Here is a 140163-nt window from a genome sequence, read left to right on the forward strand (position 1 = left end):
ACCGGCTGGTGCAGTCTGTTTGTGCCATTTCGGGGTGCAGGAGACGGGGGACCCCCAATGCGCCGTCACACTGGTGTCAGGAGCGGGATGCACTGCACCCCGTGGATGGAGCTTCCAGCGGCAAGTGACAAGGCGCAGTAGAATCAAGAGCCCTGGAGCCAGGCGTGCTGGAGACAGAGTGAAGCGGTTCCTGGGAATCGTGGGGCGCTGCAGCACTAGACTGGTGAGTCTGCACCGAGGGGACCAGCGGGCAGATGGCCTACGCCCGACTCTTGAAGGCAGAGCTGGTGGGGCTGTGCAGAGAGAGGGGCTTGCCTGTGCGGAAAGCAACCAAGGCCCAGCTGATTGCCCAGCTGGAAGAGAATGACCAGCCACAGGGCCAGGATCTTGTCCCCAGGGGATTACAACCGAGTCAAGGAGGCCCTGCTGCACAAGTTCGGGCTGACCCCCGAGATGTACAGGAAGAAGTTCTGGGGGGTACAGAAAGGGCCACGGGAGACCTATGTGGATCTGGCCTCCCGCCTGGCACAATACTGCCGCAAGTGGGTGTCTGGAGTCAGAGCCCAGACCGCAGAGGAGCTGCTCAAGCTGGTCCTGATGGAGCAGTTCTATGAAGTGTGCCCACCCAAACTGAGGCTGTGGCTCAAGGACCGGAGACCAGAGAACCCCCAGGAGGCCGGGAGGCTGGCGGACGAGTTCACGGAGAGCCGGTCCGGGTGTGAACGGGAGTCCCGGAGAGAGAGGGAACCGCGCAGAGACCGGATCTCGGCTGAGCGACAGAGGGAGTCAACTACGGGGCGAGACCAAGGAACAGGTCGTCTGTGCCCCAGAGAACCAGCCAGGGCCTGGACAGAGACAGCCCAAAGCCTAACTTGCCATCGCTGTGGGCAAAAAGGCCACAAGAGGGCTCAGTGCACCAGGTCCCAGGACCAGGGACCTTCCAGGGTTAACTGGCTGGGGCGGGAGGAAGGGCAGGCTGCCCCAGAGGCAGGGGCTGGCAGGCAAACCTCAGCTCAGAGAGAGGGGAAGGATACTCAGTGCACCTCCCCTGGGAGGTCTGATTCTCAGGAGGCGGATTTCTCCGTGTACCGGGTGGGGGCAGGACGGCCCCTGCGGAGCGAGTGCCTCATACCCCTGGAGGTGGATGGTAGGAAGGTGACGGGCTTCTGGGACATGGGGGCGGAGGTGACTCTGGTCCGATCCGACATAGTGGCCCCGGAGCGGATACTACCCCACGCGCAGCTGACCCTGAAGGGCATAGACGGGTCCCCGTTTAAGGTGCCTGTAGCCCGGGTGCATCTGAAATGGGGGGCGAAGGAAGGCCTCAAGGAAGTGGGGGTGCACCCGCACTTGCCCACCGAGGTGCTGATGGGGAACGACCTAGAGGAGTGGCCCCATGAATCCCAGCGGGCTCTAGTCACTACCCGGAGCCAGAGCCAGTGGGGGGCTGACAACATGGGTCCAGGGAAGGACTCCTGGCAGCGTCCTCAGGGTCTCATCCCAGCGGACACGGGGTCCAGCCAGGCTGGGACTCCGGACCTAGGCAAAGGTGGGGAACAGGTCCCGATCCCTGCCTCAGCAGCTGAATTCCAGGCTGAGGTGCAGGCAGACCCCTTCTTGCAGAGGCTGAGGGACCAGGCTGGCCTCCGTGCAGCTCAGCCCCGGGGGAGAGGTGGCCAGGAGAGATTCCTGCGTGAGCGTGGACTCCTGTTCCGTTAATGGCTTCCCCCCAGGAAGGCGAGGGCATGGGGGGGTCCAGCGGCAGCTGGTCATCCCCCAAAAGTATCGCCTCAAGCTGCTGTATTTGGCCCACGACGTCCCCGTTGGGGGCCACCGGGGGATCCGGAGCACCCGGCTGAGGCTGCTCCAGCACTTCTATTGGCCGGGGATGTTTACAGCCGTGCAGCGGTACTGCCGGTCCTGTGACTCCTGCCAGAGGGGCGGGAAGGCCCAAGACAGGAGGAAAGCGGCTTGGGGGTCTCTACCCCAGATAGAGGACCCTCTGGGCTTGCTGAGAGAGTTATGGGAGGGTAAGACCTCCCTGGATGGAGCATCGGGGATGGAAGCCGCCCTGGCTGTCCAGAGAAGGCTCGCTGGGCTCATGGCCCCGGCCCGAGAGACCCTGGCCAGAGATCAAGGCCAGCGGAAGGGTGGGTGTGACCCCCGAGGACAGGCCTGTGCCAGTCGCCCTGGAGCGGGGCGGCGAGTGGACAGAGGGAAGCCAGCTCATGTGGGGCCTCACCACGGCCGGCCCGAGTCAAGGGGAGCACCCATGTCCCCAGGGCGGGTTCCCACGCAGAGGACCCGAACTTCCCTAGGTCACGAGTGGAGTGACCCTGCTCAGTTCGCTCTCGGAGGGGGGAGAACTGTGACGTAGTGGGGGTACCTGGCTGGTTTCTATGCTGCTGGCTCTGGGGGAACCCCCACTGGCTGCCGTGGGTACCACGACCCAGCAAAACAGGATGAGTCACTATGCAAACCAGTGGCCAGACACCCCCCATGGAGAGGAACAAAGGAAGGTGGAATGCTGCCCTGGCTGGGGGGCAGGGCTGGAAGAGGGTTAGTGAGTTGCTGTCTGAGAGCATGGAGGAGAGCCTAGGGAAAGGGACTGGAGTTTAGGGGCCCAGTCTCCCCCATCTCAAGGGGGCCTGAGGCATCCTAGCCCAGCTCTGTGACCAGACTACATCTGTGCTGTGCTGTATCCTGGAGAGGCAATAAACTTCCTTTATTCCACCAGCTGGTGCAGTCTGTTTGTGCCATTTCGGGGTGCAGGAGATGGGGGACCCCCAACGCGCCGTCACACAAGGCTATTAGCCAGGGGATAAAATGGTGTCCTTGGCCTCTTTGTCAGAGGCTGGAGAGAGATGGCAGGAGACAAATCGCTTGATCACTGTCTTCTGTCCACCCTCTCTGGGGCACCTGGTGCTGGCCACTGTCGGCAGACAGGATACTGGGCTAGAAGGACCTTTGGTCTGACCCAGTATGGCCGTTCTTATGTTCTTAGGACTTCCAGCCCTGGCCTGGGGTTTTCCCATAGCACTGTCCGCTCTGCACGCTTCTTGCAAAACAGCTCACCTTGTGAGTTCCCACTCACGGGCTTCGTATACCGACTCCTGCAGCCCTCCTTTCACCGGGAGCAAGGAATCGGAGGGAGAGCGCTGGGCCTTCCGCTTGCGCTGTGTAGCCGGTGCCCAGACTTTAGCCATGCAATTAATCTCGCTGAAATTGCCCAGCTTAATGGGACGTTAGCCCGCAGAGATGTACCCACGGCGCCAAGCAGCCCCACCCAGCACTTCTGTTTGCCACTCTGGCCAGCAAGAAGTCTCACACACAAAACCCCTCACACACCCCAGTGTTCCCTGTGCCCCCCAAACCCCCCCACACAGGGGAGAGGTTCTAACCCATCCCCCACCTCCCCTCAGACACCCCAGTGCTCCCTGTGCCCCCCCAGTCCCCCTCACACAGGGGAGAGGTTCTAACCCATCCCCCACCTCCCCTCAGACACCCCAGTGCTCCCTGTGCCCCCCCAGCCCCCCTTCACACAGGGGAGAGGTTATAACCCATCCCCCACCTCCCCTCACACACCCCAGTGCTCCCAGTGCCCCCCCAACCCCCTTCACACAAGGGAGAAGTTCTAACCCATCCCCCACCTCCCCTCACACACCCCAGTGCTCCCTGTGCCCCCCAGCCCCCTCACACAGGGGAGAGGTTATAACCCATCCCCCACCTCCCCTCAGACACCCCAGTGCCCCCTGTGCCCCCCAGCCCCCCTCACACAGGGGAGAGGTTATAACCCATCCCCCACCTCCCCTCAGACACCCCAGTGCTCCCTGTGCCCCACCCAGCCCCCCTCACACAGTAGAGAGGTTATAACCCATCCCCCACCTCCCCTCAGACACCCCAGTGCTCCCTGTGCCCCACCCAGCCCCCCTCACACAGTAGAGAGGTTATAACTCCTCTTCCCAAATAAAAATGGTTCTTCTGATTCCAAAGGACCAGCCACAGACCCAGGTCAATTTGTATCTCAGATCTTACCCAGAAAGCACACTGGGCCAATCTGAAGAAAGAAAGTTGTTAAAGGGAACAAGTTACCCCTCGCTGGCCGGGTGCCTGGTGCAGGCGTGTGGGGGGCGGACAAGCTGCTGTGTGACCCGTCTCTGGCGCTCGCCCTGGGCCGGGTGATTGAAGACAAAACGAAGGAACGCCCAGGGCCCCCTTTCTCCCCGTGGGCACATGGAGGGACGCCCATCGCTCTCCTTGAGGAAGTTGGCCCGGATGGGTTTGCCACGTGGGCGCGCTGAGCCTCCTGTCCGTGTGTCTGTCCACTTTGGAACCTTGTATTTCTGCCTGTCTGGTTTTCCCCTTTGATATTTTCAGACCCTCTACTCCTTGTTTCCCGCCCTCCCCCTCCCCCTCTCCCCTATTTATTTTGGGTCTGCACAGCCTGCACTCGACACTCCAGTCATCTGGAGCAGGGGGCTGTGCCCACGAAAGGTCCCGATCCCACCGCCGTGTGTTGGGAGCCGTTCCAGTGCGACCAGCCCAGTGGTTGTTTGCTAAGTGTATCCTGCACAGACTGACGCGGCTACCCCCTGGAGCTGTCTGTATTGTGTGTGTGACGTAGTGGGGGTACTTGCTGGGCTGTGGTGACCCCTGCTGTCTGGAGCAAGACCCAGCAGGGAAAACCTCGCTAGGCAGAGGTAAGGCCAAACTGGTTGAACCAGTGGCCAGACACCCCCCATGGAGAGGAACAAAGGAAGGTGGAATGCTGCCCGGACTGGGGGGCAGGGCTGCAAGGGAATTGAGTTAGTTACTGTCTGGGAGGATGGAGGAGACAGCCTAGGGAGAGGAGCTGGAGTTTAGGGGCCCAGTCTCCCCCCAACTCAAGGGGGCCTGAGGCCTCCTAGCCCCGCTCTGTGACCAGACTACATCTGTGCTATGCTGTATCCTGGAGAGGCAATAAACTTCCTCTATTCCACCGGCTGTTTGTGCCATTTCGGGGTGCAGGAGACGGGGAACCCCCAACGCGCCGTCACAGTGTGATGTTGCTGGGCTGGGTAGGCTGAGGAGAGGGGACTGAGAGCAGGGAAGGGGGTTCAGGGCCCGTGAGCCCTTCCCCCCAAGAGGAATAAGGCTGCCTGTGCTAACATCACTCCTATGCTGCTCTGTGTCCCTGAGAACCAATCAAACTTTCTGCTCTACTGGCCGGCAGAGAGCCACATCTGGCTGCGGATGGGGGTGCAGGGTCGGGGGCTCCCCGACTCACCGTCACCGTCACAAACGTGCGAAATGCAAGTACAAAGTCAATGTCACAACTTCACACCCACTCATGATGCCTGCACACAAAACCTGTAAACACGATCGGTGAATCATCAGCTGTCCACAGACACCTCACTTGGCCCACTTCATACAGGGGTTGGAGCAAACATAGAATAGCAGTTGCAACAGTGATTGGTACATTCGGATTACAGTCCAATAAGGTCGCCCCCCCCTCGTGTACATACGGACACAGCCTTTGTTCTGGGACACATTTACACCTGTTTGATTAACAGCCACACTGGGGTAGAGCAAAGGTCAGCCCAGCCCAGGGTCCTGTCTGCCCACAGTGGCCAATGCCAGATGCCCCAGAGGGAGGGAACAGAACCGGGAATCACAAAATGACCCATCTCCCGTCACCCATTCCTAGCATCCGGCAAACAGAATTTTAGGGACACCAGCCCTGCCCTTTCCTGGCTAATAGCCAATGATGACCCTGTCCTCCAGTAACCTATTTTTGTGTGTGCATTATTATATTCCAGGCCTTCACAACATCCTCTGGCAGGGAGTTCCACAGGTTGACTGCACACTGTGTGAAGAAAATCTTCCTTTGGTTTGTTTTAAACCTGCTGCCTATTACCATTGGGTGACTCCTGGTTCTTGTGTTATGAGAATGAGTAAATAAGACTTCCTTATCTGCTTTCTCTGTACCAGGCAGGATTTCATAGACCTCTATGATAGCCTCCCGCCTCTTAGGTATCTCTTTTCCAAGCTGAAAAGTCCCAGTCTTATTAATCTCGCCTCTTAGGAAAGCTGTTCCATACCCCTGATTATTTTCCTTGACCTTGGCCGTACTTTTTTCAGTTCTAATTTATCCTTTTTGAGACGGGGTGAACAGCCCTACACTCAGCGTTCGAGGTGTGGGCGTTCCATGGCGTTATACGGCGGCATCGTGATATTTTCTGTCTAATTAATTATCCCTTTCTTAATGGTTCCCACATGCTGTTGGCTTTTCGGACAGCAGCTGCCCATGGAGTGGCTGTTGTCAGAGAACTAGCCACAGTGACTCCAAGATCTCTCTGGAGTGGTCCCAGCTGATCTAGATCCCAGCGTTGTATGTGGACAGTTGGGCTCTGTCTACACTCACGGCTTTTTGCGTCAGAAGTATGCAAATGAGGCTAAGGGTGGAATATGGCCAAGCCTCATTTGCATACCTAATGAGTCGCCATTTTTGCAGAAGAGGTTCTTGCACCAGAAGGCGCTGTCTACACGGCCCCTTCTTCCGCAAGAAAACCCCTCTTGTGCAATGCCCTTATGCCAATTATTTTCAGGCGTAACGGCGTTGCACAAGAGGGTTTTCTTGCGCAAGAAGGGGCAGCGGAGATGGCTCCTTCTGGCGCAAGAGCCTCTTCTGCAAAAATGACGGCTCATTAGGTATGCAAATGAGGCTCGGCGATATTCCACGCTTAGCCTCATTTGCATACTTCTGCTGCAAGAAGCTGCGAGTGTAGACATAGCCTTGGGGTTAGGGTTCCCAATTGCAGTACTTGGCGTTTATCGACACCGACTTTCCTCGCCAGTCACCCAGTCTTGGGCGAGCCCTTTGAAGCGCTTCGCAGTCGGCTTTGGGCTCCGCTCTCTTCAGCGGTTTTGTATCATCGGCACATGTTGCCACCTCCCTGTCGAGCCCTTTCTCCAGATCACTCACGAGAGGCGAGCAGGACAGGGCCCAACACGGACCCCAGGGGAGCCCTGCCGTTGCCTCTTTCCACCGGGGTGTCCTGCCCTTTGCTTCTTGTCTTCCGATCCGCCACTGAGCCGGGAGGGGACCTTGCCGCTTATCCCACGGCAGCGCAGGAGCCTTTGGCGAGGGTCCTGGCCGAAGACGCGCTGAACGTCCCCGTTGCATTGTCTGCCCCTGCTCCACAGGCGTGCGGGTCCCCTCAGAGAACACCAGTAGCTCGGTGAGGCCGGATTCCCTTCGCCAAACCCTGTGGGCTCTTCCCCACAAATCACAGTCCTCAGCGTGTCTGAGCATTCGGGTTTTTACCCAGTTTCAATCAGTTGGGGCAGGAGTCAGGCTTGCCGGCCTGCGGTGGCCAGCGTCGCCTCGGGCGCCTGCTTTATTAGCCGATGTCACAGAGCTGCCCACGGTCAGCTGGACGGGCTGAGGGACGGGACAGGTTACACTCCACCCCGAGCAGCTCTGACGTGTTACACCTGGGATCCGTCCCGACCTGGGATCTGTCCCAACTCTGGGCTGGTACCGTGAGGTCCTGGGCACTTCATTACAGTTTCTGTTCTCAGCACCCCTCGACTCACACCTCGGCTGCCTCCAATTTATCGAGTGGACTAACTCCCCGCGGGTCCGTGACCTGGCCTCTTCGCTCTGCCCCACTCCCTCAGGCATTGTGTCATCCGCAAGCTTTAGCAGGGACGATGCTGTTTGCTTCCAGGTCCCTGACAAGTGACTTTGCAAGAGCTTAGGGCCAAGAACCATCCTGGCAGGACCACTCTGGGAATACAGCTACGTGCTGATGGTTTCCCACTCTCATTCACACCGTGAGGCCTGTCAATAACCCACCTTTCCAGCCATTGACTGCGGGCCGTATTCAGGTGACATCCGTCTCGCTTGTTAATCAGTACTGTGAAGGACCAAGTGTCACGGTACTGGATTTTGAGGGAAGCAGCCAGATCACTGCTGTACCCATGGGGGGGTGTTGGCCCCAAAAATGGTATAAAAGGGGCCCATGTGGGGTGTTGAATAGAAGCTTACTGTCTGCTAATCCTATGTACGCTGTTCATGTGAGTGTATAATGCCTGTGTGTGGAGTTAGGAATCTGTAATCTGTGTGGATACTGAATATTTCTCTGCATGTGGTTGAGCATTGGGCAGAGCCCGGCCTATGGACATGCTAATTAGCGAGGCCCTGTGGAACAATGGCACTCAATGGGCCAAGGACACACCTCGGGAATGGTGACCGACACCTAAGGGCTACCAGCAGGGAACACAGGGATAGGCTGTGGGCCAGGTGACCTGCTGCAGCCAAGAAGAGACCAGGAAGGATGTATAAAGAGGCCATGTGGTCTACTCCATCTTGGTACTCAGCTCAGCACTTCATCCCAGAGGCAGCAATGCAGGGATAGAAGAGCCAGAAAGAACTGTGGACCCATCCTGATCCTAGGATGCTCAACAAGGACTTTTAAGCCAGCAGCTGTAACATCTCTGCTAGAGCCTGCATCGAGAACTGGGAGATTCGATGCATGTAACGTACTATCCTTTAACAACCTTTCTCTCATGCTTTTCTTTCTTGTAGTAATAAACCTTTAGATGTTAGATGCTAAAGGATTGGCTCAGCGTGATTTGTGGGAAAGATCCAGAGGGTAAATTGACCAGGGATCTGTGGCTGGTTTCTTGGAACCGGACAGAACTTGTTCGGGGTAGGTGGGATTGGGTGCTAGGACCCCCCACCTGTGTATGAAGCCCGGGGCCATCTGGGGCACGGATATTGCTGGGGTGTCGGAGGGGTTTTGCTCGTGAGGCTTCAGGCAGGCAGCTGAAGTGCTCTGTGGGACTGGTTTGTGGCCTGTTTGGAGAGGTCACCAGTCTGGGGGCTGTAAGGAGCCCCGGATTTGAGCAATTCGCCCTGAGCGGACGCCCTCAGCTGTGCCCAGACTCAGCCCGGTCCGTCACACCAAGTCAAATGACTCTCGGAAGGGAGGCTGTTCCAGCATCACCCTGTTCGTCATCCACCAAACCCATCGTCTCATCTTGAGAAGGCTGCCAGGTTAGTTTGCCAGGATCTAGTTTCCACGACCTCATGTCGATTTGCCCAATTTACATCTCCCTCGTTATTAATCAAGTCACATTGGAGCTGCTCCATTCTCTTGTCCAGAAACAGCGTCTGTAATTAAACATTTCATTGACTCATAGACTCATGGAACACTAGAGCTGGAAGGGCCCTCGAGAGGTCATCGAGTCCAGTCCCCTGCCCTCGCGGTTAAACACCAATGGTTCTCAGCGGGGGCCATATAGCTCCCCACAGTTTACTTCTAAGGGGCCACATGGAAAAAACAGAACATTAGGGGGCCACAGTAAGTTTCTGAGGGGGCCACCCAAACTCAACTGCCAGGCGTATGATGACTGAGGCTCAGAAGGGGGCCGTGAGCAAAAAAAGGCTGCGAAACACAGGTCTAGAGCATCCTTGGCAGGCGTCTGTCCAACCTGCTCTTCAATATCTCCAGAGCTGGAGGTTCCACACCCTCCCCAGGCAACTCATTCCAGTGTTTCACCCCCTGACAGGTAGGGAGTTTTCTCTGATGTCCAACCTCAACCTCCCTTGCTGCACTTTAAGCCCATTGCTTCTTGTCCTGTCCTCAGAGGCCAAGATGAACAAGTTTTCTCCCTCCTCCTTGTGACACCCTTTTAGATACTTGAAAGCTGCTCTCCTGTCCCCCCTCAGTCTTCTCCTTTCCAGACTAAACAAGCCCATTTTCTTCAGCCTTGCCTCATAGCTCTCTAGAGCAGTGGTCCCCAACGCGGTGCCCGCGGGCGCCATGGCGCCCGCCGGGGCATTTGTGTGCGCCTGCCGACAACCTGGGCCAGCCCCGCCTGTGGCGCACGGGAGGCGCCGGCCCCAGGCGCGCGACACACACCGGCGCCAGGTGCGCAGTGCTCGGGCGGCCCCAGCCCTGGGGCACATGCGGGCGCTCGGGTACGCGGTGCTCGACTGGCGCTGGTGCCAGCCCCAGGCACGCGACTCAGGTGGCAGCGCCAGCCCCGGACCCACGGCACAAGGCACTCGAGCGGCCCCAGCCCCGGCCCTGGGGCACATGCCGGCGCCGGGTGCAAGGGCATCCCCGTCCCCTGGCGTGCTCCCGGATGCATGGCCCCGCCCCCGGCGCGTGAGTGGCCCCACCTCCCAGGTGCCCAGCGCAAGTGGCCGCATTTCCCGGGCGCCCAGGAGCCTCTAAAGGTTGGGGACCACTGCTCTAAACCTTTCATCGTTCTTGTTGCTCTTCTCTGGACCTTCTCCAGTTTCTCCACATCTTTCTTGAAACATGGCGCCCAGAACTGGACACAAGACTCCAACAGAGGCCTAACCAGCGCAGAGCAGAGCAGAAGAATGACTCCTCGTGTCTGGCTCACAACACTCCTGTTCATGCCCCCAGAATCAGGTTTGCTTTTTTTGCAACAGCATCTCACTGTTGACTCCTATTTAGCTTGTGGTCCACTGACCCCCTAGATCCCTTTCTGCAGGGCTCCTCCCTAGACAGTCGCTTCCCATTCGATGTGTGTGAAACTGATTGTTCTTTCCTAATTGGAGCATTTTGCATTTGTCCTTGTTAAACTTCATCCTATTGACCTCAGCCCATTTCTCCAGTTTCTCCAGATCAGTTTGAATTTTGACCCTATTTTCCAAAGCACTCGCAACCCCTCCCAGCTTGGGATCATCTGCAAACTTAATAAGCGTCCTCTCTATGCCGATATCTTAATGTCAAGTATCAGAGGGGTCGCCGTGTCAGTCTGAATCTGCAAAAGCAGCGAGGAGTCCTGTGGCACCTTAGAGACTAACTGAAATGTTGGAGCAGAAGCTTTCATGGGCAATGACCCACTTCGTCAGATGCATGTGATATCTAAATGGTTATTGACGATATTGAACAGAACCGGCCACAAAACAGACCCCTACGGAACCCCATTTGTTTTGCCCTTCCAGCATGACTGTGAACCATCAATAACTACTCTCTGAGAATAGTTATCCATCCAGTTATGCACCCCCCTTACAGTAGCCTTGACTAGGTTGTAGTTCCCTCGTTTATTCATGAGAAGATCGTGCGAGACCTTGTCAAATGCCTTACTAAAGTCTAGGTATACCACATCCACCGCTTCTCCCTTCTCCACAAGGCTTGTTATCCTGTCAAAGAAAGTTACCAGATTGGTTTGACAGGGTTTGTTCTTTACAAATCTGCCATACTATCCTGTAGCTGTTTTCAGACGGATTCCTGCATTGTTTGCTGCGTTATCTTTCCTGGCACAGAAGTTAAGCTGACTGACGTGTCCTTAGTTTCCTGGCTTGTCCTCATTTCTTTTTTTTATAGACGGGCACTAGATTTGGCCTTTTCCAGTCTTCTGGAATCTCTCCCATCTTCCATGACCTTTCAAAGAGAATAGCTAATGGCTCAAATATCTCTTAAATCAGCTCCTTGAGTATTGTAGGAGGCATTTAATCAGGGCCTGGGGACTTGAAGACCTCTCTTGGCTAAGTAATTGTTAACTTCTTCTTTTCCTATTTTAACGGCTGAACCTACCCTATTGCCACTAGCGTTCACTGTGCTAGGAGTCCAACCCCCACCAACCCTCTTCATGAAAACGGAAATGAAGATGTTATTTAGCACTTTTGCCCTTTCCATATTTTTTGTTTTTATTTTCTCTTCCTCCCTGAGACTACCCTGTCCTTCATCGTCCTCTTGCTTCTAATATATTTGTAGAATGTCTTCGTGTTACCCTTTATGTCTCTAGCTAGATTGAGCTCATTTTGTGCTTTCTCCTTTCTAATCTTGCCCCTGCATATCTGTGCTGTTTGTTTATATTCATCCTTTTTAATTTGAACTCATTTCTACTTTTTATACGACTCCTTTTTTAATTTTAGACCATAGCGTCCTAGAACACTAGGACTGGAAGAGACCTCGGGAGGTCATCGAGTCCAGTCCCCTGCCCTCACGGCAGGACCAAGCACCATCTGGACCATCCCTGACAGGTGTCTGTCCAACCTGCCCTTAGATATCTCCAGTGATGAAGATTCCACAACCTCCCAAGGCAATTTATTCCAGTGTCTCACCACCCTGACAGGTAGGAAGTTTTTCCTAATGTCCAACCTAAACCTCCCTTGCTGCAGTTTAAGCCCATTGCTTCTTGTCCTGTCCTCAGAGACCAAGGAGAACAATTTTTCTCCTCCCTTCCTGTGACACTTTTTTAGGTACTTGAAAGCTGCTCTCATGTCCCCTCTCAGTCTTCTCCTTTCCAAACTAAACAAGCCCAGTTCTTTCAGTCTTCCCTCCTAGCTCATGTTTTCCTCCAAAGCACTTGCAACCCCTCCCAGCTTGGTATCATCTGCACACTTAATAAAACAACGAGGAGTCCTGTGGCACCTTATAGACTAACAGAGTCATTGGAGCATAAGCTTTCGTGGGCAAAGATCCACTTTGTCAGATGCATCTGAGGAAGTGGGTCTTTGTCCACAAAAGCTCATGCTCCAATGACTCTGTTAGTCTATAAGGTGCCACAGGACTTCTCATCGTTCTTGCAGATTCAGACTAACATGGCTTTCCCTCCGACACTCAATAAGTGTCCTCTCTATGCCATCATCTAAATAATTGATGAAAATATTGAACAGAACTGGTCCCAAAACAGACCCCTGCACAACCCCACTTGTTCTGCCCTTCCAGCAGGATTATGAACCATTAATAACTACTCTCTGGGAATGGTTATCCAGCCAGTTATGCACCCACCTTATAGTAGTCCCATCTAAGTTGTATTTGCCTAGTTTATTTATAAGAATATCATGCAAGACTGTATCAAATGCCTTACTAAAGTCTAGGTATACTTCGTCCACCGCTTCTCCCTTATCCGCAAGACTTGTTATCCTAGCAAAGAAAGCTATCAGATTGGTTTGACATGATTTGTTCTGTACAAATCCATGCTGGCTGTTACCTGTCACCTTATTTTCTTCCAGGTGTTTGCAGATGATTTCCTTAATTACCTGCTCCATTATCTTCCCTGGCACAGACGTTAAACTGACTGGTCTGTAGGTTCCGGGGTTGTTCTTATTTCCCTTTGTATAGATGGGGAGTAGATTTGCCCTTTTCCAGTTTTCTGGAATCTCTCCTCTCTTCCAAGACTTTTCAAAGATCATAGCTAGAGGCTCAGATACCTCCTCTATCAGCTCCTTGAGTATTCTAGGATGCATTTCGTCAGGACCTGGTGACTTGCAGACATCTAACTTTTCTAAGTGATTTTTAACTTGTTCTTTTTTGATCTTCTAAACCTACCCCATCATGTAAGATCTCATAGTTAAGCCAGGGTGTTCTCTTGCCATATGTCATATCTTTCCTACGCAACAGAATAGCTTGCTTTTGAGCCCTTAATTATGTCTCTTTGAAAAACTGCCAACTCTCCTCAGTTGTTTTACCCCCTTAGTCTTGCTTCCCATGGGATCTTTCCTACCAGCTCTCTGAGTTCACTAAAATCTGCCTTCCTGAAATCCATTGTCTCTATTTTGCTGTTCTCCCTTCTACCCATCCTTAGAATCATGAACTCTCTGATTTCATGGTCACGTTCACGCAAACTGCCTTCCACTTTCAAACTCTCAACCAGCTCCTCCCTGTTTGTTAAAATCAAATCAAGAACAGCCTCCCTCCTACTAGCTTTCTCAGTCTCCTGAAATAAAACATCGTCTCCAGTGTCAGTCCAAGAACATGTTGGGCAATCAGTGCTCTACAGTGTTCATTTCCCAATAGATGTCTGGATAGTGGACGTCCCCCATCACCACCAAGGTTTCTTCTTTGGATAGTTTTGTGAGTTGTTTTTAAAAAAGCCTCCTCTAGCTCTTCTGCCTGGCTAAGTGGTCTGTAAAAGACCCCTAGTATGCCATCACAGTCCTCAGGGCTCTGAGACGTATTGAAAATCAGTATTAACGGCATTGTGATCTCCCTGGCCAGCCCTTTTAAAACTCTTGGAGGCAAATTATCCAGACTTGCTGATTTAAACATTTCTAACTTTATTATCTTCTGTTTAACACCCCCCGAGATATTAGAGTAATGGAAAAAGACTTATCACCACACAATGAGACTAAATAATCCATTTCCTCCCAAAATACAGAACAGAAATATTTAATGAACATTTTTGCCATTTCTGTAGTATTTTTCATATTGCTACTATTCCATCAAGTTATCATAGACTCACAGGACTGGAAGGGATATCAAGCGGCCAGTGTTTGGATTCTTTTTGTTTCTAATATATTTTAAAAACTCCTCATTGTTTTTAATGCTGTTGTCCATAGACGTCTTTTGTCCCTGGACTTCCCTTATCAATTTTCTACAATTATTAACTTCTGAATTATATTTAGTAATATCATTTCCCCCTTTGTTCTATTTGTTATACATATAAAGAACTTATCTACTTCATTTTTTTAGCTCTGTTAGTTTCTTGCTCTTCACAATGTCCTCTGGCAAGGAGTTCCACAGGTTGACTCTGCATTGTGTGAAAACATACTTCCTTTTGTTTGTTTGAAAACTGCTGCCTATTCATTTCATTGGGTGAACGCTAGTTTTTGTGTTAGGAGAAGGGGTAAACAACACTTCTTTAGTCACTTTCTCCACACTAGTCATGGTGTTATAGACTTCAATCAGCCCCTCCTTTACTCGCTCCTTTTCTAAACTGACGAGTCTCAGTCTTATTCTCTCTCTTCATACGGAAGCGGTTCCATACCCATAATCATTTTTACTGCCTGTTTCTGAACTTTTTTCAGATTTTTTAAATGGGGTGACCACATCTGCTCTAGCTGTGACGTAGTGGGGAGGGGGGTCTGCTCTGTAACCTGGGGTTCCCCCATGCTGGGCTGTGCGATTCCCATGGACTCACCCACATGTGGCTTGGCTCAGACACCCAGTCCCAGCCGGGGCAGAGAACAAGGCTCTTCCCAGGGAGAGACAAAGGGAGGGAGGTGGAGATGCCACCTGGCTGGGGACAGGGCCTGGGAGCTGGGCAGCTTTTGGCTGGAAAACCATGGAGAGAAGAGACTAAGCCGAGTGCTGGGAGTTCAGGGGCCTAGGCATCCCTGCCCCGAGGGGTCTAGGGCTGCCAGCCCCTGACTCCTTATGTCCACACCACGTCTGTGCTGGGCTGTGTCCCGGAGAAGCAATAACCCCTCTGTTCTACTGGCTGGCAGAGTCTCATCTTGCTATAGACGGGGTGCAGGATGGGGGGTCCCCGACGCGCCCCCACAGTAGCAAACCATGTATTTATATAGAGGCAATATGATGTTTTCTGTCGACTTCTCTCGCCCTCCCGGATTGATTCCTAATGCTGGTTGCTTTGCTGACTGAGGGGCCGTGGGCAGAGAACTAGCCACAGGGCCTCCCAGCTCTCTCGCGAGTGGGACCAGCTTGATCAGTCCCCAGCGTTTCTTAGGTGCAGTCCGGATTGTTTTCCAATGTGCGTTACTGTGAAACGACACTGACGTTCAGCTGCCCAGGCACCCGGATCCCCGTCTGCACCAACACGGCCTTCTTCGGGGGTGCTGGATCGTGGCTTTTGGGGGGGGCCTCAGATGGTGGTTCTGCATGATTCAGGGCTGGGCTGTGGGAGGTGCACCATGGTGAGGGATGGGCTGTCCTGGGGGTGGGGGTGAGCTGTGGGGGGGTCAGGATGAGCTGTTGGGGGGGTGCTGGGCTATGTGGGATTGGGATGGGCTGTGTGGGGCTGGGATAGGCTGTGTGGGATGGACTGTGAGGGATGGGCTATGGGGTTCAGGATGGGCTGTGGGAGGATGGGCTATGTGGGGTTGGAATGGGCTATGGGCGGAAGTGTTGTGGGGGGTCAGGATGGGTTACGGGGGGAATGTGTTGTGGGGGGATGGGCTGCGGGGGGTCGGGCTGTGCTGTGTGGGGGGATGGGCTGCGGGGGGTCGGGATGTGCTGTGTGGGGGGATGGGCTGTGGGGGGTCGGGATGTGCTGTGTGGGGGGATGGGCTGCGGGGGGTCGGGATGTGCTGTGTGGGGGGATGGGCTGCGGGGGGTCGGGATGTGCTGTGTGGGGGGATGGGCTGTGGGGGGTCGGGATGTGCTGTGTGGGGGGATGGGCTGTGGGGGATCGGGATGTGCTGTGTGGGGGGATGGGCTGTGGGGGGTCGGGATGTGCTGTGTGGGGGGATGGGCTGCGGGGGGTCGGGATGTGCTGTGTGGGGGGATGGGCTGTGGGGGATCGGGATGTGCTGTGTGGGGGGATGGGCTGTGGGGGGTCGGGATGTGCTGTGTGGGGGGATGGGCTGTGGGGGGTCGGGATGTGCTGTGTGGGGGGATGGGCTGTGGGGGATCGGGATGTGCTGTGTGGGGGGATGGGCTGTGGGGGGTCGGGATGTGCTGTGTGGGGGGATGGGCTGCGGGGGGTCGGGATGGGCCGTATTGCTTGGCAGGAGGCCCTGGGTCATGTTTCCCTTGTCAGGGGCGTACCTCTGTCACCCCCCAGACACCCCATGCTGCCCCTGGCCATGCAGGGCGGAGGAGGGGTGCTCTGGAGCTGCCTGGCAGGCACCCGGCCCACTCGGCACAGCCCCTGCAGCCTGTGGGTGCTGGGCAGGAGCCCAAGGGATGCGTGTGGTTTGCCAGTCCCGGAGCGTGGTGCGGCCGCCTCCTCTGTGCCAGTGCAGGGGAGACCCGGTGCCGTGCAGCCCCCATGGCCGCTGGCCAGTGCCTGGCCCAGCCGGTGCCAGCTCCGTGGAGCAGGGGCCCAGGCCCAGGCTGCTTCTTGGCCACTGCCTGGCTGATTTGGCTGGGCCCAGGGTGTGTCAGCCCCAGGCCTGCTGGGACAGGAGCCCAGGACCTCCCGGGGGGGGGGGGAGTGCTGCGGGCAGACGGCTGGGGGATATTTTGCCAACCAGCAGCGATCCCTGGGGTGCTGCCTGTGGGGGGGTCTCTCCCGCCAGGGCTTGGGGGCAGGGGCACCCTACAGCTGCTCAGTACCCAGCCCCCCCCAGGGGCCCTGCGTGTCATCAGGCCTTGTGGGCACAGACACATTCGCTGGGCTCCCGGCTGGCCCAGTGTCCTGTGGCTGCGTGGGAGGGTGTGAGCCCCTCCAAAGGACCCCCCCACCCACTCCCGCCCTGAGCCATTGCTCTCTGCTACGGCTTCACTGGTGCTGCTGCTGAGTGGGCGGAGCCACAGAGCCTCCTGGCCCCGGCCTCGGCTCAGGTCTTGGTCTTCCAGACTCCAGTGGCGGGGAGTTCCGCCCGTCTCAGCCCTGGCGTGGAGCAGGGTCTCCCCCTCTCCCTTCGCCCCCCTGCGAGCGGCAGGGCCTCGTGGTCTGAGGCCGGGAGAACAGACGCGCCCTCCCCTCCCAGCCCTGGCCTCCCTGAGCCGCCCCCCAGGGACGCTGTTTGCCCCGGGCGGCCTGGCCGAGCCCCGGGAGCGCCTGGCTTGGAGCTGTCCGCGGTGCTGAGCGGCCCCAGCGCGTCCGGCCACCAGCACCATGGACAGCAACACGCGCCGCGCCCTGGCCCGCAGGGCCTCCCGCGATGGGGGCAGCGAGGAGGCGGCTATGGGGCAGCGAGGGGTGGCTATGGGGCAGCGAAGGGGCGGCTATGGGGCAGCGAGGGGTGGCTGTGGGGCAGCGGCTGGGGGGCGAGATGGCTATGAGTGGGGGAGGCTTTCCGGCCGCTGCGCTGCGCCCGGCAGGCTGCTCAGCATCTGAAAATAGAGCGCAGGGAGCGCAGAGACGCAGGGGCTGGGTCCGGGCCAGAAAACCCCTCCGTGAGCCAAGGCGCTCGGTCCCCCAGCCCGGGGGCTCCGCTCGCGCCCGACCCGGGCAGGCTCGCTTGATGCCGGCGCTGCGGGCCGGTCCGAGGGCTGGGGGCGCCCACCCGGCCGGTCCCGGCGCTGGCCCCGGGACTCCCCCTCCCAGGCCGGACCCTGGCTCGCTCCATCTCTAATCAGTTCATGTCCGAGCTGACGTCAATGAAGTTCCCGGCTCTATATAAACATCCCGCGAGCCGCCGGCTCAGCGCGCGCACGGGACGGACCGGACCGGACTCACCCCGCACGGCACGACTCGGTGAGGCCGCCGGGGGGGCCCTGCGCAGGGCGGGGGCCTCGGCGGGGCGCGCAGCCGGGGCGGGAAATGGGGCTTGGCGAGGCGCGCAGCCGGGGCGAGGCGCGCAGCGGGGCGCGGGGCTCTGCTCGGCCCACGGTCACCTCCCGTCTCTCTCCGCAGGTCCCGGACCGTCCCCGGCATGAGGCGGGCGCTGCTGACCGCTCTGCTGGCCTCGCTGCTGCTTTGCCCGCCGCGCCCCGCGGCCGCCTGCCCCGCCGGGCCGCGCAGCTGCGCCGAGGCCGCGCCCCGCCCGAGCCGGTCCCTGCTCCCGGAGCCGGCCCCGGCACTGGGCGCCCTGCGGCCCCTGGACGGTCTGGCGCGGGCGCGGCGAGAGGAGCCGCCGCTTTCCATCGACCTGACCTTCCACCTGCTGCGCCACATGCTGGACGTTGCGCGGGCGCAGAGCCAACGCGCGCAGGCCGAGCAGAACCGGCTCATCTTCGACTCGGTGGGCAAGTGAGGCACGTGCGCGGGGCCGCTGCGCCGGCCCGCCCCCCGGCCCCGCGCGACCTCCGCACCCCTCCCCACGCACCCCACGCAGCGCCCCGCGCCCCTCGCCGCCCCAGGAACCAGCGCCAGGGCGCAGCTGAGCGCTGCGATTTTCTAATAAAATGTCTTGGGACAAGCGCCGAGTCTGTGCGTCTGTGGGGGGGGGGGGGGCAGGTCTGGGTGGGGTCGGGGTGTCTCTTGGGGTGGTCGGAGGGCGGGTTGCACCCCGTGCCCTGCCTCAGAGTAAGTATTGGGGGGCCCTGACTGTCTCGGGGAGCAGAGACCTGCAGGAGCCCTGGTGGCCCACCTGCTGCTGCCCCGGGGGGCCAAGAGGGGAGGGGCCCTGGGCCGCGAGTTCAGCCCCCAATGGGCCAGGGGCATGGCGGAGGGGTTGCCCCCCTGCAAAGTCTCTGTCACAGGACTCGGGTGCCCATGCGCCCTCTGCTGGCTACAGACATCAGGTAAAACGGCTCCTACCAGGGGCCTGGCAGCCTCGGTGGGTCCCAGAAGGGTCGCCCCTTAACCTCCACCCCCCCATGGGTTGGAGCGAGCTGAGTGGCGATCGCTCCATGCTGGGCAGCCCGAAGACTCAAGGGGCGGATGACTGAGCCCCTGGTAACCGGGATGGGGCAACCGATCGGACCAGCCCCCCTGCCCAGCTCTCGCCCTGGCTGGGCCCATGAGGGACCCACCTCTCCTGGGACTTGGAGTGCCCCAAGGTTCGGTGCTAGGGCCGGTTTTGTTCAACATCTTTATGAATGATCTGGAGGAGGGGATGGGTTGCACCCTCACCCAAGTTTTCAGATGACACTAAGCTGGGGGAGAGGGATACGCTGGAGGGCAGGGAAGGGTCCAGAGTGACCTGGACAGATTAGAGGACTGGGCCAAAAGAAACCTGATGAGGTTCAACAAGGGCAAGTGCAGAGTCCTGCCCTTGGGAGGAAGAATCCCAAACATTGTTACAGGCTGGGGACTAACTGGCTAAGTAGCAGTTCTGCAGAAAAGGACCTGGGGGTTACAGTGGATGAGAAGCTGGAGATGAGTCACCAGGGCGCCCTTGTAGCCAAGAAGGCTAATGGCATATTAGGGGGCATTAAGAGGAGCATTGCCAGCAGATCCAGAGAAGTCAGACCCTTTATTTGGCTCTGGTGAGGCCACATCTGGAGTATTGTGTCCAGTTCTGGGCTCCCCACTACAGACAGGATGAGGGCGCATTGGAGAGGGGCCTGCGGGGGGCAACCAAAATGACGCGGGGGCTGGAGCACATGACCTATGAGGCGAGGCTGAGGGATTTGGGTTTGTTCAGTCTGCAGAAGAGCAGAGCGAGGGGGGATTTGATGCAGCCTCCAGCTCCCTGCCGGGGCTCCAGAGAGGCTGGTCTCAGTGGGAGCAGAACCAGGAACAATGGTTTCAAGTTGCGGGGACGGGGGGGGGGGGGGGGTCTAGGTTGGAGATCAGGACAAAGGATTCCCCTAGGCGGGGGGGAAGCCCTGGGCTGGGTTCCCTGGGGAGGGGGGAGTCTCCATCCCTAGGGGTGTTTCATTCCCGGCTGCACCAAGCCCTGGCCGGGATGGTTGAGTTGGGTGGGTCCTGCTTTGGGCAGGGGCTGGACTCGATGCCTCCTGAGGTCTCTCCCAGCTCTAGGATTCTATGACTTGGCCTGGCGGGTTCTCAAGGCCGCAGGCAGGGTCCCAGCCCCTCTGCAGCTCTTGGGGGGGCCCCACCAGCCCAGGGGCCCAGCAGCCTTTCGGCCGGGCGGCGGGAGGGGGGACAGAGAGATGAGCCGCTTCCAGCTGTGGGCAGGCGGGGGCTGACCTGGCCCGTGTTTTCCCAGAGGTCACCTCGTCCCTGTGGCCCCCGGCCCCGCCCCCTGGGGCTGGAAGCGGTTCGTCCCTTCCTGCCCGCAGGGGCCACAAGGCCGCGCCCGCTCCAGGCTGCTGCTGGCCACCAGCCTCTCGTCCCTGCACCGCGCGGGCAGGAAGGGGTTAAGCCCCGGGGATGCCTGGAGCAGGGCCAGGGATCCTGGCTGCAGGGGCGGCTCAGTGGAGAGATGGGGGCGGGGAAGGACAGAGCAGCCCCACTGCCTGGGGCAGGAGCTCGGGTGGGGGGGGGCAGCGTGTGAAGTGGGAAACAGCTTCCTCCGGCCCAGACTCTGCTCCGTGGGAGCCTTTCCCCGGCCAGCTGTGTGGGCCTGGCCCTGCGCTGGGGGCCAGGGCGGAGCAGTGGGGTGGGGGGGCACAGCAGGGAGAGGCCAGTGAGAGGGGGGCATGTGGCAGGCAGATGGTGGGCAGCACCGGTGACACATGCCCAGCTGCCAGCGGCCTGCGCTCCCCAGGCACCGCGGTGATGGGGCGCAGAGGGTGAAGGGGGATGCTGGCTGGAGGTGGGACACTTGGGATCGGAGGAGCAGGAGGCCTGGGCTGGACACAGGGGACTCTGTCATGGGGATGGAGGTGTGGGGGGACTGGGCGTAGGGTGCTGGGGGTCGGAGGAGCAGGGGGCTGGGCTGGACACTGTCATGGGGACGGAGGGGCGGGGGGCCGCTGGGGGTCGGAGGAGCAGGGGGGCTGGGCTGGACACTGTCGTGGGGACGGAGGGGCAGGGGGCCGCTGGGGGTCGGAGGAGCAGGGGGCTGGGCTGGACACTGTCGTGGGGACGGAGGGGTGCTGAGGGTCGGAGGAGCAGGGGGGCTGGGCTGGACACTGTCGTGGGGACGGAGGGGCGGGGGGGCGCTGGGGGTCGGAGGAGCAGGGGGCTGGGCTGGACACTGTCGTGGGGCGGGGGGGCTGGGAGCGCTGGGCAGTGCAGGGAAATGGGCCGTTGGCCCAACCAGCCGCCCTGTGAAACCCGCCTGCCAGCAGCCTGCCCAGGGCCCTCCTGCGTGGCCCAGGAACCCCTGGGCGCCGTGGGGCTGGGCCGGTGCCCGGTGCCGGGCGGGGGAGGCTGCGTGGGCCAGGAGTCCCTGAGCACCGTGGGGCTGGGCCGGTGCCCGGTGCTGGGCGGGGGAGGCTGCGTGGGCCAGGAGTCCCTGAGCGCCGTGGGGCTGGGCGGGTGCCCGGTGCCGGGTGGGGGAGGCCGCGTGGGCCAGGAGTCCCTGGGCGCCGTGGGGCTGGGCGGGTGCCCGGTGCCGGGCGGGGGAGGCCGCGTGGGCCAGGAGTCCCTGAGCGCCGTGGGGCTGGGCCGGTGCCCGGTGCCGGGCGGGGGAGGCCGCGTGGGCCAGGAGTCCCTGAGCGCCGTGGGGCTGGGCCGGTGCCCGGTGCCGGGCGGGGGAGGCTGCGTGGGCCAGGAGTCCCTGAGCGCCGTGGGGCTGGGCCGGTGCCCGGTGCCGGGCGGGGGAGGCCGCGTGGGCCAGGAGTCCCTGGGTGCCGTGGGGCTGGGCCGGTGCCCGGTGCCGGGCGGGGGAGGCCGTGTGGGCCAGGAGTCCCTGGGCGCCGTGGGGCTGGGCCGGTGCCCGGTGCCGGGCGGGGGAGGGCCAGCGCTGGGCCCTGGGGGTGCTGGCAGGCGCGTGGTGTCCCAGCCTGTTGCCCCCCGGCCTGCCCAGGCCCCAGGCTCCTCTCAGGCCCTTGCAAGCGGCTCCAGCCCAGCTCCTGCAGCTCGAGGGCCCGGCCCTGGGGGCCTAGCGCCCAGCCTGGCCCCAGGACGCAGCGGCCGCTCGGGGTCGACGCCTGCACTTGGCTGGCGGAAGCAGTGGGGTGGGGGCAGGGCATCTCGGCCCCCCATGGGGGAGCTGGGAGAGGCCCCCCCACCTCGCCGGCGGCGTCAGAGCCGGGCCCCGGAGCCCACGGCTGCGCCCCGTGTGCCGAGCGAGGGCTGGCGCGTGCGTCACGGGGCGGGGGTCAGGTTTGCAGAGCTGGCGTTGGCTGTGGCTCCAGCGCCCGGCTCTAATTGCTCCCGGCCCCCACTGCCGCCCCCCCCCAGCCCTGTTTGCTCATGGCTGCTGAGGAAATTGCCTGAGACCTGCACCTGCCCCATGCCGGCAAGGGGCAGCCGGCGGAGCTGGGGCTCTGTGCTGGCCCCCTCCCTCACGCAGCGTCCTCACAGCTCCTCCCCACGGCAGAGCCTCCGCCCCACAGCCAGATGCAGCCGGGCGCCCCGGGGGCAACGCCAGGGCCCTGTGCCCAGCAGCGTGTGCCGGGGGGCAGGACGGGCCCGTCTCGGGAGCCCAGCGCAGGGCCAGGCAGGGAGCAGCGCAGCAGGGGGCGCTCTCCCCCCAGGCGGGGCTGGCTTAGGGGAGCACTGGGGGCAGGGTGGGGGGCACTGAGGTGCTCTCCCATGGCAGGCAGTTGGTGCTGCGAAGCGCTAGGGGACGCTGTGGGGCAGCGAGTGGAGTGGGGGGTGCTCCCGCCTGGCAGGCAGGGCACCACTGGCGGGCGCTGTGGGGCAGGGAGTGGGGCGGGGGGGCACTGGGGTGCTGTGCAGTGCTGCCCTGGCAGAGGTGTGGCATCGGGGCTCACAAGACTTGCCGGTGGCCCGGGGGGGGCTGCAGCGAGGGCCCCCCCAGTCTGTGACCAGGGCTCCATGGGATGCCGCCTGATGAGCTTTGGAGCTGAAGCAGATGATGACGCAATGGGGTGATCCTGCGCCCCCCCCGTGGTGTCAGCTGAGCCCCCCCCAGCCAGTGACACAGGCAGATTTTTCACACGCTTTTAACAAAATTACAAACAAAATCCATTACTCTTGGCACATAGAAAACCTGCAGGAAGGGGAGCCAGGAACGTGGCAGGGACTTGGCGGGGGCCCGGGGGGGGGCAGGAATGCAGCAGGGACCTGGCGGGCGGGGGGAGGATGGCAGGGACTCAGCCCTGCAGGAACGGACACCAGGAGGAACGAGGGGAGTTGGCCCAGGGCTGGAAACAGGGTCACCGCCCAAGGTGGGGAAGGGGCCAGGAACGTGGGGTGTCGGGCGGAGGGGGGGAAGGGGGAATGCGGGGTGTTGGGCAGAGGGGGGGAATGGGCTGGGAACATGGGGTGTTGGGCGAAGGGGGGGAAGGGGGAATGCGGGGTGTTGGGCAGAGGGGGGGAAGGGGCCGGGAACGCGGGGTGTCAGGCGGAGGAGGGGAAGGGGGACCGTGGGGTGTTGGGCAGAGGGGGGAAGGGGGAACACGGGCTGTCGGGCGGAGGGGGGAAGGGGGAACGCGGGGTGTCAGGCAGAGAGGGGGAAGGGGGAACGCGGGGTGTAGGGTGGAGGGGGGGAAGGGGGACCGTGGGGTGTCAGGCGGAGGGGGGAAGGGGCCGGGAATGCAGGGTGTCGGGCGGAGGGGGGAAGGGGGACAGCGGGGTGTCAGGCGGAGGAGGGGAAGGGGGACCGCGGGGTGTCGGGCGGAGGGGGGGAAGGGGGACAGCGGGGTGTCAGGCGGAGGGGGGAAGGGAGACCGCGGGGTGTCTGGGTGGGAGGGGGGGAAGGGGGACAGCGGGGTGTCAGGCGGAGGAGGGGAAGGGGGACCGCGGGGTGTCGGGCGGAGGGGGAGAAGGGGGACAGCGGGGTGTCAGGCGGAGGGGGGAAGGGGCCGGGAACGCGGGAAGCAGCCAGAACCCCCCTGAGAGTGTGTCAGGCTCAGAGAGGGGGAGGAGCGCTGGAACCCAACGGAGAGATGAGACAGCGTCTCCCGGGAGGCCTGCAAGCCGTAGCCCATCTAGGGCAGGGGCCAGCCCAGCGGAGCTGCGGCGGCTGGAGGCGGAGGGGGGGAAGGGGGACCGCGGGGTGTCAGGCGGAGGAGGGGAAGGGGGACCGCGGGGTGTCGGGTGGAGGGGGGGAAGGGGGACCGCGGGGTGTCAGGCGGAGGGGGGAAGGGGGACCGCGGGGTGTTGGCCGGGGGGGGAAGACGCTGGAATGCGGGATCTTGGCCCGGGGCCAGGCGGGGCCGGGAGCGACGTGTTTAGGTGCCGGGCGGGGAAGGGGCTGGAACGTGGGGTCTGGGTCCCAGGGCCGGGAGCGCAGGGTCTCCCCTGGGGCGGGGAAGGGGCTGGAACGTGGGGTCTGGGTCCCAGGGCCGGGAGCGCAGGGTCTCCCCTGGGGCGGGGAAGGGGCTGGAACGTGTCGTCTCGGCCGGGGGAGTCGGTCGCTGCTGTCACACGTCCTGGGGTCTCAGCCGGGGGCTCCACGTGCCTTGGTGTCTCAGTGCAGACCTGGCACAGAGAGGGGGGGGGTCAGTGCAGACCTGGCACACAGAGGGGCGGTCAGTGCAGACCTGGCCCGGGGGGGGGTCAGTGCAGACCTGGCACACAGGGGGGGTCAGTGCAGACCTGGCCCGGGGGGGGGGGGGTCAGTGCAGACCTGGCACACAGAGGGGGGGTCAGTGCAGACTTGGCCTGGGGGGGGTCAGTGCAGACCTGGCCCGGGGAGGGTCAATGCAGACCTGGCACACGGGGGGTCAGTGCAGACTTGGCCCGGGGGGGGTCAGTGCAGACTTGGCCCGGGGGGGGGTCAGTGCAGACCTGGCACACGGGGGGGTCAGTGCAGACTTGGCCTGGGGGGGGGTCAGTGCAGACCTGGCCCGGGGAGGTCAATGCAGACCTGGCCCGGGGGGGGTCAGTGCAGACCTGGCCCTGGGGGGGTCAGTGCAGACCTGGCCCGGGGGGGGGGTCAGTGCAGACCTGGCCCAGGGGGGGGGTCAGTGCAGACCTGGCCCTGGGGGGGTCAGTGCAGACCTGGCCTGGGGGGGGGTCAATGCAGACCTGGCCCGGGGGGGGTCAATGCAGACCTGGCCCGGGGATGTGTGACATAGCGGGGGGGGGGGTGTCCACTCTCATGGCCCCGGGCCCGCTGTGTCGGGCAGTCACTGGTGGCCAAGCTGGGCTGGGGTGACCCCTGCTGGCTGGTGCTGCTCTGCAGAGACTGGGGGTGTCTGTGTGCACGGCCCGGGGGGGGTCAATGCAGACCTGGCCCTGGGGGGGTCAGTGCAGACCTGGCCTGGGGGGGGGTCAGTGCAGACCTGGCCCGGGGGGGGTCAATGCAGACCTGGCCCGGGGATGTGTGACATAGCGGGGGGGGGGGTGTCCACTCTCATGGCCCCAGGCCCGCTGTGTCGGGCAGTCACTGGTGGCCGTGCTGGGCTGGGGTGACCCCTGCTGGCTGGTGCTGCTCTGCAGAGACTGGGGGTGTCTGTGTGCACGGCCTGGGGGGGTCTCTGAGGGGGGCACGTCGGCCATGGCCCAGCAACTCTCACCTGGCCGGGGAAGGGGCTTGAACCGAGGACGGGGGGTTGCCTGGAGGGATGGGTGACCGGTGGTTGGGAGAAGGGGCGGGCTGAGCGTGGGGGAGCCGGGAGGAAGCAGACTAAGACCAACATGGGGGTTCAGGGGCCCCCCCGGGGACTAAGGCTGCCGGCCCGTCCTCCTGTGCCTGCGTGGAGCCTGCGCTGGGCCGTGTCTCGGAGGCGCGGGGCCCTTCTCTACGGCCCGGCGGGGCCCCTCTGGCTGCGGCCGGGGCCCCCGACGCGCCGTCAGTGTGGACCTGGCGCGGGGAGGGGGGTCAGTCGGAGGGGCAAGGGGGCTCAGCTTTGAGCCGAAGGGTGACCCCCCCCCCAGGCTTCTGTTGGGGGCTCGGGCCCTGGCTCAGCTCCCCTTGCCTGGCTCTGGCTCCGGCTCGGCTCGGGAGCAGGGGCTCAGGGGAGGGGGAGGGGCTCATGCCCCCCACTCTGAGCAAGAGCCCCCAGGGCCGGCCTTACCATGAGGTGAGCTGAGGCGGCCACCTCAGGTGCCAGACTGTGGGGGGGCCCCTCTCTGGCCGTCGCCCCGGGGGGAACGGGGGCTGCCCGAGGGGCCCTGTGGGCCGAGTGCTGGCAGCCAACAGCCCCCCAGGCCGTGTGGGTCGGTGTTTAGCGGGGAGGTCCCGGGGGCTCTCCAGCCCGGACGGCTGTTCTCTGCCCGGCCCCTCGGCTCCGGGGCAGGTCCGGGCCCGGGCGCTGGGGGGACGCTGCTCACAGGGTCTGAGGTCCCTGCACATCGGGAAGAGGCTGCTACTCACGGGAATGGGACGACTGTCCCCCCCCCCGTCACTCACCTTCATCCCCCTCCGGCCCCTCCGGCCTGTCCTCCTCGGCTCCGGCAACGCCTCCGTCCCCGCCCGCACCCCCGTCCAGCTCGTCCTCGCCCGGCGAGTCTGGGGGGGATTCCCAAGTCAGCGCTGGGCCGGGGGACCCCCCCACTAGGTGCCTGGGTGGCAGCATGAGCAGTGATGCTCCCGGTGTGGGGGGGGGCAGATGCAGGCTGAGGCCCAGGTGGGGGGGGCAAGAGTAGCTCAACCCCCATCCCCCCCTCCCATCCGCTCACGCCCCTGGGCCCCCCCATCACAGCTATGCAGCACCCCAGGCTGGGACTACGCAGCAGGGCCCCGGGGCGCCCCACCTGGCCCCCCCGCCCACCTGTCTGGAACTCGATGGTGCGCAGCATGTCGGCCAGGGCGTCCACGTTGACGGAGAAGTGGTCCATCCTGTCGTAGCCGGGCTCCGGGCCGCTGCTCATCGACGCCTTCGACATGTCGGTGATCCTGCCGGGCAGGGCCGGGCGCCTCAGCCTCGCCACCCAGGGAACGGCCGCACCGGGCCCCCGCCCCGCCGGTACAGCCCGACCCATCTCCCACCGCCGCTCACCACCTACAGCCCGCCCAACCCCCATCGCCCGCCACCTACAGCCCGACCCAACCCCCATCGCCCGCCACCTACAGCCCGACCCAACCCTCCATCGCCCACCACCTACAGCCCGACCCAACCCCCATCGCCCGCCACCTACAGCCCGACCCAACCCCCATCGCCCGCCACCTACAGCCCGACCCAACCCCCCATCGCCCGCCACCTACAGCCCGACCCAACCCTCCATCGCCCGCCACCTACAGCCCGACCCAACCCTCCATCGCCCGCCACCTACAGCCCGACCCAACCCCCATTGCCCACCACTTACAGCCCGACCCATCTCCCACCACCGCCCGCCACCTACAGCCCGACCCAACCCCCATCGCCTGCCACCTACAGCCCGACCCGTCCCCCCTTCGCCCGCCACCTACAGCCCGACACAACCCCCACCGCCCACCACCTACAGCCGACCCATCTCCCACTGCCCACCACCTACAGCCCTACCTAACCCCCACCGCCTGCCACCTACAGCCCGACCCATCCCCCACCGCCCGCCACCTACAGCCCAACCCAACACCCACCGCCCGCCACCTACAGCCCAACCCATCCCCACATCGCCCACCACCTACAGCCCGACCCGTCCCCCCATCGCCCGCCACCTACAGCCCGACCCAACCCCCACCGCCCGCCACCTACAGCCCGACCCAACCCCCACCACCCGTCACCTACAGCCCGACCCAACCTCCACCGCCCGCCACCTACAGCCCGACCCATCCCCCACCACCGCCCACCACCTACAGCCCGATCCATCTCCCACCGCCGCCCACAACCTACAGCCCGACCCAACCCCCACCTCCCGCCACCTACAGCCCGACCCAACCCCCCATCACCGCCACCTACAGCCCGACCCATCCCCCCACCGCCCGCCACTTACAGCCCAACACATCCCCACCACCCACCACCTACGGCCCGACCCATCCACCACCGCCTGCCACCTACAGCCTGACTCATCCCCCACCACCGCCCGGCCGGTACAGCCCAACCCATCCCCCAAGCCGGGCCCGGTGGGTCTGTCACTCTGCTACTGGGACCCTCGACCCCTCCAGAGATGGGCTGCAGCAGGAGGTTTCTCTCACCTGGTCTTGCCCCCCGGCTCCACCCCCACCCCTGCCCCCGCCCCACCCTCAGACTTACTTTTTCAGCAGTTCCTTGGATTGCTGCAGGGAGGGAGAGGCAGAGCTGGGTTAGCGCCTGCTCCTGGAGCTCAGCCCCTGCCAGCCTCCCGCGCCCACGGCCCTGCTCCTGCAGCTGCCAGCTGGCCCTGGCCCGGCCCGGCGGGCTGGGGACAGATGGATCCACAGGGCCCAGAGCAACGCCCTGGGTTCCAGGAGGAACAGGCAGCTCAGTGAGCACCTGCTGGTGCGCGGGCGCCCAACGGGGAAGAAAGGGGACTGGGTGCGGGACCGGGGGAGCCGAGCCCCGGGGGCGCTGGTGGGACGGCTCGACGGGAGGTTATGGAGCCGGGCGGAGACGGAAACCTCTGTGCTGGGCCCCCTGTGGCAGGCTGGCTGTCTGGGGACCAGCCCTGCTGCCCGGACGGTGGCCCTTGGGGGTTGCCAGCAGACCCCAGAGGAACCGTTCGGGACCGGCTGACCAGCCTCCTCTGCCTTTGTAATAAACCGCCAGATGTCAGACGCTAATGGCCAGGCGAGCCCTGGGGTGAGACCTGAGGGGTAAATCGCCCTGGGACTGGGGCTGCTCCTTTGCCACTGGGAGAGCCTGTCCGGAGTCGGGGGGAGGGTTAGAACCTCTCCCCTGTGTGAGGGGGGCTGGGGGGGCACAGGGAGCACTGGGGTGTGTGAGGGGAGGTGGGGATGGGTTATAACCTCTCCCCTGTGTGGGGGGGCTGGGGGGCACAGGGAGCACTGGGGTGTCTATGGGGAGATGGGGGATGGGTTATAACCTCTCCCCTGTGTGAGGGGAGGTGGGGGGTGGGTTATAACCTCTCCCCTGTGTAAGGGGGCTGGGGGGCACAGGGAGCACTGGGGTGTGTGAGGGGGGTGGGGGATGGGTTATAACCTCTCCCCTGTGTGAGGGGGGCGGGGGGCACAGGGAGCACTGGGGTGTCAGAGGGGAGGTGGGGGATGGGTTAGAACCTCTCCCCTGTGTGGGGGAGGGGGGGGCACAGGGAGCACTGGGGTGTCTGAGGGGAGGTGGGGGGTGGGTTATAACCTCTCCCCTGTGTAAGGGGGCTGGGGGGCACAGGGAGCACTGGGGTGTGTGAGGGGAGGTGGGGGATGGGTTATAACCTCTCCCCTGTGTGGGGGGGGCTGGGGGGCACAGGGGGGACTGGGGTGTCTGAGGGGAGGTGGGGGATGGGTTAGAACCTCTCCCCTGTGTGAGGGGGGGGTGGGGTGGGGGGCACAGGGAGCACTGGGGTGTGTGAGGGGAGGTGGGGGATGGGTTATAACCTCTCCCCTGTGTGGGGGGGCTGGGGGGGCACAGGGGGCACTGGGGTGTGTGAGGGGAGGTGGGGATGGGTTAGAACCTCTCCCCTGTGTGGGGAGGCTGGGGGGGCACAGGGGGCACTGGGGTGTGTGAGGGGAGGTGGGGGATGGGTTAGAACCTCTCCCCTGTGTGAGGGGGGCTGGGGGGCACTGGGGTGTGTGAGGAGGTTGCTGGTGAGGCTCTTTGCTGGCCAGCGTGGGAACAGCTCCTGCCCTGCCCCTCCCGGCCCGGCCCCGCCCCACACGGACCTGCAGGTACACGGCCATCTGGGGCTCCTCCATGGCCTGGATGGCCGACTCCACCAGCTTGGAGGCGAGCTCCAGGTGCTCCCCGTACTGGCGGATGAGGGAGCGCACGTGGCTCACCCGCTGCTCCTGCTCCCGGCTCACCCGCTGCACCAGCTCCTTGCGGCGCTCCTCCAGGCAGCCGTAGAGCGCGTCGAAGCGCTGGCCCAGCGCCTGCTTCTGCCGCCGGCTGCTCTCCTGCCGGAGCCACGCGCCTCAGCCGGGGGCCTGCTCCGTACCCCCGCCTCCCCCCGGCCCGCGACCCCCGCCTCCCCCCGGCCCGCGACCCCCGCCTGCCCCCCGGCCCGCGACCCCCACCTGCCCCCGGCCCGCGACCCCCGCCTGCCCCCGGCCCGCGACCCCCGCCTGCCCCCCGGCCCGCGACCCCCGCCTGCCCCCCGCCTGCGACCCCCGCCTGCCCCCTGGCCCACGACCCCCGCCTGGCCCCCGGCCCGCAACCCCGCCTGCCCCCCGGCCCGCGACCCCCGCCTGCCCCCCGGCCCGCGACCCCGCCTGCCCCCCGGCCTGCGACCCCCGCCTGCCCCCGGCCCGCGACCCCCGCCTGCCCCCCGGCCCGCGACCCCCACCTGCCCTCCCGGCCCGCGACCCCCACCTGCCCCCTGGCCTGCGACCCCCGCCCGCCCCCCGGCCCGCGACCCCCGCCTGCCCCCCGGCCTGCGACCCCCGCCTGCCCCCTGGCCCGCGACCCCCGCCTGCCCTCCGGCCCGTGACCCCCGCCTGCCCCCCGGCCTGCGACCCCTGCCTGCCCCCCAGCCCGCAACCCCCGCCTGCCTCCCTGGCCCGCAACCCCTGCCTGCCCCCTGGGCCGCGACCCCCCGCCTGGCCCCCGGCCCGCAACCCCCGTCCGCCTCCCCGGCCCGTGACCCCCGCCTGCCCCCCGGCCCATGACCTCCGCCTGCCCCCAGCCCGCGACTCCACCTGCCCCCCGGTCTGCGACCCCCGCCTGACCCCCGGCCTGCGACCCCTGCCCACCTCCCCGGCCCGCGACCTCCACCTGCCCCCCGGCCCACGACCCCTGCCTGCCACCTGGCCCGCTGCCCCTACCTGCCCCCCGGCCCGTAACCCCCACCTGCCCCCCGGCCCGCGACCCCCGCCTGCCCCCCGGCCAGCAGCCCCTGCCTGCCCCCCCCACCCGCCTCCCCAGCCCACAGCCCCCGCCCGCCCCCCCGGCCCGCAGCCCCAGTCTGCCCCCCCAGCTGCAGGGCTCCGCTCTGCCCGGCCCCGGGGAGGAGCCCGCAGAGCAGTGGGCCAGGAGCGGCTCCCGGTGCCCCCCAGCCCCCCGCGCGGCTGCCCCCTCACCTCGATGGCCTTGCACAGCTCCTCCATCTGCGTGACGATGGCCTGGATGCGGTCGTTCCCGGCCACCAGCATGGCCACCCCCTCGCTCAGCTCGCTCTGCCGAAGGGGGGCGTCAGGGGCCGGGGGAGGGGTCAGTGGGGGAGGGGGAGGGCCGGGAATGGGCCGGGGGGAGGGGCAGCCCCCTCCCACCATGAGCTCAAAGGGTCTCAGCACGGCTGGACCGGGCCCCGCGGGCTCCCCACCAGGCCTGCCCCAAACCAGCCCGGGCCTCTGGGTGCCCCCCGGGGAGCAGTCCTGGCCCAGGGCCAGAAGGGGGGGACCCGGGGTGGGGCTGCTCCTGCCCGGCCACCCCTGGGCCCGGGGACCCCCCCCCCGCCCGGGCGGCCGGTACCTTCTGGCGCTTGTAGACGCTGGGCAGCGGGGCCACCTGGCAGTCCTTGTGCGCCCCGAACACCTTGCACAGGGAGCAGGTGGGCGCCTCGCAGCTCAGGCAGTAGATGTTGATCCGCTCGTCCTCGTGCTCCTCGCACATCAGCTGCTGCTCCGCCTTGGCGTGCAGGGGCCTGGGGGCGGTGCAGTGTGGGCCCTGCTCTCTGCGCCCCACGCCCCCCCGTGCCCCACGGCCCTGCTCCTCATGCCCCATGGCCAGCCCCACGGCTCCCCATGTCCCATGGCCAGCCCCATGTCTCCCCATGCCCCACGGCCAGCCCCACAGCTTCCTGCACCCCATGGCCCTGCTCCCCATGCCCCACGGCTGGCCTCACAACTCCCCGCGCCCCACAGCCGGCCCCTCAGCCCTGCTCCCCGTGCCCCACAGCCCTGCTCCCCGCGCCCCATGGCCAGCCCCACAGCTCCCTGCGCCCCACGGCCCCATGGCTCACTGCTGCCCGCGTGCTCACTGCTGGCCCCAGGCCCCATGGCTCACGGATACACCACAGAGCTTGCCACTTCCCCACACAGCCCCCAGTTGCCCCCCACATGACCTGCAACCACCCCACATGCTCAGGAACCCCGCTGTGACCCCCAGACCCTGTAACAGCCCGTTCCCTCAGGAATCCTGCAGCTGCCCCCCAGAGCCCACGGCCGCCCCCACAGCCTGCGCTCTCTCCTCGCCCCCCGGCCCCGGCCGCTCGGCCCCTGCCCCACCTGGAGGACTCCTGCTTGTAGATGTCGATGATGTTCTCCACCAGCAGGTTGCGCTGCAGCCCGTAGACGCCGTGTCGGTCCAGCACCACCTCGTGGCGGCAGGAGGGGCAGCGGAACCGGCCCCCCGACGGCACCGAGCTGGAGCCCCGCGACTGCCACAGCGGGTTGGAGGCCTGCCGGGCGGCGGGGGTTAGGGGCGGAGACCCAGAGACACCGGCCCAGCCCTGCAGCCCCTCCGGCCCCGCACTAGCCTGGGGCACTGCCCGGGCGCTGGGGCAGGCACAGCAACACCCCGGGGCAGAGCAGGGCCGAGGGGGGGGCCCACAGGCAGTAAATGAGCCAGTCCCATCCCTAGCCCAGCTAGCCCCGCCCACAGCTCAGCCAGCCCCGCCCACAGCTCAGCCAGCCCCGCCCACAGCCCTGCCAAGGCCACACCAGCCCCTCCCACAACTCAGCTAGGCCCACCCACAGCCCTTCCAGGGCCACGCCAGCCCTGCCCCCAACTCAGCTAGCCCCGCCCATAGCTCTGTCAGCCCCACCCACAACTCAGCTAGCCCCACCCACAGCCCTGCCCACAGCCCATCCAGCCCCACCCACAACTCAGCTAGCCCCACCCACAACTCAGCTAGCCCCGCCCACAGCCCTGCCAGCCCCGCCCACAGCCCTGCCAAGGCCACACCAGCCCCTCCCACAAGTCAGCTAGACCCGCCCACAGCCCTTCCAGGGCCAGGCCAGCCCTGCCCCCAACTCAGCTAGCCCTGCCCATAGCTCTGTCAGCCCCACCCACAACTCAGCTAGCCCCACCCACAACTCAGTTAGCCCCACCCACAGCCCTGCCCACAGCCCTGCCAGGGCCACACATGACAAATACAGTCAGCCCAACCTCTGTAGTGCACCCCAGCCCGCTGGAGCCGTCGCTGGGCCCCTCGCCCCCATGGAGAGGCCAGCGCTTAGCCGGGTCCTGCTGGGGAGAGGGGCCTGGCATGTCCATAAAGGCCGGGCAGAGCTGCTCACCGGCCCTGAGACCTGCCCCGGGGCTGCTAACGAGCCAGGCGCAACGTGCCAGCCCGAGCCAGCGCCAGGCCTGCGGAGCTCTCCCGGCGCGGTGGGGCGGGCAGGACGGGGAGCGCTCGTAGAGTCACTGAAACCAGGGCGGGCAGAGCCCTCAGGAGCCATCACGTCCAGCCCCCTGCCCAAGGCAGGACCAACCCAACTCAGTCATCCCACCAGGGCTTGGGCCAGCCGGGACTGAAACACCCCTAGGGACGGAGATTCCACCCCTCCCCAGGGAACCCAGCCCAGGGCTTCCCCACCCGCCTAGGGAAACAGTTTTTCCTAATCTCCAACCTAGACCCCCCACTGCAACTTGAGCCCATCGCTCCTTGTTCTGCCCCAACTGAGCCCAGCCTCTCTCCAGCCTCTTTGGACCCCCCGGCAGGGAGCTGCAGGCTGCTCTCAAATCCCCCCTCGCTCTGCTCTTCTGCAGACTGAACAAGCCCAAATCCCTCAGCCTCTCCTCGCAGGTCATGTGCTCCAGCCCCTGAATCATTTTGGTTGCCCCCCGCTGGACCCTCTAACAGGGGCAGGTGACCGTTCTGCGGGGCCCCGGGCAGCATAATTCCGCGGGGCCCCCCTTTGCCACGGCGCATGCGCGGGGCTTTCTGAAGCGCGGGGCGGCCGCCCCATTCGCTCTGCCCTATGTCTGCCCCTGCCCTCTAAAATGTGTCTATGTCCCTTCTGTAGCGGGGGGCCCAGAACTGGACACAATACTCCAGATGTGGCCTCCCCAGAGCCGAATAAAGGGGAATGATGACATCTCTGGATCTGCTGGCAATGCTCCTCTTAATGCACCCCAATATGCCATTAGCCTTCCTGGCTACAAGGGCGCCCTGGTGACTCATCTCCAGCTTCTCACCCACTGTAACCCCCAGGTCCTTTTCTGCAGAACTGCTGCTCAGCCAGTCGGTCCCCAGCCTGTACCAATGCTTGGGATTCGTCCGTCCCAAGGGCAGGACTCTGCACTTGCCCTTGTTCTACCTCTGTGAGGAACCGGGCAGGTGCAGGGGCTGGGGGGGGGGGTGGCGTTAGGAGGGGGCTCAGTGCCCAGATTTTACTGGTTTAAGGTGACAAGGGGGGGGAGTTTGTTGTTGCAGGGAACGGCCCAGAGTTGGAGCCAGGGCGTCTGGGACCCTGCTGACCCCGACCCTGCTCAGAGGACACAGCCGGGGAGTTTGTTGTTGCAGGGAATGGCCCAGAGTTGGAGCCGGGGCGTCTGGGACCCTGCTGACCCCGACCCTGCTCAGAGGGCTCGGCCGGCTCCAGCCAGACCACAGACAAGGGGCTGCAGAGGCACCCGGCACCGGCCCAGCTGACCCCAGTGAGGGGGGAACATTGGACGGGGACGGGGGCGGAGAAGAGGGGCCCAGGCGACCCTCTTACCTGGGGAGAAGACAATGGCGGGGGAGGGGCTGTTGCGGGGTTGTAGGAGGCTCTGCTGGGAGACGGGGGCTGTTTTGGGGACTGAGGGCAGAGCAGGCCGGGCTCAGCCGGCTGCCGGGGAGACTGACGTGGGGCTGGGGCCCAGGCCGACTGGCCTGAGGGATCCGTTGCTGTTCAAAGCTCCATAAACCCGCCTGTGCCGTGCTGGCTGGGAGTCGCTCTGGTCTGGAGAATAGGGGGGCGCTGTTCCCTCTGGGGGGGAGGCCCCGGGGGTCCAGAGGGAGGGGCTCACGGTGGAGGCAGGCGGCTGGAGCCCAGAGAGGCGCCATCCTGGAAGCGGAGGGGCGGACCCCCCGGTAGGGTTCCCAGAAAAATCCCGAATGTGGCAGGAAAAACAATTGGTTGAGCAAAAAAAACCCCAAACTCCCCGCACTCCTGGGCCGGGGCGATGTCCCCGCCGGCCTCCAGCCCAGAGACGTGTCCCACGTCCGGCATTTTCTGTCGTTGTTACCGGACAGGGCCAGAAATAACGGACTGTCCAGGCGAAAACCGGACACCTGGCAACCCCCCCCAGGGCAGTGGGCCCCCCGGGCCCCAAGAGAGGGGCGCCTCCCTGGGAAAGGGCTGTCCCCCTGCCACTGGAGGGGGCGGACGGGCCGAGCGTGGGCCCCACCTGTGAGCCGAGACAAACCCGTCAGGTTTCTTGTGGCCTCATCCTCTAATCTGCCCAGGTCACTCTGGGCCCTTCCCTGCCCTCCAGCGTCTCCCTCTCCCCCAGCTTAGTGTCATGCGCAGACTTGCTGAGGGTCTACAGTCAAGGTCTATCACATCCACTGACTTCCCCACGTCACCTCGGCACTGCCGGGTCTGATGCTGGCCTGCCCCTCCCCCCAAGGTAGCCCCACATCCGTGCCGGTCCCAGCCCTGGAACACGTGGCCCTTTGGGGCCGGCAGGCAGGAAGTCGTGGGCAGCCCCAGGCCTGTGGAAACCAGGCGCAAACAGGCAGCAGGCACCCCTGAGCCCAGCCCCAGCGTCTCCGGCCTCACTGGGGGGCCCCACCCAGCGCCTCTCCCTGTGGAGACAAGCCAGCGGCCCAGAGGGAGGCTCCTGGACGGGGCTGGTCTGTCCCGAGGGCCAGGCCCCCCCATGCCCAGCGGGGCCCCTCGCCGCCGCCCCCCTCCCAGCGCCCGTTTGAGTGTCTGGCTCCCGCCTGGCCCTGAGCAGGACGTGGGGCAGGAGGGGGCTGAGCCAGCCAAGGCCTGTGGGCCCCCAAGTGCCAGCGGCTCCCCAGACTCGAGCCCAGGAGCACCTGGAACCCGCCGGCCCTGGGGATCAGTCCCGGGGCTGGGCCTGGGGTAGCTCAGACCAGGGCCTGGGGCAGCAGCAGCCGCACGAGTGAGCTGGTCTGCGGGGCGACTGGCAGGGCCCCATGGGACACCGGGGCCATGGCACGGGGCGCTGTGAGCCGGGGGTGGGGAGTCCCCGGGCCCTGCCCCCCACCCGCAGCCCGAAGGGCTCCCAGCCGGCAGGGAGAGTGGGGGGGGCGGGTCTTGGTCCCCAGGGACATGGCGCAGCACAGACTGGTCAGCACAGGGACCAGGGGCAGCCAGGACAGCCCAGCTTGGGGGGAGGGGCCTAGAGCACCGGCCCTGCCCCCTCCCTGCCCCCCAAGCCAGCCCAGACTCACACACCCAGCAGCCCAGCTCTGTCCCAGCCAGCCCCACCCCCTCTTTGTCCTGAGCCCGGGGAAAAGGGGCCCCCTGGTCACTCCTCCCCCGACCCATGCGCAGGTGACAGGAGGCATCATCCCTTGTGTGCGTGGGGGAGGCTGTCCCACCCAAATTCCCACCCCCACCTCACAATTGATGCAGTGCCCAGGGAAACTGAGGCCTCTTCCCGGTGCGGCTCCCAGCCCCCGGCCCCTCCCCGGCGCGGCTCCCAGCCCCCAGCCTCTCCCCGGCGCGGCTCCCAGCCCCCGGCCCTCCCCGGCGCGACTCCCAGCCCCCGGCCCCTCCCCGGCGCGGCTCCCAGCCCCCGGCTCCTCCCCGGCGCGACTCCCAGCCCCCGGCCCCTCCCCGGCGCGACTCCCAGCCCCTGGCCCTCCCCGGCGCGACTCCCAGTCCCCGGCCCTTCCCCGGCGCGACTCCCAGCCCCCGGCCCTTCCCCGGCGCGACTCCCAGCCCCCGGCCCCTCCCCGGCGCGACTCCCAGCCCCAGGCCCCTCCCCGGCGCGACTCCCAGCCCCCGGCCCCTCCCCGGCGCGGCTCCCAGCCCCCGGCCCCTCCCCGGCGCGGCTCCCAGCCCCCGGCCCCTCCCCGGCGCGACTCCCAGCCCCTGGCCCTCCCCGGCGCGACTCCCAGTCCCCGGCCCTTCCCCGGCGCGACTCCCAGCCCCCGGCCCTTCCCCGGCGCGACTCCCAGCCCCCGGCCCCTCCCCGGCGCGGCTCCCAGCCCCCGGCCCCTCCCCGGCGCGACTCCCAGCCCCAGGCCCCTCCCCGGCGCGGCTCCCAGCCCCCGGCCCCTCCCCGGCGCGGCTCCCAGCCCCCGGCCCCTCCCCGGCGCGACTCCCAGCCCCCGGCCCTTCCCCGGCGCGACTCCCAGCCCCCGGCCCCTCCCCGGCGCGACTCCCAGCCCCCGGCCCTTCCCCGGCGCGACTCCCAGCCCCCGGCCCCTCCCCGGCGCGGCTCCCAGCCCCCGGCCCCTCCCCGGCGCGACTCCCAGCCCCAGGCCCCTCCCCGGCGCGACTCCCAGCCCCAGGCCCCTCCCCGGCGCGGCTCCCAGCCCCCGGCCCCTCCCCGGCGCGACTCCCAGCCCCCGGCCCCTCCCCGGCGCGGCCCCCAGCCCCCGGCCCTTCCCCGGCGCAACTCCCAGCCCCCGGCCCCTCCCCGGCGCGACTCCCAGCCCCCGGCCCTTCCCCGGTGCGGCTCCCAGCCCCCGGCCCCTCCCCGGTGTGGCTCCCAGCCCCCGGCCCCTCCCCGGTGCGGCTCCCAGCCCCCGGCCCTTCCCCGGTGCGACTCCCAGCCCCCGGCCCCTCCCCACCTGGAAGATGTCGTTGGCGCACTTGCGACACAGGTTGTGCTGGCAGGGCAGGATGACCACGGGCTTGGAGAACATCTCCAGGCAGATGGGGCAGATGAGCTGCTTCTCCAGGCTGTCCATGCTCTGCGCGTCCCCCAGCCTGGGCTGGAATCCCACCGCGAAGTTCATCCCGCGCCCTGCCCTGCTCCCCCGGCTCGGCCCGCGCCCTGCCCTGCTGCCCCGGCTCTGCCTGCGCCCTGCCCTGCTCCCCCGGCTCTGCCTGCGCCCTGCCCTGCTGCCCCGGCTCTGCCCGCGCCCTGCCCTGCTGCCCCGGCTCGGCCTGCGCCCTGCCCTGCTGCCCCGGCTCTGCCCGCGCCCTGCCCTGCTCCCCCGGCTCGGCCCGCGCCCTGCCCTGCTGCCCCGGCTCGGCCTGCGCCCTGCCCTGCTGCCCCGGCTCTGCCCGCGCCCTGCCCTGCTCCCCCGGCTCGGCCCGCGCCCTGCCCTGCTGCCCCGGCTCGGCCCGCGCCCTGCCCTGCCTCCTGGCCTTGGCCTGTGTCCCTCGCTGCTCCCCCGGCTCGGCCCGCGCCCTGCCCTGCTCCCCCGGCTCGACCTAGAGCCTGGACCTAGAGCCTGTGTCCCTCACTGCTCCCCCGGCCTTGCCCTGCCTCGCACCACCGTACCCCTCGCCCCTGCTCTGCCCACTGCTCCGCGCTGCTCCCTCGGCTCTGCCTGCGCCCTGCCCTGGAGCTGTGGCCCGGCCCCGGCCCTGGCCTGCCTCGCTCTGGCTGTGCTCCTCGCCCCGGCCCTGGCCTGCCCCTCAGCTGCTCCCAGCCCCGTGTGCCGGTCTGCCCCAGATCTGCTCCCTGCCCCCCCGCCCTCGCCGGCCCCGCCCAGCCGTGAGCGCAGGTGCTAATTTTAGCCCCACTCTGCCGTGGGCCACGTGGCCCCTGGAATCCCGGAGCCAATTTTATCCGGGGCCCAGGCTGCAGCTGTCAGCGGCGTCGGGTGACACTGAGTCACGCGGCCTCCGCCAGGCCCTGGCTCCAGCTGGGGCTGAGAAGAGGCAGCCCCGGGGCCGGGCAGAGAGCCGGGCGTGAGGCAGAGAGCGGCCACGCGCCCCAGGGCCGGGCGGGGTGGGAGAGGGGCGCCGGGCCCAGGGAAACTTTCCATCCGTGGGCGGCGGGAGTTTTGCCTTGTGCGCCCACAGTGAGTCACGGGCGCTGGCCTGGATGCGCCACCGTGGCCCCTGCCCGTGGCACTGCTCCTCCAGAGATTCCCCCAGCGCAGGGACCCCAGCCCAGCCCCCCTTGCAGGGACCCTAAGTCCGGCTCCCGCACTGTGGGGAGAATCATAAATACCTCTGGGTCTCTGGCACGGGGAGAGCCTGTACAGAGACGGGGGGATGGGTAAGAACCTCTCCCCTGTGTGGGGGGGCTGGGGGGCACAGGGAGCACTGGGGTGTCTGAGGGGAGCTGGGGGATGGGTTAGAACCTCTCCCCTGTGTGAGGGGGGCTGGGGGGCACAGGGAGCACTGGGGTGTCTGAGGGGAGGTGGGGGATGGGTTAGAACCTCTCCCCTGTGTGAGGGGGGCTGGGGGGGGGCACAGGGAGCTCTGGGGTGTCTGAGGGGAGGTGGGGGATGGGTTAGAACCTCTCCCCTGTGTGAGGGGAGCTGGGGGGCACAGGGAGCACTGGGGTGTGTGAGGGGAGGTGGGGGATGGGTTAGAACCTCTCCCCTGTGTGAGGGGGGCTGGGGGGGCACAGGGAGCACTGGGGTGTGTGAGGGGAGGTGGGGGATGGGTTAGAACCTCTCCCCTGTGTGAGGGGGGCTGGGGGGGCACAGGGAGCACTGGGGTGTCTGAGGGGAGGTGGGGGATGGGTTATAACCTCTCCCCTGTGTGAGGGGGGTTGGGGGGCACAGGGAGTACTGGGGTGTCTGAGGGGAGGTGGGGGGATGGGTTATAACCTTTCCCCTGTGTGAGGGGGGGTTGGGGGGCACAGGGAACACTGGGGTGTATGAGGGGAGGTGGGGGATGGGTTAGAACCTCTCCCCTGTGTAAGGGGGGGTTGGGGGGCACAGGGAGCACTGGGGTGTCTGAGGGGAGGTGGGGGAGGGGTTATAACCTCTCCCCTGTGTGAGGGGGGCTGGGGGGCACAGGGAGCACTGGGGTGTCTGAGGGGAGGTGGGGGATGGGTTATAACCTCTCCCCTGTGTGAGGGGGGTTGGGGGGCACAGGGAGTACTGGGGTGTCTGAGGGGAGGTGGGGGGATGGGTTATAACCTCTCCCCTGTGTGAGGGGGGTTGGGGGGCACAGGGAGCACTGGGGTGTCTGAGGGGAGGTGGGGGATGGGTTATAACCTCTCCCCTGTGTGAGGGGGGCTGGGGGGGGCACAGGGAGCACTGGGGTGTCTGAGGGGAGGTGGGGGATGGGTTAGAACCTCTCCCCTGAGTAAGGGGGGGCTGGGTGGGGCCCAAAAGTGTGTCCCGTGCAAGGATGGCACAGATCCCCACATGGGGGGGGGTTGGCTCAGCCCCGTCTCTAGGCGACGTGCTCTCCGCTGACGCTCAGCTGTGCCCGCAAGCCCTGCGCCCTCATGGGCCGTGGCCCGGCTCCGCTCCGCACCCCAGCTCTGCGCCCGGACCCCGAGCTCTTCTGCGCTGGGCCCGTGGGCCTGAGGCTTTGGGTGGCTCAGGAGCAGCTTAGCGGCTGAGCACCGACCCGAGGGGCCTGGCCGAGGAGCCGGGGAAGGTCTGTGCTCCGGACCAGAACCCGTTTAGCAAGAGAGCCGCAAACGTGGACCCCAGCGCCCTGCCGGAGCTTTGCTCAGTCACGTCAATAGCAGGGCCCAAGCGCAGGAGAAGTGTGATGCCAGGCCTGTGTCTAGACGCGGCCATGGCCGGCCTGGGGCGGGTGCCTGCAGACAGGCTGCCTGCCCGGGGGCTCTGAGCCCTGTCCCAGGCCTGAGAAGTGAGGCTGGAGTTCGAGGAGGCGCCCAGGGAACCAGTCTCTGGGGCAGAGCCAGGCTGAGGGGGGGTGGGCGGTGGAGCTGGGCCTGAGTGAGCTGTGAGGGTTTGGGAGGGGGTGCAGGGCCAGCAGCTGCTGCACGTGAGGAGGGGCCGTGTGGCTGTGGGGAGGGGCCGCGTGGCTGCGGGGAGGGGTCGTGTGACTATGGGGAGGGGCTGTGTGGCTGCAGGGAGGGGCCGTGTGGCCGCGGGGAGGAGCCGTGTGACTACAGGGAGGGGCCATGTGGCCAAGGGGAGGGGCCGTGTGGCCAAGGGGAGGGGCCATGTGGCTGGCCAAGAAGCGGTCTCAGTAGCCGGGGTGTGTCTGAGACCAGCCTGGGGGCTGGGCCAAGGGAGGGACCAGCCCCATGTCTGTCTGTGTGGGGCAGCCTGGGGAGTTTCTGAGCAGTTCCTCTGCCTGCTGGTTGTGCCTCCCTGTTACCCACCAGCTCTGTGATTATTGGGGAACCAGAACATGGTCGCCTGTCAGCCTTGTGCTCTTGGGGAGTCAGGGAGTGACATTCATGGAAAACCATCCCCCTCCCTCAGGCCTCTGCTAGAATCAAAGACAAAGCAATGACAAGGCCAGGGAAGACACACCTAAACTGCTTCAGACAAGGGTGATACAATTAAGGAAACACCCCAGCCTCATTTGCATTAAAGATGGAACAGAGGGACATCTCATTAGCATACAGAATGGAGAGCAGCTCTTCCCAGGCAGGAACCGCACTGAACTATGGGACACCGAAAGCAGAGAAGCACTGCCTGATGGGAAATCCCTGCTCCAGATGCTAATGAACCTAGGCCTGCTCACACCCAGATTAGTCATTATCAGACCAATTCTAGTAACGATCCTATTGACACCTAAAATACTGAAACTGCCTAGTTGCATTGTGAGCTCGTTCAAGGAACATCCCCCATAGCCAGGGGTGATCAGTCTCTATTGTCTCTCCTCTTTCTCTTTGAACTATCCCTATAAAACTCCTCTCCTTGCCTCAAGAAAACTGTTCTGATACCTGGACTTAAACTGCATCAGTTCCATTGACACTTCATCTCCTGTCTGATCGTGCTGGGGGCTCTGTCCTGCTTCTCTCCTGCCCTCTGGACCCCCGGCTCCCATCACCATCTGGGAACCCCGCTCAGTGCAAGCTCCGTGGAGTGGTGAGGTCTCTCTCTCTCTCTCAACTCTCTCTCTAAGCATAGCCTCCTGACCCTGCCCTGTGTAAACTGTTATATGGTTACCTCAGAACTAAATCACTTTCATTGTTAAGCTGGTTGCTTCTCTCTCTTTCTTTCTCTTTTGCTCACTCTTCCTTAAGGGGTGTTGTTTTGGCTTCCCCATTCGCTCTGCAACAACGCTTCTTGTACCCAAGCAAAAGATCCCTGTAGTGCCCAAAATCCTGTGGGGTTTGCTCATCGTGTGGTTTACCAGTGAATGACTGTGGTGTGAAAGTGGGGATAAGGGGTGCTGAACCTGGGGGCTTATGAGGATGGCATCTTAAAGTGCTGTTTAATCCAGCCCACGGAGTCCAAAGGCAGATGAGGGTGCAGGGGGGCATTGCTGTGAAACCCAGCCAGCTGAGTCCAGGGACATATGAGGGGGTCAGCTTGTGAGTGCTGAGTACCCAGTCCTCTCAGACGTGCTCTGATTAGTGGGTGTGAGTGTCTGTGTGTGTTGCCAAGGTGGTAAGAACCCGTCCTGAGAACCTAGTTCCTGCAGGAGAGCTCCAGTGGGAGGGGGAATTGGCAGCAGGGAGAATTCAGCTCCATATGAGAGCCCAAGTAAGCACCAACAGCACCCTGATAGAACTGTTAACCTTCCCCCAGTCCCATAAGGGTAACCCTGATAAATGAGCATACCCCAGAGTATTGGGCAAATATGGTAACATCCCAGCCGGGGACGGTTCTGGGCACAGCCGGGGCCCGGGAAGGGAACGGCCCCGGGTCTGTCTGCTGGGGAGCGGTGCTGGGGCTCCAGTCGTGTCGATCCCAGGGACACACAGTTGGGGGGACGGGGGTCACCAGTTGCCGGGAGAGGGGAGATGACTGGAGGGAGCAGGAGGGGGCCTGGGAGTGGGGCCTACGGGCTGGGCGAGTTTGTAGGCAGGAGGAAGTGCCCCTGCCCTGGGGTGCGCCGAGGCAGGTATGGAGCACAGTGGGGGGACAGCGAGCGCCTCGGGCCTGAGGGCTTGGTGGAGGCTCCGCAGAGCGACGCTCCTGTGCAGCCCCGTGATGGAGACTTGCGGCCGAAAGCCCCTAAGGGGCCGAGGGAGGCGGGCGAGGGGCCGGGAAGAGGATTCGGGGCTGGAGCACAGGACCTGCGAGGAGAGGTGGAGGGGTTCTGGCTGCTTAGTGGGCAGCAGAGAAGGAGAGGGAAACTGAGTCACGCAGCTTGCTCCTCGAACCCTTACAAACATGCCCACGGCTCCCCCCACCCCCGCTGCCTGGCAGGGAGCCCGGCCCGACCTGGGCTATATTTAGACCCCCTGCCGCGGGTACAGCGTGTGCTGGGCACAGAGACCCTGGCGCTGCTGGGCCCCCCACCGTGCTGAGCGGAGCTGGCCAGGATTAGCCCCTCCCCTGCTGGCGCCCAGCCTGTGCCCTGCAGACACCCTCCTGCCCTGTGCCAAGAGCCAGCCGGGCGCCCAGGGACCGGCCTTGGGGGCTGCCTGCCTGTGCCGTGCAGGGCCCCACCCTCAGAGCTCGCAGCCAGGGGCAGCCCAGAGCCGGGCGCCGGGGCCCAAAGAGGCTGAGCAGGGGGCCCAGCAGGAAAGGGAGAGGCCCAGTCGTGTGCTCTAGTGCCTGGCCCCCACCCCCAGACTCCCCCCTAGAAGAACAGCCCCCCACGCCGGAGATGCTGGCATGGACCAGTCCCTGCCCCGTGCCTGGTACCCAGAGGCCTCAGGCTGCTGCGTCCGGGGCCCCACCTCTGACTAGCGAGCAGCCAGTGGGGGGGGGGGGGGGGGGGCTAGGGGCTTTGCTGGGTCTGAGGTGAGGCTGTCAGTGCCCCAGGCCCACCCTGGCTGGCCGGAGTTTCACCAGGAGCCCCTGCCCCGTTACTGGATTGTAAAGGGAGCAGCCAGGTCACTGCTGCCCCATGGAGGGGGGGTTTGCCCCCAAAGTCTGTACAGGGGCCGTGTGAGGGGTCACAGGAAGCTTCTGTTCTCCTGGTTCTGTGTCTGCTAGTCCTGCACTTGTGTGATATCTGTGTGTGGAGTTAGACACATGGACTCTGGAGAGAGGCTGGAAACTTCTGCCTGTGGCTGTGCGAATGAGCGAGGCGCCAGGGGCAATAGATCTCTCAGTGCCAGAGACACCTGAGGAGTCTGGAGACCTGCAAGCAGCCAGGATAATGGTTGCTGACTTGGGACACAAGGAGAGGTCGATGGACCACGTGACCTTCTATGGCCAAGGAGATGCCAGGAGGGATAGAAGTGCCATGTGGCCCCGCCATCTTGGTCTTCAGTTTAGCTCCGAATCCCAGATGCAGCCTTGCAGGGAACGAGCCAGGAAGAACCCTGGACCCATCCTGACATCGGATGTAACCAGAGACTTCTAAGCCAGCAGTTTGTAACATCTCTGCTAGAGCCTGAATCGAGAACTGGGAGACTCGCTGCATGGAACGTACGATACTTTTAACAGCCTCACTCTCAGGCTTTTCTTTCTTGTAGCGATAAACCTTTAGGTGTTAGATTCTAAAGGATCGGCTCAGTGTGGTCTCGTGGGTAAGATCCAGAGTGTAAATTGACCTGGGAACTGTGGCTGGTTTCTTGGAACCAGAAGAACCCGTTGGGGTGGGTGAGATTGGTTCTATAACCCCTCCCCGTGTGCAAGCCCGGGGCTGATTGGGGCACGGAGAGATCTGGGGCGCCAGAGGGGGTTTGCTCATGAGGCTCCAGGCTGGCCAGATTAGCAGCTGGAGCACTCGGTGGGACTGGTGTGTGGCCTGTTTGGAAAGCTCTCCAGACTGGGGCCGTAAGGAGCCCCGAGTTTGAGCAATTCGCCCTGAGCGGACGCCCTCAGCTGTGCCCAGACCTGGCCTGGTCCTTCACAGCCCTTCCCCTGCATTGGACCATGTGGGAGAGGCTGGCGCCTGCAGCAGCTGGCCTGGGGGTTACAGCCGGGCCCTGTGGCTCTGCTCCCCGGGCAGCCCCATTTGTAACAGAGAGGCCCCTGCAGGCAGGAGTGATGGGAACAGCCCAGGCCCACATGGGCTTGTCCCGTTCCCCATCCAGGGCATCTCTCAGGCCTGTTACCCAGCAGGCAGGGGGGTGGCTGCATTGGGGAGCCCTTTGCCCTGATGCTGTGGGGCCCCTGCTGAGCAGGGCTTGCTGCAGGAGGGCTCGCTCGCGGGCCTGGCGGGGCCTTGGGCCAGGCACAGGCCCATGGCGATGAGATGGTGCCAGTCCCAAGGGTGCCACTCTGCTGCCAGGCCAGACACACGGCTGCACCTGAGCACCAGTCGCCTGCCTCAGCCTGTAGCTCTACCCAGATGCCCGGGAGAGCTGCAGCCACTGCCCCCCCCCCAGGTCTAGGTCGCTGGGCCCAGCCTGGGGGACCCTTGGCTTGGCCAGAGAAGCCAGGATCAAGACACAGCCCAGCCTGGCTGCTGCGCCACCATCCCTGGTTCATTTCTCTGTGCCCCCCCCCAGGTCCATGTGAGCCCCAGCCCAACCGGCTGGTCCCTTGCCCCCCGCCCTGTGGGCCCCACGCTCTGCAGGCCGGAGCTTCCCTTCAGCCCTCTGGTTCCCATTGGCCTGGGTGGTGCCCTCTTGTCCTCCAGCATCCGCCCCTTCGGCAGCCACAGGGGAGCGTGCGCCAGCCCGCGCAGGACTCAGCCAGAAACATGCCCCTGCCAGACAGGCCTGAGCGGGCCCCGGGGCAGCCCCCACCGGTGTCACCAGGAGCCCTGTGGACGACCCCTGGCAGCCGAGAGGGGGACGACGACTGAGCCGGACGCTCGATTTGCAGAGCGGTTCTGGCCTGGCCCGGCCCCAAGTGGCCACAGGAGACGCTGTTTCCTGCAGCCTCTCTGAAAGCCACCAGTGGGGCTAGTGAGGGTGCAGGGGCCAACTCCCGCCCCTGCCCCACAGGCCTCCTTTCTGTGCTGGGCGCCAGGAGACTGTCCTCAGCTCTCTGTGCCCCGGAGCACCACAGAACCGCCCGGGACCAGGCGTGGCAGCCGGACTGGCTGCTGCGGTGCTGAGGGGCCTGGCTGCGGGGACAGCGGCTCCCTGGCTCCCTGCCATCCAAGCCCACGTCAGCGCCAGCCTTCAGCTAGGCAGGGAGCTGCCGGCCGAGCCAGGAGCTCACAAAACAGCCTGGAGAAGGCACAGAGCAGACTCTGCCCTACTCGGCCTGCTGGGCTCAGCACGCACAGCACCTCAGGGCAGGGTCCTCGCCGGACTGGGCCCACTGGGGGCTCACGAACTGCTCCGGCTGCACTGGGTGTTGAGGGGCAGCGGGATGTGACACGGAGCTGTGGCACCGGGGGCATACGCCTTTCTGGGGATGCCAGCTGCCTCCCCCTCTGTTCTGAACCTGCCCGGGGGCCCTGTGCACCTTCCACTGCAAGCAGGAGTCCCCGGGGCTGGCTCGGGCGCTCGGCTACCCTTGAGCACCACAGCGTTAGCTCTGTTCCACTCCGGAGCCCCGGCGAGCGCAGGCAGGTGGCACCGTGACAAGAGCCGCTCTGTAGCTTTATTCACACTGCCCATAAACTTACCAAGTCACAGGCTGTGCAATTCCAGGGAGTATTCCTATGATGCACTAGTATTGCACACTCACAGCCTCGGGGGCACTAGTATCTCACACTCTCAGACTTGGGGGCACTAGTATCTCTCTCTCAGCCTCCAGAGCACTAGTATCACACACTCACAGCCTCGGGGGCACTAGTATCACACACACACAGCCTCGGGGGCACTAGTATCACACACTCACAGCCTCAGGGGCACTAGTATCTCACACTCTCAGCCTCGGGGGCACTAGTATCTCACACTCACAGCCTCGGGGGCACTAGTATCACACACTCTCAGCCTCGGGGGCACTAGTATCACACACTCACAGCCTTGGGGGCACTAGTATCTCACACTCAGCCTCGGGGGCACTAGTATCACACACACACAACCTCGGGGGCACTAGTATCACACACTCACAGCCTCGGGGGCACTAGTATCTCACACTCTCAGCCTCGGGGGCACTAGTATCACACACTCACAGCCTCGGGGGCACTAGTATCACACACTCTCAGCCTCGGGGGCACTTGTATCTCACACTCTCAGCCTCGGGGGCACTAGTATCACACACTCACAGCCTCGGGGTCACTAGTATCTCACACTCTCAGCCTCGGGGGCACTAGTATCACACACACACAGCCTCGGGGGCACTAGTATCACACACACACAGCCTCGGGGGCACTAGTATCTCACACACTCAGACTCGGGGGCACTAGTATCACACACTCTCAGCCTCGGGGGCACTAGTATCTCACACACTCAGACTCGGGGGCACTAGTATCACACACTCTCAGCCTCAGGGGCACTAGTATCTCACACTCTCAGACTTGGGGGCACTAGTATCTCACACTCACAGCCTCGCGGGCACTAGTATCTCTCTCAGCCTCCAGAGCACTAGTATCACACACTCACAGCCTCCGGGGCGCGTCAGAGTGTCGCTGCTCACAGGCTGTTGGCTCCCGCGTGGCTTGGTTGTCAGGAGGGGGACGGCGTCACCAGGAGAGTCCCTGGGCCCTGCCGGCAGGGAGGGAAGGGCTCCTCGTTCCCAGGGGCGCAGTGGGGAACAGACCGGTTAGCAGTGGGACCAGAAGCATTGGGTACCAGCCCTCTTGGGGGCCCAGAGCAGGCCCCTGGCTCTCGACCTCCCCCGGGTCAGAGGACACTGCCCCACCTCAGCGCATGGTCCCTGCACCTCAGTGGGCTAGCCCCAGCCCCTCTGGCTTGATGCTGGCCGACGGGACAGCCAAGCCCAGGGGCCGTGTGTCTGTGGCAGCCCCGTCTGACTCCAGTGAGACTCTGCTGCTCCCCCCGCCCTGACTCCCAGAGCCCCTTCCCATCCACAGGCACCTCCAGGGCTCGTCAGCCAGAACCAGGCGCTGTTGTCAGGTCCTGATGGGCACCTGCAGGGCGCTGCCCCCCCCACGCCCTGTCTGCCCGCCCCTGGGCAGGGGAAGGGGCCCTGGGGCTCCTCCGGCACCGTCTGCACTCCCGCCCCTCCCGCCAGGAGCAGCTCCGCTCTGAGCGTGGCCCGGAAGGGCTGACGGCCCGGCCCAGGGCGAGCGCCAGAGACGGGTCCGACAGCAGCTTGTCCACCCCCCACACGCCTGCACCAGGCACCCGGCCGTGGGGGGGGGGGGGGGGGGTCGCTTGTTCCCTTCACACCCCCCTCCCGGCCTCTTCCTTCTGCACCAACAACCCCCAGATGGGAGATGCCAAAGGACGGGCCCAGTGAGAGCCTGTCCAGAGTCAGGGGATGGGTTATAACCTCTCCCGTGTGAGGGGGGGCACAGGGAGCACTGGGGTGTGTGAGGGGAGGTGGGGGATGGGTGAGAACCTCTCCCCTGTGTGAGGGGGGCTGGGGGGGCACAGGGGTGTGTGAGGGGAGGTGGGGGATGGGTTATAACCTCTCCCCTGTGTGAGGGGGGCTGGGGGGGCACAGGGGTGTCTGAGGGGAGGTGGGGGATGGGTTATAACCTCTCCCCTGTGTGAGGGGGGCTGGGGGGGCACAGGGGTGTGTGAGGGGAGGTGGGGGATGGGTTATAACCTCTCCCCTGTGTGAGGGGGGCTGGGGGGGCACAGGGAACACTGGGGAGTCTGAGGGGATTTGCTTATGAGGCTTCTTGCTGGCTGGAGCGGGAACAGCCGTGGTCAATCCGTGTGGCTGGGCTGGTGCCTTTTGTGCCCCACTCATCCCATAAAGGCCTCAACCTGCTTTTTGGTTGGAGGGGGGAGGGAGGTGAAGCCAGTCTCTGATCCGCCCGCCCCCCCGGGCCAGCACCAGCCGTGTGCAGCCGCTGCCCGCCTCGTCCAGGAAGGGCACCCTGGCTGTACCCCCCTTACACGTTTTCACGGTTCCAGGGAGTGCAATGACCCAGCCCCTCTCCCTTGGGACTGAGCCCCCCCTGAGCTGGCTAGAGCCAGGGCACTGTCAGTGTCCAACAGGGCAAAGTCCTGTCCCCCCGTAACTGATTCACTGGGCGCTGGCAAGCGCCCAGGGCCTGGCACTCACAGGGCGCTAGTGAGAGGGGAGACCCATGGCAGGGAGGTGACTCCTCCCCCCAGCTTGCCTAGGTTTCCGCAGGCCCAGGCGTGGCCCAGGCAGTTTCCGACAGCGCGCACAGAACCGGTCTGGCCTGTCCTGGGGGGAGGCCCGGGGGCTGGCTCACCCCAAGCAGCACGTCCTCGCCTCCCTTGCAGGGCTGGGCCGCATTCCTGTGTGTGGCAGACACGGGTGGGCACCGCTCCCCCAGCACAGGGCCACAGGCACTGGGGACGCTGCCCGGCTGCCAGGGACTCCGACAGCAGCAGCATTCAAGCAACCCTCCCCCGCCCCACAGGTATTGGAGGCCTGGGAGGAGGAGTCAGCGGCCCCCTTGCTTTGGCTCCCATCTGGGGCAGTTCTAGTCAGTTTCCCAAGAGCCAGGCTTTGCCCCAAGGGGGCAAGAACTCAGCTGCCTATTGGGCAGCAGTGCCTCTCGCTGCCCCCCCCCCCCAGCACAGTGGCAGGCTCCCCATCCCCCGGCCTTTGCACACCCCACATCAGCGCGCTCCCCGCGTCCGGCAGCTCAGCTCCCGGCCCCGCTTGGCTCCAGCCTGCCTGCCGCGGCAGCTCCAGGGACGGGGAATCGGGCACCCGGCCGCCCTGTTGCCAGGGCCTCATCGGCCTCAGCCGCGCTGAGCCCCGCCTGGACTCCGGTCCTGGTCAGAGCTGCCACCTCCGGCCGGGTGGCTCATCTTCCCCACTCGCCCCGTCCCTGCACAGCTCCCCAGGCTCTCCCTGCAGAGCCAGCTGCTCAAGCTACAGCCTAGCCAGGGCCTGCTGGCCCTTCGGGGCCGGCCCTGCAGCCTCACCGAGCCCTGAGACCAAACCCTGGGTCCCAGCCTCAGCCCCTAGCTCAGCCCAGGGAGCCAGGTGCTGGGAGAGACTCACCCGCCCTGTGAGGCCCTGCGCCTGCCAGGCCCAGCCTGAGCAGTTCTTGGGCGAGGACGAGACTGTAAAACCCCAGTTAAGCACCTACCCGTTCAACACTGGGTCAACCTAACGCCTAACCAGTTAGCCAGCTACCGCGGGACCCTGGCTGGAGCAGCTCCCCAGCCCACAGGGCTCCTGCCAGGGCGACCCCTGTCTATGGGGGGTTCGGGCTCGCTGCAGAGATGCTGCTCTGGAGGAGAGCAGCCCCTGTCCATAGCAGGCCCCTTATGGGGCTGGGGCAGGCCCCGCCTGGAACCAGTGGGGCGCTGCTCCACCCCCATGGGTTCCCATCGGTTAAACATCACCTGTGCCCAGCCCCAGAGCCAAGCCACGGCCCTGGCAAGACAGCAGACATGGGCCACTGCCCCTCCCCACGCAGCACCCAGAGGAGGGCCCCAGCTCATCGCAACTCCTTTGGAGCAGGGGCCTGGGGTGAGGTTGCCCTGGCCACACGCCGGGGTGTGTGGAGCACCAGCCTCAGCGGCTCCCGAGTTGCAAGGCAGCATGGGCACAAGAGCAGTGGGCAGGGGCAGCTGCAGGCGGATGGTGTGGAGGAGCTGTTCTCCGTCTCAGGGACCCCACCTGGCATGGAGCAGCAGGGAGTTCCGCAGATACATTAGCCATGACAGAGGACAATGGTGCTTTGGGTCTCCCCTCAGGAGCACTCTGAGCACCCAACCGCCCTGCAAAGGGGCCCACTCCGCCCCCCAAGCGCATGCCAGCTGCTTGGCCTGCGAGGCTCCCCCACGGCCCTGTAGGCTCAGCAAGAACCCTGCCCCCCCTCGGCCTGGCTCCCAGAGAGGTGGCATCAACCTGTCCCTTCCCTCCCTGCCCCCTGGGGAAGGGCCCCATCCAGCTGTGACCACCCGTCCATCGCTGGCACGGGGCACCCAGTAAAACCAGAGCTGGGGGGGGGGGGGGGGGGGGACGACACGAGGAGCCACACCCGCCCGGCCCTGGACAGCCCGGAGCGAGGTCGGGCAGGAGGCGCAGGTCCCAGGCCTAGGGCCGTGCTGCAGGAGCCAGAGCACGGTGAGAGACGCCCCCACGCCGCGGTTAACGTGCCACGCGCGCCCTGCGAACAGGTTCCTTTATTCCCGGCACGGCAGGGCAGCGCCGCGGCTCCGACACAGTGAGTGAGGCTCCAGCTGGACCCCGCGGGGCCAGCAAACCACGGTGCGAACGGGCAGCCCGGAGAGCGTTTGGCACCCGACCGGGGGCAGCTCAGGCCCTGGGAGCAGCAGGGCCCCAGCAGGCTCAGCCCACGGGCGGCCTGGCTGCAGGGGCTAGTGACAGTGGGGTTGGTCTCGTGTCTGCAGGCGGCGGGGCCCAGGGCCCGGCGAGCTTGGCAATGGAAATGCTGAGTTCGGGGGGGGCACAGTGCTGGTGAGTGACCGGCCGAGGAGGGGGCCGTGTGCCAGGGCAGCCGGCTCCAGCGGGCAGGCCGGGGGGTCCCAGGCTCAGGGTCCTTGTGCAGAGTTGGCAGCGCCAGCGTGGGGGGCGTGGCCCGTCCACAGGCCGCAGCACGAGGAGCCCCGGGCAGGCACAGGCCGCAGGAGCGAGTCCTTCCAGGAACGGCCTCCCGCGGGCGCCGGCCACGTTACCTGAGATTTGAACCAGCCGGGCTGGCTGCCCCCGCGCGGGGCGGGACCCGAGCAGCGCAGTGCCAGGGGCTCCAGCCCACGCTGCTGGCCAAGGGACAGTTCGGTGGCAGGACCAGGCCAGCCTCACGCGTCAGTCCGGGATTTGGTGTCCGCCGGCGGCTCCTCTCCAGCTGCTGCAGGCAGGGGCTGCACCACAATGGGGGCCTGGGTCTCTGGGGGCGACAGGCTCAGTGAGGGGCTGGGCCTCCCATGCTGCCAGGCTGAGCCCCCCCCTTCCCACTCCTGCCCGAGAGCCCCCACCCCCACCCAGGCCGCAGCTTGGCGCAGAGGGGAAGGCAGCTCAGGGCAAACCAAGGAGAGGCCACAGGCTCCAGGGAAGTGGGAGCCGTGGAACAGGGTATGGACCGGGCCAGCCCATGTGGCTACTCGCAGCCCTGGAGAGCAGGCCAGGCTGGGGACACAGGGAGCACTGAGGGGTCGGGGGGGGGGGGGAAGACACAGGGAGCACTGAGGGGTCGGGGGGGGACACACAGGGAGCACTGAGGGGTCTGGAGGGTGGGTCTGGGGGGAGGACACAGGGAGCACTGAGGGGTCGGGGGGAGGACACAGGGAGCACTGAGGGGTCGGGGGAGAGACACAGGGAGCACTGAGGGGTCGGGGGGGAGAGACACAGGGAGCACTGAGGGGTCGGGGGGGGAGACACAGGGAGCACTGAGGGGTCGGGGGGGAGACACAGGGAGCACTGAGGGGTCGGGGGGGGAGACACAGGGAGCACTGAGGGGTCGGGGGGGAGACACAGGGAGCACTGAGGGGTCGGGGGGGAGACACAGGGAGCACTGAGGGGTCGGGGGGGAGACACAGGGAGCACTGAGGGGTCGGGGGGGAGACACAGGGAGCACTGAGGGGTCGGGGGGAGGACACAGGGAGCACTGAGGGGTCGGGGGGAGGACACAGGGAGCACTGAGGGGTCGGGGGGAGGACACAGGGAGCACTGAGGGGTCGGGGGGAGGACACAGGGAGCACTGAGGGGTCGGGGGAGGACACAGGGAGCACTGAGGGGTCGGGGGGAGGACACAGGGAGCACTGAGGGGTCGGGGGGGAGGACACAGGGAGCACTGAGGGGTCGGGGGGGAGGACACAGGGAGCACTGAGGGGTCGGGGGGAGGACACAGGGAGCACTGAGGGGTCGGGGGGAGGACACAGGGAGCACTGAGGGGTCGGGGGGAGGACACAGGGAGCACTGAGGGGTCGGGGGGAGGACACAGGGAGCACTGAGGGGTCGGGGGGAGGACACAGGGAGCACTGAGGGGTCGGGGGGAGGACACAGGGAGCACTGAGGGGTCGGGGGGAGGACACAGGGAGCACTGAGGGGTCGGGGGGAGGACACAGGGAGCACTGAGGGGTCGGGGGGAGGACACAGGGAGCACTGAGGGGTCGGGGGGGAGGACACAGGGAGCACTGAGGGGTCGGGGGGAGGACACCGGGAGCACTGAGGGGTCGGGGGGAGGACACCGGGAGCACTGAGGGGTCGGGGGGAGGACACCGGGAGCACTGAGGGGTCGGGGGGAGGACACCGGGAGCACTGAGGGGTCGGGGGGAGGACACCGGGAGCACTGAGGGGTCGGGGGGGAGACACAGGGAGCACTGAGGGGTCGGGGGGAGACACAGGGAGCACTGAGGGGTCGGGGGGAGGACACAGGGAGCACTGAGGGGTCAGGGGGGAGGACACAGGGAGCACTGAGGGGTCGGGGGGGAGACACAGGGAGCACTGAGGGGTCGGGGGGAGACACAGGGAGCACTGAGGGGTCGGGGGGGAGACACAGGGAGCACTGAGGGGTCGGGGGGAGGACCCAGGGAGCACTGAGGGGTCGGGGGGAGGACCCAGGGAGCACTGAGGGGTCGGGGGGAGGACCCAGGGAGCACTGAGGGGTCGGGGGGAGGACACAGGGAGCACTGAGGGGTCGGGGGGGAGACACAGGGAGCACTGAGGGGTCGGGGGGGAGACACAGGGAGCACTGAGGGGTCGGGGGGGAGACACAGGGAGCACTGAGGGGTCGGGGGGGAGACACAGGGAGCACTGAGGGGTCGGGGGGAGACACAGGGAGCACTGAGGGGTCGGGGGGAGGACACAGGGAGCACTGAGGGGTCGGGGGGAGGACACAGGGAGCACTGAGGGGTCGGGGGGGGACCCAGGGAGCACTGAGGGGTCGGGGGGGAGACACAGGGAGCACTGAGGGGTCGGGGGAGGACACAGGGAGCACTGAGGGGTCGGGGGGAGGACACAGGGAGCACTGAGGGGTCGGGGGGGGGACCCAGGGAGCACTGAGGGGTCGGGGGAGGACACAGGGAGCACTGAGGGGTCGGGGGAGGACACAGGGAGCACTGAGGGGTCGGGGGAGGACACAGGGAGCACTGAGGGGTCGGGGGGAGGACACAGGGAGCACTGAGGGGTCGGGGGGGAGGACACAGGGAGCACTGAGGGGTCGGGGGAGGACACAGGGAGCACTGAGGGGTCGGGGGGAGGACACAGGGAGCACTGAGGGGTCGGGGGGGGACACAGGGAGCACTGAGGGGTCGGGGGGAGGACACAGGGAGCACTGAGGGGTCGGGGGAGGACACAGGGAGCACTGAGGGGTCGGGGGAGGACCCAGGGAGCACTGAGGGGTCGGGGGGAGGACACAGGGAGCACTGAGGGGTCGGGGGGAGGACACAGGGAGCACTGAGGGGTCGGGGGGAGGACACAGGGAGCACTGAGGGGTCGGGGGGGACACAGGGAGCACTGAGGGGTCGGGGGGGACACAGGGAGCACTGAGGGGTCCAGCAGGCAGGGCAGTCCCAGCCTAGCCTGTGAAATACAAATACAGCCAGCACTCACTCTGCCTCTTTCCTGCCCCACAGCTGCCAAGTCTGCCCCCTTCCTGCTGCCCCAGCGAAATGCCACCCGTGGTTCCCTCCAGCTCTGTAGACACTTGGGGGCAGTAGCACCCCCCCCCCCCCCGGCTCGCCTTGCCCTGTGTATTTCGCACAGCCTGTCTGGGTCTAGGGCAGGGGTGGGCTATACCTTTCAGACAGGAGGCTACTTCACTAAGTTTTCAAGTGGCCCTGGGCCACCCCGGAAGGGGCGGGGCCAGGAAAATTCCATGCTCCCCTGCCCACAGACCCTGACTGGCTGGGGGGGGGGGGAAGGTGAGTTTGTAGTCTCCTCCCGCCCCCCAAGAACTGCTCTATGTTCTGAACAGCTGGTGATTCCCTCTAGGAACATGCCGGCCACCAGCACCATCACCAGGCCGCCGGGACCCCCGCTCTGCTCAGCCAGCCAGCAAGAGACACCCCGCCCTCGTGGGCTCCGCACTGTGACAGGCCCCAGGGACACCCAGAACCCCCCAGGCACCCGGAGCCCAGCCCCCGCCTGCTCTGCCCTGCACCCACCCTGGCTCAGCCATGCCTTGCTCTCATGCGTGCTGCCGGGTCCCCCTGCAGGGGGCAGAGTGGCCCTAGCCCGTGGAGCTCGGGCAGAGCACTGCTGCCCCCGGCCCTTCTTCCTGCCACCTGGCCATGCCTCCCCCAGGCTCAGGACCCCAGGGTGTCAGCGACATCCCGACCCAGCACTCCTGTGCTCACAGCAGTGGCACTGGGGGGTGAGCTTCCTGCCAGGCCCCACCCTGGGCTGGCCCGGGCCACCCTCGGCTCCGATAAGCAGCAGCGCCTCCCTGTGAGCGCATGGCAAACCCAGGGCAGGGCACAGAGAGACCAGCCCTGAGTGCACCGCAAGCTGCAGCAGAGCTGGGACCCGGGGCCAGAGCCCGTACTGCCCTCCCCAAAGCCCAGCACTGGCTGTGCGCCCCCGGCCTCATCCCGGGACCCTTGCTGCCTCTGGCTCCACCCCTGCTCCCCTGGGGATCCCCGCCCCCGCTCCAAGGGCACGCCGGGGCTGCGCTGGGCCCCCCTCTGGCAGCACCAGCCCAGTGCAGCACAACTCCTCCTCCTCCTCCTCACCTTCAGCCTCAGCTTGGATCTGCGCCTCCAGGTCCTCGGGGTTGACGTACTTATAGGCGTCCTCCTCCTCGGGCGGGCGGCACTTCCCACAACAGAAGCAGCAGCAGCAACAGCAGCAGCAGCAGGTGAAGAGGCCACAGCACACGGCCAACGCCTGCACGGGGAGCAGACGGGCCTAGAATCAGAGGGGCTGAAGGGGCCTGGAGAGAGCTCCCAGCCCCACACCGAAGCAGGCCTAAGGACTGTCCAGGCCATCCCCCTCCTGGGGGCGGGGAGAGGGGAATTCCACCCCCCCCCCCCCGGGCTGTTTATTCCAGAGCTTAACTACCCTGCCTTGGTGCTTTTCCTGGGTCCAGCCCAAACCGCGCTTGCTGCAGTTTAAGCCGACTGCTTCTTCAGGGGTAAAGGAACAGACTTTCCTCCCCTCTTCTCAATGCCCCTGAAGGCTCAACCCCCCCTCAGACTTCTCCTGGCCAGACTCAACAAACGCAGCTCCCAGATCTGCCTGGACGGCCACATGTTCCAGACCTGGTCACCTTCTCACCTGGGCTGGGTGCCATTTGCCCACCTCGTCTCTGAAGTACAGTGCCCAGGGCCAGACAATGCTCCAGCCAAGGCCTTGTCAGGGCTGGATACAGCAGAATTATTTCTTGTCAGCCACTTCCCTTCTGCATGCGTGGAACTGATTGTTCCTTCCTAAGTGGAGCACTTTGCATTGGTCCTTAGTCAACTTCATCCTGTTTACCTCAGACCAGTTCTCCAGTTTGTCCAGAGCAGTTTGAATTCTGACCCTCCCTCCAAAGCTCTTGAAACCCCTCCCATTATTAGTAAACTCTTTATGCTAACAGGTTAACCCGGGGAGGTGCTGGAATCCCCACCCCTAGAAGGTTTTAAGTCCCGGCTGGGCAAAGCCCTGGCTGGGATGATCCTGCTTTGGGCAGGGGCTGGACTCGACCTCCTGAGGTCTCTGCCATCTTTGGGTTTATCTAAATTGTTGATGAAGCTACTGAACCGAACCAGTTGTGACCGATTCCTGCAGGACTCTCTCATTGAGCCCTTGCAGCTTGACCATGAACCACTGAGAGGAAAACCACTTCCAGAGAGAAGCTACCAGCTGCAAACCCACTGTGCTGTAAGTCCAGGTAGGTCCCACTGCCCTACTTGGCTTATGAGGCAGTACATGGGACTGTCCCACACCTCGACTTCGGTAAGGCTCTATTACGTCTGCCACGTTCCCCGCCCACAAGGCTGGTTAGCCTTCCAGAGGGGAATATTAGATTAGTTTGACATGATTTGTTCTTGACAAACCCATGCATGTTGTTATTCCTCAGCTGGTTAGCGGGGGTGTGGGCGTGTGTGCGTGTGCTCACAAGCAGAACGAGTGTTTGCTCCACTAACTCTGGTACTTGGAAAGATCAACTGGCTGGCATAGACTTCCTGGTTCGTCCTTGTTCCCCCTAGTCAGTGACAGGAGCCGCATTTGCCCTTCCCCAGGGCTCTCCAACCCTCCAAAGCTCTCCAAGATGGTTGTTAATGGCTCGCAGAGCTTGCCAGGCAGTAGGTATCCAAGGGTGTATTTGGCCAAGCCCTACCAAGCTGAAGACACCCAACGTGTCTAGCAATTCTCGTTCTTCCCTTAGTTTAGCCGGAGCTCCTACCCCATGGACACAGATGTTCACACGGAGTGCCTATGATCCCCTCCAGCACAGCGGGTGGCTCAGGGCACCATGCACTCATACACACACCCACGCCGGCTGGGGCAGCGTGGAGCCCAGGACACCGCTCTGCGGCACCCCACCTGGTAGCCTGGCTGACGCAGCCCATGGAAGCGGGGCAGGAGCAAAGGATGGGCCAGAGGCAGCTGCGCCCAGTGGTAGCAGGCACTCACCTTGAACCACCACTTGGACATGAGGAAGTAGTACTTGACGCTCTCCTCGCCGAACTGCTCCGCCACGTAGAGCCCCATGGAGCCATACTCGTCATAGATCCGCCGCTTGTTCTCGTCGCTCAGCGTGGCGTTGGCATTGTTGATCTCCTTGAACTTCTCCAAGGCCTCGGCATTCTCAGGGTTCTTGTCTGGGTGGTACTTCAGGGCCAGCTTCCTGCGAGGTGCAGGGGAGCATCAGGCCTGAGCAGGCATCCCAAGCAGCCTCCTGAAATCTCTGGGGGGACCCAGAGACTCCTTCCTCCCATTTTCCCTGGGAACAGGAGACCTTGAGCCATTTGGAACGACCCTGCCCTGTGCTAGGGGCAGGAGGCTCCTTGGGACAACATGGTGTGACTCCTCCCCCGCAGAGGGCATGCTGTAACACAGGGCTACTCAACATGCAGCCCACGGCCCGATTTTTTGTGGCCCATGGTGTGCTTTGGGTTTACGCAGGGCTCAACATGCGACCCGTGGGTGGGAGCCAAAACAAAAAGAAGTCCTCTCCACCCAGCGCTGGCTCCTGCTCCCCTCCACCTTGCTGCCTCTGATACAGAGGCAGCAAGCTGGGGGGAAACGTGAGCAGTCTAGTAGTCCACTATATGCTCACATCCCTACCCCAGACACTGGGCCAGAGCCCAGCCCGCATGCAGAGGCACTTGCCTGTGTGGCTGGCTGGGCTTGCCCTGCTTCAGTGGGCCCGGCAGCAGGAATGCAGCCACCAGGCCCATGGGAAGGCTGGTGGCTGGCCCAGCAGGTGGGCTCGTACCTGTACGCCTTCTTGATCTCGTCTGCAGACGCCCCTTTCTCCAGGCCCAGGACTCTGTACAAACTCTCCCCAGCCCGGGACATTTTCCGCTGGGGTCGGCCGGGCTCCGCCATGCTGCTCTGTGCGGGAGAGGAAACCGGGCGGTGAGTCCCCGTCACTCGGCGCCGTGGGGCAGGGCGGGGAGAGCGGGGGGAGCCGGGCGAGGCTGAACCCGCCCCCCCAGGACGCGGGTCCCAGGGGGCAGGATCCCGTCACCTGCTGCGGGGCCACCGCCCTGTGCTGACCCGGCGGGCCGGGGGGGGGGGAAATTGGGGCCCCTCAGCAGAGACCCGGGGGGGGCCCCGCGCACACAGCGCCCCCCCCCCCAGGGCCGGCCCAGGAGCGTGTCCCACCGCGCGGGCAGCCCCCCCCGGCCCAGGCAGCCCCCCCCACAGCCCCACGCAGCCCCCCCGGCCCGGGCAGCCCCCTCCACAGCCCCCCCCCCCCCGGCCCGGGCAGCCCCCTCCACAGCCCCCCCGCTCCCCCGGCCCGGGCCCCCCCAGCCCCCACAGCCCCAGCCCCCCCCGGCCCGCCCCCCCCCCCAGGCAGCCCCCCCCCACCCCCCCCGGGCAGCCCCCCCGGCCCGGGCCCAGCAGCGGCGCGAGGCCCCGGGAAGGAGGAAGCGAAACGAGACGAGGCGCCGAGGGGCGGGGCTCAGCGCAGGGACCGGCCCCGAGATGGGGGGGGAGCGGACCCCCCCGCCCCTGGCCCCGCCCCTCACCGGCGGCTCCCGCGACCCCGCTCAGCCTCCGCCTCGGACCCGGCGCAGCAATCCGCCTCGCAACTGCGCCTGCGCCGCCCGGCCCCTGCGCCTGCGCACCAGCCACTGCCGGGATCCCGGCCCCGCCCGGTCCCTAGGGGCGCCCCTCCCGGCATGCCCCGCCCCAGCCCATCCCGCTCCCGGCATGCCCCGCGCCCGCCACTCCCGCTCCCGGCATGCCCCGCGCCTGCCAACGGTGTCTCCGCGCAGGAAAGCGGCGCGCGGGCAGGGGGCGGGGCTTGGGGACGCTCAGGGCGCCGCGTGCCGGCTCGCGGGGGTGGGCGCGCGCTGCGCCCGTTGGGGCGACCCGCCCCCTCCCCCCCATCGGCCGTTGGGCGCGAGGCAGCCGGGCCGGGCGGCGGTTGAGGGCTCCCGGGGACGGGCCCTGAGAGACCCTCCCGGGGCGGCCGGTGGCTGCGCGGAGCAGGGCCCGGCCCGGGGGCCAAGGAGCAGGTGCAGGGAGGCTGTGGCGCCCCCCCCCCCTCCCCATGCGGGGCTGCGCCCGTCTGCGAGGGGCGAGGCCCGGGCGCGGGAAGCACGAGGAGCCGCGGGCGCTCGGCAGGCCCAGGGGCTGGGGCAGGCGGGCGCTGGCGGGTTTGCGCCTCGCTGAGGGGAGACGAGCGGGGCCTCGGGCCAACCCGCCCCCGAGAGCACCGGAAGGGGAAGCACCGCTCCTACCCGCCGAACAGCCCCGCCATCGCCTCTGCGGGACACTGGAGCCCGGAAACGTCGTCTCCGCCGCCGCCAGCTCGGCTCCTTGGCAGAAGTGGCAGGAAACGGCATTTCAGTCTGGCAGCCCCCCCGAAAACCTAGAAATGCATCCTAGAATACTCAAGGAGCTGAGAGAGGAGGTATCTGAGCCTCTAGCTATCATCTTTGGAAAATCATGGGAGACAGGGGAGATTCCAGAGGACTGGAAAAGGGCAACTCTAGTGCCCATCTATAAAAAGGGAAATAAAAACAACCCAGGAAACTACAGACCGGTCAGTTTAACTTCTGTGCCAAGGAAGATAATGGAGCAGGTAACTAAGGAAATCATATGCAAACACTTGGAAGGTGGCAAGGTGATAGGGAACAGCCAGCATGGATTTGTAAACAACAAATCATGTCAAACCAATCTGATAGCTTTCTTTGATAGGATATTGAGTCTTGTGAATAAGGGAGAAGCGGTGGATGGGGTATACCTAGACTTTAGTGAGGCGTTTGATACAATCTTCTATGATATTCTTATTAATAAATTAGGCAAATACAACTTAGATGGGGCTACTATAAGGTGGGTGCATAACTGGCTGGATAACCGTACTCAGAGGCTGTGTCTAGACTGGCATGATTTCGCGCAAATACTCTAAGTGGCTCAACTGGTCTAAAGAGGGCGCTTAGGAGCAATCATATCAACTGCCTGGGTGTTGTGCTTAAAAGAAGCACCCGGGATCTTTTTCAGGGGGATAAGGCAACCTGCCATATTTATTGAACATACATAGATCAATATTTCTCATGCATATGATACATCACACTCATGCACTCTCACACACACAAGCACACTTCATCTTGTTGTTACCAAAAGTTGTTCCCCCTAACTGCACTGGCCAGATGAGTTAGATGGGGGAGGGGTGGAGCCAGGCTTCTGCGGAACCAGATCGATGCTTCCATGTTGACAAGACGAAAACCTGGGGTCCCTCTGCAGGATGCCTCCTATTCCCCCCCCCCCCATGCAGCCAATTAGTCATCACCTCACCTTTCTTAAGGCTGCTTCAAAGAGTTCTTCCAAGCGCAGGCACTTGCTGCTTGACTCCTGAGGCATCTGTATGTCCAGTCTTCTTAATGAGCTCACTTTACAGATATTGTCTTGGATCTGGCTCCCAGATCTTCTCCTCCTTGCAACTGCTGCTGGAGGTGCTCACGTTTCAGTCTCCATTCACACCTCATTCATTTCAACAGGACAATCAAGGAAAGGGGAGAGCTCAAAAGACATTTTTTTATCATACAAGATCTATATATCTTAATGCAAAGTTATAGGAGAAATGTTACAGAGATTCTATAAGAACACTTAAAGATATATCTAAAAGGACAAGATCTTAATACAAAGTATAATATTACAGAGATTTATCCACACGGGCTACCTCGGTGTTCCATGTATCAACTAGGGTATCTACAGGACCATTTGCCATAATGGCTGAACAATCCTTCAGAGACCTCAGAAATCCCTCCAGATCCATCAGCCTCCGAGGGCGGATCATCTTAATTGGTCCTCCGCCTCTGTGGAGGGGAAGGTCAGCAGATAGTCTAAACTTGACCAGGTGGTGATCAGTCCATGACAAAGGGAGTGTAGCCACATCCCTTATCCCAAGAACTCTATCACCCTTAGTCCAAAAAACCAAATCGAGTGTATGACCTGCAACATGTATTGGGTCAGTTATTTCTTGGGATAATCCTAGGGTGGTCATGGTATTCATAAAATCTTGGGCTGGATCAGACAGAACAGTCTCGGTGTGGATATTAAAGTCCCCCAAGACCAAAAGCCTCGGCGTCCTCAATGCCATGTCCGAGACCACGTTGGCCAGCTCGAGCAGAGCATCTGCCGTAGAGCGAGGTGGGCGGTACACAAGCAGCATACCCAACCTATCCTGGCCACCCAACGTCAAGTACAGACACTCGAATTTGACACTTTGTTGGACCACAACCCTAGCCAGTGAAATAGTATCTCGATAGACAATTGCTACCCCACCTCTCTGACCATTGAGCCGCGGCTGATGCTGTACCAAGAACCCAACCAGGCACAATTGGGAAAGGTTGATGCTTCCCTCCACTCTCAGCCAGGTCTCAGTGATACATGCCAGGTCAGCCTCTTCATTCAGAATTAATTCGTGGATGACAATTGTCTTCTGAGATACTGACCTGGCATTCAGCAACAGCATCCTCGGGGCTGATGGCCCGGTATTAAAGGTCCCAAAATTTTTAAGGCTGGGAATAGGACCGGAAAAAGGAATAGCACATAACTGTCTAAACGTCATTTCCCTTGGCTGGCCAGTCTGGCTCTTACTTCCATATCTTCCCCTACCTGTCACAACTGCTACGATGCCATCTGAGCCCTTTTCCTTAGGCACCCCATCTGTACCTAACCATATATTGGTGATGGTGGGGAGAGTGGGGGGGTAACAGAACAAACACACACCTTCAGTTTGGGTTGCTAAAGGGAACGTCCTCTCACCAAGAACCCTCGCCTGCTCTCCCTGCTTTCACCAGGGACTGAATAGGCCACCACACAACCAAGTGTACTGCTCTCACCAGCACACACAATTACAATCTACCATCACAGCACACACCCTTGCCTGCGGTCTGCCCCCAAAGGGCTACCCCAAAAGGGCAGCCCCCTTCGGGGCAGCCCACCAGCAGAAGCCCACTGCTGGCGCGGCCTTCTGGCTTTAAGGCTGCCCCTGGTAATGGCTGCAGGCAACACCTGCAGCTGAAAGGTCTTAAGTCCTAATGGGCAGACCTCTCACTCAGGAGCTAGGTGGTAACAGCTGTGCAGCAAGAGCAATGATAGCAGTTTTCAGGTATCTAAAAGGGTGTCCTGAGGAGGGAGAAAACTTGTTCATCTTGGCCTCTGGGAATAGAACAAGAAGCAATGGGCTTAAATTGCAGCAAAGGAGGTTTAGGTTGGACATTAGGAAAAAGTTCCTAACTGTCAGGGTGGTCAAACACTGGAATAAATTGCCCAGGAAGCTATTTAAGAGTAGGTTAGATAAATGTCTATCAGGGATGGTCCAGACAGTATTTGGTCCTGCATGAGAGCAGGGGACTGGACACAATGACCTCTAAAGGTCCCTTCCAGTCCTAGTATTCTACGATTCTATGAAAACTCTGACTCACTGAGTCTGGCCATTAGGCCTTACTGCCCTACAACCAGGAGCACCCAGTGGTTCGGGCTATCAGGCCCTACAATCCTGAATTAAGGGATCCTCTCTGACTCTGGCCGTCAGGGGTCAGGACATCTATTAGAACGTAAGAACATAAGAATGGCCGTACTGGGTCAGACCAAAGGTCCATCTAGCCCAGTAGCCTGTCTGCCGACAGTGGCCAGCACCAGGTGCCCCAGAGAGGGTGGACCGAAGACAATGATCAAACGATTTGTCTCCTACCATCCCTCTCCGGCCTCTGACAAACAAAGGCCAAGGACACCATTTTATCCCCTGGCTAATAGCCTTTTATGGACCTAACCTCCATGAAATTATCTAGCTTCTCTTTAAACTCTATTATAGTCCTAGCCTTCACAGCCTCCTCTGGCAAGGAGTTCCACAGGTTGACTACATGCTGTGTAAAGAAGAACTTTCTTTTATTAGTTTTAAACCTGCTACCCATTAATTTCATTTGGTGTCCTCTAGTTCTTCTATTTAGGGAACTAATAAATAACTTTTCTTTATTGGCCCTCTCCACACCACTCATGATTTTATAGACCTCTATCATATCCCCCTCAGTCTCCTCTTTTCTAAACTGAAAAGTCTCAGTTGCTTTAACCTCTCCTCATATGGCACCCATTCCAAATCCCTAATCATTTTAGTTGCCCTTTTCTGAACCCTTTCCAAGGCCAAAATATCTTTTTTGAGGTGAGGAGACCACATCTGTACACAGTATTCAAGATGTGGGTGTACCATAGTTTTATACAGGGGCAGTAAGATATTCTGGGTCTTATTTTCTATCCCTTTCTTAATAATTCCTAGCATCCTATTTGCCTTTTTGACCATTGCTGCACTCTGTGTGGAAGTTTTCAGAGAACTCCACTATAACGCCAATATCTCTTTCCTGATTTGTCGTAGCCAAATTAGCCCCCATCATACTGTACGTATAGTTGGGGTTATTTTTCCCGATGTGCATTACTTTACAGTTATCCACATTAAATTTCATTTGCCATTTTGTTGCTCAATCACTCAGTTTGGAGTCCCTCACAGTCTGCTTCTGTCTTGACTATCCTAAACAGTTTGGTATCATCCGCAAACTTTACCACCTCACTGCTTACCCCTTTCTCCAGATCATTTATGAATAAGTTGAACAGGACTGACCCTTGGGGGACACCACTAGTTACCCCTCTCCATTCTGAAAATTTACCATTTATTCCTACCCTTTGTTTCCTGTCTTTTAACTAGTTCTCAATCCAAGAAAGAACCTTCCTTCTTATTCCATGGCCATGTAATTTACACAAGAGCCTTTGGTGAGGGACCTTGTCAAAGGCTTTCTGAAAATCCAAGTATACTATATCTACTGGATCCCCCTTATCCGCATGTTTGTTAACCCCTTCAAAGAACTCTAATAGATTAGTAAGACAGGATTTCCCTTTATAGAAACCATGTTGACTTTTGTCCAACAAAGTATGTTCTTCTACATGCTTCACAATTTTATTCTTTATTATTGTTTCGACTAATTTGCCCGGTACTGAAGTTAGACTTACCAGTCTGTAGTTGCCTGGATCGCCTCTAGAACCCTTTTTAAATATTGGTGTCACGTTGGCTACCTTCCAGTCATTAGGTACGGAAGCCGATTTAAAGGATAGGTTACAAACCACAGATAATAGTTCAGCAATTTCCCATTTGAGTTCTTTTATAACCCTTGGATGAATGCCATCTGGTCCCGGAGATTTGTTAACATTAAGTTTTTCTATTTATTTCAAAACCCCCGGCCTAGTGTCCTTTTTTGTAGTGTCTGGCATTCCCTGCAGCCACCGTGCTCAGAGAAGCTATAGCACTTTGAGGGCTGCATCGACAGGCTCTTATCCCTTCTCTGATAGATGAACTTGTATAGAAGGTTTAAACAGACATTGTCTGGCCAGGAGCAGGAGGTTGCACCGTGCTTGGTGAGCAGCATGAAAGCAGGCAACAAGAAGTAGAATATTCCCCTTGCCAACCACGTGGCTCTCCCTGGTAGAACCCATTGTGAAGAATATCCATGTGGAGACGGCTGAGGCAGAGGTAGCTGTCCCAGGATACTGGGCTAGATGGACCTTTGGTCTGACCCAGTACGGCCGTTCTTATATTCTTATGGGAGCCCTGACTTTCTGGACAGCCCCGGGGACTGAACTCGTGCTGCTCACTTGGAACAGGAACAGTGGAAACCTCTGTCCCTAGGGAACCTGCACCCTGCCAGAACATAACACACCCAGGCTGGGAGCCTGAACCTGAGGGTCCTGGGACCCACCAGGACTAGCATCTCTGAGGCTGACACCTGGAGCAGGGTTCTAATGAGACTCCCAAAGGGACAGACAGGCTCTGTTGGAAACGCCCTCTCTGCTCCCAGGGAAAATCACCAGCAGCCAGTGTTGCCCCTTCCTTCTCCACCATAGCTCCCTTGGGGCTCCAGTCCCTGCTCTGACAGCGCACCCAGCTTTCTCGTCACATAGAATAACTCCTTCTTCCACTCAGCCTATTGCTGCCTGGGTACCCGGTTGCTATCTCAGCCGGCTCCTGCCTTCACATAGCCCCTGATCCCCGACCTTCCCTCAGACCTGAGCATTCCTGTTGCCACAGCCCTGCCTGCCCTTCAGTTCTGACATGCAGGTGCTGCGCGTTTCAGCAGGGGTGAGGGTCGGGGTGGGGTTACAGGACACTCCCAGCCCCTGTCCACACATAAAGCCAAACATGAGATGCCACATGCTGTGACTGTGGAAACCTGCATAACAGGATTGTCCTTTTCCTTCTGATCTGCTTTGATCAGAAGAAACAGTGACTGATGCAGAAGGTCTCAGAGTTAACGTTCAATTGATGAACACAGCAGCTCATCCCTGTCAGCGTTACAGTTTGAAGCTAGCTCCAGACTCGAGAAGATATCCCTGCGTTGGCTACATGAGGGTCACATTTCAAAGTGGCGTTTTTTCCAGCCATGTAAATCAGAGGCGGATGTTTGCTTTGAATTAAAACTTTGATTCTAGAACAGATTATGAAGCAAACCCCAGAACCGTGTTGGGAGCAGCACTAATCCATTTGGCAGGTCTTGAGTGCATTGCTGTGCAGCTACCTATTCTCTCAGCAGGGTGCCTGTTGGAAGGGAAGAATGACTGTCTGGTCCACAGCCAAAGGAGGGAGGATCCCCTACCAGGGGAGAAGAGCCACCTCTGAACCATGTGGACTGTGCCGGGCAAAGAGAAGAGCAGAAGCATATTGGTACAAATGCCATTCTCCCCTCTCGCCATAGGGGGGTGCCCTATGCATTGATCAGCTGGGTGGAGGGTAGAGACGCCAGCCTCAGGCACAGCTCTGCACCTCCCACCCATGCGGCTTTTCCTTCAGCCAGGGATTACCTGATGGTATTTCTAGAGCCGTGGGGTGATGCAGATACAGCTCAACAGGGTGACAAATTGAGATGGAGCATAAACGGTGCCGAGGGCTCGTGCCTACCCAGTGCCAGGGGAGAATTTCAAGGGGCAGGATCCGCTGCCCTCGCAGCCACAGCCTTCTTCGCAGCAGGGAACTGCCTGCAACCAGACTGTGAGGTTTACACGTTCACTGGCAGCAGTGGCTGGTCAGGGGCATGTTATTGTAGCGAAACCAGCTCAGGCCCCTGTTCCATTCACTACCAGGGTGGTTGGCCACTGCTCAGAAAGCAGGTGTAGGTGGGTTGGATTTAGTGCAGCTTACACAGATCTGGCTGTAGTGGAGGTGCACAAAGCAGCCAGCTCCACTCCTGGTGTAACTCCACTCACACCAGTCAGTCACTGGGTGCCATTGTCCTTCAACACCCAAAGCAAAGACCAGCAAGAGGAGTGAGACCATTCAGAGAACCCTCCTGTGTTGCGCTTAAAAGAAGCAGCCGGGATCTTTTAAGGGGCATAAGGCAACACGCCACATTTATTGAGCATACATAGATCAATCAATACTTCATCATATGCATATGATACACTACACTCATGCACTCACACACATACACACAAGCACACTCTGTCGGGTTGCTACCAATAGTTGCTCCCCCTATCTGCACTGCCTAAGTGGGGGAAGGGCGGAGCCGGGTTTCTGCTGATCCGGGTCGATACTCCCATGTTGACAAGATGAAAAACTGGGGTCCCCCTGCAAGATGCCTCCCATGCAGCGAGATGCTTGTGACACCTGTTTTAATGCTGCTTCAAAGAGGGTCCTTCAGGCACCTGCTGCTTGGCTCCCAAGGTGTCTCTGTGTCCAATCTTCTTTTCAATGAGCTCACTTCACACGTCTTGTTGTCTTTGGATCTAGCTCCCAGCCCTCTCCACGTTTGCAGTGTTTTGCCAGTACCTGATTTTCTCTGTATGTTGAAGAAGTAGTCCCTCCCTTTCTCACACAATGTCATAAATATTTTAACACTTCTTGAAATTGTTGCTACCAAATAAGACTCGCTGCATTTGAATTCATTTCTGGGAGTGGCTTCTCCAAGTGGAAAAAAGCATGATGGAAATGGTGAATTGTATTGTTAATAAGAAAGAGAATGGCACAAGATTACTTTTTATAGTGCTTCTCTTTGCAAGAGTCCTTGAAATATAAAATATTTTGGGAAGTTTGGGAAGAATTTCTCCCTCAAGTCCTACAAGAAATATTGTTTTTTTTAAAGTAAAATATGACAAACATTTCACACACACTTCACTTTAATTTTGATTGAAAAAGTTCCTTCCTAAAGTTATTCAAACAGTACGGATTGCAGTCTTTCTTTCATACTCATTTAAAAACAAAAATTTGTGTCAGCCAATAGATTTTTATCATCAAAAATTAAGCCTAATATATCCTTGGCCACATCATTCTTGTCTAAATTTTCCCATTCTGTTGGGATTGCCCCCTTGCCTTCAAATTTGCCAGCATAGGTATTTTCTAAGTCAGATCTGAAATGACTGACAAACCATTTCCAATAAGACAGTTCTGAGGTATCTGGTTTGATGTTCCAATTTGCAAAGTCAGGTCCTATATCTCGATAATTTTTGAATGGAATTGTTTTTTCACCAAGGACTATTTTGGAGTCACTTCCTGCAAGACTGGAGCAAATGTCAGTGACTAGATGATTTGTTCCTTTCCACTGGATGCCAGTCACGGCCTGGGGATGATGGAAATCAATGCTGTGGTCTCCATCGTGACCAGGAATTGTGTTTGTGCAGACAGCCTTGCAAAAGGGACATTGCTTCAAACACCCACGGAACTGCTCAAATAGGATTTCATGAGGTTTTGAGGGAAATGGGTCCAAATCAATCTCAGAGAATGTTTGTTTCAGCTGTTCTAAGACAGTAATCAGTGACTCACTCACCACTTCTTTCAGAAATTGTATGTCCGTTATCTCTTGATGTTCGATGCTTTGCAGACTGCTTCTGGGAAGGCACAAATCATCTCCAAGCCTGGTACAAAATTCATCCAACCACAAGGCTACATTGCCATGTTTGTCTTTAACAACTTTTGTTGATTCATGAACTGCTGAAAGAACGAGAGCTTGGAAAGAATCAAGATTTGAATTTAAGAATTTTTTCAATTTTGGATTTTTTTTATCAAAGCAATATCTATCAACAGCTCGTCTGATAAAATCCTGCATATAGTAATGTGGGTTGTAAATGTACTCTTGGTATCTTTCAAACTGCTGTTGAACTAAAAGATAAAGTAGCATGAACATTTCCAGTTTGCTCCTATTGCCATTGAAGACTGGATGGTTCGATTTCATCTCATTTGCAATGTCAATGGCAGTCTTGTCGTACACTGCGTCATGGATAGCACATTTCAGATTACTGCATAAAATATCTGCAAAAGTTGCAGTGGATGTTGCTCCTTGGCAGGCAATTTTGAAAGAGCTAAAGAACTCCTCTCTCTTACTTTCAAGATATCTGGCTGGATTATTTGACTCCTGGAATGCTTTGAGTGTTTCGCTAAACTTTCTTGAGGCCATTTGGCAAAAATATAGAGATATATCCACTTTGTATGAAGGTGTTAATGTAAAATGTACTTTCTTTGGATCAGATTCTATCTTCTTGCTTATTAAGTCCACTATTTCATGAAAGTAACTGGAGCTGTAATTCATTATCTCTCTTGCTTTGGTCTCAATGTGTTCACAGATATGCTCCTTTAGTGAGTCCGTCATTTTCTGAACATCACTTTTATCAGTCTTCTTCAGACGATTCCGTGATTTCTTCCCATGCTCAGAAAAGTCCACAGGAAAATCAGTCCATTCAGAGGATGCTCTAATCCTGTTCTGTATATCTTTTTCTGATGGAAAATGACCCAGAAGGAAAGTTTCCATGTCAAGATGGATATTGGGCTCATCCACACGATGGGCAGCAGAGGACACGTCAGTAATCCAGTCGTTCCACATAAGTATAAACTGAGTTCTAAGATTACTTTCACTCAATTCCTTATCTCTGAAATCTCGGGCCAACTCTTTGCTTTTTCTTAGCAACTCATCTTTATAGGTTGATTTCTTTTGTTCAAAACTGTTTTGACGATTCTTCAGATCAATCTGTTCTTGGCCTTTTCTACAGATGCTGTCAATCAGATCTTGTCTGAAAAAGTTCATTCTACTTTTAATATTTGCTTTCCACTGAATCAGTATGTCACAGTACTTATCCTCACTAAAATAACTTTCTAGATCCTTTTCAGTAGCATCATATTTTTCTTGAACTCTTTTCTCAATATCTGCTCTATCTATTTTGGCGATTATTCCATTCTGAATTTGGATGTTCAGCTTGTTCTGCAGACCAAGCATGAAACGTCTCAGTTCCCAGGTCCATTTGCTGTAGTTGTTTTCCAGTCTGGTGTACACTTCAATCTCCAGAGTATTTTTAAAACTGAATACAAAGTTCTCATTTAACAAAGCCGCCCACAGGTCTTGAGTACGCGTTTTTAAGTCCGACAGACTTAGAAATCTATGTTCAGATTTTTCCTTGGCAGTCATGAGAATCTGGCGCTTTAGTTCCTGCACACTTTGGCTGTAGCTGGGGTTGGGAGGTGCCATGGGTGGGTCCCCTTCCCAGAGGTGAGGAAAATAATGGATGTGAGTGTTCACATCAAATCGGATAACGTCACTAAAGCAGGTTACATCACAGGATTCTTGCTGGGCTGCAGTAACGGCCATTTCATCTAACTTTTCCTGAAGGCATCTTCGTCCTCCCATATTCTGTTCTTTTGCGGTTATGTCACCAACATTCTGGTGCACGAACAAGCAGCTTGGGGAGAGCTTGACTTGCTTCATCCTCAGAAATGCCTGGACAGCGATCTGCAGGATATCTTGCATTTCTGAAGGGTTCTCGCCAAAGATATTGATCAGAGTCATGTTGCCCAGACCAATGACAAAAGTGGCTAGCTCATTGTCATGACTGAGTGCTGATCTGTTTTCTAGCTCTATGGCCCGAAGTCCTTCAGTGTCAATAACCACCACAAAGTCAAAGTTCAGCTCTTCTCTGAGTTCATCATCCACCTTAACTAGCTGCATGAAGGCTCCCCTGGTGCACTTCCCTGCACTGACTTTAAACTGGAGGCCAAACATGGCGTTCAGGAGGGTTGATTTCCCAGTGCTTTGGATGCCAAGCACAGAAAGAACAAACACCTTTTTGTCTCCGAGCTTCTCAATTAACTTGTCAAAGATGGCTCCGATCCATTTCAATGGCACATAAGAAGTGTCACCATCCAGCAGCTCGATAGGATACCCTGAAACCATCAAATCAGCTACAACCTGCGGCAGTTTAAGATGGCATACATCCTGTCCAGGTAGTGCATCCAGAGCTTCATAAATCTGACCCACCTCTCTCAAAAGATGCTCAAGACCAAAAGTAGATTCATTTATTTTACGTGATAATTCTTCTAATTGTTTTTGCAAGTCATTATTTTTTCTTCTTTGGTCTTGTGACCACAACTCATGGTATTTTTCATGAAGCTCTGGAAGACGATCAGAAGACAGATCAGCTATAAATATTTGCAGCCACTGTAAAAAGTAAACTTTAGTTTTGTGGGAAGATAAATTGAGAGTTGAAAGCACTGATCTCATTAGTTCCTTCAGGGGAAATGCTTTCTGTAACTGATCCTTTCGTATTGCATGCTTTTCTGATTTTATTTGGCTTAGCTGCTGTTCTATGCTCATGCTCCCATTGTCCTGCAAATAGCCATGCTTTTTATCCATCTTACACCACTCATGCCACAATTTTCCTTGGAGAGGTAATAATTCCTCCTTAACATCTAAAATACCTTTCTGTTTCAGATAACCTGTCACTGTTTGTGCCAGTTCTTTGCCGTCCTTGCATTCTCTTTTGTCTTCATCAATGTGGAATCCATGCTCTCGTGCAATGTTTGCACATTTACCAAGGCTACAAGAAATATTCGAAATTTCCATGGCACTTTTAATAGCAGTGGTCAGTGCATCCATTAATCGTGCCTCATTCTGGTTCTTTACAGCTATTTTTACTCGATTTCTAGTCTTGTTAACTGGTGTTCGCTCTTTGTCAGTACAGAGAAAGATGAGAGGTTTGGGAGATTTTACGAGGTCTTTTAAAACCTTCTTGCCCTTTTCATTTCGATCATCCTCTGACAAGAGAACCACGCTGACAGAGGCTATTTCCTGTAAAAATGTGACTTGTCGCTCATGTTCTCTTGCATCTCCATGAAGATTGGTGAACGCGATGCAGTTCTCAAAACTGTCATCATCCTTTCCACCTGGACAGTACCAGGTGATCTCTACAACACCTTCCATCAAGAGGCAGTTTTTAATACTGCCTCTACAGTGACGATGGAAAAAAATATTATGTTTTTGCTTACTCAGCAGTGTATTTAAGAGCTGAGATTTAGAAAAAGATGACGCACCAAATCTTATGAAGGACACCAGTGGTATATCTGCCTGATATATCAATTTATCTTCACATTTCCTAATTCCAGAGTTGCTTTGTGATTCCTGAGGACTCTGCCATTTCTTGTTAACTTGGCAAAAGGACCAAAGAGGAAGTTCTATTTGTGGAGAATGTGGATCTGGCACCAAAAGTGGGAGAGCAAATTGACATAAAGCGAGCTTTGTTGAAATATATTGCCTCATGAAATCATCTGCACAGAGAAAAATTGCCATCTGGACATCCATAGGGTGCACCTGATCCCCATTACTTTCAGCAATTTCATTAGATTCATCATCATCATCATCATTAAAAAATCCATCTAGATCATCTAAGGGTTCGTTCACATCATCACTGGTATTCGGTGTCTTGGCCATGTCTTGTTCTGTTTTACTGTCATTCTTGCATATGTAACTTCTTGCCCGATAGTCCAGCATCAGCAGCTTATCCAAAATATAAAATGGCAGCTCACTTTCATTGCTGGGGTAGCGGTCATGTAAAGATGTTTTGCGAATTTTCTGGAAGTCTGCCATCCCCATTTTATTTGGATAGTAACTTTCAAGATTAAGTTGCTTGATTAATTTTTGAAATCCTGCAGTTTGAGGAAATTCCTTTGTCTTAGTGCCTGTGGATTGTACTTCGTCACTGGTTGACACTGCTGAATTTACCAGCTTACTCTCTTGAAAAACATTTTCTAGTTCTTTTTTAATATATTCCTTCTGCTGATCATCATTTGTGGCTTCAAATGTTCCATTTACAAGGGATTTCAAATCTCTTTCCAGTGCTTTCCAATCAGTGAGCTTTTTGTGCTTTTTAAGGACAAAAGTAACTTCCTCTGACAGCAAGTTGCCCATGTGATCTTTAATAAAATTCAAACGTTTCCTCTTCTCTTTGGGGGCCATCACTTGATTTTTAGCTGCTGACGTTAGACCTGTCAGCAGCAAGAAAGCCTGAGCTCTGGAAACACCCTGATCCCTTAGGGTCAAATATGTCCCATATGCTGTTTGCATTTCTTTTATCAGGAAGTTAATTTCTGAGCATCTGAGGAGATACTGAAAAGTGTGACTGTCCACACGGTAGCCTGCGCTGGCTACAATTGAGAGTAGTAACAGTTCTATGTCGGTCTCGGCTCTCTGTCTTAGAGCCTGCAGTAATGAATAGATGGATAAGCTGAGAGTCAGAGTAGCTTTTCTCTTTGTTTCATGCTCTGCTGCTGGAGAATTCAAAGAGATACTGGTAACATCCCTGATGTCACTTTCCATTTGCTGTAAAACTTGAGTGAAATCTGTAAGCTCAGAGCTGGGGCTGGAGCTCTGATCTGCTTGTTCTGCTGCTGACGGGAAAATCCATTGCATAACGAAAGAAGATTTGGGGAAATTCTGAACGGAATAGATGTAAGGATCCAGAAGGCAGTACAGCACAGATCTGATGTACCTCTCATTTGGGACAGGTGACTCTCTGCACCGTGAAACTGTACGTTCCAGGAAATCTTGAAGCCTCTTGTCTGAGAGGCAAATGTCGATCCACATACTCGGGCTTCTTGTCTTTTCATTCAGCTTCTCTTTGAACTTGAGCAGCGTCACTAGCTGCCCTTCATCCCCTGTGACTGCCCAGGTTTTCATTTCCTCTAGGAAGGATCTGGCCTCTTCCACTGCTCTGACGGTTCCCTCCCCAGCCAATGGGCTGGCACTTAGGTTTGTTAGGGCTTCATAGGCCCTTGTGAGGCTGCTGCCCATTTGATAAACATCTTTAAAATCTTGTCTGTGATTGGCCAGGATTATGTCCCACACTGGAGTCAGCTGAGAGCCTCTGTCAATCACAGACCAGGTTTTGTTACTGGCCAGCAGCCCAGATTTCCATGCCTCAAGTGACTCCACTCCAGGGGGGCCGCCCGTCTTGGTCACACGCAGCTGAATCTCTCTTTGATGTTGTTTTCTGTCTGTGCCCTGAAATGATTCTTCAGAGTCTGACTTGGATGCAGTGACACCGGCTGCGATGCCCCTGTCAAAGCTGCTGTACCGAGCCCCGATGTAAGAGCTCAGCGCGTCAGATGCTCGTTTCTTTACCTTGTCCAGCTGCTCTGCCCAGAATCCCTGCGATGCTGCTTTCCACCAGAATATCCCGCCTAGGTGAAGCGGGCCCTGGTTCACGTGAGACCCGAATCGCTTGAAGAAATTCCCGGCCCGGCTCTTCAGCAGGGGGAGCTTGTCGGGCTCTGGGGTGAGACTCAAAAGCTGCTCGATCTCTTTTAACTCCTGCAGCGCGGCGCTGGACAGTTGGAGCCGGTGCTTGGGGAAGTAGCAGGAGGCCAGGGGGATGTAGCTGTACTTGGTGGTGCAGGGGTAGGTGCGCTCAGAGCGGGACCTGTGGGTGTCTTCCGACTCTGAAGAGCTGCTGTAGTTGGTGCTGGTTTCCACACTAACCCCCCCAAACCCAGCCTTGGCTGCGAGGCTCAGGCTGTAGCCCAGCGTTTCCATGGTCCGTGTGAACGTGGACTCTGCTGCGGCCGATGAAAACTCCTTCATCTCAGACAAGGGCCCTTGCTGTGGGCCGAAGAGCTCCAACCCGTCTGGGAGCTCCAGGAGCTGCTCGCGCTTCTCCACCATCCTTGCAAGCTGGCTGGTTTTGTAAATGCCCTGCAGGGCCAGCCCCCCCGACGCCCGTCTCACAACTTCCCTGTCAGGGAGAGTCTCACTCTGGGACATCGACTGCTCGAAGAGGTCTAACTGCTTGTGCGCATTCTCCACCACCTCTCGCAGCGACTTCTGAGATGGAGCCCAATACTGGGGGGCTACGTCCATCGGTTGCTGCAGCTCCTCCTCTTTCTTCTTCACAGCTTTCTCCTGCATCAGTTTTATCTCCTGCAGTGTCAGCTTTCTCAGCTCCTGGCTCTTCAGCATCTCCATGTGCTCCCCCTTCTGCTGCTGCATTGTTGCCTTGCTGTCTGTACTGCATAGTTCTCGGAGCGCCTGCTTTTCCCACTCATGTCGTATGTCACGTTCTAACTTCACGCAGTCTTCAGACCGCAGGTGTTTCAAGGCTTGGGCAGAGGTAACGCCCAGCTGTGTGTGCAGTTTAGGCAGCCAGTACTCTGCACTCAGACCCACGGCTTCCAGTCGCTTGGCTAGATCGTCCTTTGCAGCATCTCCCTCCGCGGAATGCCTGGGGCTTTCCTCTCCCATAGACACAGCTGTGAAATGGAGCAGACAAACAATATCAGGACTTTCATGAAGATGTCCCACCCTTCCTGCCTCTGCATTCCAGCATTATGTATGTAATATACAGTGTGTATATATGTGATACACTGAGGCACCTAGCTACAGCCAGGGTGGATAAGAAATTATGATTTTAATTACATTTTACAAAATTAAGGACTTTTTAAAACTAAGTGCATTTGAAATTATTACAGAACGTATTAATGCCTAATCTTAGTGCAAGTTATGAAAATCATTTAAATTAATTAATATTATGCTGTATGTTTGCTGCCTAGTTTTTCATAGCACCTGGAATCAGTTTAGTACATTTTCATTAAAATTCAGTTTGACGTAAAAAAACTAAAGCATCTCAGAAATAAGAAATGCATCATTCACTGTTTTTCTAATATAACGAAGAAATGTGAAAATTAAGAATCCAGATAAATGTATATTTGCTATATAACTGCTAAAATAACTTGTATAAAAACACGAGTGGCCAGACGGGGTCAGACCAAGGGTCCATCTTTCCCAGGGTCCTGTCTCCCCACCGTGGTCAATGCCAGGTGCCCCAGATGGAGGGAACAGAACAGTGATCCCTCCCCTGTTGCCCATTCCCAGCCTCTGCCAACCAGAGAAGCGCCTGTTCCTCCAAACCCCTCCGTCAAGGGGTGTGACCTGGGGGACGACTGGTGCAGGACCCAGTGCTGGCAGCAGGGGTCGCCCCCTCACTCACCAGGGGTGGCAGCGGGAAGCAGAGAAAGCTGTCGCCATTCTGCTCTGCTCCCCCAGCTCCCAGCCATGTTTCTCTGCTTCCTGTTACCTGGGAGTGTGGGGGATGGGTCTGCCCCTTCGTGCATCCCTGACTGGCCTGAGGGATCTGTTGCTGTTCAAAGCTCAATAAACCCTCCTGTTCTGTGCTGGCTGATAGTGGCTCAGGTCTAAAGAACAAGGGGGCGCTGTTTCCTCTGGGAGGGGAGGCCCCGGGCGTCCAGAGGAAGGGGACCCTCCGAAGGGGCTCATAGTGGAGACAGGCGGCTGAAGGTCCTGAGATGCACCCTGCTGGAGGCGGAGGGGCAGACCCCCCAGGTGAGAGTGGGCCCCCCAAGAGAGGGTTGCCGCACTGGAGTGGACTCCCTGAGAAGGGGGTGTCTCACTGCCATTGGAGTGGAGTGGGCTTGCCAAGAAGGGGAAGCCACACAGGATGGGACGGGGGGGGGGGTGGTCTGCCCAGGAGCTGAGGGGCCAAGTGTGGGTGTGACGTAGTGTGGGTACCTTGATGGTTGCTAGGCTTGGGCTGTGGGTGACCCCCACTGGTTACTGTCTGTACCACAGACCAGCTGGGTAGCTGATGGGACAGGGAGTTAACCTGTTTGACCAGTTACCTCCCACGGAGAGGAACAAAGGAAGGTGGAATGCTGCCCCTGGCTGGGGGCAGGGCTGGAAGGGCCGGTCTTTAGTTTCGGTCTGGGAAGCAGGAGAGAAGGAGCTAGGGAGAGGGCTGGGATTGTAGGGCCCAGCCACCCCCCATCTCAAGGGGGGCACTGAGGCCTCCTAGCCCCAGTTCCTGTAACCAGATTACATCTGTGCTGTGCTGTATCCTGGAGAAGCAATAAACTCCCTCTAGTCTACCGGCTGGTGGAGTCTGTTCGTGCCACTCCGGGGGTGCAGGAGGCGGGGACCACGACGTGCCACCACAGTGGGCACCACCTATGAGCCGTGACAGCAGGTGATTAAGAATAACAAAAAGCTGGGCATTCTATTCATTGAAGGGTCATTAGATCATCATCAAAACATTTCTGCGACCTCCACTTAAAAGTTGGGGGGGGGAGGGAGAGTAGGTATGAGTGTTCTGCTGCACAGATCTGCATTTGGATCACTGCTGTTAAACTTCTCAAAAATGTTCTTGAAAAGGGGGTGAATGGGGACTAATCCAAAGCTGACTGCTGAGCGCTACAAAGGGATCTCACAAAACTGGGGGACTGAGCAACACAAAGGCAGATGGAATTCAGTGTTGACAAGTGCAAAATAATGCACAAGGGAAAATATAATCCCGACTATCCATACAAAAATGATGGGGTCTCAAATAACCGTTACCACTCAGGAAAGAAATCTGGGAATCCTTGTGGCTAGTTCCCTGAAAACATCTGCTGAATGAGTAGCATCAGTCTAAAACCAAAAAAGCTAACTGAATATTGGGAAGAATTCGGAAAGGAATAGATAATAAGACAAAATACCATATTGCCTCTGTCTGAAGTCAGTGTACGCCCACATCTTGAATGCAGATCTGGTCACCACTTCTAAAAATGATCTACTAGATTTGGAAAGGGTACAGAAAAGGCAACAGAAAGGAGGAGGGGCAAGGAATAGCTTCCATATGAGGAGAGATTAACAAGACTGGGACTTTTCAGCTTGGAAAAAAATGACTAAAGGGCAGGGGATACGTTAGGGCTATGTCTACACTGGCATGAATTTCCAAAAATGCTTTTAACGGAAAAGTTTTCCGTTAAAAGCATTTTCGGAAAAGCGCGTCTAGATTGGCAGGATGCTTTTCCGCAAAAGCACTTTTTGCGGAAAAGTGTCCGTGATTAATCTAGACGCGGTTTTCCGCAAAAAAGCCCCGATCGCCTTTTTCACGATCGGGGCTTTTTTGCAGAAAACAATACTATGCTGCTAAACTGGCCCTTTTGCGCAAAAGTCTTTTGGAAAAAGACTTTTGCCCGAACGGGAGCAGCATAGTATTTCCGGAAAAGCACTGATGATTTTACATGAGATCGTCAGTGCTTTTGTGGAAATTCAAGCAGCCAGTGTAGACAGCTGGCAAGCTTTGCCGCAAAAGCAGATGATTTTGCGAAAAAACTTGCCAGTCTAGATACAGCCTAGAGGTCTAGGAAATCAAGGATGGCATGGAGAAATAGAACAAGGAAATGGTATTGATTCCTTCACTAATATAACACAAGAAACTGACCCAATTTAATTTATAGGCAGCAGATTTAAAACCAACAAAATAGGTGACAGGGGATGGAGCATGATGATTGTCTCTTCTCTTTATTCCTTCTGAAGCACCTGGCATAGGCCACTGTTGGAAGACAGGATATGGGGCTGGAAGGATCATTGGTCTGACCCAGTCTGGTCATTCTGATGGTCTTATATAGAGCTGAAATGTATCTGCTCCTTGGTGTCACGCATGAGATCCCCCTCCGCTTTAATAGCTAAGACAGAGCCCAGGAGTCCTGATTCTCTCTCTCTCTCTCTCTCTCTCTCTCTCTCTCTCTCTCTCTCTCTCCTCCCAGAGTTGGTAACGAAGTAAGAATAGACATTAAAATGTTATGGCTAACCAGCGTCCCTTCAGTGACCTACCACAAGATGTCAGAATGTGCTAGTATTAGAGCTGAGTGGCTCCAAAATTTATTTAAGTTTCTTAAATTGAAACTATAGTAAAGAATAAAATTGTCAGACACATGGATGAATATAATTTTGGGGGGAAAGTCAACATGGTTTTTCTAAGGGCAATCCTGCCTTACTAATCTGCTGGAGTTCTCTGAGGGGGTCAACAAACATGTGAACAAGGGGGATCCAGTGGCTAGAGTCCACTTAGATTTCCAGAAAGCCTTTGACAAGGTCCCTCACCAAAGGCTCTTAAGCAAAGTAAGTCGTCATGGGATAAGAGGGAAGGTCCTTTCATGGATTGAGAACTGGTTAAAAGACAGGAAACCAAGGGTAAGAATAAAAGGTAAATTTTCAAAGTGGAGAGAGGTAACTGGTGGGGTCCCTCAAGGATCTGTCCTAGGACAAATCTTATTCACGTTATTTATAAAATATCTAGAGAAAGGGGTAAACAGTGAGGTGGCAAAATCTGCAGATGATACCAAACTGCTCAAGATAGTTGAGACCAAAGCAGACTGTGAAGAACTTCAAAAAGATCTCCCCAAATTCAGTGACTGGGCAACCAAATGACATATGAAATTTAATGTTGATAAATGTAAAAAATTGGAAAAAAATAATCCCAACTATACATACAATATGAAGGGGACTAATTTGGCTACAACTACTGAAGAGAAAGGTCTTGGAGTCATTGTGGATCGTTCTCTGAAGATGTCCACGCAGTGTGCAGCGGCAGTCAAAACAGCAAACAGGATGTTAGGAATCATCAAAAAAGGGATAGAGAATAAGACAGAGAATATCTTTTTGCCTCTATATAAAGCCATGCGACACTCACATCTTGAATATTGCGAACTGATGTAGTCACCTCATCTCAGAAAAGATCTCTTGGCATTGGAAAAGGTTCAGAAAAGGGCAACAAACATGATGAGGGGTTTGGAACAGGTCCCATATGAAGAGAGATTAAAGAGACGGGGACTTTTCAGCTTAGAAAAGAGGAGACTGAGGGGGGATATGATAGAGGTCTAGAAAACCATGACTGGTGTGGAAAAAGTGAATAAGGAAAAATGATTTACTTATTCCCACAATATGACTACGTCTAGATTGGCATGATTTTCCGGAAATGCTTTTAACGGAAAAGTTTTCAATTAAAAGCATTTGCAGAACAGAGCATCTAGAGTGGCACGGACGCTTTTCCACAAAAGCACTTTTTGTGGAAAAGCGTCCATGCCAATCTAGACACGCTTTTCTGCAAAAAAGCCCCGATCGTCATTTTAGCGAAAAACAAATCTGAGCTGTCTACACTGGCCCTTTCGAGCAAAAGTTTTGTGCAAAAGGACTTTTTCCCGAACGGGAGCAGCATAGTATTTCCGCAAGAACACTGACAATCTTACATGAGATCGTCAGTGCTTTTGCGGAAATTCAAGCGGCCAGTGTAGACAGCTGGCAAGTTTTGACGGAAAACCGGCTGATTTTCCAGAAAAACTGGCAAGTCTAGACACAGTCTATAAGTACTAGGGGTCACCAAATGAAATTAATAGGTAGCAAGTTTAAAACAAATGAAGTTTTTCTTCACTCAGCACACAGTCAACCTGTGGAACTCCTTGCAAGAGGATGTGGTGAAGGCTAGAACTTTAAAGGGGTTCAAAAAAGAGCTGGATAGATTTCTGGAGGTTAGGTCCATCAGTAGCTACTAGCCAGGATGGGTAGCAATGGTGTCCCTATTCTCTGTTTTTCTGGAGGTGGGTGACAGGAGGGATCACATGAGGATTAGCTGTTGTGATCCCTCCCTCTGAGACATCAGGTATTGACCACTGTGGGCAGACAGAATACTGGGCTGGATGGACCTTTGGTCTGACCAGTATGGCTGCTCTTATGTTCTTACATTCTTTCTTTTATAGAGGAATTATATTCAGTGCTTCTGCCAGCTAATTGTTATGTTAACGTCCAAAGAAGAATTTACCAGTGTCTTTTATCCAATTATCAATCAATGAGAGGATCTTTCCACTTATCTCATGACAACTTATTTTACTTAGAAGTCTTTGCTGAGGGATCTTGTCAAAGGTTTTCTGGAAATCTAAGTACACTATATCCACTGGATCACCCTTGTCCACATGTTTGTTGACCCCCTCAAACAACTCTAGTAGATTAGCGAGGCATGATTTTCCTTTACAGAAACCATGTTGACTTTTCCCCAACAAATTATGTTCATCTATGTCTGAAAATTGTATTCTCTACTATTGTTTCAACTAGTTTGCCTGGAACTGACGTTAGACTTACTTGTCTGTAATTGCCAGGATCACCTATAGAACCCTTTCTAAATATTGGCATCATATTAGCTTCTGTACCGAATCACTGGAAGATAGCTAATTTAAACAATAGGTTACAAACCACAGTTGTTAGTTCCACAATTTCCCATTTGAGTTCTTTCACAACTCTTGGGTAAATGTCATCTGGTCCCGGTGACTTGTTCAGTTTATTGTTTTGTTATGAGACCTCCTCTAATGAGACCTCAATCTGGGACAATTCCTCAGATTTGTCACCTAAAAAGAATGGCTCAGGTCTGGGAATCTTCCCAATACCCTAAGCAGTGAAGACTGAAGGAAATAATTCATTTACCTTCTCCGCAATGACTTTATCATCTTTGAGGGCTCCTTTAGCATCTCAGTCATCCATGGGCCCCACTGGCTGTTCAGCCAGCTTCCTGCTTCTGATGTGTTTAAAAACCATTTTGCTATTACTTTTTGAGGTTTTAGCTAGCTTTTCTTCAAACTTCTTTGGGCTTTTCTTATATGACTAGCCAATTAGCCCGCCCTAAGATGGGATTTTCAGGTCTCTCCTCCACATCCTATTCCATTTCTATTTTGCTCTTCTCTCCTGAGCCTCTCTCGCTCCATCTCTTTGGGTATGTCTACACTTGCAGCCTAATTCGAAATAGGGCTGCAAATGTAGGCATTCGAAATTGCAAATCAAGCCCGGGATCTAAATATCCTGTGCTTGATTTGCATCTTCCCGGCTGGGCGCCACTTTTTGAAATTGACAAGCCCAGAATAACTGCCCGCTCCTACATGCGGCAATGAAATGGGCGTTCGAAATAAAGACCTATTTCGAAATACCTGTTAAACCTCATTGCAGGAGGAATAACAGGTATTTCGAAATAGGCCTTTATGTTGAATACCTGTTTCACTGCCACATGTAGACACAAACAGTTTTTCCGAGCTTGTCAATTTCAAAAATTGGCACCCGGCCGGGAAGATGCAAATCAAGCGCGGGATATTTAAATCCTGGGCTTGATTTGCAATTTCAAATGCCTACATTTGCAGCCCTATTTCGAATTAGGCTGCAAAATACCCCCCCCCCCTCTCTCTTCCGCCTCCTGCCTCTTTCTCCATCTCTCTATTTCTTTTCTCCCACTCCTGCTTTCACACTCTCTTTCTCCTCCTGCCTCTCACTCTCTCTCCGCTCTCCTCTGAGCGGGTGCAGAAGTCAGCCCAGCATCATGGCGGGAGGCGAAGGGGGGCGGGGCGGTGACGTTCACAGCCAGGGAGCAGGGCCTGGCCATGTATGTCCCCGCCCTGCCCTCCTTTGCCTCCCGCCGTGACGCTGGGCCGACTTCTGGGACACTCAGCTGGGCTGCCTCTGGGGAGCCCAAATGGCTGCTTCTGCCACTTGCTCCCCCATGGTGACCCAGCTGAGCGCCCCAGAAGTTGGCCCAGCGCCACTGCGGGAAGTGAAGGGGGGTGGGGCAGTGACATGCGGCGTGACAGTGGCTCAAGGTCCTGGCCCCTGGTCGTGTATGTCACCGCCCTACCCCCCTTCCCCTCCTGCTGTGGCGCTGGGCCCAGAAGTCGGCCCAGCGCCATGGCGTGAGGCAACAGCGCCCCCCAGAGGTGACTTCCTAATGCTTCAGCATTAGGGAGTCACAGACATTGGGCTACTATATATATTTTTACACTTAATTTGACAGGTTTATGATCCTTTCAATTTTCCTCACTGAGATTTGACTTCCACTTTTTAAGGGACGTCTTTTTATCTCTCACTGCTGCTTTTACTTGGTTGTTAAGCCACAGTGGCACTTTTGGGTTCTCTTACTATGTTTTTTAATTTGTGGTGTATATTGAAGTTGGGTCTCTATTATGGAGTCTTTGAAAAGTTTCCATGCACCTTGCTGAGATTTTACTTTTGTCACTGAACCTTTTCATTTCTGTTTAACTAACCTTGTGAGTTTTTGTGTAGTTCCCCTTTCTGAAATGAAATGCCACATTGTTGGGCTGCTGAAGTGTTTTTCCCTCCACAGGGATGTTATATTTTATTACATTATGGTCACAATTTCTAAGAGGTCCAGTTATAGTTAGCACTTGGACCTAATCCTGCGCTCCACTTAGGACTAAATCAAGAATAGCTTCTCCTCTTATAGATTCCAGACCCAGCTGCTCCAAGAAGCAGTCATTTAAGGTATCAAGAAATTTATCTCTACCTCCCATCCTGAGGTGACGTGTACCCAGTCAATATGGGGATAGTTGACATCTCCCACTATTATTATAGTTTTTTATTTTGATAACCTCTCTAATCTCCCTTCGCATTTCATAGTCCCTATCCCTGTCCTGGTCATGTGGTCGATAATATCTCTACTGGTATATTCATGAGGCTGGGATACAAAGCCTACTTCCATGGAAACCAATGGCAAAGACCCTGCAGACCTGAACCCTGAGCTCCCAGATTAACAACCCCACCCTGCTCCAGAACCTGAGCCCCGTATTTATTCTCCATTCACAGGCTTGAACTAGGATTCCTCCATTATCTCCACTGCTCCTGTGGTTTCCCCCAGGGCCATAACAAGGGCGAGGCGAGTGAGGCACTTACCTCGGGCGCATAGCTGAGAAAGCGTAGAAAAGAAAGCTACAACGCTGTCTTTGCTCATGCCTCGTGCCACGTCAGCACCTCTCCCGTGCCTTAGGTGCCAAATTAGCTTGTTAGGACTCTCCTCCTGTCCTCCCCCACACTCCAGAACTACTTCCTTCCCCTTAGCCCCTATAACCTGCTCTCAGCTCTGCCCCACGGCCCATACAGCTGCTGGACGTATTTACTGCCTGTCAGCCCAGGACCTCTCCCCTCAGCCCTGCCAGCCTGCCCCTGGCATCTTTCCCCAACACATTACTGCCCTCAGGCTGCTCCTGAACTCCACTACCCCACCCCCCCAACTCTCCCAGCCCGCCCCAGCATCCCTCCCTCTTCCTGAGCCGGCTCCTGGGCCCATACCCACTTTTGCTCCACTCTTCCTCACTGGGAGCCCTGACTTCTTCATTGCATCTCACTAGCCTTTGTTCTCAGGCCTAAACTGCAGCAGGAGGGTCCCAGGATCCCTCCCCGGCATCCAGTGTAACCCAGCAGAGCAAAGGACAAACAGAGATCACACAGACATAGGCACGAGAAAACCCTCCCACCCAACCCCACGGGAAAATACCGGCTTCAGAAGACTGCTCCATCCTTCTCCAATGTTTTGCATCTCCCTCCTCCGTCCCCTGTTCCCACTGGCTTTCTGCAGCCTAGCCTGTTTACGTTCACTTTCATTCTGCCTGACGTGCCTTCCTCTGATCAGCTGGTTTCTGCTCTGGTGTTGTATAGAAACCAGCCACTCCCCACTGCACCCATTCTCCACAAAGGCGAAGGTTTCCTATAAGAAGTCAATTGTTTTCCAATGCTGTCTGGAGATTTCAGTAGGGGTCATAGGAACATAAGAGTGGCCAGATGGGGTCAGACCAAAGGTCCATCCAGCCAGGGTCCTGTCTGCCCACAGTGGCCAATGCCAGGTGCCCCAGGAGGGAACATAACAGGGAATCCTCACGTGATCCCTCCACTGTCACCCATTCCCAGAGAAACAGAGGCTAGGAACACCATTCCTGCCCTTCCTGGCTAATAGCCATTGATGGACCTAACCTCCATGAAACTATCTAGATCTTTTTTGAACCTTGTTATAGTCCTAGTCTTCACCACATCCTCTGGCAAGGAGTTCCACAGATTGACTGTTCATTGCATGAAGAAGAACTTCCTTTTCTTTGTTTTAAACCTACTGCCTTTTCCTTTCATTTGGTGACCCCTAGTTCTTGTAGTATGGGAACAAGTAAATAACATTTCCTTATTTACTTTTTCCACGCCAGTCATGATTTTATAGACCTCTTTCCTATCACCCCTTAGTCTCCTCTTTTCTAAACTGAAATGTCTCCATCTTTTTAGTCTCACTTCATATGGGACCCATTTCAGGCCACTAATCATTTTTGTTGCCCTTTTCTAAACCGTTTCCAATGCCAATATATCTTTTTGAGATGAAGTGACCATATTTGCATGAAGTATTCAAGATGTGGGCATACCATGGATTTATAGAGAGGCAATAAGATATTATCTGTCTTATTCTCTATCTCTTTCTTAATGATTTCTAACATTCTGTTAGAGTAACAGATTTATTGGAAGAAGTGGATCTTTGCCCACAAAAGTTTATGCTCCAATAAATCTGTTAGGATATGTCTACACTACAGCACTAATTCAAACTAACTTAATTCGAAATAGTTAATTCGAACTAAGCTAATTTGAACTAGTGCATCTAGACCTAAAAACTAATTTGAATTAGCATTTTGCTAATTCGAACTAGCATGTCCACAGTGAGTGGACCCTGAACCGAAGTCAAGGCTGGCCAGAAGCAGTGCCGGCAGGGCATCAGAGTAGGACTTAGAGCGTGGAGATGCTGTCTCAGGCTAGCTGAGGGCTGTGCTTAAAGGGACCCGACCCCCACCCCGGACAGACAGTTCTCAGGGTTCCCCGCTTGCTAGTCTACCTCGATGAGGGAAAGCAAAGCAGTCCTGTCTTGGAGTGCCCTGAGTGCCCACACTCGGCACATCACAGCATTCGGCCATCAGCCCGGCTGCACTTGCCGCAGGCTGCCAACCGGGGGGGTCAAATGGGGGGCTGTCAGGATCCAGGAGGCCCTGCAGGAGAGCTTCCACCCCAAGGAGCCCACAGACCCACCCCAGTCCTCCCCATCGGGGGCTCGTACCCCATTCCTCCCTCACCTCCTTCCACTTACCCCTCCCTAGCCCCCCTTTCTGATGTAAAAAATAAAGGACACGTGTGTTCAAAAATAGAAACTCTCTTTATTGAACAAAACTGGGGTGGGGGAGTTCAACCTCTGGGGAGACTGGGGAAAGGAGGTGGGAGAGGGGAAGAGAGAGGGTGGGAGAGGGGAGATGGAAACCTGGGAGGAGGGAGCTGGAAGGGGGAAGCCAGGGTGTCGGGGACTCGAACCCGGACGGCCTCTGTTCGTTGTCTGACCGCAAAGAGACAGGCAACACCAGCAAGATCCAATCACAAGCTCTTTATTGAATGGTGCACACAACAATAGAGAGCGGCCCGTCTCCAAAGAGAACCAGCCCCGATTTCATTTACAGGTAGGCTTATATAGACAGTTCCGTCGCATCATAGACTATTCGCCCAAGCAGCCAACCCCCCTTTATCAGTTAGAACCTCTAATACCCATGCACACCTGGCCAACTATACATCATGGCCTTAAGCAATTCATAATGCATCAGCAATTTCTTATCAGCCCAAAAGACAGGTACTGGGCAATAAGGAGACAGTTTGTTATGGCCAAAGGAGAACATAAACAGGGAGTTTAGAACAAACGGGGAGAGCAGAAACAGGGAGTCTTCTTATCAGTTCTCAAAACAAACTGATCCTCATCACAGCAGGTACAAAAATGCAGCTTCTTGCTTATCTCATTTTGCCAACTTGAGCAAGCGTGTAGGGTGCGTCCCTGCTTGAACCTATCTCCAGTTCTGTCCAGGGACTACCCAGAAACCTTTGTTACATTTGCTTTAGCATAACTGCACTAGGCCTATTTTTTCTAGGGCCTAACACAGGGGAAGGAGGAGGGGAAGTATAAAACTATGGAATGCCATATCTTCAGTACTGTGTACAGATGTGGTCTCCTCACCTCAAAAAAGATATTTTGGCCTTGGAAAGGGTTCAGAAAAGGGCAACTAAAATGATTAGGGGTTTGGAACAGGTCCCATATGAGGAGTGGTTAAAGTGACTGGGACTTTTCAGTTTAGAAAAGAGGAGACTGAGGGAGTGTATGATAGAGGTCTATAAAATAAGATAAAGAAAAGTTAAAAGATAAAGATAACCGATAAAGAAAAGTTATTTATTAGTTCCCTAAACAGAAGAACTAGAGGACAGCAAATGAAAATGGTGAAAATGGCGATCGGGGCTTTTTTGCGGAAAAGCGCGTCTAGATTGGCCACAGACACTTTTCTGCAAAAAGTGCTTTTGAGGAAAAGCACCGTGCCAATCTAGACACTCTGTTCCGAAAATGCTTTTAACAGAAAACTTTTCCATTAAAAGCATTTCCGGAAAATTATGCCAGTCTAGACGTAGCCAAGGAGTTTGCTTTAGGTCTGTCCTTAAAACAAAAGCTGAAAGGTGCAGGCTGGGCCAGTCTTATAGCTCACACCTAGCAGGTGTGAAGCAGGTTGACTCAAACCCTTTAACCCTTTCCCCCAGCTCTGTTCCTTCAACTCTGGAAGGGGGGAGGCTTGTTCTTCCCAGACCTCTTACCATGATGGTGGTGTCTCTCCTGCAAGCACTGGTGGCATGTTTTACAGTTCCCACATTTAGGGGTAGCTGGCTGAATGGGATTTCCATAGCCACACCTTGGATTCTCTCCTGAGCTGTATTTACATATCAACAGTTAACAGTTAATTACCTTGCAGAGCTAAACAACTGTAGTGGGCACACCCATCCCTCCTTTTAGCTGGCTGATAGCAAGCAGCAGTTCAGCCCCTGCTTACACACACATCTTGCCCCTCGGGGCATCGGGGCTTCAGGCCTCTGAATGCCCTTGGGCCAGACCCTCCTGTGAGCCCCACATCCAATTTACACAGGAAGGCAGGGACTCTGATGTCCCTGCTGGGAAGATGGTAGGGGCAGTGGTGGAGGGAGAACAGTCTTGGACGTGCTGGGAGCAGAAGAAACAAAAAACACTTCCCGGGGGCCAACCCCTGAGAACATAAGAGCGGCCAGACTGGGTCAGACCAAAGGTCCATCCAGCCCAGTGCCCTGTCTGCCCACAGTGGCCAATGCCAGGTGCCCCAGAGGGAGTGAACCGAACAGGTAATGATCAAGTGATCTCTCTCCTGCCATCCATCTCCATCCTCTGACAAACAGAGGCCGGGGACACCATTCCTTACCCAGCCTGGCTAATAGCCATTAATGGACTTATGTGACAGACCAGGCCGTGTCTGGGCACAGCTGAGGGTGTCCGCTCAGGGTGAATTGCTCAACTTCGGGGCTCCTTACAGTCCCCAGACTGGTGACCTCTCCAAACAGGCCACACACCAGTCCCACAGAGTGCTTCAGCTGCCTGCCTGAAGCCTCACGAGCAAAACCCCTCCGACACCCCAGCAATATCTGTGCCCCAGATGGCCCTGGGCCTCATACACAGGTGGGGGGTCTTAGAACCCAATCCCACCTATCCCGAACAAGTTCTGTCCGGTTCCAAGAAACCAGCCACAGATCCCTGGTCAATTTACCCTCTGGATCTTACCCACAAATCACGCTGAGCCAACCCTTTAGCATCTAACATCTAAAGGTTTATTATTACAATAAAGAAAAGCATGACAGTAAGGTTGTTAAAGGATAGTACGTTACATGCATCGAATCTCCCATTTCTCGATGCAGGCTCTAGCAGAGATGTTACAGCTGCTGGCTTAAAAGTCCTTGTTGCGCATCCTAGGATCAGGATGGGTCCACAGTTCTTTCCGGCTCTTCAATCCCTGCACTGCTGCCTCTGGGATGAAGTGCTGAGCTGAGTACCAAGATGGAGTCAACCACATGGCCTCTTTATACATCCTTCCTGGCCTCTTCTTGGCTGCAGCAGGTTACCTGGCCAGTGGCCTATCCCTGTGTTCCCTGCTGGTAGCCCTCAGGTGTCAGCCCTCATTCTTTAGGTGTGTCCTTGGCCCACCGAGTGCCATTGTCCCACAGGGCCTCACTAATTAACATGTCCATAGGCCGCGCTCTGCCCACTGCTCAACCACATGCAGAGAAATATTCAGTATCCACACAGATTACAGATTCCTACCTACACACACAGACATTCTACAATCACATGACTAGCTTACACAGGATTAGCAGACAATAAGCTTCTATTCAACACCCCACATGGCCCCTTTTATACCATTTTTGGGGCCAACACCTCCACCTATGGGTGCAGCAGTGATATGGCTGCTTCCCTCAAATTCAGTAACGTGACACCCCCCAACGCAAAATTGATGCAGGAGGTGATGCTAGTAACAGCACTGAGGGCATCATAGGCCTCCACATGTTTTGGCTCTGTGTCATCGCATATTCTAAACCAGTACAGAGCTGGACCAGTGTATGAGAACCCAGTTTGCCTAAAATAGGCTTCATTACTGCACGGTCTGTCATAGCAACAACCACATCCTTGCATTGTCTTAGGTAAAACTTGGTAAAACCCAGAGCTTCTTGGATCTGTCTTTGTAGCATGATCCCCATGTGTGTTAGGTGATTTTGCCCAGAGCTGAAGAAAGTAGTGAATTTATTATCCAGGCCAGCTCTGGCAACTCTCTGAACAACAATTAACATTGTGTGAATGCAGGTATTCTCATCCAAACTAATGTAGGCATTTTTGCACTTATCCATGAAAACAAAATGGTGGCGTGCCTCAGTTTCCCTTATCATGCAGCACCGTCTGGCTGGAACCTTTTTTGTCCTATAAGACCAGTTGCAAGCATTAACCATGAACTAGCAACATCACAATGTCCCTTTACATACCGTCTGTCGTTCAGTACATCTCCAGACAGATTACATGGTATTTCCCGTAAGATCATGCACAGTGTACACCTTTACATTTCTCTGCAACAATAATACATTGGTTACAAGAATTAACATCAGTACCAAGAACAATCCTATATCAGGTGTATACTGAAATTCTCCATCAGGCCCCTTCTCTGGCCCCACCCCATTGCAGTTTTGGCCCTTCAGGTTTAAACTGAAAATCTTCTTGGCCAAAGCAAGTCCTGCCCCTCCCCCTTGTCCTGTGGGCTCCAGGCCTGAAACCTCTGGCCAGACCAAGACAAAGTGCTGGCTGGGCGTGACTCCCTGGCTCACAATGGCCCTGGAATTCTCCCTCTTCCCCCACTCAGTGGGGTAACAGCAGTAAGCTGTAGACTCCCAAGTTTCTCCTCTGTCCCTCTCTAACCTCTGTTTCCACATGGAACCAGATATCGACTTCCCTGATTGATCATGAGTGTCCACAGTGTCCAGAGATGGGAGCTTAACTGCCATCTCCTGCATCCTAGGGAGAGTGACCACACAGCTGTTCTGCTCTGCACACTTAGCTACCCAGCCCTTCTCCTGAATCTGAGACACTAACTTCCCACTCTCCTCACTCACCTGGGAACAATCCTGTCCCACACACACTGACTTCCCAGCAAGCTGGTCACCCACAGTCCCTTATTCATCAGACGCTCCAATTCTCTGGCTGTTCCTGCCTCATCTGGAACAACCCTCCGTCCCTCTGAGACTTCCCCACAACCATCCACACTGGATTTGTCTATATCCAAGACAGTGGAGTCACTGTTAATGGACAAATTCTGTCTGTCAGGCACTGAAACAAGTGCCTCACACAACAAACCGCTGCCTTTTACAGGCAGAGCTTTCTCCTGAATGCCTTTTCCAAGCCAGGCATCGTCACCTCTCTCAGTTACAGAGAACTGCTTGCTACAAGCACTGCCAGGACTCTCTTCCCTAGGAGCTTCCTTAAGCCACAGTTCACCTTTTTCTGACTCTGCAGCAGCATTGCCCTGCTGAGCCCCAACCAACTCCTCCTGCAATTCCCTTACTCCCTGAGTCATCTCCAGCCCCTCTGGTGGATTCACCGACAATCCCCTCTCAGGCACACAGACAGACTCACAAGAGACAGGGTCAGGGGCACCTTCTCTCCCATTGCAGCTCTCTAGATGGCTGTAAACTTCCATGCCATCATTAGGCTCCAGAGTTAACATGCCCTCATTCTCTCTTTTTGCCTGGGCTACGGGGTCACCCTGGTCCCACAGAGTCGCTCCCCCCTCTTCCAGCCACACAGCAGCATCAGGCAAAATATCAGGGTCACCACTGTCTGATTTCTGGGGTTCTGGCAAAACAGTGACTGGGTCTATCCGAGTCATAGCCTCCTTCTCCCCAGCAGATACAAACCTTGGGCCACCCCCTTTCTGGGCCTCAGCTGTATCCAGACTTAGCTTTGGGCCACCACCAACACTCTCAGCCATCACAGGCCGAGGGGCACCTTCCTCAGACAAAGAACTGGGCTGAAACCCTTTCCCCACAGGCCTGCCACTGCCACACGCAGCTGGAGGCCTAGAGAGAATCTCTCCTTTTTCCCCGTATCTCTGACTATTCTTAGGCACACAGCTAGCAACTGAGGCAGCTTCCTTCACTGAACCACTGCTACTTCCACCAGCCAACTCGCCCGCTTGCACACACTGTGCTTCACACCACTCCTTTTCACCTCGTGCAGGTCCAATTCCACAAACCTCACCAGCCACCAACTCCTCCCTGTCCAGAACTTTATGTTTTTCCTCAGCTACAACTCCGCTCCGGCCAGCCACTCCAGGCTGCCCCAGAGCAACACTGGGCTCTTTCTGCCCTGGTTCTGATTCTAGCCTCACCTCTGAGGCATCAGACAGGCACATCAAACCCTTACTCACAGGCCCCCAGCCACCTGCCTCAGGCCTGTACTCCTTCCACAGCCCAGTTACTACATTACGTTGGCGAGGTACATCCGCTATGTTATTCCCCACCAAGACCTCAGCTAGGATCAAGTCCCGGACAGCCACTAACACCTGCCCCCTAAAGTCTCCCCACTCGAGATGGACTTTAGCCACCAGCAGGTTCACCGAGTATTCGGACAAAGCCATTATCGTTACACTCTTCCCGGGCACCATGTCCTCCGGTCTCACTAGGTGCCCCTTGACTATCATGATGTCAGAGCTAGTGTCCCGCCAGCCCCTATATCCAACTCCATTGACCTTCGTCTCCCCCATAAACTTCTCACTGCCCTTCCACGCCTCAGTCCTGCCATACCGGGTGAGCTCACTGTCCCCCTCACTCCACCATAGGTCACATTGTTAACCTTAGCCACTGCAGTGCTCACATCTGGACTCAGGGTGGCACCAGAGGCCTCGCTGGGGTCTGTGAGCCCAGCCTGTGTGCACACTGTAATTGAATTGGCGCTTACAGAGCAGCTGGGAGCTGCTGGCCTGGGGCTGCTCTTTAGGTTTGGACAGTCAGGCCTTATATGTCCAGATCTGCCACAGTGATAGCACATGGCCTGCTTATCCCTGGGGAGGGCACCCCTGCTCTCGGGGCTCCTCTGCGTCCCCTCGATGGATTCTGGGCTGGGTCTGCTCCTGAACCCCTCCCTCCGTTTAGACTGGGGGGAAAGGTGCTGAATCCTCCCCAAGGGTCTGTGCCCGTCCCGCGCCCTGTTCTGGGTATGGGAGTCTGCAATCTCTGCAGCCCGTAGGACCGACTCAGGCTCCCAATCACACACAGCCGCCCTGACCTGCTCAGGTACGATATTCAGAAACTGCTCCAGGATGATCAAATCCAGCAGCTTCTCATAACTCCCATTTACTTTTGCCCCCATCACCCACCTTTTAACAGAGCCCATCAGCTTATGGGCACATTCCAGATAGGAACAATCATTGGACATCCTAAAACTCCTGAACTTAACCTGGTGGGATTCAGGGGTAACCCTGAACCACTTCAGTGCATAGTCCTTAAACCGCAAGGAGTTTAACGCTTCCTCCTCCCCCATGTCATTGAATACCTCCCTGGCCTTGCCAGTCAGTTTGGTCATCAGGACAGGCATGTGCTGTTCGTCTGGGATCCGGTTCACATTGCAGATGCTCTCGAAGGTGGCCAAAAACTCCTCAATATCATCATTATCGCTGTAGACGGGACAGATCCTCTCCCAACTCTTGTTGGCAAGCGGGGCTGGGCTCGCAGGTTGCTGTACCCTTTGTTGTGCCTCCAGTATCTGGAGTTGACGCCGCTGGAAACTCTCCTCCGCCGCCCTCTCCTCCATGCGCCGTGCATGGTCCTGTGCACGTATCTCTGCCAGGCCCCTCTCGTGTTCTAGCTCCATTTTCCTCGCTGCCTGTTGCCTCTTGATTTCCTCTGCAACCGCATCTGTGGCATATGGTGGGGGCCGCTCCTTGGCCCACAGATCATCCCGCAGCAGCAAAACTGTCAGCTGCTGCTTAGTAGTCTTCTGTAGGAAGCCAATGCCCCTCTGTGAGCACAAATCCTTCAGAGACTCTCTGCTTAGGCCTCATACTGGTGCTGACTCATTTCAGCTTCCCTTTACCCAACCGAACTCTCAGTACCACAAATCAAATTTAGCCAGCGTGGGGTCCTGACCCAAAGCTCAATTGACCAAGATCTGTGGATCCTGCTGACTACGTCACTGTGACGGACCAGGCCAAGTCTGGGCACAGCTGAGGGCGTCCGCTCAGGGCAAATTGCTCAACTTTGGGGCTCCTTACAGTCCCCAGACTGGTGACCTCTCCAAACAGACCACAAACCAGTCCCACAGAGCGCATCAGCTGCCTGCCTGAAGCCTCCTGAGCAAAACCCCTCTGACAACCCGGCAATATCCATGCCCCAGATGGCCCCAGAACTCATACACAGGTGGGGGGTCTTAGCACCCAATCCCACCTACCCCGAATGAGTTCTGTCCGGTTCCAGGAAACCAGCCACAGATCCCTGGTCAATTTACCCTTTGGACCTTACCCACAAATCACGCTGGGCCATTCCTTTAGAATCTACCATCTGAAGGTTTATTACCACAAGAAAGAAAAGCATGAGAGTAAGGTTGCTAAAGTATCATATATTACATGCATCGAATCTTCCAGTTCTTGATGAAGGCTCTAGCAGAGATGTTACAGCTGCTGGCTTAAAAGTCCTTGTTGCGCATCCTAGATCAGGATGGGTCCAAAGTTCTTTCCGGCTCTTCGATCCCTGCACTGCTGCCTCTGGGATGAAGTGCTGAGCTGAGTACCAAGATGGAGTCAGCCACATGGCATCTTCATATATCCTTCCTGCTCTCTTCTTGGCTGCAGCAGGTCACCTGGCCTGTGGCCTATCCCTGTGTTCCCTGCTGGTAGGCCTTAGGTGTCGGTCACCATTCCTGAGGTGTGTCCTTGGCCCCTTGAGTGCTATTGTCCCACAGCGCCTCGCTAATTAGCATGTCTATAGGCTGGGCTCTGCCCAATGCTCAACCACATGCAGAGAGACTTCCTGTCTCCATACAGATTACAGATTCCTAACTCCACAAACAGACATTATACAGATATATGATGAGCAGATACAGAATCAGAAGAAAGTAGCTTTTGTTTGACCCCTCACATGGCCCCCTTTTTACCACTTTTGGGGCGAAGAACCCCATGGGAGTGACCCAGCTGCTCCCCTCACAATCCAATAACGTGACAAGAGTTTCCCTGGTTTGTCCCAGAGTGGCCTCCAGGGCAACCTGGGAAAAGCTAACCTCCAACTAGTTTGAATTAAGTGGCTACGCAGCCCTTAAATCGAACTATTTAATTAGAACTAGGCGTTAGTCCTCGTAGAATGAGGTTTACCTAGTTCAAATTAAGCGCTCCGCTAGTTCGATTTAAATTCGAACTAGTGGTTTGTATGTATAGCCACTATTAAAGTTAATTTGAACTAACGGCTCTTAGTTCGAATTAACTTTGTAGTGTAGACATACCCTTACAGCGGGAGAGGTCTAGTTTGGATATTAGGAAAAACTATTTTCTTAGGGGTGTGTTTAAACTATACCCCTCTGCCAACAGAGGAAGGTAGATTAGGCACATCACTATTGCAAATGAAGCAGGGATTTAAATATCCCGTGCTTCATTGGAATAGAAATGGCCGTCGCTTTTTGCCAATGTGGCACTTTGCCAGCAAAAAGTGACAGTCTAGACGGGGATTGGTCGACCAGGAAAGCCTTTTCGGACCGATTCTATAAACCTCATTGCACAAGGCATAAGGGATCAGTCGGAAAAGGCTTTTCTTGTTGACCAGTCCTCATCTAGACTGCCGCTTTTTGCCGGCAAAGTGTCGTGTCGGCAAAAAGCAGCGGCCATTTCTACTCAAATGAAGTGCGGGATATTTAAATCCCTGCTTCATTTGCAATAGCGATGTGCCTAATCTATATCCCTCTGTTGGCAGAGGTGTGTAATTTAGACATACTCTAGGTGGGTGGGGAAGCGCTGGGATGGGTTCCCTAGGGAGGGGGTGGAATCTCCATCCCTAGAGGTGCTTAAGTCTTGGCTTGACAAAGACCTGGCTGGGTTGATTTAGTGGGGTTGGTCCTGCCTTGGGCCGGGGGCTGGACTTGATGACCTCCTAAGGTCTCTTCCAGCTCTATGGCTGTGTCTAGACTACAGGGTTTTGTTGACAAAAGTGGCCTTTTGTCGACAAAACTATACCTGCCTCTACACCACCGCTGAGTTACTTACTGTCGACAGAACGCAGTAGTTTTGTCTACAGTGGTAAACCTCCTTTTACGAGGAAGAACGCCTTTGTCAACAGAGATCTGTCAACAAAAGGGTGTGTGTGGATGCAGGGAGCCCGTTCTGTCAATGTAAAAGGCCTCCAGGAAGAAGCCCTGGTGGACAGTCTAGCCTTTACAGGTACAGCACCTCTGTGGTTCCTGGCCGCAGCCTCTTAAAGGCACAAGCTCCCAGGCAAGCTTTGCTGGCTGGCAGTTAGCCAGAGCAGCCATGCCAGCCATGTCCCAGCCTCTAGGGCCCCCTGGCCCTTCTCGGGACAGAGACAAGGACCCACCCAGGGGCACCAAAAGGCAGGCACCAGCCTGGTCTGGCCCAGAAATAAAAAACTTCCTGGAGCTCTGGTCCCAGGAAGACGCCCTGCAGGCCCTGCAAACATGCCGCAGGAATGCGGACATTTACGAGAGCCTGGCCCAGGGACTGGCCACCAAAGGGAATCACCCCCGCACCATGGTACAAGTCAGGGCCAAGCTTAAGGAGCTGTGGCAGGGACATACCAGGGCCTGGGATCACAGCTCCTGCTCCGAGACCTGCCCTAACTACCAGTAGTTGGAGCAGATCCTGGGTGGTAGTGAAGCTCGTACTCCACTGTATGTGGTGGAGTCCGGGTTACCCCACCACATCGTGGACCGACCCCTCCTTAGGGAGGAAGACCAGGCAGGAGAGGCGGGAGAGCTGCACCAGGAGGAGGAGGAGGAAGAGGAGGCAGCAGAGACCCAGACCCAGATCCCAGAGGCCTTCCAGGCATCCGTGGACAGTGGAGAGGGAACATCAGTTGAGTGCTTTGAGGGGTCACCACACACGGGTGGGTTGGCAGTGTGTGTGTGTGTGTGGGGGGGGGCAGCTAGCTCCATTTCCACTGTGGGGACCCTGAGAGGTTTTCAGGCTGCTGCCCAACTCACACGCGGTGTCACGTGGAACATCCCTGAGTCTCCTGTCCAAAGGAGAGCCCCTGACAGCCACGGCATGCCCTTGAGGACAGCGGGGTGCTCACAGACAGTGATTGTCTCCTCCTCTTTTCCTCCACAGCCGGACCCTCTGCCCAACAGGGGAGCACCACACCCACCCCACTACCATCCCGGACCCGTGGCACCCGCACGCACTGGTGGGTCTACACGGACCTGCTGAGGGAGCACGTTGTGGCCCCCAGGACCTCAGCAGGATCCTCCAGCAGAGGACGCAGGCAGAGGCCAAGTGGCGCTCCAGGCTGCTGGATGAGCTAGTCCAGCAGCGCACTGACATCTGGGCCACAATGAGGGAGTTCTTTATCTTGCCTGCCCCTGTCACGGGCACCGCTCCTCCTGCATGCCAGGCCCCTGCTCCCCCTGCTCCTCCAGTCCCCCTTCCCCAGTCCCTCCAGCCCCCCTCCTCTGCAGCCCCCCCTTTCTCCTGCCTCCTCTTTGCCCCATTCTCCCCCAGCCCCTCTTTCCCCCCAGTCCCTCCAGCCCCTCTTCCCTCCCAGCTCCTCCTGCTCCCAAGGCCTCACAGGCCCAACAGATGCCCCCCCCCCCCGCCCAGACCAGGACTAGGTCTTGTGCCACCCGATCCCAAGGCCGTGGCGATGCCAGGACAGAGGAAGGTGGCAGGACCCTGCGATCAGGGAAGCAGCGGACCCCCTCCTCCAGGTTTTCAGTCCCCTACTACTCCAGTTAAAGGACATTTCAGTTATGTTACAAAATCTTTATTTTTGACTGACAGATTTACTTTGTGGATAAACAGGTGAACAGCTAAAAGAGAAAGTTTCATTAAACAGTTCACGCATTTTCTTTACTGCTAGTGTTTCTAATAAAGCAATTTTCTGTGTACAAAGAAAAGTGGGTCTTTTATGTGTTCTGAATGGAAAGAGGGCGAGGGTTGTGAATGGAAAGATGGGGTAGGCCAGGCCTGGGGAGAGTCAACGGGCTCCTTCTGATAATTTCTCCCTCGGGGCATCTCAGATTTGGACACCAGCCTGGCGAGCCTGGCGGATGGCAGCCGTTCAGGGCTGCTGAAATGGCCTGTCCTCGCCATCAGGACCTGTCCCCCACCCCGCCAGGAAGGCCTCTCCTTTCCTCTCCACAAGGTTATGGAGGGTGCAACATGCGGCCACCACCTCCGGGATGTTGCGTTCGCCCATCTCCAGCCGTGTGCGGAGGCAACGGAACCTCCCTTTCAGCCGGCCAAAGGCGCATTCCACCTGGACACGAACCTGGCTAAGAAGCATGTTGAAAAGCTCCTTGTTCGCATCCTGGTGGCCGGTGTAGGGTTTCATGAGCCACGGCATCAGGGGGTAGGCTGCATCGGCCACTATGCATATGGGCACCTGCATGTCCCCGAGCGCGAGGAGTCGCTGTGGGAAAAATGTTCCTGCCTGCAACCTGTGGTACAGGTAGGAGTTCCTGAATATGCAGGCATCATGTGCCTGCCCTGACCACTCGACACAAATGTCTGTAAAGTGTCCCCGGTGGTCGAGCAGGGCCTGCAGCACCATGGAATAGTAGCCCTTCCTGTTTATAAACGGCTGCTCGATGGGGCGGTGCGCGGATCGTGATGTGTGTCCCATCGAGGGCTTCTCCACAGTTCGGGAATCCAAGGGCGGCAAACCTGGCAATGATGTTGTTCAGGTCCCTGAGACCAACGAGCCTCTTCAGCAGCTCCACATTGATGGCCCTCACCACCTGCAGCACGAGACAAATAGACAGAAACCAGGGAGTTAGGTTACCTAAGTGCTTGGGGGGGACCCTTCCCCCCACCCATCCCAGCCCTCCCCTTGTCAGGATGTCCCCTTCCCCCTCATCAGTGTTGGGGTGGCCGAGGAGCGGCCTCCAAGTGCCACTCCATCCCCCACTCTCCCTTGCCCTTGCCCAGCAGTCTCCCTTTCTCAACCCCCCCACTCAGCAGGGCCTGTCCCGACAGTGACTTACCTCCATCAAGATGGCCCCGACAGTAGACCTCCCCACGCCAAACTGGTGTCCAATGGAGCGGTAGCTGTCGGGGGTGGCCAGCTTCCACAGGGCGATTGCGAACCGCTTCTGCAGGGGGATGGTGGGCTGCAGGTGGGTGTCCTGGTGTTCCAGAGAGGGGGTGAGCCAGGCACACAGCTCCAGGAATGTGACCTTCCGCATCTGGAAGTTGCGGAGCCAGTGTTCATCGTCCCAAAGCTGCATAATGAGCTGGTTCCATCAGTCCGAACTCGTCTCTTGCCTCCAAATCTTCCTGTCCCCAAAAAAGTTTGGGATCAAGGACAGAGCTCCTTGGTGCAGTCCCAGTCCATAAGGGGCAGGAGATTCATGACAGAGTCATGCAGATGCAGCAGAAGCTGCAGTATGGCAGCGTGGGGCCATGGCCTGCCCAGGGGCAGCTCAGGCTCTATGGCCAAATAAAAGGTGAAAAGTGGAAAGAAACCCAGGAAATAAACTGCTGTGGTGTCCGAGGAAGCAGGGCAACCAGAGCAAGCACGGCGGCAGCTTTGCTTTCCCTCTAGGAGGTAGGCAAGCCAGAAGCAGGAGCAGAGCAACGGCTGTCCAAGGGGATCCCTTTAAGCACGCGTCTCTGCAAAGGGCAGGCAGCAGCACCTGGAAATAAAGACTGCCCTCATGCCCTGCCAGAACCACTTCTGGGAGCCTTCTTTTGTCGACAGAGCGTCCGGCAGTCTGGATGCTCTGTTTCGACAAAGCAGATCGATTTTTCGATATGCATAATGTAGTTGTTAGGCCCTAGGAAAAATAGGCCTAGTGCAGTTATGCTAAAGCAAATGTAACAAAGGTTTCTGGGTAAGTCCCTGGGCAGAACTGGAGATAGGTTCAAGCAGGGACGCACCTTACACGCTTGCTCAAGTTGCAAAATGAGATAAGCAAGAAGCTGCATTTTTGTACCTGCTGTGAAGAGAAACAGTTTGTTTTGAGAACTGATAAGGAGCCTCCCTGTTTCTGCTCTCCCCATTTGTTCCAAACTCCCTGTTTCTGTTCTCCTTTGGCCATAACGAACTGTCTCCTTATTGCCCAGTACCTGTCTTTTGGGCTGATAAGAAATTGCTGATGCATTATGAATTGCTTAAGGCCATGATGTATAGTTGGCTAGGTGTCCATGGATACTAAAAGTTTCTAACCGATAAAGGAGGGTGGGTTGCTTGGGCAAATAGTCTATAACGCGACGGAACTGTCTATATAAGCCTACCTGTAAATAAAATCAGGGCTGGTTCACTTTGGAGACGGGCCGCTCTCTATTGTTGTGTGCACCATTCAATAAAGAGCTTGTAATTGTATCTTGCTGGTGTTGCCTGTCTCTTTGCGGTCAGACAACAAACAGAGGCCGTCCGGGTTCAAGTCCCCGACAAATTTGGCACCCCAGATGGGACCCGTCTGACTCTCCGGTGCAGAGGATCGGACTCCGAAGCAACGCAGCGCGCATCCTCCGGTTTTGAGGAGCCTTGCCAGGTGGCCTGATCCCTGCTCCGGCGATAAGGCGTGTCCTGTGAACCAGCTGAGGCCCGCAGAAATCCAGCAACATCACCTACCCGTTGAGTAGGATCCAGGACCTCGGGGTTAAAGTCCCTGAAGTATTCGGGGTTAAAGTCCCTGAAGTATTCGGGGTTAAAGTCCCTGAAGTGTTCGGGGTTAAAGTCCCTGGAAAGGTAAGCAAGCGCTCGGCATTGAGAAATTGGGTTAAGGATCCTTTGGCTGGTAAAGATGGGACAGGGCGGCAGTAAGTGCCCGGGGGACGCCCCGTTGACCCTGATCCTAAGGGATTGGAAGGACATTTCTGAAACGGCCGGTCAAGCAAAATCTAAAATAAAGGATTTGTGTCAAACACAATGCCCTTCACTCACTGATAATTTGTCCCCGGATAATGATTGGCCAAACTGCGGGATATTTTCCGTAGAAAGAATGAATGCCCTGAGAGACATACTGGTAAATCTTAAACCCGAACAAATGAAATATTTATTTGTATGGTATAATTACAAACCAAAGGAATTTAAAAGGGCTCTGCAGGCTGTGTGTGTAAAAAAATCTGTTAAACTTCCCCCACCCTATGCCCCGGAGGTGGTAAAAAGAATATTCCGTACCATTTTTTCTATCCATCTGCCAACCTGGGCTAATGTAATTCAATTGTTAAATACCCTCCTCATAAAAAATGAGCATCAAAAGGTTAAAGAAAAGGCTGTAGCACATCACCAAAATCAAGCTTGGAGAGGTATGCCCACCGCTGAGCCTAACTGAGATCTGAATTCGGACGGGATGCAAGGAAAATGTTTACCTGAAGTGGTTAGCATTGTAACACGGGTGTACAATGAGAAAAAAAAAAGAGAGAGAGAAAGAAGGAATTAAGCGATTGTTGTTATATATGAAGGGAAACCTGCTTTAAAAATGACTCCTTGTTTCTTGCAGCCTCTTTTAATATCTAGGCAAAGAAACAATAAAGTTTAAACATTTGGCTATAGACACTTTGTTAAATTTATTAAAGAGAAATAAGGAATTCTACTGAAACTTAATTGGTTAACTGCATAAAAAAATAAAATCTATACATTGTAAATTTGTAAAACCTGCACCCTAAGGGTTAAATGTGTCTTCCAAGAAAACTAATTATTGTTTTAAAGAAATCCAAGCCCAGAAACTTCACTGTTTTTCTGTTCAAAGCTGAGTTGATAGCACTTTTGGCTTGCTTTCAGATCCAAGGTTGTGTGTGTCTGCAAACTGCCTGTCTGTTCTGGAAAGGGGGAGCATGTCCCCCATAAGTAAGCCTGTAACATTGTATATAAGTCTTTTCAGGAAAAGAAAACCTTTTTGCTTGCTAAAATATTAACTAGCAAGGGTCTTGTTCTAAGAAAAAGTTTCTGTGGCAGTAAATTATTTAAAGCTTCACACATTAAAGGAAAAAAAAAAAAAGCCTGGTCTGCAGTACAAGAAGGAAACTAAGGCATGTCATCTTTAACTTAATAATTAAACAATAAAGTAATTTACTCAAACCCTCTGAAGCTAGTGTGCAAAACAAAAGCATACCATTAGGTAACAGCAGGCTAATCAAAAATTAGCAAAGAACATTGGTAAAGAAAGTATTCTAAAATATAATGCACAACCCCAGTGTAGGTAAAAATGTTTTCTTTGTCTTTCAGATTATCAAAAAGTACTAATATTAGCTGAAAAGTAACTAAAAAAAAAAAAACATGGTTCTGTGTCATAACATAATAAGTTTGTGTTCTGTGTTCTATCCAAATTTGTCTTGTGTGTCCTAATTGTAATATATGTATTTCAAACATTGTTGTATGTACAATATTGTTGTTTTAATGAAAGAATAATTTAAATCCCTTAAATAATTTTAACTTTGTGCTTTACATAGATGGTTTTTGCTTTTCTAATTCTAGTGGAGTTTTAGTATCAGACTATGCAGTTTGTACTGTCTGGAATGTAAAGAAATCTGCTCCTCTACCTGCTGTTTTTTTCCCTTCTCTCCTATAATTACCAGCTCCTTTGCCATCTCTTTCGAAACTGGCCCTCCTGCAAGACCAAGCCCCAAAATCGGGAAAGCAGAAGTAAAAACTGGCAGGGTGCACCTTGCACCCAGACCACTACTGGCGCAGCTCTGATGGCCACATTGTTGCCCCAGTGGTCTTGCTACTTCACCTTGCCTCTGTGCTCCATGGATTGTTACACGTTGGCAAAGGTAAAACAAAATTAGTTTGCTCCCAAATTCTCCCAAGCAGCCAAAAATTATTGTCTGGCTTGCCCTGTCTGCCAAGCCCACAATGTGGGTAAACCTGTAAAGACAGTTCCGGCAACCAGACCTCTGCCTTTGGGACCATGGCTGAATTTATAAATGGACTTTATTCAGTTGCCTAAATGTCAATCTTTTAAATATGTGTTAGTTATTGTTTGCTTGTTTTTAAGATGGGTAAAAGCTTATTCCCTGCAGGAAAGCTGATGCCATCACAGTGGCAAAAAAACTTCTAAATCATTACATCCCATCATGGGAAATACATTTTGTGATTTCCAGTGATAAAGGTACCCACTTTACTAAACAAATTGTTTAAAAAACTGGCAAAGTACTACTCTATCAGACAAGCACCGCACTGCGCATGACACCTGGAGAGCGCAGGAGCAAAAAAAAAATGAAACGGGATTTTAAAGAACAAACTTGCAAAAATATGTAAAAACTCTGGCTTAACATGAGTAAAAGCACTCCCGATTGCCCTAACGAGCATGAGAGTGACTCCTAATCGGAAAACTAAACTCAGTCCACATAAAATTGCATGTGGCCGACCTATAAAATTGTTAAGCAGCCAAAAAAATTGACCTGGCTGATGCAACACTTATTAAAGAAAGCATAGTCAAGTATTGTCAGGAACTTATGAGGTGTGTACAGTCTTATCATTCTCAGGTTAAGGACGCCTTCCAGGAGGTCCTAACTGTGCCGTGCCATAAACTACAACCAGAAGATTAGGTTTGCGTGAAGGTTCACCAGTAAAAAACTGCCCTGGAACCCAGGTGAAAGGGTCCCTACCAAGTCCTTCTGACCACCCATACTGCTGTAAAGTGTAAAAAATTGTCCGCCTGAATTCACGCCTCCCACCGCTAACCGGTTCCAGTGCCTACACAAGTTGGCCCCAACAAAGAGCACTGCAGACCTGGTACCAAAAACCCAGGTCCAAAAGTAGACGGGAATCAGCGCAGGCCTGGTACCGGCAATCCAGGCCCAAAAACAAACGACGTCAAACTTCAAGGAAGCCACGCACGTTCACCCCACCGCAAACCGGGTGAACCAGAAGCAGACGACATCTGTGCCCAGGACAAATAGACTGCTACCCCTTTGGGCGACCTGAAGCTTCGACTTCGACTAAGAAAACCTTAGACTGGTGGTGTCCTTTCCCGGAAGGAAGACCTCGTTTTCTGGCCTGGGTTCTTATGTTTTTACTTTTATTATTTGTTATCTTTCTCTTTTAGTGGTATGAAATGTAAGAGCATCAGAGGCTAATACCTACCTGCGCTTTGCTCATGAAATGAAAGCTCGCATGCCTGCATTATGCAATGTGTCCTGCTGGGTTTGCTCCTTAATGCCAATGGATAGTCAAAAAGGCCTACCCATAATTCCTATTGCCCTTAGCGCAGCGAATATAACTTAAACTCCATCATAGAGAGATCCTTTGGGCACCCAAAATATAACTTGGAAAAATGCTAAAATCCATACAAACAAATATCTGTTGGTCTGGCAACGACCCGGTAAATGGTGTCTTCTTAAGGGATCCTCTACGCTTAACACTTTGTGGGTTGGTGAAAGTGAGTGCGAAATTTATTATAATATCTCACATATTGGGTATCAATTTGAAAAAATAAAAACACAATATAACTTTTCACGCCATGGGAATCAAGTGGAAGGGAAAAAATTAAAATATCTAATCCCCAATGGAGTCTCTATCTCACTTCTCCCTACCTGGATAACTATAGACCCTTCCTTGTGTATCCCATTTCAAGTAAATAATTCCTATAACTGTTCTCCCTTAAATTGCACTCACTGCGATCAGGGACCTAATCACCAATTGCTTTGTGCTTGTTATTTTCCTAATAGTCCTCTAACACCGGTTGCACCCCGTAGTTGGGCACCGTGGAACACACCCTTATTTAAAGTATACTGGGTGTGCGGTAACAAAGCATATTTGACCCTTCCTCCTTCATGAAGTGAATCCTGCTACTTGGCCTGGTTGGAGCCACCTGTTGTTTACCGCCCTCATCTCCCTACTGGAAAAATTAAAAATATAAAAAACGCTGAGACAGATGCTAAAAAATCTCGCCCTCCTACCTGGTGGGCTGTAAATGATTGGACAGGTGTTTGTGCGGCATTTCCCAATGCTTGTGGAGGGGCCTTTTATCGAATAGGAGAGGGAGTACTAAGGCTTCAAGAAATTTTGAAAATAATGGCTAATACCACTGCTAATGCTTTAACTAATCTGGCTATCGAGCAGAGAAAGATCCGGCAGATGGTTCTCCAGAATCGCTTAGCACTAAATATTCTGTTAGCCTCTCAAGGAGGAACATGTGCCTTAATTGGACAAGAGTGTTGTGTGTATATTCCTGATGTTTATAATGCCACTTAGGACAGAGTGCATCATCTTATGCAGGTAGCAAAAAATCATGAAGGAAAGAAAGGGGATTCTTGGTAAAGCGACCTGTTTAGCTGGTTTCCAAATGTCGGTGGTTGGCTCCATAACTTACTTCGTAGCGCTGTCATTGTTATTTGTGGTTTGGTAGTTCTCTATGTCCTAATTCGTTGTGGATGTTGGATAGGCACTAAGGTGTGTTCCACCAAGTAGTAAGTTGTTACAATGTGTCCCAAGAGTCCCTTCATGGTACTCTAGGGACAAAGGGGGGACTGTTAGGCCCTAGGAAAAATAGGCCTAGTGCAGTTATGCTAAAGCAAATGTAACAAAGGTTTCTGGGTAAGTCCCTGGGCAGAACTGAAAATAGGTTCAAGCAGGGACGCACCTTACACGCTTGCTCAAGTTGCAAAATAAAATAAGCAAAAAGCTGCATTTTTGTACCTGCTGTAAAAAAAAACAGTTTGTTTTAAGAACTAATAAGGAGCCTCCCTGTTTCTGCTCTCCCCATTTGTTCCAAACTCCCTGTTTCTGTTCTCCTTTGGCCATAACGAACTGTCTCCTTATTGCCCAGTACCTGTCTTTTGGGCTAATAAAAAATTGCTAATGCATTATAAATTGCTTAAGGCCATAATGTATAGTTGGCTAGGTGTCCATGAATACTAAAAGTTTCTAACCAATAAAGAAGGGTGGGTTGCTTGGGCAAATAGTCTATAACGCAACGAAACTGTCTATATAAGCCTACCTGTAAATAAAATCAGGGCTGGTTCACTTTGGAGACGGGCCGCTCTCTATTGTTGTGTGCACCATTCAATAAAGAGCTTGTAATTGTATCTTGCTGGTGTTGCCTGTCTCTTTGCGGTCAAACAACAAACAGAGGCCGTCCGGGTTCAAGTCCCCGACATAGTCTAGATGCTCTTTGTAAACAAAGGCTTTGTCGACAGATACTGTGGACAAAGCCTCTGTCGAAAAAGGTGTGCAGTCTAGATGTAGCCTTAGATTCTGTGATTCTATGACTGAAGGTTAGTTAATGTGATGCCAATATTTCAAAAGGGCTCTAGAGGTGATCCTGGCAATTACAGACCAGTAAGTCTAACATCTGTACTGAGCAAATTAGTTGAAACTATAGGAAAGAATAAAATTGTCAGACAGATAGATGAACATAATTTGTTGAGGGGAAAGTCAAGATGGTGTCTGTAAAGAGAAATCATGCCTTACTAATGCTAGAGTTCTTTGAGGGGTTAACAAGCATGTGGACAAAGGGGATCCAGTGGCTATAGTGCACTTAGATTTCCAGAGAGCCTTTGATAAGGTCACTCACCAAAGGCTTGTGTGTAAATTACATGGCCATGGGATAAGAGGGAAGGTCCTTTCATGGATTGAGAACTGGTTAAAAGACAGGAAACAGGGGGTAGGAAAAAATAGTTGGATTTCAGAGTGTCAAGAGGTAACTAGTGGGGTCCCCCAAGGATCCGTACTGGGACCAATCCCATTCAACATATTTATAAATGATCTGGAGAAAGGGGTAAACAGTGAGGAGGCAAAATTTGCAGATGACACCAAACTGCTCATGATAGTTAAGAACAAAGAAAACTGTGAAGAGTTACAAAAGGATCTCACTAAACTGGGAGACTGTGCAACAAAATGGCAAATGAGTTTTAATGTTAATAAATGCAAAGTAAGTCTTGGAGTCATTGTGGCCATCTTATCTCAAAAGAGATATATACAGATTGGAAGAGGTTCAGAAAAGGGAAACAAAAATACTGAGGGGTTTGGAACGGGTCCCATATAAAGAGAAATTAAAAAGACTGGGACTTTTCAGCTTAGAAAAGAGGAGACTAAGAGGGGATAGGATAGAGGTCTATAAAATCATGACAGGTGTGGAGAAAGAGAATAAGAAAAAGTTATTTACTTCTTCCCATAACATAAGAACTAGGGGTCACTGAATGAAATTAATAGGTAATAGATTTAAAAAAACAAAAGGATTTTTTTTCATGCAGTGCAGTCAACCTGTGGAACTCCTTGCCAGAGGAGGTTGTGAAGACCAGGACTTTAACAGGGTTCAAAAAAGAGCTAGAGAGATTAATGGAATCCATCAGTGACTATCAGTCAGGATGGATAGGAAGGATGTCCCTATCTATGTTTTCTTTAACCATCTGATCTGGACCCATGGCCAAGAAACACCAGATGCATTGCACGGAGACTTTAACAACCTACTCCCCACCATCAATCTCAGCCTGGAACATTCTACATGAGAGATCCATTTCCTGGACACCACAGTACAAATCACCAATGGTAAATTAGATACCACTCTCTACAGAAAACCCACCGACTCATACAATTACCAATTTCTCCACATCTTTCTTGTAATGCGGTGCCCAGAACTGGACACAACACTCCAACTGAGGCCTAACCAGCGCAGAGTAGAGCGGAAGAATGACTTCTTGTGTCTTGCTCACAACACACCTGTTAATACATCCCAGAATCATGTTTGCTTTCTTTGCAACAGCATCACACTGCTGACTCATATTCAACTTGTGGTCCACTATGACCCCTAGATCCCTTTCTGCCATGCTCCTTCCCAGACCGTCGCTTCCCAGTCTGTATGTGTGAAACTGATTGTTCCTTCCTAAGTGGAGCACTTTGCATTTGTCTTTATTATACTTCATCCTGTTTACCTCAGAACATTTTTCCAATTTGTCCAGATCATTTTGAATTATGACCCTATCCTCCAGATTAGACATACCATGGTGTTATACAGGGGCAATAAGATATTTTATCTTATTTTCTATCAATTTCTTTATGATTCCTAAGATGCTGTTTGATTTTCTCCTGCTGCTGCACATGGAGTGGAAGTTTTCAGAGAACTACCCACAGTGACTCCAAGATCTCTCTGTGGAGTGGTAACAGCTAATTTAAACCCCAGCATTTCTATATCTAGTTGAGGTTATGTTTTCCAATATACATTAATTTGCATTTTATCAACATTAAAATTCCTCTGTCATTTTGTTGGCCAGTGTTACCCCAAGGCTGTTGGTAGCAAACACGGTTACAAATGCTGCTTGGTACCCTTGCTAGAAGCATAGGATCAGGGATTGGCCCTCCACTACATCAGGATCTACTACCTGTGAATTAATTAAGTGCTGAATGGATCCCTGTGGGGTAGGTGCGATAAAGAGAGAGGAGGGGACGTTCAGGAGCAAACAAAGTGAGAGTTGATTGAGAGACTGATTGCAAAAGAGGGAGAAATGGGGAACCCGACACAGCTACAACAAACATTGAGCCAACTGGGGATGGTGACAGCAACAAATGGGGGCTGGAAGCCAGACCCACTAAATCCCACCCCTTGGATCAGTGTTTCAAAATGGCAAGAACAGCCCCTAAGTGCTGGGCCTTTTCTCTCCTGAGGACTGGCCGTGGCGCTGGGGGAGGTGCCCAGGACCTGCTCCCCTCAGGCTGATTTAGGCCCTTGGGGGGAACACTAGGGAGTCCCACAATGTCCCGTCCCACACTGGGGGGTGAAGAGGAGTCTCAGGCTGGTGTCAGTATGGTCAGGCTGTGTGTGTGTGTGTGGGGGGGGGATAGTAAATCCCCTTTTGCCCCCCCGGCGGGCGTGGCTAGGGCTGCCCCTCGCTACCAGGGGCAGAGCAGAGGGACCCGCCTGCTGCCACTAGGGCGCACGGCCCCGAGGCAGAGGTGGCGCAGCCCTGAGGGGACGGAACCTTCGCGGCCGCTTGGCGGGAAAATCCGGTTCCGACCAGTCTGTGGGCGGCGCAGCCCTGAGGGGATGGAACCTTCATGGCCGCTTGGCGGGAAAATCCGGTTCCGACCGGTCTGTGGCGGCCAGCGCCTGAGGAGATGGAACCTTCACGGCTGCTTGGAGGGAAAATCCGGCAAGCACCTGAGGAGATCCAACATGGATCCCTGGGCCAGTGCGCTTGTTCAATTACTGACCCAGATAATGTCATAACATGACATTTAATGAGGTAGAACAATTAAACCGTTCAGAAACAAAACTCCCTAGCCCCAGTCCCCTAGCACTATAAGAGAATGCGAAGGGGAACTTGTCCTTCCCTCCCCTGCAGATGAGTCAGTACAAACCACTTTGCGATCTGAACCATTTACACACTTCTCTCCCTGCCTGTGTGCTCTTGTCTCTCATCACATGACCCTGCCCCTCCACTGTGAATCGACGACAAACTCCATCCCCCATCGGTTCAGTTCTCTAACACCCATTTCTCCACACTGCCCCTTCCACTTGGCTCACCTTCCCCAGCCTGTCCACAGTGCCCCTACCCTCTCCTCATTCAGTTCCCTCCTCAGAACACCTCAGCCACCACCTACGAGACATTAGCCAGCTGCTCTGGGCTGTGCTGGGAGAGGCGACACTCGCCAATAACACTGTTATGTTTTGTTCCTCTCCAGACCCTGGTTCTATCTCTGGGGGTCGTTGTTGGATTTGGATGTGGTCCTGCAGAACACTGCTGCACCCACGGCTGTGGGTTTGCCCCAAATTTTCTACCAAGTGGGCCATGTGAGGTGTCTGTTGAAAGTTGATGTTTTGCTGACAGCTCCTCTAGGAGTCTCTGCTCCCCAGTCTCCCAGTCCTGGGCTCTTCCTGCCGGGTTTTCTCTCCCAGCCCCACTCCAGGGCAGAGGGGACAAGTTCCCACAGTGGCTGGCCAGGGCTTTATTCAGGGTTCAGATCAGATGGCCAGGCCCGAGGCCATGGGAGAAGGAACATCCTGCCCTGCTCACCCTGTCCCCCTCCCACAGGCAGGCCCGGACCTGGGTGCAAAACGTGGACTTGGCACCGCCAGACAGAGAGTGGCGCTGGGCCGGGCCTGTGAGCAGGGACGCCATTTCAGAGTTTGGAGAGGCGACCTGTGTGTGCCAAGATGGGGGAGAGAGCATGAGAGCATGGGAAGCAGACTGAGGACAGTGGTTTCAGCAACGCTACTGAACATGCTCTGTACAAATCAAGCACCAAATGGAGGGGCCAGACCAATTCCTTCTGACTTCTCCCCCACAAGCATCATTTCTACCCTGAGGCTACTAGGCACTGGAAAACTCTATTTCCTTTTTGCAGACAACATAGCAATTAGCTGACAGGAGCTCTGTATCTATTCCTTTTTTAAATTATGTAAAATATTTTTACCCTGCCTCTCTCTTTAAAATATTCAAGGTGGCTTACAACATTTTTTTAAAACACAATACAAATACATATAAAAATTTAAAAATACAAGACCCCAGAGGGACATAAAACCTGCTAAAAACTTCTCGAGAGGGGAACACACACATAAAGACTCAAACACCAATAAAAGCAGGAGTAAAAGGGGCGGCTTTAGCCTGACATGGAAAGATTGCCAACATTGGTGCCATGCAGATATCCCGAGGAAAAGAAATCCACAGCCTGGGAGCACAAGCTGAGACATACTGGGTGCAGATGAAAACAAGCAGAGGATTTATTGGTTCACGCAGCTGGGAGAGTACCCATCAGGAGTTAATCTGGTGAGCACTAACTTAATCAAAACATACATTAGATTATATAGGTAGCAGATGGACGGAGGGGAAGTGATGTGATAGGTCTAGCAGCGGAAGGGAGATATGCACATAAGCCAATGAGCAACAAAAGTTACACGGTATCTCCACCCATTGCCAATTCAGCATGTTATCACTAATACAGGTAGTTATTCCTAACAAGCTAAATGAGCCAACATAAATAGGATGGAAGTCCCAAAAATGGACATATGTTAGTTTGTGTTGCTGAAATTGTGATGTCTACTGCGAGATGACTTCCTTCTCGTGTTAGCACAGTCCTTGGGATCCAAGCTCGTTAATCTGAAATCACAGGAGATAGTAAGATGCCTGCACAGCCTGGCTGGTGTAGTAAATTGAGGGTCAGTAACATGGAGTCAGCAGGCCTAAATAAGAGGCCTGTAACATGAAAACAGCAACAGGCCTGCAATCTAGTGAGCAAGACTTTGGTTCAGTAACAGGAGCCAAGAAAGAGGCCCTATTGATAACTGTGCGATTGTGTAAGTTAGGTCGAGCATGGAAGGACACAGGGAGGCACTGGGTACAGACTGTGAGCCAAAGGGGAGTATTGGAACATCTTAATAGAAATGTCTTGGTACAAAAACTCCCTAAAAACTAATGCACATACCGACCTAGGTTCAGGACCGGGTCGAAATTGACAGCATGAAGGATAGTAAGTAAGCCCCCCTTCCATAAGGTGAGGGGTGGTAACTAGGCAACAGAGGGTGGTAACCTGGTGCGTAAAGAAATGATGTAAGTTGTTTGTACCTGTCTATAAAAGGACACCGCAGAGGGTGCTCTCCGGCCGACCTTGGGGGGGGCGCACTAGGCGCCTGAACGGCAGGTGTCATTGCCTAAACTTACAGAGTGCACAGTAGCTTAACTTTGACTAAGTGCTGTTAATATTTGTTATATGGCAATAGGCCTGCCCGGTGTTGGTACCTTGTCAACGCGGGCCATAGTGCCCAGTGGTGTAACATTGTACTGATCTCTGTTACCAACTGTTAGAGCTTCGCATTTGACAATAAACCTGCTCGATTGATTTCAAACTTTGCCTGCATCTGTCGTTTCCGGGCCTCTCAGAGATCTCTTGTGTTGACCCAAGTGCACGGGGTCTAACACTCTAGATAAAGGGAGCACCGATTGTTACGCACGCAGCCGAAAGTTTAACAACGGAGTAGAGGTCCTGTCAGGAGCGCGCCAGGACAACCCTGACCAGACGACGCTGACGCTGACACTGACAGTCCAGACCACCGAAGGTACCGAGGTACGAAAACACCGAGGTACGACAGCTGGTACCAGACAGGCCTTATCAGAGTGAGACCCCTTTGGAATGTAGTTGCCAGGGGAACCAGGGTCATGGTAACTGTTGTGTGTGTGCTTCTCAGGCCTGACGTAATAATTTTGGATTTGAATTGTCATTTCTCAACAAGATACCATGGTCTGCCTCAGTTTACCCTACAACCGTCCTCCAAAACTCCTTATGACCTCTCTCCCAGTGGCTTCATGTTGATGTTAAATAGCATAGGGGACAAGATGGAGCCTTGCAGGATCCCATAGCACCCAGCCACCAGACCCTGCACCTGGCAAGGCTCGAGCCAGCCACCCGCTGCCGCCCCTCCGCCTCTTCCCAGGACCAGGCTGGCAGCTCCTGGGAGCCTGTCCAGGTCCACAAGAGGCAGGCGCCTGCCTGGTCTAGTGCAGACATCTTGGACCTCATCCACGACCTCCGCACTAGGCACAGGAAAGTGGCCGTCTAGGTCAGGATAGCTGCCAGCCTGGCCACCCAGGAGCAGGTTTGCATGAAAATCAAGGTGGTCCACTGAGACCCCCGACCCTGAGCCTTGAGCTTAGAACATAAGAACATAAGAATGGCCGTACTGGGTCAGACCAAAGGTCCATCTAGCCCAGTAGCCTGTCTGCCGACAGCGGCCAACACTAAGTACCCTGGAGGGGATGGATCAAAGACAATGACCAAGCCATTTGTCTCGTGCCATCCATCTCCAGCCTTCCACAAACAGAGGCCAGGGACACCATTTCTACCCCCTGGCTAATAGCACTCCATGGACCCAACCTCCATGATTTTATCTCACTTTTCTTTAAACTCTGTTCTAGTTCTAGCCTTCACAGCCTCCTGCAGCAAGGAGTTCCACAGGTTGACTATTTGCTTTGTGAAGAAGAACTTTCTGTTATTAGTTTGAAGCCTGCTACCCATTCAATTCATCTGGTGTCCTCTAGTCCTTCTATTATGGGAACTAATGACGAACTTTTCTTTATGCACCCTCTCCACAACACTCATGCTTTTATAGACCTCTATCATGTCCCCCCTCAGTCTCCTCTTTTCTAAGCTGAGAAGTCCCAGTCTCTTCAGCCTCTCTTCATATGGCAGCTGTTCCAAACCCCTGATCATTGTAGTTGCCCTCCCCTCTCCCACCTCCTTTTCCCAGTCTCCTCAAACCCTTCGTAACCAATACCCCCAGCTATCTCCGAGACACTACTGACTTCCTAAGGAAACTACAAAACATCGATAACCTCCCCAATAATACCATCCTTGCCACCATGGATGTAGAAGCTCTATATACCAACATCCCACATGAAGACGGATTACAAGCAATTAGAAACACTATCCCAGAGGACACTACTGCCAACCTGATAGCAGACCTATGTAACTTTGTTCTCACCCACAATTATTTCCAGTTTGAGAACAACTTATACCTCCAGATCAGCGGCACAGCCATGGGTACACGCATGGCCCCACAGTATGCTAACATCTTTATGGCTGACCTAGAACAACGTTTCCTCAACTCCCGTCCCCTTTCACCCCTCCTCTACCTACGGTACATCGATGACATCTTTATGATCTGGACACATGGCCAAGAAACACTGGAGATATTCCACAGAGATTTCAACAACCTACACCCCACCATCAACCTCAGCCTGGACCATTCTACACGAGAGATCCACTTCCTGGACACCACCGTACAAATCAACAATGGAAAATTAGACACCACTCTCTACAGAAAACCCACCGACTCATACAGTTACCTACATGCATCCAGCTCCCATCCAGAACACACCACACGATCCATCGTCTATAGCCAAGCCCTTCGATACAACCGCATCTGCTCTAACCCCACTGACAGAGACCAGAAGCTTCAGGATCTCTACCAAGCATTTATAAATCTCAACTACCCACCCAGAGAAATAAAAAAGCAAATTGAAAGAGCCAGACGAATACCTAGAAACCATCTACTTCAAGACAGACCCAAGAAAACCAACAATAGAACACCACTTGTCATCACCTACAACCCCCAACTTAAACCTGTCCAACACATTATCAATAAACTACAGCCTATCCTGGAACAGGATACCATACTCAAAGAGGCTCTGGGAGACAGACCCATAGTCTCCTATAGACAACCACCTAACCTCAAGATGATTCTTACCAACCACCACAGGACATACCACACTAATACCAACCCTGGTACCTTCCCTTGCAACAAACCCCGTTGCCAGCTTTGTCCACATATTCATTCTGCTGATACCATTATTGGACCTAACCAAGTGAGTTATAAGATCAAGAACACATATTCCTGCGCATCCAGAAATATAATCTATGCTATCATGTGCCGAAAGTGTCCGTCTGCTATGTACATTGGACAAACATCTCAGACACTTCGCCAAAGGATTAATGCCCACAAAACAGATATCAGACAAGATCACAAAGAGAAAACAGTTTCTTGCCACTTTAACCAGAAAGGACACTCTCTAAATGACTTAGCCACCTGCATTCTGCTACAAAGACCTTTTACATCTGCACTTGAAAGGGAATCCTCTGAACTGTCATTCATGTTAAAATTCGACACTTGCCAACAAGGACTTAACAAGAATTTGAACTTTCTCACCCATTACCAAGACAGTTTCCCCAATTATCACCTGTAATACCATTAACTCACAAACATCCCACTCTCCCTACCTTTAATATCAGCAATTCACAGACACTTACCTTCCTTCCTCCCCCTTCCCACCCCCCCGCATCCCCCTTCTGTTCTGCAATGTGATTTGTCCTTTTCATATTTGTTCATTTTTTTAATTGTATCCTTTGGTATATATGGTTGTGACTACTTTCTTCCACTATTTGATCTGAGGAAGTGGGTCTGGCCCACGAAAGCTCATCATCTAATAAACCATCTTGTTAGTCTTTAAAGTGCTACATTGTCCTGTATTTTTGAACACACGTGTCCTTTATTTTGTACATCAGGAAGGGGGGTTAGGAAGGGCTAAATGGAAGGAGGTGAGGGAGGAATGGGGTATGAGCCCCCGATGGGGAGGACTGGGGTGGCTCTGCGGGCTCCTCGGGATGGAAGCTCTCCTGCAGCCCTCCGATTGACCCCCCTCCCCGGATGGCAGCCTGCGGCAAGTGCCGCCGGGCTGATGGCCGAGTGCTGTGATGTGCCGAGCGTGGGCACTCAGGGCACTCCAAGACAGGACTGCTTTGCAAGCGGGGAACCCCTGAGAACTGTCTGTCCGGGGTGGGAGTCGGGTCCCTTTAAGCACAGCCCTCGGCTAGCCTGAGACAGCAGCTCCACGCTCTAAGTCCTATTCTGATGCCCTGCCGGCACTGCTTCCCGCCAGCCTTAACCTCGGTTCAGGGTCACTCAGTGTGGACATGCTAGTTCGAATTAGCAAAACTCTAATTCGAACTCGTTTTTAGGTCTAGATGCGCTAATTCAAATTAGCTTAGTTCGAATTAACTAATTCAAATTAAGTTAGTTCGAATTAGTGCTGTAGTGTAGACATACCCTAACAGGGTGGGTGGCCACTGCTCAGAACGTAGGTGTAGGCGAGTTGGATTTAGTGCAGCTTACACAGATCTGGCTGTAGTGGAGGTGCACAAGGCAGCCAGCTCCACTCCTGGTGTAACTCCACTCACACCAGTCAGTCACTGGGTGCCTCTGGCCCTCAACACCCAAAGCAAAGACCAGCAAGAGGTGTGAGACCATTCAGAGTACCCCCCAGTGTTGTGCTTAAAAGAAGCACCCAGGATCTTTTTCACACATGCCGCATTTATTGAGCAGACATAGATCAATCAATACTTCATCATATGCATATGATACACTACACTCAGAGGGGAAGCCGTGTTAGTCTAAATCTGAAAAAGTGGCGAGGAATCCTGTGGCACCTCAGGGTATGTCTACACTAGCCACCCTAGTTCCAGGGAGGTTTAACAGTAGTTTGAATTAGGAGCTTTAATTTGAACTACTTAGTCCGTGCCATGTGTAGCCACGGGCAGGTAGTCCGGACTATGGGGCATTTAAAAATGGTGGCACCCAGGCTTCATTTGCAAGTTCGAATGCCACAGGACTCTTTGCCGCTACTACACTCATGCACTCTCTCTCTCTCTCTCTCTCCCTCTCACACACACACACGCACACACAAGCACACTCCGTTGTGTTGTTACCAGTAGTTGCTCCCCCTAACTGCACTGGCCAAGTGAATTAGTTGGCAGAGGGGTGGAGCCAGGCTTCTGCTGATCCAGGTCGATGCTTCCATGTTGATAACACAAAAAACCCGGGGTCCCTCTGCAAGATATCTCCTATTTATCCCTTTCATGCAGCCAGTTAATCATCACCTACATATGCAGTGAGATACATGTGATGCAGTTTTTAATTCTGCTTCAAAGAGGGTCCTTCTGGCACTTGCTGCTTGACTCCCAAGGCCAATCTTCTTTTCAGTGAGCTCACTTCACAAGTCTTGTTGTCTTTGGATCTGGCTCCCAGCCCTTTCCACCCTGGCAGCTGTTCACCTCTCAAGCGTCTCCATCCACACCTCATTCATTTCAACAGGACAATCAATGAAAAGGAGAGTTCTATTCTACTCCTAAAAAAAGACAATTTCCTATTCCTAAGGCCTATAACATAAAGGGCTTATTACAACGTTCTATGGTCTATAAGAAGCAAAGATCTATACAACATCTATCTGGACTTACAAAGTTTCTCTTAATAAAAAAAAAAACAACAACAAATGGTCTGGTAGCACCTTATAGTCTACCATTTGTTGTTTTTTTCTGTAACAGACTAACTTGGCTACCCCCTGAAGTTCTTAATATAAACTTATATGAGATTGACAAACGGTTATATGGAAATGTTACTGAGATTCATCCATAAATGAGAATGATACATAGTTATATGCAGGGATCGACAAATAATACAATCTACTCGCCTATGGTTTTGTTAAAGGAAAATATGACAAAGATTCCATACATACTTTAATTTTGAATGAAAAAGTTCCTTGCTAAATCTATTCAAGCAGTACTCATTGCAAACTTTCTTTCATATCCCTTTAACAGCATAATTTCTTGTAAATTCAAGATATTTATCATTAAGGCCACTCAACATTAAAATTAGTATATGTTTGGCTGCATCGGTCTTGTCTATATTTTCCCAACTTCTTGGGATTGCACCCTTCCCTTCAAATTTTCCATTATGAGCTTTTTCTAAGTCAGATCTGAAATGACTGACAAACCATTTCCAATAAGACATTTGTGAGGTATCTGGTTTGATGTTCCAGTTTGCAAAGTCAGGTCCTATATCTCGATACCTTTTGAATTGAATTGTTTTTTCACCAAGGACTATTTTGGAGTCACTTCCTGCAAGGCTGGAGCAGATGTCCGTGACTAGATGATTTGTTCCTTCCCATTGAATGCCAGTCATGGCCTGAGGATGATGGAAATCAGTGCTGTGGTCTCCATCGTGACCAGGAATTGTGTTTGTGCAGACAGCCTTGCAAAAGGGACACTGCTTCAAACACCCACGGAACTGCTCAAATAGGATTTCATGAGGTTTTGAGGGAAATGGGTCCAAATCAGTCTCAGAGAATGTTTGTTTCAGCTGTTCTAAGACAGGAATCAGTGACTCACTCACCACTTCTTTCAGAAATTGTATGTCTGTTATCTCTTGATGTTCGATGCTTTGCAGACTGCTTCTGGGAAGGTACAAATCATCTCCAAGCCTGGTACAAAATTCATCCAACCACAAAGCTACATTGCCATGTTTGTCTTTGACAACATTAGTTGATTCATGAACTGCTGAAAGAACGAGAGCTTGGAAAGAATCAAGATTTGAATTTAAGAATTTTTTCAATTTTGGATTTTTTTTATCTAAGCAATAGCTATCAACAGCTCGTCTGATAAAACCTTCCATACAATAACCTGGGTTATAGATATACTCTTGGTATCTTTCAAAATCTTCCTGAACTAAAAGATCATGTAGTATGAATGTTTCCAATTTCCTTCGATTGCCATTGAAGGCTTCATGGTTCGATTTCATCTCATTTGCGATGTCAATGGCAGTCTTGTCATAGACTGCGTCACGGATAGCAAATTTCAGATTGCTGCATAAAATATCTGCAAAAGTTGCAGTGGATGTTGCTCCTTGGCAGGCAATTTTGAAAGAGCTAAAGAATTCCTCTCTCTTACTTTCAAGATATAAGGCTGGATTATTTGATTCCTGGAATGCTTTGAGTGTTTCTCTAAACTTTCTTGAGGCCATTTGGCAAAAATATAGAGATATATCCACTTTGTATGAAGGTGTTAATGTAGAATTTACTTTCTTTGAATCAGATTCTAACTTCTTGCTTATTAAGTCCACTATTTCATGAAAGTAACTGGAGCTGTAATTCATTATCTCTCTTGCTTTGGACTCAGTGTATTCACAGATATGCTCCTTTAGGGAGTCTTTCATTTTCTGAACATCACTTTTATCAGTCTTCTTCAGTAGATTCCATGACTTCATCCCATGCTCAGAAAAGTCCAGAGGAAAATCAGTCCATTCAGAGGATCTTGCAATCCTGTTATGTATATCATGTTCTGATTTAAAATGACCCAGAAGGAAAGTTTCCATGTCAAGATGTATATTGGGCTCATCCACGCGATGGGCAGCAGAGGACACGTCAGTAATCCAGTCATTCCACACAAGAATAAACTGAGTTCTAAGATCACTTTCACTCAATTCCTTATCTCTGAAATCTCGGGCCAACTCTTTGCTTTTTCTTAGCAACTCATCTTTATAGGTTGATTTCTTTTGTTCAAAACTGTTTTGACGATTTTTCAGATCAATCTGTTCTTGACCCCTTCTACATATGCTGTCAATCAGATCTTGTCTGAAAAAGTTCATTCTACTTTTAATATTTGCTTTCCACTGAATCAGTATGTCACTGTACTTGTCCTCGCTAAAATAACTTTCTAGATCCTTTTCAGTAGCATCATATTTTTCTTGAACTCTTTTCTCAATATCTGCTCTATCTATGTCAGAGATTTTTCCATTCTGAATTTGGATGTTCAGCTTGTTCTGCAGACCAAGCATGAAACGTCTCAGTTCCCAGGTCCATTTGCTGTAGTTGTTTTCCAGTCTGGTGTACACTTCAATCTCCAGAGTATTTTTAAAACTGAATACAAAGTTCTCATTTAACAAAGCCGCCCACAGGTCCTGAGTACGCTTTTTTAAATCTGACAGACTTAGAAATCTATGTTCAGATTTTTCCATGGCAGTCACAAGAATCTTTCTCTTTAGTCTCTGCACACTTTGGCTGTAGCTGGGGTTGGGAGGTGCCATGGGTGGGTCCCCTTCCCAGAGGTGAGGAAAGTAATGGATGTGGGTGTTCACATCAAATCGGATAACGTCACTAAAGCAGGTTACATCACAGGATTCTTGCTGGGCTGCAATAATGGCCATTTCATCTAACTTCTCCTGAAGGCATCTTCGTCCTCCCATATTCTGTTCTTTTGCCGTTATGTCGCCAACATTCTGGTGCACGAACAAGCAGCTTGGGGAGAGCTTGACTTGCTTCATCCTCAGAAACGCCTGGACAGCGATCTGCAGGATATCTTGCATTTCCGCAGGGTTCTCGCCAAAGATATTGATCATCGTTGTGTTGCCCAGACCAATGACAAAAGTGGCTAGCTCATTGTCATGACTGAGTGCTGATCTGTTTTCTAGCTCTATGGCCCGAAGTCCTTCAGTGTCGATAACCACCACAAAGTCAAAGTTCAGCTCTTCTCTGAGCTCATCATCCACCTTAACTAGCTGCATGAAGGCTCCCCTGGTGCACCTCCCTGCACTGACTTTAAACTGGAGGCCAAACATGGCGTTCAGGAGGGTTGATTTCCCAGTGCTCTGGATGCCAAGCACAGAAAGAACAAACACCTTTTTGTCTCCCAGCTTCTCAATTAACTTGTCAAAGATGGCGCCGATCCATTTCAATGGCACATAAGAAGTGTCACCATCCAACAGTTCGATAGGATACCCTGAAACCATCAAATCAGCTACAACCTGCGGCAATTTAAGATGGCATACATCCTGTCCAGGTAGTGCATCCAGAGCTTCATAAATCTGACCCACCTCTCTCAAAAGATGCTCAAGACCAAAAGTAGATTCATTTATTTTACGTGATAATTCTTCTAATTGTTTTTGCAAGTCATTATTTTTTCTTCTTTGGTCTTGTGACCACAACTCATGGTATTTTTGGTGAAGCTCTGGAAGATGATCAGAAGACAGATCAGCTATAAATACTTGCAGCCACTGTAAAAAGTAAATTTTAGTTTTGTGGGAAGATAAATTCAGGGTTGAAAGCACTGACCTCATTAGTTCCTTCAGGGGAAATGCTTTCTGTAACTGATCCTTTCGTATTGCATTCTTTTCTGATTTTATTTGGCTTAGCTGCTGTTCTATGCTCATGTTCTCATTGTCCTGCAAATGGGCATGCTTTTTATCCGTCTTACACCACTCATGCCACAATTTTCCTTGGAGAGGTAATAATTCCTCCTTAACATCTAAAATACCTTTCTGTTTCAGATAACCTGTCACTGTTTGTGCCAGTTCTTTGCCGTCCTTGCATTCTCTTTTGTCTTCATCAATGTGGAATCCATGCTCTCGTGCAATGTTTGCACATTTACCAAGGCTACAAGAAATATTCGAAATTTCCATGGCACTTTTAATAGCAGTGGTCAGTGCATCCATTAATCGTGCCTCATTCTGGTTCTTTACAGCTATTTTTACTCGATTTCTAGTCTTGTTAACTGTTGTTCGCTCTTTGTCAGTACAGAGAAAGATGAGAGGTTTGGGAGATTTTACGAGGTCTTTTAAAACCTTCTTGCCCTTTTCATTCTGATCAACCTCTGACAAGAGGACCACGCTGACTGACGCTATTTCCCGTAAAAATTTGACTTGTCGCTCATGTTCTCTTGCATCTCCATGAAGATTGGTGAACGCGATGCAGTTCTCAAAACTGTCATCATCCTTTCCGCCAGGACAGTACCAGGTGATTTCTACAACACCTTCCATCAAGAGGCAGTTTTTAATACTGCCTCTACAATGACGATGGAAAAAAATATTATGTTTTTGCTTACTCAGCAGTGTATTTAAAAGCTGAGATTTAGAAAAAGAAGACGCACCAAATCTTATGAAGGACACCAGTGGTATATCTGCCTGATATATCAATTTATCTTCACATTTCCTAACCCCAGCCTTATTTTGTGAATCCTGACGACTCTGCCATTTCTTGTTAACTTGGCAAAAGGACCAAAAAGGAAGTTCTATTTGTGGAGAATGTGGATCTGGCACCAGAAGTGGGAGAGCAAATTGACATAAAGCGAGCTTTGTTGAAATATATTGCCTCATGAAATCATCTGCACAGAGAAAAATTGCCATCTGGACATCCATAGGGTGCACCTGATCCTCATTACTTTCAGCAAATTCGTTAGATTCATCATTATCATTAAACAATTCATCTAGATCATCTGAGGGTTCGTTCACATCATCACTGGTGTTTGTTGTCTTGGCCATGTCTTGTTCTATTTTACTGTCATTCTTGCATATGAAACTTCTTGCCCGATAGTCCAGCATCAACAGCTTATCCAAAAAGTAAAATGACAGCTCACTTTCATTGCTGGGGTGGTTGTCATTTAAAGATGTTTTGCGAATTTTCTGGAAATCTGCCATCCCCATTTTATTTGGATAGTAACTTTCAAGGTTAAGTCGCCTGATTAATTTTTGAAATCCTGCAGTTTGAGGAAATTCATTTGTCTTAGTTCCTGTGGGCTGCACTTCTTCGCATGTTGTCACTGCTGAATTTACCAGCTTACTTTCTTGAAACACATTTTCTAATTCTTTTTTAATATATTCCTTCTGCTGATCATCATTTGTGGCTTTAAATGTTCCATTCACAAGGGATTTCAAATCTCTTTCCAATGCTTTCCAATCAGTGAGCACCCCGTGCTTTGTAAGGACAAAAGTAACTTCCTCTGACAGCGAGTTGCCCATGTGAGATTTAATAAAATTCAAACGTTTCCTCTTCTCTTTGGGGGCCATCACTTGATTTTTAGTTGCTACTGTCAGACCTGTCAGCAGCATGAAAGCCTGAGCTCTGGAAACACCCTGATCCCTTAGGGTCAAATATGTCCCATATGCTGTTTGCATTTCTTTTAGCAGGAAGTTAATTTCTGAGCACTCGAGGAGATACTGAAAAGTGTGACTGTCCACACGGTATCCTGCGCTGGCTACAATTGAGAGTAGTAACAATTCTATGTCGGTCTCGGCTCTCTGTCTTAGAGCCTGCAGTAATGAATAGATGGATAAGCTGAGAGTCAGAGTAGCTTTTCTCTTCGTTTCATGCTCTGCTGCTGGAGAAGTCAAAGAGACACTGGTAACATCCCTGATGTCACTTTCCATTTGCTGTAAAATTTGAGTGAAATCTGTAAGCTCAGAGCTGGGGCTGGAGCTCTGATCTGCTTGTTCTGTTGCTGACGGGAAAATCCATTGCATAATGAAAGAAGATTTGGGGAAATTCTGAACGGAATAGATGTAAGGATCCAGAAGGCAGTACAGCACACATCTGATGTACCTCTCATTTGGGACAGGTGACTCTCTGCACCGTGAAACTGTACGTTTCAGGAAATCTTGAAGCCTCTTGTCTGAGAGGCAAATGTCGATCCACATACTCGGGCTTCTTGTCTTTTCATTCAGCTTCTCTTTGAACTTGAGCAGCGTCACCAGCTGCCCTTCATCCCCTGTGACTTCCCAGGTCTTCATTTCCTCTAGGAAGGATCTGGCCTCATCCCATGCACTGACTGTTCCCGCCCCAGCCAATGGGCTGGCAGTTAGGGTTGTTAGGGCTTCATAGGCCCTTGTGAGGCTGCTGCCCATTTGATAAACGTCTTTAAAATCTTGTCTGTGATTGGCCAGGATTATGTCCCACACTGGAGTCAGCTGAGAGCCTCTGTCAATCACAGACCAGGTTTTGTTACTGGCCAGCAGCCCAGATTTCCATGTTGCGAGTGACTCCACTCCAGGGGGGCCGCCCGTCTTGGTCACACACAGCTGAATCTCTGTTTGATGTTGTTTTCTGTCTGTGCCTTCAGACTCTGACTTGGATACAGTGACACCAGCTGCTATGCTCCCACCGAAGCCGCTGTAGCTGCCTCTGATGCAAGAGCGGAGCTCGTCAGATGCTCGTTTCTTCACCTCGTCCAGCTGCTCTGCCCGGAATCCCTGCGACGCCGCTTTCCACCAGAATATCCCGCCCAGGTGGAGGGGGCCCTGGTTCACGTGAGACCCGAATCGCTTGAAGAAATTCCCGGCCCGGCTCTTCAGCAGCGGGCGCTTGTCAGGCTCTGGGGCATGACTCAAAAGCAGCTCGATCTCTTTTAACTCCTGCAGTGCGGCGCTGGACAGTCGGAGCCAGTCCTTGGGGAAGTAGCAGGAGGCCAGGGGGATGTAGCTGTACATGGTGGTGCAGAGGTAGGTGCGCTCAGAGCGGGATGTGTGGGAGCTTTCGGACTCTGAAGAGCTGCTGCAGTCGGTGGTGGTGTCCACACTAAACTCCCCAAACCCACCAATTGCTGCGAGGCTCAGGCTGTAGCCCAGTGTTTCCATGGTCCGTGTGAACGTGGACTCTGCTGCGGCCGATGAAAACTCCTTCGTCTCACACAAGGGCCCTTGCTGTGGGCCAAAGAGCTCCAACCCATCTGGGAGCTCCAGGAGCTGCTCGCGCTTCTCCACCATCTGGGCAAGCTGCTTGGATTTGTAAATGCCCTGCAGGGCCAGCCCCCCCGACGCCCGTCTCACAACTTCCCTGTCAGGGAGAGTCTCACTCTGGGACACCGACTGCTCCAGGAGGTCTAACTGCTTGTGCGCGTTCTCCACCACCTCTCCCAGCGACTTCTGAGATGGGGCCCAATACTGGGGGGCTACGTCCATCGCTTGCTGCAGCTCCTCCTCTTTCTTCTTCACAGCTTTCTCCTGCATCAGTTTTATCTCCTGCAGTGTCAGCTTTCTCAGCTCCTGGCTCTTCAGCATCTCCATGTGCTCCCCCTTCTGCTGCTGCATTGTTGCCTTGCTGTCTGTACTGCATAGTTCTTGGAGCGCCTGCTTTTCCCACTCATGTCGTATGTCACGTTCTAACTTCACGCAGTCTTCAGACCGCAGGTGTTTCAAGGCTTGGGCAGAGGTAACGCCCAGCTGTGTGTGCAGTTTAGGCAGCCAGTACTCTGCACTCAGACCCACGGCTTCCAGTCGCTTGGCTAGATCGTCCTTTGCAGCATCTCCCTCCGCGGAATGCCTGGGGCTTTCCTCTCCCATAGACACAGCTGTGAAATGGAGCAGACAAACAATATCAGGACTTTCATGAAGATGTCCCACCTTCCTGCCTCTGCATTCCAGCATCATAGAATAATAGAACACTAGGACTGGAAGGGACCTCGAGAGGTCATCGAGTCCAGTCCCCTGCCCCCATGGCAGGACCTAGTACTGTTTCTAGACCATCCCTGATAGACATTTATCTAACCTGCTCTTAAATATCTCCACATATCTCTTGGAGATTCCACAACCTCCCTGGGCGATTTATTCCAGTGTTTAACCACCCGGACAGACAGGAACTTTTTCCTAATGTCCAGCCTAAACCTCCCTTGCTGCAGTTTAAGCCCATTGCTGCTTGTTCTATCCTCACAGGCCCGGAAGAACAAGTTTTCTCCCTCCTTCTTATGACACCCTTTTAGATACCTGAAAACCGCTATCATGTCCCCCCTCAATCTTCTCTTTTCCAAACTAAACAAGCCCAATTCTTTCAGTCTTCCCTCAGAGCTCATGTTCTCTAGACCTTTCATCATTCTTATTGCTCTTCTCTGGACCTTCTCCAATTTCTCCACATCTTTCCTGAAATGCGGTGCCCAGAACTGGACACAATACTCTAGCTGAGGCCTAATCAGCGCAGAGTAGAGCGGAAGAATGACTTCTCGTGTCTTGCTCACAACACACCTGTTAATACTTCCCAGAATCATGTTTGCTTTTTTTGCAACAGTGTCATATAGTTGACTCATATTTAGCTTGTGGTCCACTATAACCCCTAGATCCCTTTCTGCAGGGCTCCTCCCTAGACAGTCGCTTCCCAGTCTGTATGTGTGAAACTGATTGTTCCTTCCTACGTGGAGCACTTTGCTTTTGTACTTATTCAACGTCATCCTGTTTAACTCAGACCATTTCTCCAATTTGTCCAGATCATTTTCAATTATGACCCTATCCTTCAGAGCAGTTGCCACACCTCCCAGCTTGGTATCATCTGCAAACTTAATAAGCGTCCTCTCTATGCCAATATCTAAATCATTGATGAAGAGGTGCATGACAAACTCCCTGCCCCAAAGGCAAAGCTGCAAAGAGCTCCAACTGTTGCATTTGTGAACTGTCTTTGGCACCAGGGCATATAGCTTTAAGAATGGACACCATGGTGCAAATAAGTGACAGTCACATGTACACCACCCTATACCAAAAACCTACTGACCGCTATGCCTATCTTCATGCCTCCAGCTTCCATTCTGGACACACCACATGATCCATTGTCTACAGCCAAGCACTGAGGTACAACCGCATATGCTCCAACCCCTCATACAGAGACCTACACCTACAAGATCTTCAACAAGCACTTTTTAAAATACGATACCCACATGAGAAAGTGAGGAAACAGATCAACAGAGCCAGACGTGTACCCAGAATCCTCCTGCTGTGGGAAAACCCCCCCCAAAAAACCAACAGAACACCACTGGCCATCACCTACATTCCTCAGCTAAAACCTCTTCAATGCATCATCAGTGATCTACAACCCATCTTGGACAATGATCCCTCACTTTCACAGGCCTTGGGAAGCAGGCCGGTCCTTGCCTACAGACAACCCACCAACCACCAGCAACTATACACCGCACCACAGTAACTCTAACTTGGGAACCAATCCCTGCAACAAACCTCGGTGCCAACTCTGCCCTCATATCTACACCAGACACTCCACCACAGGCTCATCCACCCACACATCTACCAATGTAATATACGCCATCATGTGCCAGCAATGCCCCTTTGCTGGCAGATTTAAAGGTAGCTATCCTGCAGCAAAAAAACTTCAGGACCAGACTTCAGAGAGAAACTGCTGAGCTACAGTTCATCTGCAAATTTGACACCATCAACTCAGGATTAAAAAAAACTGTGAATGGCTAGGCAAGTACAAAAGCAGTTTCTTCTCTGTTGGTGTTCACACCTCCAGATCAGCTGCTAGAAGTGCGCCTCATCCTCCCTGATTGAATTTACCTCATTATCTCTAGCTTGATTCTTGCTTGCATATTTATACCTGCCTCTGGAAATTTCCACTACATGCATCTGACGAAGTGGGTCTTTGCTCATGAAAGCTAATGTTCCAATACATCTGTTAGTCTATAAGGTGCTACTGTATCAGAGGGGTAGCCGTGTTAGTCTTAATCTGCAAAAGTGGCGAGGAGTCCTGTGGTACCTGAAGTGTTGGAGTATAAGCTTTCATGAGCAAAGACCCACTTCGTCAGATGCATGCGAAGGTGCTACAGGACTCCTTGTCGCTTTTGCAGATTCAGACTAACACAGCTCCCCCTCTGATGGCTTTAAGAATGTTACAGAAAAGGCAACAGAGATGATGAGGTGTAAGGAACAGCTTTCATATGAGGAGAGATTAAGAAGACTGGGACTCTTCAGCTTGGAAAAGAAATGATTAAAAGAGTGGGGGGATATGTTAGAGGCCTAGAGATTGAAGGATGGTGTGGAGAAATAGAATAAAGAAATGGTATTTATTCCTTCACTAACATAACACAAGAAGCCGACCCAATTAAATTTATAGGCAGCAGATTTAAACCCAACAAAGTAGGTGACAGGGGAAGGAGCATGATGATTGTCTCTTCTCTTTATTCCTTCTGAAGCACCTGGCAAGGCCACTGTTGGAAGACAGGATATGGGGCTGGAAGGATCATTGGTCTGACCCAGTCTGGTCATTCTGATGGTCTTATATAGAGCTGAAATGTATCTGCTCCTTGGTGATGGGTGGATGGGGTTAGTCTCCCCTCCATGCTGATTTGCTTCGTGGCTTGTACTGAGCATGCTCAGTAACACTGCTGAAGCCACTGTCCTCACTTTGTCCCCCTCCCCCACTACTGTGGCATGCATGAGTTGCCCCCTCCCCCTCATAATCTGAAATAGTGCCCCTAGGAGAGGGGGCAACAGGGGCAGCTGCTCCGGGGCCCAATGATTTAAAGGGCCCCAGGACTCTTGGCCACCACTGCTGTTACGGTGGCAGCGGCAGCAGCTGAGGGCTGGGGCCCTTTAAATCACCACGCCCTGGGATCCAGCAGTCTGTGGGCAGCCCTGGGCACTAGTCTTAACCCTCCAGATTCCTGAATTGGGGCCAGCTGACTTGGTCCTGAAGCTGGCCCCTTATACTTATCCCTCCCACTCTGCTCCGGCAGCTGTCCCCAGTTTTGTCTCCTGACCTGATGCTAAACCAGCCCCACCCAACATTTATCCCCAACCTGCGTCCAGCCCCCAGCCCCACATTTAACCCCACCAAGGTACCCCCAGCTCTGCCCTCTCCCCCTCAGCCCTGCTGGCCAGCCCTGACCCCAGGCCTCCATTCTAAGTCTTGACAGCTGGCTTATGACCCTACCCCCCATGCCCTAGCTCTGCCAGCTGCTGCTTGTTCCCCCCCTTTAGCCCTGCCAGCCTGCTCCATGAGCTCTGGCACTTCAGCCTTAGGTGCAATCTGTCCCCAGCATCCTTTCCTGACACTCTAATCTCCCCAGACTGCTCCTGAGCCTGCCCCCCTCTTTTCCTGACCCCTGCCTGCTCCCTGCTCCCTACCAGCCTGTCCCTGCATCTGCCCCCTTAACGCCACCTGTCCTGATCCTGGGCCCATGCCTGCCTCTGCTCCCTGAGCTCCTGTGGGCTCTGATTTCTACACTGCACTGGAGCAGCTATTTTCTCACACCCGCAAGGTCCCTGCTTGGCCCCCATCACCCAGCAGAGAAGTCTGTGATGGCTCAGCAAATGCAGAGAAGCTGAAGCAGCCTCCACATGGCAAGCAAGAAGCTGAGTTGAGAGCAGAATCCCTAAGACCATAGGACGAGCTGTGCATGACACAAGCTGTGCGTGTTGGACGACGGGCCCCAATAACTACCGTGTGTTAAACCGAGAGCAGGGTTCTAATGAGACTCCCAAAGGGACAGACAGGCTCTGTCAGAAACGCCCTCTCTGCGCTCAGGGAAAATCACTAACATCCAAAGGTCGCCCCTTCCTTCTCCACCACAGCTCTCTGCTCCAGTCCCTGCTCTGTCACCACACCCGGCTTTCTCGTCACACAGAACAACTCCTTCCACTCAGCCTATTGCTAACTGGGTGCCTGGTTGCTATCTCAGCCGGCTCCTGCTTTCACATAACCTCTGACCCCTGACCCCCGATCTTCCCTCAGACCTGAGCACTCCTGTGCAGCATGAACTGTTCCCACAGCCCTGTGTACCCTTCAGTTCTGACATACATAACAACATAAGAGTGGCCAGACGGGGTCAGACCAAAGGTCCATCTGGCCCAGGGTCCTGTCTGCCCACAGTGGCCAGTGCCAGGTGCCCCAGAGGGAGCGAACACAACATGTGTCCTCATGTGATCCCTCCCCTGTCACCCACATCCAGACAAACAGAGGCTAGGGACAGCATTCCTTCCCATCCTGGCCTTTGATGGACCTAACCTCCATCAAGCTATCTAGCACTTTTTGGAATCCTGTGAAAGTCCTAGACTTCATAACATCTTTCGGCAGGGAGTTCCACAGGTTGACTGTGCCTTGAGTAAAGAAAAACTTTCTTTTGTTTGTTTTGATCCTGCTGCCTGTTCATTTCACTTGGTGACCCCTAGTTCTTATATTGTGGGAACAAGTAAATAACTTTCCTTTATTCACTTTTTCCATACCAGTTGTGATTGTATAGATCTCTGTCGTATCCCCCTTAGTCTCTTCTTTTCTAAGCTAAAAAGTCCAAGACTTTTTAATCTCTCTTCATATGGGACCCGTTCCAAACCCCTCATCATTTTTGTTGCCCTTTCCTGAACTTTTTCCAATGCCAGTACATCTTTTTTGAGATGAGGCGACCACATCTATACACAGTATTCAAGATGTGGGCGTCCCATGGTTTTATATAGGGGCAATAAGCTATTCTCTGTCTTATTCTCTATCCCTTTTTTTATGATTCCCAACATTCCCAAAACAGGTTTGCTGTTTTGACTGCGACTGCACACTGCCTGGATGTTTTGAGAGAACTATGCACAATGACAGTTAATAGATCTGCAATTTCCCATTTGAGTTCTTTCAGAACTCTTGGGTAAATTCCATTTGTTCCTAGTCACTTGTTACTGTTAAATTGATCAATTTGTTATTGAAGACTGTTTCAATTTGTTTGCTTGAAGACTGAAGCAAAGAATTCAGTTAGCCTCTCCTCAATAACTTTATCATCTTTGAGTGCTCTTTCATCATCTTCATTGTCCAAGGGCCCCACTGGTTGTTTAGCCGGCTTCTTGCTTCTGATGTACTTAAAGAACATTTTGCTATTATTTTTTGAGTTTTTGGCTAGCTGTTCTTCAAACTCTCTTTTGGCTTTTATTATTATATTTTGAAAATTAATTAATAGAGTTTATGCTACGTTCAGTTTTCTTCACTAGGATTTGACTTCCACTTTTTAAAAGATATCTTTTTATCTGACACTGCTTCTTTTCCTTAGTTGTTAAGCCACAATGGCACTTTTGGGGTTATCTTAGTGTGTTTTTTAATTTGGGGTGTACATTGAAGTTGGGACTGTATTATGGAGTCTTTGAAAAGTTTCCACCACTTGCAAAGATTTTACTTTTGCCATTGTACCTTTTAATTTCTGTTTAACTAACCTTGTCATTTTTGTGTAGTTTCCCTTTCTGAAATTAAATGCCACATTGTTCGGCTGCTGAGGTGTTTTTCCCACCACAAGGATGTTATATTTTATTACATTATGGTAATGTAACTGTTTCCAAAAGGTCCAGTTATATTTACCTCTTGGACTAGATTCTGTGTTTCACCTCGGGCTATATCAAGAATAGTCGCTCCCCTTGTGGATTCCAGAACCAGCTTCTCCAAGAAGTCGTCATTTCAGGTATAAAGAAATTTTATCTCTGCATCCCATCCTGAGGTAATGTGTACCAGTCAACATGGGGATAGTTAAAATCACGTACTTTTACTGAGTTTTTTATTTTGATTGGCTCTCCATTAACATAGAATCATAGAATCATAGAATAATAGGACTGGAAGGGACCTCGAGAGGTCATCGAGTCCAGCCCCCCGCCCTCAAGGCAGGACCAAGCTCCATCTACACCATCCCTGACAGATGTCTATCTAACCTGTTCTTAAATATCTCCAGAGAGGGAGATTCCACCACCTCCCTTGGTAATTTATTCCAATATTTGACCATCCTGACAGTTAGGAATTTTTTCCTAATGTCCAATCTAAACCTCCCCTGCTGCACTTTAAGCCCATTACTCCTTGTCCTGTCCTCAGAAACCAAGAGGAACAAATTTTCTCCTTCCTCCTTGTGACACCCTTTTAGATATTTGAAAACCGCTATCATGTCCACCCTTAATCTTAAACATTTCATAGCCACTATCACTGTCCTGAGCAGGTGGTCAATAACATATCCCTACTGCTATATTCTTCTTATTGGAGCATTGAATTACTATCCAGAGAGATTCTATGGAACAGTTTGGCTCATTTAAGATTTTTACTTCATTTGATTCTACATTTTCTTTCACATATAGTGCCCCTTCCCCACCAGCACAACCTGCTCTGTCCTTCCGATATATTTTGTACTCTGGTATGACTGTGTTCCATTGATTGTCCTCATTCCACCAAGTTTCTGTGATGCCCATGATGTCAATCTCCTCCTTTTAAAACTAGGCACTCTAGTTCACCCATTTTACTATTTAGACTTCTGGCATTTGTGAATAAGCACTTTAAAAATGTGTCAGGTGCTGCGCAGTTCAGCAGGGGTGAGGTTTGGGGAGAGGCTACAGGACACTCCTAAACCTCATCCACACATGAAGCCAAAAATGAGATGCCCCCTTCTGTAGACCAGGGATGGGGAACCTACAACCTTGATGCCCCCTGCAGAGGAGTGAACCATCTTCATGGCTGGGGAGGCAGCACCAGCCTTGCGGGACGGATCAAAGCACCAGCCACATCTGGTGTGAGGGATCAGATTGGTGGGGAGGGAGGCAGGCAGGAGGAGCAGCTCTTTGCACTGCCATTCCCCCAGTGCAGGGTAGCTTTGTCCCTGAACGGGCTTAAGGCTGCACCCCATCAGTTCCATTGGCTGGGAATCACAGCCAATGGGAGCAGAGAGTGGTATCTGTAAGTATGGTAGTACGGAGCCATGTACCCGCAGGAGCTGTGCCAAGTAGCACCCCAGTCCTCTGCCACACTCCACCTCCTCCCACCCACACCCCACACTGCCACTCCAGCCTGCTTCTGCCACCCCTCCCATGCATCCCCTGCATCCCCATCCCATGTCTGTACCCTACCTCCTGCCCAGACCCTGCACCCCACCCCACTCCTCCACACTGACCCTCTTATTTTGACCCCACCCCAGGCGGCCTCATCAGAATCACTAGCCCAGAAGAGTTAATTTGCCCCGAAGGGGAAGGTCTGTGCCAGGCCTCTCCTTGTGGGGCTGGCAGGTAAAGCCTCCTTCCATGGAAACTGATGGCAAAAAGTCTCTACAGACCTGAACCCTGAGCGTCCAGATTAACACCCCCACCCTGCTCCTGAACCTGGGCCCCATATTTATGCTCCATTCTCAGGCTTGAACTGGGAATCCTTCTTTATCCCCTCTGCTCCTGTGGTTCCCTCTGTCCTCCTTGTTAGTAGCTTGTTAGGACTCTCCTCCTGTCCTCCCCCACACTCCAGACCTACCTCCTTCCCTTTAGCCCCTATAACCTGCTCTCAGCTGCTGGACGTATTTACTGCCTGTCAGCCCAGGACCTCCCCCATCAGCCCTGCCAGCCTGCCCCTGGCACCTTTCCCCAACACATTACTCTTCTCAGGCTGCTCCTGAACTCCACTGCCCCCCCCCCCCAACTCTCCCAGCCCGCCCCAGCATCCCTCCCCCTCCCAAGCTGGCTCCTGGGCCCATACCCACTTTTGCTCCACTCTTCCTCACTGGGAGCCCTGACGTCTTCATTGCATCTCACTAGCCTTTGTTCTCAGGCCTAAACTGCAGCAGGATGATCCCAGGATCCTTCCCTGGCATCCAGTGTAACCCAGCAGAGCACGGGACAAACAGAGATCACACAGACATAGGCACGAGAAAACCCTCCCACCCCACCCCAAGGGAAAATACCGGCTTCAGAAGACTGCTCCATCCTTCTCCAATGCTTTGCATCTCCCTCCTCCGTCCCCACTGGCTTTCTGCAGACTAGCCTGTTTATGTTCACGCTGCCTGATGTGGCTTCCTCTGAGAAGCTGGCTTCTGGTCTGCTGTCATATAGAAACCAGCCACCCTCCCGCCTGCCAATTCTCCACAAGGGCAGAGGTTTCCTGTAAGAAAGAGGTGAGCACACAAGTCAGTTCAAAACACATAAATGCTCAATGCTGTCTGGAGATTTCAGTAGGGGTCATAAGAACATAAGAGCAGCCAGGCTGTGTCAGACCAAAGGCCCATCCAGCCCAGTGTCCAGTCTGCTGACAGTAGCCAATGCCAGGTGCCCCAGAGGGAGGGAACAGAACAGGGAATCCTCACGTGATCCCTCCCCTGTCACCCATTTCCAGAGAGAGGCCAGGGACACCACCCCTACCCATCCTGGCTAATAGCCATTGATGGACCTAACCTCCATGAATCTATCTAGCTCTTTTTTGTATCCTGTTATAGTCCTAGTCTTCACCACATCCTCTGGCGAGGAGTTCCACAGGTTGAATGTGCCCTGACTGAAGAAGAACTTCCTTTTGTTTGTTTTAAACCTGCTGCCTTTTCCTTTCATTCAGTGACCCCTCGTTCTTATATTGTGGGAACAAGTAAAGAACTTTTCCTTATTCACTTTCTCCACACCCGTCATGATTTTATAGACTTCTATCCTAGCTCCCTTTGTAGAAACGAGCTTCACACTCAGTAAAAGGTACGGAGAATAGTTTATTTATAAATGCTGCAGCATAGTGAGAACCCACCAAAGTGTGTTCTACCTTAGAATACAACTACAACTTCTTTTATAGTAGGAGCTACAATAACAAACTATCACTCTGCGCATGCTTGTTACTGGGCAAACTTTCAGCATGATTACATACTCTTTTATGATAAAATGATTCACTTTCTCACATTTTCAAAACACGTGACCTTCTCGCCTACATGAAATGGCAGCTATTTACAAGATGGATTCCACACCCTGTAGTCTTCTCATTTCTACACTGAAAAGTCCAAGTCTTTTTACTCTTGCCTCATATGGGACCCGTTCCAAACCACTAATCATTTTTGTTGCCCTTTTCTGAACCTTTTCCAATGCCAGTGTATCTTTTTTGAGAAAAGGAGACCTCATCTGTACTCAGTATTCCAGATGTGGGCATCCCATGGATTTATAGAGAGGCAATAAACTATTCTCTATCCCTTTCTTAATGATTCCTAACATTCTGTTGGCTTTTTTGATTGTAGCTGCACACTGAGTGGATGTTTTCAGAGAACTATCTACAATGACTCCAAGATTTCTCTCTTAAGTAGCTGTAGCTAAATTAGTCCCCATCATATTGTATTTATAGCTGGGATTATGTTTTCCAGTGCACTCTAGACCATCCCTGATAGACATTATCTAACCTACTCTTAAATATCTCCACAGATGGAGATTCCACAACCTCCCAGGGCAATTTATTCCAGTGTTTGACCACCTGGACAGTTAGGAACGTTTTCCTAATGTCCAACCTAAACCTCCCTTGCTGCAGTTTAAGCCCATTGCTTCTTGTCCTGTCCTCAGAGGCCAGGAAGAACACGTTTTCTCCCTTCTCTTTATGACACTCTTTTAGGGTATGTCTACACTACCCCGCTAGTGCGAACTAGCGGGGTAATGTATGCATACCGAACGTGCAAATGAAGCCCGGGATTTGAATTTCCCAGGCTTTATTTGCATAAGCTGGCCGGCGCCATTTTTAAATGCCGGCTTGTTCAAACCCCGTGCCGCGCGGCTACACGCGGCACGGGGTTTGAACAAGCCGGCATTTAAAAATGGCGCTGGCCGGCTTATGCAAATAAAGCCCGGGAAATTCAAATCCCGGGCTTCATTTGCACGTTCGGTATGCATACATTACCCCGCTAGTTCGCACTAGCGGGGTAGTGTAGACATACCCTCAGATACCTGAAAACCACTCTCATGTCCCCCCTCAGTCTTCTCTTTTCCAAACTAAACAAGCCCAATTCTTTCAGCCTTCCCTCATAGGTCATGTTCTCTAGACCTTTAATCATTCTTGTTGCTCTTCTCTGGACATTCTCCAGTTTCTCCACATCTTTCTTGAAATGTGGCACCCAGAACTGGACACAATATTCCAACTGAGGCCTAATCAGCGCAGAATCTCCCAATATCCTCAACCATGAAGACAGAAGCAAAGAATTAATTTAGCTTTGTGGAGGCAGGAAAAGGGAATAAGGGAATTTGTGTGCAGCCACCTTGGTCTTGTTAACAAGAGAGCAAGAGTCAGGCTAACTCTGTGACCTGACAACGCGAGATCTGTAATTAGACGCTGCCTTCGCCTCTCGCCTCCATACGGAGATAAGGATCGAACGCTGACTCTGGTAGGGACCTTGAGATAAGGAGCATCTGGGTGGAACTAAATAACTGTTAGCCATTGGTGTTTGGAATGGGAAGGAGACTAATTGCTATTGTTATTATATCTAATAGACACTATATAAACTGCTTCATAATTGCTTGTATTCGAAGATCTGCCTCGGTGGAGGGGGGGGGACTCCCCCCCTGCCCGAACCAGTTTTTCCCTTGCTGCAGCTCGTAATAAAACTGCCTCTGGCTACTTGTTGCTTACAAACACAGAGTGAGACAATGTTTTCTTCCACAGCTTCTCCACAATGACTTTATCATCTCTGAGGGCTCCATTAGCATCTTGGTCATCCAAAGCAAAACTCGTGAAGTCATTCTGCCGCTCTACTCTGCACTAGTTAGGCCTCAGCTGGAGTACTGTGTCCAGTTCTGGGCGCCACATTTCAAGAAAGATGTGGAGAAATTGGAAAGGGTACAGAGAAGAGCGACAAGAATGATTAAAGGTTTAGAGAACATGACCTATGAAGCCAGGCTTCATGAACTGGGCTTGTTTAGTTTGGAAAAAAGAAGATTAAGGGGGGACATGATAGCGGTTTTCAAATATCTAAAAGGGTGTCACAAGGAGGAAGGCGAAAATTTGTTCCTCTTGGTTTCTGAGGACAGGACAAGGAGTAATGGGCTTAAAGTGCAGCAGGGGAGGTTTAGATTGGACATTAGGAAAAAATTCCTAACTGTCAGGGTGGTCAAATATTGGAATAAATTGCCAAGGGAGGTGGTGGAATCTCCCTCTCTGGAGATATTTAAGAACAGGTTAGATAGACATCTGTCAGGGATGGTGTAGACGGAGCTTGGTCCTGCCTTGAGGGCGGGGGGCTGGACTCGATGACCTCTTGAGGTCCCTTCCAGTCCTATTATTCTATGATTCTATGAAAGGCCCCACTGGTTGTTTAGCCTGCTTCCTGCTTCTGATGTATTTAAAAGAGATTTTAATATTACTTTCTGAGTTTTTGGCTAGCTGTTCTTCAAACTCCTTTTTGACTTTTCTTATTACACTAGCCAATTAGTCCGTCATAAGATGGGATTTTCAGGTCCCTCTTCCATGTTGGTCTTCTCTCCTGAGCCTCCAGTCTCTCGCTCCGTCTCTTTTTCTCTCTCTCTCTCCTCTTCCTACTGCCTCCCCCCCTCTCTCTTTCAGCTCTCCTCCGCCTCCTGCCTCTCTCTCTTTCTCTTCTCTTCCCCCGCGTGCCTCTCACTCGGGGGACCACGGAGCCCAAATGGCGGTTTGGGCACCACCTTTCCCATGCTGCATGGGTGGTACGGAGCCCAAACGGTTGCTTGTGCCACTTGCTCCCACACGGCGGCCCGGCTGAGCAGTACAGAAGTCAACTGAGCACTACGGCGGGAGGCGAAGGGGGGTGGGGCGGTGACATTCACGGCCAGGGGGCGGGGCCTGGAGCCGCTGTCACGTCGCATGTCACTGCTCTGCCCCCCTTCGCCTCCCGCTGTAGCGCTTGGCTGACTTCTGTGTTGCTCAGCCAGGCTGCCGTGTGGGAGCAAACGGCGCAAGCAGCTGTTTGGGCCCCGCACTCCCCATGCAGCACGGGCCGCCCAGAGGGAGCAGCCAGCATTTCAGGCAACAGCGCCCCCCCCAGAGGGAACAGCCAGCATTTCAGGCAACAGCGCCCCCCCCCAGAGGGAACAGCCAGCATTTCAGGCAACAGCGCCCCCCAGAGGGAACAGCCAGCATTTCAGGCAACAGCGCCCCCCCCCGAGGGAACAGCCAGCATTTCAGGCAACAGCGCCCCCCCCAGAGGGAACAGCCAGCATTTCAGGCAACAGCACCCCCCCCCAGAGGGAACAGCCAGCATTTCAGGCAACAGCGCCCCCCCAGAGGGAACAGCCAGCATTTCAGGCAACAGCGCCCCCCCAGAGGGAACAGCCAGCATTTTGGCGTTATAGACAGACACTGGGCTACTATATATATGATTTTTACACTTAATTTGACAGAATTTATGTTCCTTTCTATTTTCCTCACTAGGATTTGACTTCTACTTTTTAAACGATGCCTTTTTATCTCTTACTGCTTGTTGTACTTTATTGTTAAGCCATGGTGGCACTTTTTTTTTACTGTGGTTTTTAATTTGGGTTATACATTGAAGTTGGGTCTCTATTGTGGTGTCTTTGAAAATTCTCCATGCAGCTTGCAGAGATTTTGCTTTAGGTCATCTTAGTCCTAAGCCCCATCCACACATAATGCCAAAATGAGATGCTACTTGGGTAGACTGAGCAGATGTTCATAATAGTATCATTCTGCTTGTTTCTTCTCTGCTTGGATCAGAAGAAATAGTCAACAACAGAGACACTGATGGTGTCATCATTAGGTTTCAGAGTGTACACTTCAGTCAGCTAGAGGCAGTTCATGTCTGTGGAAGATGCCATTTCAAGCTGTCTGAAAGACTGGGAAACACCACTGCATTGCTTACACTAGATCCATTTCAAAAGGCGGTAGGTTTTATTTCAAAAGAGGGTTTTTTTATTGTTGTTTTTTCTGAGTGAGAGAGGGGTTGTTACTGTGAGAGAGTGACTTGATTTTATTTTGATATGAAAAGTAGATGTGAGACCATGAGATGCAGCTATTATTGAAAAGTCTGGGACACATGTTGGATCCAGAATTAAATCCACATCCACCTATTTAATTTATGCTTGGCACCTTTTGACATAGGATTTCCTACTTTCAAATAGGAATAAGGGATCTTTCGGAAAAGGGTTTATTTTCCGCAAGATCCTGTCTAGACTGGCGCTTTTCTCTGGCAAAACCCCGAGCCGGAAAAAAGCGGCAGCCATGTTCATGCAAATGCCGTGGGGGATATTTAAATCCCCCGCGGCATTTGCAATTCCGAAGTGTCTCATTAGCATCCCTTTTCCGGAAAAGGGTGCCAATGTAGACACAACCACCCAGTTTGCCAAACTTTACCTCATGTTCCACTCATCTGAAGAAGTGGGTTGTGCCAATGCAAGGATGTGGTTGTCGCTATGACAGACCTTGCAGTAATGAAGCCTATTTTAGGCAAACTGGGTTCTCATACACTGATCCAGCTCTGTACTGTTGTTTCTAACATTGGATTAGAACACGTGATGACACAGAGCCAAAGCATGGGGAGGCCTGTGATGCCCTCAGTGATGTTACTAGCATCACCTCCTGCATCAATTTTGTGTTGGGGGTGTCACGTTATTGGATTGTGAGGGGAGCAGCCAGGTCACTGCTGCACCCCTGGGGTTGTTCGCCCCAAAAGTGGCACAAAGGGGGCCATGTGAAGGGTCAAACAAAAGCTACTTTCTTCTGATTCTGTATCTGCTCTTCATATATCTGTATAATGTCTGTGTGTGGAGTTAGGAATCTGTAATCTGTATGGAGACTGGAAGTCTCTCTGAATGTGGTTGAGCATTGGGCAGAGACCGGCCCATGGACATGCTAATTAGTGAGGCCCTGTGGGACAATGGCTCTCAATGGGCCAAGGACACACCTAAAGCATGAGGGCCGACACCTAAGGGCTGCCAACAGGGAACACAGGGATAGGCCGCTGGCCAGGTGACCTGCTGCAGGCAAGAAGAGGCCAGGAAGGATGTATAAAGAGGCCATGTGGTGGATGCCATTTTGTTCTCAGTTCAGCACTTCATCCCAGAGGCAGCAGTGCAGGGATCGAAGAGCCAGAAAGAACTTTGGACCCATCCTGATCTAGGATGTGCAACAAGGACTTTTAAGCCAGCAGCTGTAACATCTCTGCTAGAGCCTGCATCGAGAACTGGGAGATTCGGTGCATGTAACATACTATCCTTTAACAGCCTCACTCTCATGCTCTTCTTTATTGTAGAAATAAACCTTTAGATCATAGATTCTGAAGGATTGGCCCAGCGTGATTTGTGGGTAAGGTCCAGAGGGTAAATTGACCAGGGATCTGTGGCTGGTTTCTTGGAACCGGACAGAACTTGTTCGGGGTAGGTGGGATTGGGTGCTAGGACCCCCCACCTGGGTATGAGGCCCGGGGCCATCTGGGGCACGGATATTGCTGGGGTGCCGGAGGGGTTTTGCTCGTGAGGCTTCAGGCAGGCAGCTGAAGCGCTTGGTGGGACTGGTGTGTGGCCTGTTTGGGAAGGTCTCCAGTCTGGGCCGACAGCTTGGCCATGAGGGGCCACCACCAGAGTCTTGAGCAGGTCCGAAGCAAAGTTAACGGGCTGTGCCAGGGTCAGGGAGTGCAGCTCTTGCTCCAGGGCAGGACCCCACTCCTGTCTCTGCTTTGAACTCCACTGCATCCTGGGGGGTGGTGCAGCCCCTTCCCTACCCCTGGTGGTGGACTCAGGGCTGGAGACGCCCACCTGGGGGTCCCAGCCCAGGAGAAGGAGGAGGAAAAGGAGCTGGAGGAGGGGGAGGAGACAGCAAGCACCATGACCATTCTGGGCCTGGATGTCTCCCAGGCATCCTCCAAGGCTGGGGAGGGATCAGCAGGTGAGCGCTCTTGGTTTTTCACACTCGCTACGTCTAGACTATACTTTCGAAAAAGAGCGTCTAGACTACAACCAGCACTTTGGAAAAAGCAGGCCCTGGGGTACTTCCTAGCTTACCCTGGGCCCTGTGGCTTTGAAATGCACAAGATCCCCCACTGGGGACATTTGTGCATTTCAAAGCAGGCACCTGCATGCAGCCCAGAGTCAACCGGATTTCCCACCTTGGGCTGTACACGGGGGCTCTTGTACTTTCAAAGGAGGAATGCGGAAGTGCCTAGGAATGCGACTAGTCAGTTAACCACATTTTAACACCCTTAATCTCAACTAGCCTTAGGCAACAGCACTTGGAATCAACTGCTGACCTAAAGCCCTGCCTGAACTGGTTGTGGGTGGCCTTAAACGTGAGGTAGCGGCCAGTCAGTGTGGACACTGTCTTTCGAAATAGCACATCGCTATTTCATTGTGTTTTTGGCGCGTGGACGCTCTTCCAAAATAAGCTTGCAATCTGGACGTAGCCTTAGAGTCCTGCCCACAAAGAAGCCCCTCACTGAGGGGTAACGGCAGAGCTGTGGGGGGGAGGGGCCCAGGCCTGGGATAACAAAGGGGCGATTAATTGATGAGACCGTTCTCACAGAGCCAAGACCCTGCAAACTAAGCTGGGCCTGGAGCCCTCTCTCTGCAGCAGAGCTGGGCCCCTCAGGCTCACAGGGTGGGAAGCTGCTCTGAGTTTCTGTGGGTTTGTTTGCAGAGACACCCCTCCCTCCATGCCCCCCGGGGGTTAACGCCAGGGCCAGTCCCTGTGTCTCAGTGCCTCCTGGCCAGGTGCTCCCCAAGGTGACATGTTCACCCTGCTGGGGCTGAGAGAAAGGAACAGGCAAAGGGAGGGGCCGGCTGGGGCCCTAGTGTCCAGAGGCTGGTTCCCTGCGTGCACAGGTGTGACACAGTGGGGGGGTCTGTCTGCGCTGTGACCCGGGGTTCCCCTGCGCTGGGCTGTGTGATTCCCACTGACTCACCCACATGTGGATTGGACCAGACACCCGGGCCCAGCCTGAGCAGATAACAGGATTCCCACGGGGAGAGAGAAAGGGAGGGAGGGGGAGACCAACACCAGGTTTGGAGGGAAGGGTCAGTTGCTGGCAGGGAACATGAAGGAAGCAGCCTTAGCTGAGGGTCTAGTGATGACAATGGACCCCCTATGCCAAGGGGTCTGGGGCATCCTGGCCCTGACTCCTGCAGCCGCGTCCCGTCTGTGCTGGGCTGTCCCGGAGGGGCAAGAACCCCCCTGTTCTACTGGCTGGCGGAGCCTGTTCTTGCTGCTGCAGGGCTGCAGTGTCGGGGGAACCCGACTGCGTCGTCACAGCTGGGACCTGCTGATTGGCCCCAATGGGGACAAAACCAGCATGTGCCCCACTAGCCCCCTTCCAGGGGTAACCCAGGCCCAGCCCTGCCAGGCATTGGGCACCACATGCCCTTTGACTTTATTGGGATTAGGCCATGGGGAGTTAGGATCTGGAGTCTCTGCACATCTTGGGCATTCCTGCACACCCCCCAAGCCAGGCCAGGCCAACAACTCACTCAGCCATTGTGAGGAGTGGGGTGTGTGGGGGGGTGGAGCTTCCTTTATACAGCCTGGGAGAGTCTAACTCCATCTCATTGGCTAGGGAAGTCATGTGACCAAGATCCTTGCCCCGCCCACGTCAGTCCCGGGCACTGGCA

General features: G+C 55.0%; 5 protein-coding genes across 6 annotated transcripts; 1 reads left to right on the top strand and 4 right to left on the bottom strand.

Annotated features, from left to right (window-relative positions):
* Positions 1-18245: 18245 nt before the first annotated feature.
* On the top strand, positions 18246-18624 carry UCN (urocortin). The gene has a single exon (XM_089776906.1). It carries the CDS (start codon positions 18260-18262, stop codon positions 18578-18580), a length of 321 nt encoding a protein of 106 aa, XP_089633032.1. The 5' UTR covers positions 18246-18259; the 3' UTR covers positions 18581-18624.
* Positions 18625-24287: 5663 nt separating this feature from the next.
* TRIM54 (tripartite motif containing 54) lies at positions 24288-38749 on the bottom strand. 2 transcript variants are annotated; one of them, XM_075923225.2, is made up of 9 exons: positions 37915-38748; positions 32438-32610; positions 31683-31854; positions 31292-31387; positions 29936-30169; positions 28374-28396; positions 26973-27097; positions 26612-26710; positions 24288-24735 (listed from the first exon to the last, which is right to left on the bottom strand). In XM_075923225.2, the coding sequence occupies exons 1-9, from the start codon at positions 38080-38082 to the stop codon at positions 24725-24727; spliced, it is 1101 nt and encodes a 366-aa protein (XP_075779340.1). In that variant the 5' UTR covers positions 38083-38748; the 3' UTR covers positions 24288-24724. The 2 variants fall into 2 exon arrangements, with proteins under 2 accessions (XP_075779340.1, XP_075779341.1); XM_075923226.2 differs by lacking the exon at positions 31292-31387 and having other exon boundaries at positions 37915-38749.
* A 12427-nt stretch (positions 38750-51176) lies between these two features.
* On the bottom strand, positions 51177-59319 carry DNAJC5G (DnaJ heat shock protein family (Hsp40) member C5 gamma). Its single transcript, XM_075923206.2, has 5 exons — positions 59157-59319; positions 58397-58515; positions 57592-57805; positions 55704-55857; positions 51177-51919 (listed from the first exon to the last, which is right to left on the bottom strand). Exons 2-5 carry the CDS (start codon positions 58507-58509, stop codon positions 51831-51833), a joined length of 570 nt encoding a protein of 189 aa, XP_075779321.1. The 5' UTR covers positions 58510-58515; positions 59157-59319; the 3' UTR covers positions 51177-51830.
* A 7588-nt stretch (positions 59320-66907) lies between these two features.
* Positions 66908-84121, bottom strand: LOC102445042 (interferon-induced very large GTPase 1-like). Its single transcript, XM_075923207.2, has 2 exons — positions 84022-84121; positions 66908-75175 (listed from the first exon to the last, which is right to left on the bottom strand). Exons 1-2 carry the CDS (start codon positions 84041-84043, stop codon positions 67866-67868), a joined length of 7332 nt encoding a protein of 2443 aa, XP_075779322.2. The 5' UTR covers positions 84044-84121; the 3' UTR covers positions 66908-67865.
* Positions 84122-114419: 30298 nt separating this feature from the next.
* Positions 114420-131691, bottom strand: LOC102449315 (interferon-induced very large GTPase 1). The gene is made up of 2 exons (XM_075923208.2): positions 131538-131691; positions 114420-123446 (listed from the first exon to the last, which is right to left on the bottom strand). The coding sequence occupies exons 1-2, from the start codon at positions 131557-131559 to the stop codon at positions 116137-116139; spliced, it is 7332 nt and encodes a 2443-aa protein (XP_075779323.2). The 5' UTR covers positions 131560-131691; the 3' UTR covers positions 114420-116136.
* Between the last annotated feature and the right edge of the window lie 8472 nt (positions 131692-140163).

This window comes from Pelodiscus sinensis, chromosome 3 (genome assembly GCF_052426305.1).
Source record: "Pelodiscus sinensis isolate ZL-2025 chromosome 3, ASM5242630v1, whole genome shotgun sequence".
NCBI lineage: Eukaryota > Metazoa > Chordata > Testudines > Trionychidae > Pelodiscus > Pelodiscus sinensis.

Coding starts and splice junctions, on each gene's coding strand:
- UCN (XM_089776906.1), top strand. CDS start 18,260: ATGAGGCGGGCGCTGCTGACCGCTCTGCTGGCCTCGCTGCTGCTTTGC.
- TRIM54 (XM_075923225.2), bottom strand. CDS start 38,082: ATGAACTTCGCGGTGGGATTCCAGCCCAGGCTGGGGGACGCGCAGAGC. Junction 32,611..37,914: donor GCGCCAACGACATCTTCCAG/GTGGGGAGGGGC, acceptor GCCGCCCGGCAG/GCCTCCAACCCGCTGTGGCA. Junction 31,388..31,682: donor GCGTCTACAAGCGCCAGAAG/GTACCGGCCGCC, acceptor CCCCTTCGGCAG/AGCGAGCTGAGCGAGGGGGT.
- DNAJC5G (XM_075923206.2), bottom strand. CDS start 58,509: ATGGCGGAGCCCGGCCGACCCCAGCGGAAAATGTCCCGGGCTGGGGAG. Junction 57,806..58,396: donor GAGATCAAGAAGGCGTACAG/GTACGAGCCCAC, acceptor TGCACCTCGCAG/GAAGCTGGCCCTGAAGTACC. Junction 55,858..57,591: donor TGTCCAAGTGGTGGTTCAAG/GTGAGTGCCTGC, acceptor CTCCCCGTGCAG/GCGTTGGCCGTGTGCTGTGG.
- LOC102445042 (XM_075923207.2), bottom strand. CDS start 84,043: ATGGAGCAGTCTTCTGAAGCCG. Junction 75,176..84,021: donor GGAGCAGTCTTCTGAAGCCG/GTATTTTCCCGT, acceptor TCCATTTCACAG/CTGTGTCTATGGGAGAGGAA.
- LOC102449315 (XM_075923208.2), bottom strand. CDS start 131,559: ATGGAGCAGTCTTCTGAAGCCG. Junction 123,447..131,537: donor GGAGCAGTCTTCTGAAGCCG/GTATTTTCCCTT, acceptor TCCATTTCACAG/CTGTGTCTATGGGAGAGGAA.